The sequence below is a fragment of the Halichoeres trimaculatus genome, unplaced genomic scaffold (genome assembly GCF_033239565.1).
Source record: "Halichoeres trimaculatus isolate MK-OKI-2021-1 unplaced genomic scaffold, fHalTri1.1 fHalTri1_scaffold_17, whole genome shotgun sequence".
In the NCBI taxonomy this organism is placed as follows: Eukaryota; Metazoa; Chordata; class Actinopteri; order Labriformes; family Labridae; genus Halichoeres; species Halichoeres trimaculatus.
This window is the reverse complement of record NW_027437195.1, coordinates 11,785,787-11,911,861: the sequence shown is the minus strand read 5'-3', so window position 1 is coordinate 11,911,861 and position 126,075 is coordinate 11,785,787. Positions and strand designations below refer to the sequence as shown.

The 126,075-nt window shown below is 39.2% G+C and overlaps 8 protein-coding genes and 4 non-coding genes across 14 annotated transcripts; 9 read left to right on the top strand and 3 right to left on the bottom strand.

Moving 5' to 3' along the window:
* Positions 1-5,523: 5,523 nt before the first annotated feature.
* On the bottom strand, positions 5,524-12,610 carry mtfr1l (mitochondrial fission regulator 1-like). Its single transcript, XM_074691324.1, has 8 exons — positions 12,462-12,610; positions 11,330-11,493; positions 11,056-11,163; positions 10,841-10,950; positions 9,412-9,623; positions 8,020-8,404; positions 7,624-7,782; positions 5,524-7,470 (listed from the first exon to the last, which is right to left on the bottom strand). Exons 2-7 carry the CDS (start codon positions 11,342-11,344, stop codon positions 7,662-7,664), a joined length of 951 nt encoding a protein of 316 aa, XP_074547425.1. The 5' UTR covers positions 11,345-11,493; positions 12,462-12,610; the 3' UTR covers positions 5,524-7,470; positions 7,624-7,661.
* Positions 12,611-13,550: 940 nt separating this feature from the next.
* LOC141806090 (oxidation resistance protein 1) lies at positions 13,551-28,805 on the top strand. Of its 2 annotated transcripts, none has more exons than XM_074691322.1 (16): positions 13,551-13,682; positions 14,369-14,581; positions 16,740-16,936; positions 17,115-17,194; positions 18,839-18,976; positions 19,649-19,825; positions 22,027-22,158; positions 22,236-22,420; positions 22,514-22,902; positions 22,989-23,148; positions 24,389-24,584; positions 24,710-24,826; positions 25,799-25,951; positions 26,060-26,155; positions 26,391-26,464; positions 26,570-28,805. In XM_074691322.1, exons 2-16 carry the CDS (start codon positions 14,481-14,483, stop codon positions 26,703-26,705), a joined length of 2,331 nt encoding a protein of 776 aa, XP_074547423.1. In that variant the 5' UTR covers positions 13,551-13,682; positions 14,369-14,480; the 3' UTR covers positions 26,706-28,805. The 2 variants fall into 2 exon arrangements, with proteins under 2 accessions (XP_074547423.1, XP_074547422.1); XM_074691321.1 differs by having other exon boundaries at positions 19,646-19,825.
* A 93-nt stretch (positions 28,806-28,898) lies between these two features.
* Positions 28,899-35,095, bottom strand: selenon (selenoprotein N). The gene is made up of 12 exons (XM_074691323.1): positions 34,828-35,095; positions 33,963-34,080; positions 33,737-33,867; positions 33,050-33,262; positions 32,838-32,962; positions 32,192-32,329; positions 32,023-32,104; positions 31,489-31,677; positions 31,295-31,400; positions 30,704-30,816; positions 30,306-30,407; positions 28,899-30,193 (listed from the first exon to the last, which is right to left on the bottom strand). Exons 1-12 carry the CDS (start codon positions 34,999-35,001, stop codon positions 30,026-30,028), a joined length of 1,659 nt encoding a protein of 552 aa, XP_074547424.1. The 5' UTR covers positions 35,002-35,095; the 3' UTR covers positions 28,899-30,025.
* Positions 35,096-36,051: 956 nt separating this feature from the next.
* Positions 36,052-38,365, bottom strand: znf593 (zinc finger protein 593). 2 transcript variants are annotated; one of them, XM_074692304.1, is made up of 4 exons: positions 38,285-38,365; positions 37,835-38,066; positions 36,816-36,878; positions 36,052-36,679 (listed from the first exon to the last, which is right to left on the bottom strand). In XM_074692304.1, exons 2-4 carry the CDS (start codon positions 38,032-38,034, stop codon positions 36,553-36,555), a joined length of 390 nt encoding a protein of 129 aa, XP_074548405.1. In that variant the 5' UTR covers positions 38,035-38,066; positions 38,285-38,365; the 3' UTR covers positions 36,052-36,552. The 2 variants fall into 2 exon arrangements, with proteins under 2 accessions (XP_074548405.1, XP_074548406.1); XM_074692305.1 differs by lacking the exon at positions 38,285-38,365 and having other exon boundaries at positions 37,835-38,268.
* Positions 38,366-40,208: 1,843 nt separating this feature from the next.
* Positions 40,209-53,687, top strand: rlf (RLF zinc finger). The gene is made up of 8 exons (XM_074691946.1): positions 40,209-40,428; positions 42,244-42,398; positions 44,137-44,218; positions 45,020-45,155; positions 45,278-45,480; positions 46,781-46,917; positions 47,114-47,255; positions 48,102-53,687. The coding sequence occupies exons 1-8, from the start codon at positions 40,249-40,251 to the stop codon at positions 52,737-52,739; spliced, it is 5,673 nt and encodes a 1,890-aa protein (XP_074548047.1). The 5' UTR covers positions 40,209-40,248; the 3' UTR covers positions 52,740-53,687.
* A 462-nt stretch (positions 53,688-54,149) lies between these two features.
* Positions 54,150-58,431, top strand: zmpste24 (zinc metallopeptidase, STE24 homolog). The gene is made up of 9 exons (XM_074692881.1): positions 54,150-54,579; positions 55,703-55,849; positions 55,994-56,197; positions 56,334-56,486; positions 56,657-56,798; positions 56,882-57,057; positions 57,309-57,413; positions 57,541-57,684; positions 57,789-58,431. Exons 1-9 carry the CDS (start codon positions 54,472-54,474, stop codon positions 58,011-58,013), a joined length of 1,404 nt encoding a protein of 467 aa, XP_074548982.1. The 5' UTR covers positions 54,150-54,471; the 3' UTR covers positions 58,014-58,431.
* Positions 58,432-59,944: 1,513 nt separating this feature from the next.
* atp5if1b (ATP synthase inhibitory factor subunit 1b) lies at positions 59,945-61,477 on the top strand. Its single transcript, XM_074692601.1, has 3 exons — positions 59,945-60,104; positions 60,722-60,834; positions 61,003-61,477. Exons 1-3 carry the CDS (start codon positions 60,036-60,038, stop codon positions 61,142-61,144), a joined length of 324 nt encoding a protein of 107 aa, XP_074548702.1. The 5' UTR covers positions 59,945-60,035; the 3' UTR covers positions 61,145-61,477.
* Positions 61,478-62,105: 628 nt separating this feature from the next.
* Positions 62,106-65,143, top strand: rpl13a (ribosomal protein L13a). Its single transcript, XM_074692600.1, has 7 exons — positions 62,106-62,225; positions 62,867-62,939; positions 63,187-63,252; positions 63,459-63,560; positions 64,096-64,181; positions 64,397-64,456; positions 64,889-65,143. Exons 1-7 carry the CDS (start codon positions 62,205-62,207, stop codon positions 65,096-65,098), a joined length of 618 nt encoding a protein of 205 aa, XP_074548701.1. The 5' UTR covers positions 62,106-62,204; the 3' UTR covers positions 65,099-65,143.
* Positions 63,038-63,118, top strand: LOC141807121 (small nucleolar RNA Z195/SNORD33/SNORD32 family). The gene has a single exon (XR_012599820.1). It is a non-coding gene; the product is annotated as a small nucleolar RNA Z195/SNORD33/SNORD32 family (small nucleolar RNA).
* Positions 63,298-63,378, top strand: LOC141807122 (small nucleolar RNA Z195/SNORD33/SNORD32 family). Its single transcript, XR_012599821.1, has one exon. It is a non-coding gene; the product is annotated as a small nucleolar RNA Z195/SNORD33/SNORD32 family (small nucleolar RNA).
* Positions 63,916-63,991, top strand: LOC141807111 (small nucleolar RNA SNORD50). The gene has a single exon (XR_012599812.1). It is a non-coding gene; the product is annotated as a small nucleolar RNA SNORD50 (small nucleolar RNA).
* On the top strand, positions 64,594-64,669 carry LOC141807112 (small nucleolar RNA SNORD50). Its single transcript, XR_012599813.1, has one exon. It is a non-coding gene; the product is annotated as a small nucleolar RNA SNORD50 (small nucleolar RNA).
* Positions 65,144-126,075: the final 60,932 nt, after the last annotated feature.

Genomic DNA, 126,075 nt, shown 5'->3' with positions numbered 1-126,075 from the left:
AAGCTAATGTAGCTAATGGGTTATCAAATATAGACTTAGGATATTTTGACCTCATCAAGACTTCTTTAACAGCCATCTCAGTCAGGTAAACAACAGAGATGAATGAACTTTTGGTGATGAAAAAACAAAATTGATCTTATACTAAGGTGACCATATGTCCTCTTTTGCCTGGACATGTCCTCATTTTTGGTTGTTTGATTATGTCCAGGGGAGATTTTATAAGGTTCACTAAAATGTCCAGGTTTTGCTCAACAGGAATTATTCTGATGTACCTCCTCGTCTAGATGCTGAGCATGTATGGCCTATGCGTCGTGACACAAAAGACCCAGGCTGCTGCCTCTCTCATATCAAGATGCTCTGACTGCCTGCGATGTGCTCTCAGACAGAAAATGCCAATGTAAATACAGTTTTACAGACAAACTTCAGAAAAATGCCCTTCTTTATTCATTCATTTTCTGAATCCCTTATCCTGTTCAGGGGATAATTTTTGTGGGTGGCTGGAGCCTATCCCAGCTGTCATTGGGCGAGAGGCAGGGTACACCCTGGACTGGTCGCCAGTCAATCACAGGGCTGACAGAGAGACAGATAACCAGTCACAAACACACCTAGGGACAATTTATAGTGCTCAATTTACCTGATGAGCATGTTTTTGGCCTGTGGTAGGAAGCCAGAGGACCAGGAGAGAGCCCACTCATGCACAGGGGGAACATGCAAACTCCACATAGAAAGGCCCACCAAGCTGGGAATCGAACCGTTGACCTTCTTGCTGTGAGGCTGCAGCGCTAACTGTTGTATCACTGTGCACACTCTCACCTACAGATAATTTAGAGTGACCAACTACCTGAAGAACTGATAACCTGGTGAGCATGTTTTTGGACTGTGGGAGGAAGCTGGAGAACCCTGAGAGAACCAACGCATGCACGGGGAGAACATGCAAACTCCAGACATACCCCTTTTCCACCAAGCTGATTCTAGGGCTGGTGCTATAGCCGGTTCAAGTGAGAACCAGCAAAGAACTGTTTGCTTTTCCACAAATAGGTGCCGGCCTTCTTCTTCTGTTGTTTTGCTTACCCCAAACTTTCCCCAAAAATGGCGCTCTTCTGTGTTTTTACTCTGCTTTGGTTGGTCAATATTTCCTCCCCCACCCCCTGATGTAAGCCCGTAGCCCGTGACATAATGTGTTTTTTTTTCTGCTGGCCCAGCAAAGAGTTGGTGCTTGCCAAGCACTGGTTTTGAGAGCCAGCAACCGGTGCTTAGTCTGTTGAAAACCAAAGAACTGGTGCTATGTCTGGCTCTTGCTCCAAAACCAGCCCTGGAACCAGCTTGGTGGAAAAGGGGTATCAGAAAGGTCCACTGGCCTAGCTGGGAATCCTTCTTGCTGTGAGGCTGCCCTGATCCCCTTTTATTCTACAAGAAATAAATAAATAAACAAAAACAAAACAAAACAAAACAAAACAAAATACACATTGAAGTATACCTTTTTATTTCTTTTTACTGAAATAACATTTCGAGGCATTGATTTTATATTTGCACAAGAAACTGTATATTTTTGAGCAACAGGCTACCTCTTGAAGTCTTTTTATATAATTATGATGTGAGGCAGTATTTATGTCACACTACAGAATTGTTTTACTCAAAACAGAAAAGGAATGTTTTTAATAAATATATGGTTTATAAAGCTAATATAACTTATTGTCTCTGAGCATCTTTGGGTATTTGTGTCTCCAAGATTGCAGGTAGGGGGTCTTCTTTTTAGGTTTTCAGAATATGCTCACCCTATCTTATACAGAACACAGCACCACCGGTACCTAATCAGATTTCTTTATCAGTAAGAGCACGGTGCATATCATGGCAAGGCTGTGTCAGTTAAATACAGAGGTGTTGGTACATGGATGAGGAGCAAGGCTATATGCTTATGTGTTTAGGTTTTATGTTAGCAATGCTAAGGTGGAGCAAGCTTTAGCTGTGAGAACCATGTCAGTCTCGCGATCATCACTTCAAGTTAAAAAATAGATTTACTGCAAGTTAGAAGTAAGTGTCATGTTTTCATTGATATTTAGCATAAAAACTACCTGTGAGAAGTTGAGTTTTCATTTGATAACATTTCTGATTTTTAATGTGGCTGCCAGAAAGTAAACTGAGCTTTAACACAACACAGACAGCAGCAGCCTCGCCACACTGTTGAAGTGAGAGGCAGCACAACAACACACTTAAGCGATGCCAGCAAATGCTCTTATGAACGTTATTTACTCTGCATCACAAAGCAATCATGCTTAGAGTGCAAACCCACTAATAAGGCAGAGAGACTACAAAAGGCCCAAAAATAGAAACAACAGCGTGAATTCAGTGGAGCTAAAGGCGCTCATGTGGAGCCTTTCCTGTTGTGAGTCATAAGTGTTAGTTTTGTGTCTTGATGACGCGGATGGTTGAGTGGGTGACACTGGGGGAGGGTGGGCGTGTGGGAGCCACAGATGCAAGGCTCGTGTTCCCCAGACCCTTGTCATCCACTCAGTCTGGGCCTCATTCAGCTGGTTTGTTGCTACGATACAACATGGGAGATGACACTCGAACCAAACATGCAGACAATGCACAGAGAGCTGTTATGTTCTCACAAATTCTGGGAAATTATTTTCTATTTTTGGAACAATTTCCCCACATCTGTACAATTTGAAGTTAAACGGAGGTGCTAAACTGTGAACACCCTAACAGTCAACTTAGATGATAAGTGAATGATATTTCACACATTCAAAGCTGTAAATCGTCATTTTAAAATGGTGAGGGTTAGGAGATGTTAACAGTTTTGGTTAATTTGGCTCTCAGCTTTGCTTCTACGGATGTGTAGAAAAAAATGGAGATGTAGTTTGTGATGCTGTTTTAAACACCATTGTAGCTCAAAGCCCTTCACTACTGGTATTTCCCTAGGTGTTTCCAAAGTGAAGGGCCATTCAGCTCAGAAAACCACGCAAACAACTACAAAAAATAACAATTGCGTAACCAGACTGAGAAAAAAACTGTTTCTGTACTTACTGGAATCAAACAGTTTTGAATGTTGAAACTGAATAGTATTCTATATGACAACTTTTATTTCATTGTTTGAAGGATGGTCCCTCAAGATAAAAGATCTTGTTTTCAATTATATCTTATGGAAAAATGGAACCAACATATGATCAGCAGTCTATTGTTTTATTTTTCATTTTATTCTAACCATTTACTTATGAATACTTTAAATTAGGGGGGCTGATACCATCATAAATAAAGGCACCTCCTGAAAATTTCAGAATACTTCATATCATGACGTATTTTGAGTAGTACCAGCTTAATATCTGTCAGCACTGGAAAAAAGAGAAATCTTATTAAATGTTTTTGTCTCACTTTCATTAAAAAAAAAATCGTTTTAGACTTAATATGAGCCACATTCACCTGACAAGTCCAGAAAAATATCTTATTTTAAGTTCTTTACAAACCAAAATGAGGTGTGAATTACTTGTAACAAGTTAAAAAAAAAATCTGCCAATGGAACAAGAGAAAAGTTATTTGTTTAAAGACATTTTTCTAGTTTTGTGAAAGTTTTAGAGCAAATTTTTCTTGTTCCATTGGCACAATTTTTTTACTTGTTATAACCAATTCCTACCACATTTTTGTCTTTAAACAACTTAAAACAAGTCATTTTTCTGGATTGACCAGTTTAATATGGCTTATTTTAAGTATAACAAGACAATTTTTGGCTAAAACAAGACAAAAACACTTTATAAGATTTTAGTTTTTTGTAGTGAGGAGTTTGCTCCACTGTTTACGCTTCAGCTCCACTTTAGCTCAGAAATGCCCTCTTTGCCTACTAAATGGTGTTGATATATTTAACAAGCAGACTTGTCCATATCAAACAGCTGCACAAAGTTTCAGCCAAAGCTAGAACTTCATCATTCTATACTTCACCCTTCGTGAACAGATCCCTCCTCTCATGCTGCTTCCAGGAAGGAAACATTGATAAAAAGCTCTGGGACTCAGGGAGACTGAAGAGACATGTGGACGAGTCATTATGACTGTTACTCTACCTGGTGGTATGTTTTCTGCCTCATCAGTACTTTTCACAGTGCAGGAACTTGGCACAAGCTAAACACCTCATGTGGTGAGAGTTTGGCAAACTTCAGCACTCCTACTGAGGAGACACATTCACAGCTTTGGAAAAGTTTTTGTCCTGAAGGTCCCAAAGTTTGTCTGAGATCCTAAAGAGTCATTACAAGGAAAAACTTGGCACTATTTTTTCTTTTCATTGAAGTTCAAACCACATTACATGCTTTTTACTCATTCTTAAATGTGGTAAAAGTTACGGGGATACAGATACGCCTGGTGGCACTGTTAGACAGTCCACCTCTTTGTTTAAACCTTGAAATATCAACAGGAGCTGTTTTGTTGATCGACAATAAATGCTTTGCTTAGTGTGAAATGTCAACTTATCGGCTAAATAGAAATATAACTGTCTCAGAATATACTATAAAGACTCTTATCATCAAGCTAGTCCTGGTCAAAGTGATTTTAAGATAAGGCTCAGTTGAATACTGATTCAGTGGTGTGGGTGTCAAAGTGCAATCACTACGATGGGTTCACAGAAATCTCATTTAGAGTCCCGTCTTTGACACATCACACATCTTGTTCATAATTCTTTCATCATGTCACCATGTTGTAAAGAGCTTTCAACAGCTTCAGGGAACCTCCTGCAGCTGCCTTTGTTGGAGTCACATCTGAAGTTCTTTTCACAAGTCTCATGGTGAAAAAATGTGTCAATGTCATTTTGTACTAAAGGCCTGTATTTATAGGTTTAACAGAGCCTCATTTTGACACTGAGCCCTATTAATTGAGCTCTCCACAGACATCTCCCTGTATCTAAAATAAGTAGAAAGTCCAACGTGGAGGTGAAGAGGGACAAAGTAGGCCAAGGACTCTGACAGAAAATAGACTGTGGCTCACTGAGGGACCAGATCATCTTGGGATAGCACAGGAAATGGGGAAGATGTGGGTTAACAATGATCTTAGAAACTGCAGGCATATGAGTACAGGACCCTGATGGTTTGACAAAATGAGGAGGTACTACACTTTAGGGCCGGTATGACTCAGGCTCTGTGCAGCTGAAAAGTGTTGATATAGTATTTCTATTCACATATCGTCACTAAAAACCTTAACACAAGGACAACACCTGTAAACAGTCACACTGTATCTGAGGCACTGAACTAGTTTAACTTTAATGTGCAGGTATATTCCTTTTTTAAGCTTCCTCCTCCTTTTAAATACAATTTTGAATCCTGTATTGTTTTTCTACATGTCTTTCAGTGCATCTTGGTGAAATTTTTGCGAACATGTTTTTGAGGACAAATTCACATTAGTGTAGATTGTATTCCATTTCTCTGAAAAATACCATAAGATACAAGTGAAAAACTTAAATCTTCCTTTTTTGAAGAATAAAAAGTGATAATGTATACTGGTCATCTTTTTTTTTTTTTTTTTTTTTGGCCAAATTTAGTTTTTTATTTTGTAGAATTGTCATTCCTCAGTACCATCATTTTTACATCTTAAGAAAAAAAAACATGTAAATAAGTTTTGTTTGCCTGCACTGCCCCCATCTGGACACAATTGTCTCTGCATCACGAGGTCTAAAAGTACAAACTTTTAAAGCACTAAAGGCATAGTCTTGTTCAAAACATCAGCAAATTTTATTTACATGTCAAAAAAATGACAAAAACAAAAAAACATACAGGTGGTGTTTGAGGGCTCAACCATACTCAAGGATACAACAACAAACATCAAAGGAAATAAAAATAAAATGATTTTATGAAAATGACTAAATTCTATGGCGTTGACTCGTGTTGCATTTGGCAGACTTTGCTGTGTAAGGTCAACATCTCAAGAACAAACAAAATGGAGGTTATGAAATTTTCAAAACATACTTTTCCCAGAAAGCTTTTTTTGCCATCTCTTTCCACTGAAGGGGGAAATGAAGCAGTGAGATGATCTAGCAAGACGAAAAGAAAACCCACTCTATAACTTGTTTGCACACTGACACACAAATGGGCACATTCTTGTTCAATCCAAACTGATAACTAAGCAGCGACTTCTCACTCTAAAAATCTATGCATCAGGATTCCCTGTGATGTACCCATGGAAATTGAAAAGGAGAAAACAAGAGGAGTCACATTTACGGTGACACGAGTGATACAACGGGTCTTTTTTGAGAGGAGTTATTTTTGACAATCAACAACCAAATATCAACATTGTCTTTCACTGTATGTTGGTGGAATGAAAGTTTAGTTACAGATAAGAGGTAAGGAAGACAGGAAGAAAATATTAGGTTGGGGTAAGCAAAGAAAAAAATCAAAAAAACATGACACTTGAACTTATTTAGGGAGGGAACCAGGCATTGGATCTGTGGTAAGGCGTCAATTAGAATATTCATCACTATTGTCATGACTCACACAAGCAGTTTACCCATGACTTGCCCAAACTGCATGCAGAATGACATAAAAACACTCAAGCACATATCTTAGTTTTCCCTTTCCAAACTCAAAAAATCTTCATCACAGTTAGAGCATTTAGAAAACCATGAAGGTGGCTTCATCAAACAACCGGCACAGAGGGAACTTTGTATGTAAAGAACTGTACAGACTTGTGTGTGTTGCTTTTCTGATGTAGCAGGAAAAAGTGAGGGTTGCAGATTCATCAACATAAAAAACAGACCATTATTTTTTGAAAATCAGTTTCCTGTGGATCAGTCACTAACCATCTATCTATCAACCACTAACAAGAGGGCAGGCATAAGAGGTGCAGTGAGGCAAGCAAAATATAGTGTAAAGATCTGAAGATGTAGTTCTGAAATTACTTCCCAGCACACACACACACACACTAACTACAGTACATCTCTGCATGACCTGTTTCATTTGTACACAATGTTTTCAAGTATGTTAGAGGACTTCTTTACATATCCCAAAAAACAAACAAAAGAAATGAAGGATTATTTGCATTGCCTCTGAGATAATCTAAAAGAAAGAAATGGCTCTTTTCAACAGCAAGATTGATAAAAGGCTGTTTAAAGGGAAACTATTAAAGTCCAGAAACTGATTTGATTGTTAGAATGTCAGGAGCGTCTTAATGTGTCATAACATCATCAAAAAATGCCTTTAAAATCAAAACAGCCTGCACACAGAGCAAGTGTCTGGACAGCATAACAGTCGGTTGAGTCCCTAATTGAGAAAAGGATAAACAGAAAAGCCTTTTTGACTGAAAGTGATACACGCTGCAGTGCTGGAACTGACAACTTCGAGTCTCGGCCCCCCTCGCGCTCCATCAGCACTGTGAAGTTCACATTTAGTTGTGAATGTCTGGGATAAAGTGTTTTTGTTCCAACTCTTGCAGACAGCTTTTGCCTCGGGTCCAGGGAGCAAGGATTGTGGATCCATGGGTACATATTCCACAGGCATAGGCCTAAAATAATGAGAGAAAGAAACAATGACTAAGAATCAACAAAAGAGATAAAATATTCCGCCACTGAATACCAAATACCTCCTACATGCCTGAAACGATTGGTTATACAAAACATTTCAATCGAAGCATATCCTCTCTCCTGTCCTGACTTACGTGGAGCAGCAGGATTGGTGTTGGTGAGATACACGTGATCACTTCCGTTTCACAGCTGCAGTATCTTCTTCCTTCAGGACAAACTTTTTCCTCAGAGCTTCAGAAATCAGGGAGGCAGAGTCCTCTTCTCTGAGGGATGTACAGCCTCTGTTGTATCGACTAAACACCCAACAAAGAATAAAAACATTAAAACAATAATATAATTAAACACCACTAATAGTGATATGCGAGCTTATAGACACAAAAAAAACACATTATTTATTAACTTTCTCATAGAGAGGTCCACTGTCAGGCTGGTTAGCTTAGCACAAAGAGTAAGTTGGGTGGAAATAACTGTTCTGCTTTTCTGGACACATTACAAAACCTGTTATGGGCTCAGTTGTGTTTCACTCTCACCTGTCTTTGCTCATCTTCATACGATTCATATCCTTCAGAATATCCATGACATCAGCAAAACTAGTGGACTTTGATAGCGACACTGTATCCTCCTCTGCCTCCCTGAAGTCCATGCTTGGCCTGTCCAGGTCAAAGGTTGCTGATGCTGTCATGGAAACAGGTGGCAAAGGGTCGGGGACAAGCTCTGACACCACAGAGACTACATCTTTCTCATCTTCCTCCTCCTCCTCCTCTTCTTCTTCCTCCTCCTCGGTGACATCGCTAATGACAAAGGAAGCAGCAGCTGTGGCGGCAGGCTGGTAGGGTGCCGTCTCAAAGGGAGCCATGGAAAAGCTCATGCTTGTGTCATCAGGGGAGAGGAGATCAGGAGTCAAAGGGTTGGAGCCTCAAAGAAAGAAGGGAGACAAGAAGAGAAGTTAAAAAAAAAACTGTTGTGTTTTTTTTTTAGGTGGAGCTGGATATTGCTGTTACAAAGCAAAGGGTTCAACTGCCAACTCTAATTTTAGCTGCTGTGTGAGTTTGAAGGTTGCACTGTAGACAAGCTACTGCTGTTGACAGTCATTCTCTCCTCAAAGGCATATGTCAGACACGGGATTACCAAACAACAAAAAAGTAAAATAAATAGAGCTGCAAGGTTAAAAAAAACCCAAACACTCATTTTCACTCTCTTTTGGAATATCCAAAAAACAATTTCTGCAAAAAATCCCCAAAACGGGTTAAAAACCTCTTTTCTTAAAAACTCTTCAAATGGTATTTCCATGATTTATACATGTTAACTTTCAGGTCAGAAAAATGTTTGATTAATAAAGGAAAACATATTCCTGAGTGAAACATTGAAGTTAAATGCTATAGAGAATCTAAAACCAGGTAAACAATCTTCCTAACAGCATTTTATTTTCCTGTTCAAGAGATCATCCCAGAGCATGAAACTGACAGAATATACAATGGCAGATTTACTTGATAATAATGTGTATTAATATTGTGGTTCAAGGATTTCTGTTTGAAGGCATTATCAGAAAGAACTCCTGAAAAACACGGCAATACATACGAATACACATCACTATTCCTAAAATTTGTAACAAGACACCCAACTGAACTGCCACTGAACCGCAGAGATTATCCTTTGTCTCTGCCCTACAAACTGGTGCCAAGACATCTTAATACCAAACAGCTTTAGGAGAATCAGGGCAGCTGACTTGGCAACAAAAGCAGCATGGTCACATGAAGACAGTAGCACAAGTCAAACCCCAAGCTCAATATAACAATCTAATACCCACACAGCTGGAGTGTTTTTATGAAGCATAGTCTGAAATAAAGAAAGAGGAGTGTTGCACAAGTTCAATGTTACAACTCCAGAGTCTGAACCCTGTAGTTTACCTGAAGGTAACTTACCAGAATCACTTGCCACAATCTTTGCGATCTGTGCACGCAGCCTGCTGAGCTCATCCTGCAGGGCGGTAGTACGGTTCAGTGCTGTCACTCCAGGCTTCCTGAGTCCTTCCACCCTTTTGCCTTCACGGCGGAAGTTGGGCACAGAGGAGTTCCTGTGGAGCACCAGGAGTGGTGTGGGCCTCCACTCATGTTTCAGAGGACGAGAGTCACTCCTGAAAACAGGGAAAAAAAACCCTCTGATATACCAAATCATCCAGGAGTTAAATTTAGATTATGTAGTCCCTAGGTCAGGTTATTTGATGTTATTATCATTTTGTAGCCTACACACCAGAAAATGTCATAGGGCTCGTAACAGTAAAACTGTAGGACTCAAAGGGGGCATATCATGCTTGTTCCTCCTTTTCACTATGCCCGACTAGGATGCCTGTAAAGCATTTCTGCCCTCAGTACAAGTCATTTAGTTCCTTCATTGCCCCACAATAGCGTTCTCAATATCCTCATTTTAGGCCATTCTGAAGATCTTGTTGAAACGCTCCGTTTCAAGAATGACCTCCAGTAACCTCGCAACGTCACAGCCCTTTGTGCTCTGATTGGTCAGTTCTATCAGAGGGGCGGAGGGGGTAGAGCCAGGGGGCGGTTTTTGCAGCATGGCAGTATTTACAAAATCGCCACATTGAATGGAACAGACCGAGCGAGTTTGCTGTTTGACAAAACTTCACCGTAAGGCATTGATAGCCCTAATAAAATGGCAGAGTGTAGGATACGTCCTTTTGTATTGGACCCCGAGTCAGACCCGGCCGGTTCTGCTGCTCAGGAGGAAGAAAATCCACCTGGACACAGATCATCTCAGGACGCTTCAGTGTGGTGAGTCAAACCAGTACTGTAACATGTATAGTTTATATGTTTATACTCTGCTCTTGGTGGGTGTATCCCTCGGTGGTGGTTGTGTGACTAACTGACTTCACAGAGGAGGAGCTGCTTAATCAGATTACTCCAATAAAAAGAAAGGATCCTCGTGTCGTCATGAAGGTCAAAATCTCGCGGCCAAATGGCAATGACCTATTTTCAGAAGCATCAAAATTCGTTCTAGGATATCAGAAAAAATACAATATCTCATTTTTTGAAAATTCAGGGGGTGAAAGGTCTTGTTTTTAAATTGATCATTTTATATGTAAGTATCAAATCACGGATCAGCATGATATGTCCCCTTTAACAGGTAAATCGAATCCAATAACACTGCAATAACAGCTGTCGTCAAGTTAAGACTGTGATCTGATCGATCTAACCCAAAATCAACAAACAACAACATAACCTTCTGATGGGGGGTGGGGTCAGGAAAAAAACACCCCAGCACATAATAACCATTACAACAAAACTCCACCACCCCATTACTATGATGGCTTTCTGTAAGTGCTTGATGAATACCTACCGCACTCTGGCATATGTCTCTTCTTCGTCTGCCACAATCCAGGCTATGTCTGCCAAAGTAGGAACCATAGGACCATCCATAGGTCGAAGAGATGGCAGACCTGGTAGTTCCTTATGCACATATATATAAGTAACATTAGCATATAGGCAACCGTCATTACAGCTGCAGCATACATATATTAAGAAGGCAACAGTCTTGAATCGCCTCATACTTACCTGAAAACATGCCCTCTGTGGAGGTTTAAGGGGAAGGGTTGAACCTATTCTTCTCACAACACTACGGGTGGACCCATGAGGCTTGTTCTGCCAGATAGGAATAACTTCCTGTGAAGAATCAGTCAACAAAAACAATAAAATTCCAAATGAAAGTACTTTACTTTATATATCAATCAAGTCTTTTAAATTCCTCCACATCCATGCATGAAAAATGAAGTGTTAACTTGAACAGTGTTAGTAAAGGACACCATTAAAAGGCTGAGAGCAAACTCACTGTTTCTGTTTCCATGGTGAAGGAGGGTCAGTCTCATTCACTTGGTGATTACACTCCAGCGCTTGTTGCTTGCAGCGGCTGAAGATGGGGCAGCTCAGTAAACAGATGCCATGTCAGTTTCACTGCCAATGCTTAGGATGTTAAGTAGTGATTAGTTGGAGCATCTGTTGAGAGTAGAGGAACAACAACACTGTGTTAATATGCCTTGGAACACAAAATGTAGTCTAAAAATCATTGATTAAGTCACATGTGACAAACAACCTAAGTATAGATTCCAAATCTAAATTCTAGATTTCCTACAATGGTAAAGTGTTTTTATTTACAGTGGTGGACAAAATTATTACACTTAGTTTATTTAAGATGTTCCAGTTGTTTTTGTTGAACTGGCCATTAAGATACCAATAAAAGGAACAATGTATCCACAAATACTCATTATGCTCTATTTATTACAGAAAAGATCCATCACAAGGGGATTAAGGTCACTTTCTGTATAAAAATCTAATTAAATTTAAATAAGGTCTGTAGCTCTTTAGTTACATTATTTCGTGGGAAAAAAAAACAAAAAACAAAAAACAGAACAAGACAAAAAAAGAAAAACCTGATAAAAAAAACGTTCTTATAACAAGAAGAAACGGAGAGGCTGTACAACAACCTGCACAACTCACATTAGACCATAAATATATGATCAAGTGAGATAGTGCTGTTATAAACCATCCGTAAACCAGAGTTTTACAAATCTAACGTTTAAGGTTTAATGTATCATTTCATCGTAACAGCATGACATATGAGGCAGCAGCAAGGGAACCATCGGAGCAACACAGCTAACCAACTACGACTCGCAGTTCGAGCAAATTAACTTGACTAACAGATGCTGCTATGTATTATTCTAACCCCCGCAAGAAAACGGAGTTAACATGGGAAAGACAGCTTTCGTGCCGTGCGTTGTATAAAGCTTTGCTCATCTGGTTAATAGCTGGGGGTAACTACGGATATGAAAAACACATAGCCGTCAGTTAGCTTTAGCACCACCAACGACCCTCTAGTTGACCCCGAACAGTACATCAACCCTCAAATATCAAAGAGGATACACTGTGTATTTATAACGTGCAAAGTTTGAAAGATGGGAACTTACAGTAGATAACGGTCACAAGTAAGGGAGGTAATCCGTTATATCGTGAGGCTTCTCCTCTTCGTCTTTAGACCGGGGATGTATTGTAGTTCATTAGGCCGGAAACCTGTTCCTCCCGTACTATAACCTGATTGGTTGCTGGAGCCTATGCGCTTCCTCACTGCAACGGTCGAAGAGCGCCCCCTGCAGTTGGAGGTGAAAATTGCTGAATATGGTATATGAGGAAAATACACAACTATACAAAACTTAAGTGTAGAAAAATGTAAAAATAAAGTTTAAGACACAAAGAATGATGGCAGCAAATAGACATTCAGTAATCAAATTAGTTTATTTCACTTAAATTCTGGTAACTATTTTCTTACACATGTGACCTCTATTATGGATGACACTCTTACTTGCCCTTAGTTTGAACTAATTTAGTCAAAAACATTTTTAATTTCCATTTTTCATTTTAAATGAATAAAATAATAAACTCCTCACATAATTTATTTACTGTGGGAGCCCCAAAAGACCATGGTTTATACAATTTATAACCATAGACTGTAAAATGATTATGCTTCAGTTCTTTTCTTGAGATCTCAGCTTATTTTTCCTCCTTGTCTTGCTTGTTTTCTCCAAATGTAACTTGTTGTTTTGCGACAACAGAGAAAATGAATTAAAATCATGGCCTGTTAAGGTTTAAGTAAATCAGAGTAAAAAAAAAAGGGCCAAAGTGATAAAACAACAAAAACAACAAAAACAAATTATATCAATAAATTTTATTTTTTTGCATGATGATTAAGATATTACAATTTATTTATTTATTTATTTATTTATTTTTAGAAAGGCAAAGGCAACATTTGTTGTGTTGCGCAAAAGTTGCCTTTAAATTATCTTCTGGGCTCCTTAAATACTTAGTCTAACGTCATAAAGTATTTCTATTTATGTAATTACCTTATTTTTTAATGCGCTTAGATCATAGACTGCATAAAATAGATACAACAGATAATATATGATGAAAGAAGATGTTTTAGGGCACAAGATAAACTAGGTCTTCCACTTCCGCCTTCGTTTGTTTCGGGCTGGGTGAGGATCTATCTTGACTACTGCTGGGTTTCTCTTCCAGCAGTGGGCGGAGCTTGAATATTGAACTTGTTACCGTTGTCTGCAATGATATCATAACACTGCAATATGAAGACGCGCTCATGTGACCGCAACCCGTCTTCATCACTGGGATAGACACAGGTCAGTAAAGACCCCGCTCTGTTTATCTGTTGCTCATATCACCGATGTCATCTTTCAACATCACTGTCCACCTGCCGATGTAATATTTTTGTCTACCACAGCACCAGTCTCGATCATTCTGTGATGTCGTCAAAATGCCTACTTCCTACACAGTAATTGATGCACCCTTAGCATTTGCGGGTAGCAATTTTGCATTATTTTAACCACATGATTAAGTGGTTTGAGAAGCACTGGCAATGCACGGCGACGCTAGGCTAATCCTGTTGCTGCATTTAATTCAGGAATGTCAAGCTAATCATCTATGGGCAGGGATAGTAGGCTTTTGCAGTTTGCATCTAGAAGCATTCCTATAGCATGAGGTTGCTTCCAAATATAGCGATGCCTTGCTGGAGTCAGGAAATACAGCATCTGATTCATGTCAATGATAATATTGATAAGTTATAATGGGCTGCTTTTCTGTAGGGAAAAATTGAATCTAATCAGAAGAGCAAACTGTATCTCCTTTGCCTAGCAATCTATCAAGTCAAACATTAATTGATCTGTGACAGTTTGTATTGGAGAACCTTGCTTCATACTTTTTTAAATATGTAGCTGACTTCCTTATGATGTCATGTGGCTGCATGAAAAACTTTTATCACCCTCTTTGTGAAACAAGTCCTCATTTTACTGCTTCCTTTATTGTGCAGGTGCTGTGGTCAGGAAAAAGTTAAGTATGGGGAACAAACGTAGGAGGAAGGGTGTCATCTGAACCCATCATTCCTCTGCCACTGCTGCAAGCTTCAGAATAAAAAAGAGAAAATGGCTCAGTCTGTGAGGAGGCCAGAGACCTTAGGACACATGGACCACGAGTCTCAGAGGGACAAAACCAGGACCAGCTACTTCGGCAATGTCAAGACCAGGTCAGGCCTGTAAATACATGGATTAGTGGAAATAAAACAAAGCCCTAGCCGGACATGTGACGAGTCTGGCTGGCATTTGCCACTCAGATTAAAGCACAATAACAATTCAGTCTTTCACTATCAAAGGTGACATGTCTGGATTACCAGCGTGTGTGTGTATTACCAGACTAGAATACAAATTGTAATTTCTTTAACCCAAACATGTAAATTTTCTTAGGCTGGTTAGTCAAGAAGTCCATACTACATCAGAGTGTGGGGAGAGTGACAAGATGTTTCAAAGAACTTGCATCCCTGGCTGTGACACAGACAATACCCATTCCCCTATAAATAAATCTAATCAGGGCACAGATGCTGCACCACAGTTATTTTGAACTAAATCCTTGCTGTTGGTGTGGAAATCTTCTCTTAAAGGCAATCTTCGTTTGAGGGTGACTACTCAGTTTATGTTTAGAGAAAAGTAAGGGATCACAAACAGTCTAGGCCTTAGAAATTAAGGATAAATAGGAAGAAAGTCTGCTACACGAGTTCATAGGTCACATACAGGAATATGTCCACTGCAGAACAGCAGTTTATTTGAAGAAACTTGAATGAAGTTTTTTTTTTTTTTTTATAACAAATCTTCAGGTTCAAGGTTTTTAAATGAGTGAATTTGCTGTTTTCCTCAGACAGGTAGGATGCAGAGTTTGGCCCATTATTGTTTTTGACTTGTTGGTTGACTAAAAAGAAAAAAGGAAATTGAAGACATTCCTCTTGGGTTCCCGTAATATTTGAACTCATTTCTTTCTCAATTACTAAACAAGAGCTATTTAGTCGTTAAAGGACCCGGGAAATAAGCGATTTTTCAGTAATCCCCTAAAGTGTTTAAATGTAGTTTCTATAGTACAACCTAATCAGTGGGTCTTTTTAAAATGAAATTATAAACAAATACATCAATTGCTGCTTTATGAACAGTGAATAAGAGCACCGGTAATACAAGCACTGTACTTTATGATTTTAGTCAAATTAAATCACATTATCTTGAGTGATTCATGATGAATATTGAAGAATCACCATTTATCAAAATATGGTTTTATTTCCTTTTTTTTCTAAATCAGCGCGAGCTTGCCACAGCTAAATTAAAATCGGGTAAGGTCATGAATAAAGTTGTAAATAATCAGCAGTTTAAGTGAAACTTTATGAAACCTATTTGAAGATCTGTGAAGCCTTGAAACAGTATTGAAGTGTTTTTTTTAAACATTTCAGAATGACAACTGAAAAACAGGGTGAGCAATGAGCAATAACAAACAAGTTTAACCAGTAATAAGTGAAATGAAATGTTTAAAATAAGAAAGAAGCTATAAATAATGTAAAAGGCTGTTACAATGCAGTACTAAGACAGATAGACTTTAAACTGAAAGTTTCATGAGCTTGAAACATCGGTAAACATAAATGTAGCCAAATTTTATGAGAATAAAAACAAATAAAACTCTTGACATGTTTATTTTATGCTCAGAGCCCAGCTAAGTGTGATCCTAAATTACTCTGTTGAACTGAGACCTTTTTGCATCATGACTGATATGCTTGCTTTAAAACAATCTTAATTTGTTGTATCGTATATTTTGTCTAATTTTGCTGAGTCATGTGATCAGTTTAGGGCCAAATGTTTTATGTTTTTTATTTAGTGCTGAGACTGCTGTTTTCTTGCTTTAAACCAGACTCACAACTTTAAGTAGCATGCCTATTACATTTACGTTTGTACCATGTGATTCAATGATAGATCAAATATATCAATGCAACCATTAGACGAGTGACTGGCAAAAATCATGCATGTTGCAATCTCAATAGAAGTTGAATTTATATTGAGACTGTTTGCCGTTAAGTCATACCTTTGACTTCTGAATAAACTCAGAGCATGTCTAAGGGACATCTGTGGCTTAGGGGTAGAGTGGGTTACCTCCTGTTAGTACATTAGAGGTTCAGTCCAAACCCAAGCAGCCAACACGCTGAAGTAGAATCTTCTACTATAAGTGTGGCATGCAGTTCAGAAGCACTTTGCAAATACTACAAAAGCCTGTGTTAGTACAGTCAGTTACTATGTGTCTGGATTTGTCACACAAATAAAGCAAAGTGGAAAAAAAAAATCAGTTCTTATTTGTTGTGTCTGCTCTCTCCCTCTCAGGCTTGGCTCTAAGCTCCCTCCCAGCATTTCTCAGCCTCCACAGTTCACTAAGAGGCCCTGGGAGACTCAGCCTCAGGCCAGGCTGATGCAGGAACCCACAGTCAGCAGCCAGCGTCAGCACCAACCCTTAGTGGTCCGGCCTCTCGACCACATCCCACACATCAGAAACCCCAAACTGCGGCAGTACTACCTGCAAGGTGAACCTGCTGTGGTGGCTTAACCGTGTGTTTGCATGAAGTTATTTTCATACTGAGAGGGATGGTTGCAGTGTGCCAAGCCTGCCAGGAAGCGGTAATGCTTCCTCACTCTTGTGCTCTCCTCACAATGTGTTTTTTTCATTAAGCATGACAGAGATGGATTTCTCTCCCCACTTAGGGACTGCTCTGGATCTAAACAATACTGCAGGGAAGCAGGAGCACATGGCTGGACCATCAGATGACAGCGCAGGCAGCAGGGTGAGTCATATGTTTGTGACTTTTCAGACTTTGTGGTGCTTACTGTGAGCATTTTGGAAAACAGCTGTGGGAACAACAGGTAAGAGAGAAACTGGTAAGTTGGGCAGACATGAAGAGGATATCCTACTGTGACATTATATCATCTGATTAGTTATGCAAGAGGGAGAATTTTCCAACTGGTGATTGGTTTTACAATTTATGGTCTTGAGAGAGTTTGATAAGTCGCGTCCAAGGTGCACAATGAGCTGTCAGTGCTGTTCTCCAGTGCCATGGGAAAGCAGGGTCTGTTTCAGAGCCTTTACAATAAATACAGGAGGAATGTATATTCAGATGTCTATTCAAAGGTATTTTCTGGGCTTGGTTTTCTGCTTGTGTTGCTGAGCTTCACGACTCTTTGCATTGGTTAAGAAATCAGCAGGGGCGTACATTCTTACAACAAAGTGCCTGAGCTAGATATGTTTGATTATTTTCTGGAAAATCGCAATAATTACCACTCTCACAACTCAACCAAAACTGATTCTGTGAGGAACTGGCAGATTTTTTTATCCTTTGAGTCACATGTATCTTGAATATCTTAAAAAAAGAAGAGGCACAGTATTTGTTTGCAGCATTTTATAAAACACAAAGCTAAAAATATCCATGACAGTCCAGCACTGTATCTTAAGTATTGTGATGTTTAGTTTTTGTTGAAAATGTTCAGGGAACCTCTTGTTTGTTTTGGTGCCGTTGAACTGTATTATGTCACAGTGGGAGGTGTGTTTTTGTGCGTGTCTTTCAAGAATAGAGAGATTTAGCATCTACTAGTTTTTTATTTCTGAACAGATTGTATTTTTTGTAGAGCATATTGAAAAAGAAAAAATACAATTCGATCTGTTTGTATTTTTTTTTTCTTCTTTGATAAATGACGTAAACAGATACAGACGATGTCATATGATCGTAAACAAATGCAGACATGACCGCACATTTGTAGAGGCACAAAATCACACAGTTTCTCTAAGGTTGTAGTCTGTCATGTGTCACAAAATCTGCTTAATTCACTGACTTCCTCTCTTAGTGGATAGAAAGTTGTTGAACTGATTCCAACAAGTTTGCAATATCTTGATCATTGTTTTGCACTTCATTCACATATAATCTGGTAACATTTTATGAATGTTTGTTTTTTGTTTGAGAGAGTAAGCACTCAGTGAGACTGGTTAGTGTTTCAGGCTGTAATTATCTGGTTAACCTGAACTAAAAGTCCTAGTAGAGTTTTTTTTGGTGCTATTTATTGAACAAGCTTTGTTTCATATAGTTGAGGGGCCTCTTTCACCAAAAAGACCTGGCCAAAAATAGCAGCAAAACAGTTTAGTTAATACAAAAAGCAGACACATGTAGTAAGTTAAGAGGATTTTTTTAGAAAGATTAAAAAAAATCATTAAGAGAGAAAATAGTTTGCACAAACACTGTCACAGTCAGGTGTGATTTAATTTCTCAAGATTATGGGCAAAAAAATACAATCCAGTAATTAAAAAGCTTGGGCTTATTGAGTGCAGGAAAGGTTAGATTTAGAGTTATGTGGATTACTTTCACTTGTGTCAATAATAACTGCTTTTTAATGCAGTCTGATTTGAACTTTGCCTCAGTGTATTTGGGTTTGTATTTCAGGGCCCCCCTGGGGACACCATCTTCAGCGTCTCATCTCAGTTCAACAGTAACGTCACATCCTGTGCAGAAGAAAGTAAAATGGGTCACAGTTCCTCTTTGAATGTGATCTCCTTCTCTGCTACACTCATCCCCAGAGAGGTAAGGGTCAGCTGCAAACACTCATCTGTTTTATGAGTTGTATGGAGAACATGTGCTCAAGAATGAAAATTTGGCCATGTCAACGTCTGCTTTTACCTATCAGGATTTGACATGCAAAGCAGCACCTGGCTCTCACTGGTCTCAAACTAAAGTCACTTTCTTTATCCCTTCTAAAAGGAGAGTAATACTTTTCTCTGAAGCCCACCATGTGAGCAAACCCAGAATTACAGGATGCAGAATGTAAACAGCAGAATAACCTGTTTGGCATAAGCAGAGAAGATTTGGCAATTTTTAATGGGTGCAGCCCACAAACTCAGCCCTATCATCCCACAATGTATGTTCCTTACAAATGTGGCACCATTCAGGAAAAAAAACAGGCTTTCCAACGGTATAAGATTCATTGCCAAACAGCAATGTTACAACCAAAAAATAATCAACCAAACACAAATTCCCTTACCTTTTGTGCTAAGTTTAGTTTTAGGCCAGAAATGTCAGTTGGCACGTTGTGTTTGTCATTCCCAACCCTCATGTGTCACATGGATCCGAGATATGACTGCAAACAAAGCAGAGAGGGGAACTGCAGGCCAGTAAAAAGAGGAAGTAGTCACGCCAGCCACTGGTGTCTGTTTCAATGTCAGAGCTAATCTTAGCATGGCTTCTTTTCTAAAGCAGCTGGTCGTGCCGAAGGGAAAAAACACATCAAACAGTGAAGGATCGTCTCAACATGAGGGGGACCCACACTCAGATCCTCACCCTAAGTCAGACTTGGAAGGAGATCCAGAGACTTTGGAGACCTTCACTGCTCAGCCTCAGTCCCCATCACCAGAGGCGGAATATGACAAACTACTGGTACGCAGATTAATCTTATATCATGATGTCTTCTCTGTGCAATATCAAGAAAATGTGACTGTCAAGTTATTTTTAAACCAGACTTCCCCTGGAAATTGATGTTTTGAGCTCAGATATAGAGTAGTGAAATTAAAAGCCAAGATACTACCAAAACATCTCTTTGTTCTTTATAATAAATCTTTAATGTTTTCCTTTAGTTCAATACAGAGGGGAAATTGTGCATTTCTTCTCATTAAATCTGTCAGACAGCTTTAGTCAGCTTCTGTTTTCATGTTTTTAGGTGAAAGAGAACATCTGTGTTGCATCTGCAAATAGTGAAAAAACAAACAGGCTTTCTGAGGGCAAAATAGAGCGCTGAAAAATTCTTAGCAAAACTTTGTTGAGTGCTTTGGGTCCAAGTGTCTCAAAAAGAGCTGAATTAAGTGGCAGAGCTGGCCATGTCTGCAGTGAACTGTAGCTTAGCTTGCTCAAAAAATTGATCACTGTTTACATTTGGTAATCCTACTTGAAGTTTCTGTTAAGAACTTACACTATACGTTGATTTTGCAACTTCCAGAGTACAGAACAGTGCCTCACACCTCTTCCTTGATTTATTCTGCATGTTTAACCCCTCAACCTTCCCCTGACAGTGCCAAAAACACAGGCATACCCAAATTAAATGAGATGCTGTTCTTGAACTCTTTGGAGAACTTACAAAAGCTTAGTCTCTCTGTAAAAGTAACACTCCAGACCATAGATCAACCCAGTTGGTCAAATGAGATGTCAATCAGAAGGACTAAAATTCTGATACTGTAGTGTTGAGATTTGAAACAATTCACAGAAATAACAGTAAAATGTTTCATTTATTGTTAGTTTTAGTGCAGAAGATCTGAATCAGTGTTGTTATGGCAACACCAAGCTAAGGACTTTTCTTTAGATCTACCCTGTGGCAGTGGTTTCAGGCATTAAAAATAACTATAAAGCATATAAGTATAACAGTCAATAGTAAATAGTATAATAGTAGTAAAAGTATACTGTAAAATAGTGAGTCTTGTTACTTTTGCTTGTCAAAAGGATGATGAAGTCCTCACAGCAATTTGAAGCTTCTCAGCTTTGAAGGACAGTTTAAAAAAACTTAAATGCTATGATCGCTCGTTTATTGATTTTTCAAATCAGAAATAGAGTCATCACCAATTTGTGAAGAAGTATTTTTTTTCTGTTTCTTCTGTAGTACATCATCTGAAAACACATCTAACGGGACTTTTTGGATACTTATAGGCTAAATAAAAAAGTTCAGACTAGCTGCATATCCACCTGCCCAAATGAGAATCTAATAATGTCAGATACTACTACATATCAGGAAGATTTTTCTGCATGAGTTCAAGATTTTGATTTATGAAACGAAACAAAAGTGCTAGTACAGTTCTTATTTCCCTGTTTTTGTGATTTTTTGTTACACAACTTAACAACACGTGAAGCAGCAGGTCAGGGTTCATCTTTAATAGTTTTTTTGAGACAACATGCTGTACAGAGATAGTCTGTGCATAGATGAAAGTGATTTAGCCTTAGGACATCTGAAGGGAGCCAGGAAATAATATAAGTGGAGAGACCGAGCAAAGGTATGCAGCAAATGCTGGTGGCTGGGAGTTGAACCAGTCATCATGGACGAGGATGAGAGGCTTTGGAGCCCATGTTTAGACCTCTGAGCCAACTGGAGCTCTGATAATGTGACTTTAAACTGTATTATTTACATGTAGCAGGAATAATCATGCATCCAGGCTAAATAGTAGGACAAATTATTTGGGTTATACTACATCCTCAACCAAAGGTATCACAGACGTCTCTGTCCTTCTTATTTACAGCTGTTAGGCAGAAATTAGCTTTGGTGAATGAAAAATGAGCTGAGGAAGGTTTTGTGATGGATCAAATGAGCAGAACACGTTACCTTGGTAACAAGTGCCAAAATAAGGCACAGCAATCAAAACGTCACAGTGCTGAGTGGATTTTATGAACAAAAGAGAAACACCTTTTATTCTGCTGCTTTTAGTAAGTGGAGAAATTTGTCTGTCGCTAAATTTAAAGAGAGAGAGAAGAGAGAAAGAGAAGTGCATTTATCTAACTATAAACAGTGAGAGAAAGATTTAGTCTGTTATTTATATTTAAATAATGATTTATTGTTGCAACTTGTGTTTTCTTTCATCCCCTGATATACTCTGGGGCAGGATGTGGAGACAGTGCCGATGCCTGATGGACAGCTCTGTCTCTTGGCTCTGCCACCAGAGTGCTGTCAGGGGGAGGGACCAGAGGCCATGCAGTACCTCAAACTATTCTGCCGCTACATAACAGACCGTAAGGTGGGTGGAACCAGCAGTTAAAGTCTGGTATCAGTTTTATTCCCACCATGCGTGCTAAAGTTTCCTGTTTGTTTCAGGGTGTGGTTTCAGGTATCCTATTGGTAACTTCAAATAAGATTTTCTTCGACCCATGTAAGACACATCCCCTGGTGAAGGAGCACGGCTGTGAGGAATACCTCCTGTCCTGCTCTGTTGACAATCTGTCGTCTGTCTCCTTCTTCTCTGACATCTCACATGTTCACTTCAGCAAGTCCCAGCAGAGGTCAGCAAAGATAATACACAGACACAGACATGGACCCACAGAATCTGATATTTGGAAAGTTAACATAAGAGCTCTTTGTTCTTTTCTTTTAAGGAGGAAAGGAAAGAAATTTTTCCACAAGTTGAAATCTGCACGGAGACAAGCAGGCAGCCTTCCAAACCCAAAGGGGGAGTCAGCCCCAGCCCCAGTGTCTGTGGTGCCATCAGATTTGTCCAGTCTGGCCCTTAGCCTGACCAAAGAGGTTTCTGTGGAGGAGGAGGAGGAGGAGGAAGAGGAGGCAGAGAGCAGAGACATGGCAGAGGTTGAAGGAGAGCTGGAAAACAGCCCATTGGAAGGGCTGTCAGAGGAGCCTGCAGGCGTCCTCAGTGTGGCCGTCCTGAGCAGTGCTGCCACCTTCTGCTGTGGAGGTCAAGACGCTGAGGGTAAAGTGAGGACGAGTGCTGCTGAAACAGAGAAATCATCCGCTCAGACGCAGACTGCAGGTACAGAGTGGATTCTGGTTTGACTGATGTCTGTTGTAGGGTTTTCATAATTAGCCCATCAAACTTAGCCCTCTGTTTTCCTCCAGTGCCTCGCAGGTTATCAACAGGTAGTCCTGGGAGCCTGATGTTTGTGCGGCTGCGGGTTCAGCCGGCTGCAGGGAAGAAAAAAGCTGCAGGAGGCCTTCAGCTGGGCGCGGCCAAAGCTTCATGCAGAAGGGAAGCCTGGCTTACCCTTTCACAGGAGAGGTACATGAACCGGTGTTTAAGGATTGGTACAGGTGCCACATTTCAGAGTTAGAAGCAGGAGTTAGAGGAAGAGTGAGAAGGTGTTGCTTGGCTTACTCTTTACATAAATGATTGCAGGAAGAGGTTTTACTAATTCTGAATCCTCCATTTTTCATCATTCAAGTAATTACTTAAGTTCTTAAGTACTTCATGACCAACTCAGTCAGTCATTAACACATTCAGTCTCTGCAGTGATAACTCTAACAGGTCTCTCTGGTTGGATGTTTAATCTCTACGTCTTCCACTCTCTTGTTACTCAGTGAGCCGCTTAAAAACAAATGTTACCCTGATGCTGTTAGAGGTGCAAAGGTAGCTCTCCTGGAAATAAATGTGTCAACAGCTTGTTTCATATTTAACTGTGAAAGGGACACACTTAAAACAAAGCAGGTGGTTTGATAAAAATGAATTTAAGATGAAACCTGTTATTTATTACCCTGCTACCATATAAAACAGGGGTCACCTACCTTTTTTATTGATCACCATATATCACTATAATAATAATAATAATAATAATAATAATAACAATATTATTATTATTATTATTATTATTATTATTATTATTATTATTATTATTATTATTATTATTATTATTATTATTATTATTATTATTATTGTTGTTGTTGTTGTTGTTGTTGTTGTTGTTATTGTAATGATAATAAGTTTAACAATAAAAACAATAATTTGTACAGAGACTATCTGATCACATAAATATCAATTACCTTATTATTACAATAATTATTACCAATGATCTCCACAACAATGATGGAAGCAAACACAAATGTATATAAGCATCCAAAATAGTTTATTTCAGTTAACCTGTTAAAACATTTGAGATATAATACAGAAATAACACATCTCTAAAATCTCTCCAGACAGTTCTCTTGAAATGCTGTGTGCTCAGCATTTCAACGTAATAAACAGACTTTCCACAGACTACCTGAAAGGTCAAACTCTTTAACCATACACCTTACAAACTTAAATGCTTTTCTGTGCAAAATCTAAATAACAAAGAGGTTGCTCTGCACTGTTGTAAATATTTAGAATTAGTCATGTACAGTTAAAGTAGAGTTGTAGGTAATAAAATGTGTCTATTGGAGCACATGTTCAGTGACACTCCCCCTCCCCCTCATATCATTGTTTTCTTTTCTCTTCCTGTTGACGCAGCTGTTGAGTTGTGTTTGTCATTTCTTTCACCCTGCAGTGCCGACGAGCTGTACGCCTACCTTACGCACCATCGACCAGACCTGTGCATACTCGAGGGGGAAGAGGAGGGCAGGGAGGCAGACCGTGACGAAGAGGAGTTTGTGCTTGTTGAAGACAGAGAGGAAGAAGAGGAAGAAGAGGAGGAGGAGGAAGAGGTGTTCCAGAGACACCGCGGCACCGGGGACGACTGGGAGGTGAGTCTCACTGAAGGATTCAAATTGAACTCTGATGACGAAGACAAAATTCATTCCTCATGCCTCAGGGTCTCTAAAGCCATGGCTGTGTGTTTGTTTGGTTTTTAATTTGTTATTGTTTGCAGATGGTGTTGATGGAAGAGAGCGGAGACAAGCCGCCGCAGGTCATCGACAGAGACCCTGAAGGACTCAATAATATTGTAGAGAACAGCGACATTTTGGAAGCTTCTCACGTCAGAGAGGTGGGCGACACATGCAGAATATCAACACACAAAATGTTTACACACGTGTCTTCACAAACTGAATTTTCTAAACCCACCAATTGCTCATAGTTAATGCTAGCTAGTATAAAATAAGGCTTTTTCCATTCAATGATTTCTGGGTAAAGAGAAGAGTTTTTCCTTTTTTAATAACTAAATAAAATAAACAATTATAAATTGTTAAAGAGTTATTTGATTTTAAGATGCACAAACAATGGCTAAATTAAATATCCCAGTGCACTTTAAGACTTCAGTGGTGAATAAAATGGAAGTCGGGAAACAACTGATGCCTGTCCAAACTGCACAGTCACATGAGCAGCTGATACTTCAATAAGAACAGTTTAAGAGGATGAAGCCAAATGATCAACTTCATTTCATTTGATTATATTCAGTTTTTCTTATTGAAGATTATTTTGTTTTGGTTTATAGTAGTAGTCAGAAATCCTTGGCATTAAATGTTCTATAAAACCCTCTAATCAAGGTTTAAGACGACACTTTTCTGTAACTGATCAGAGATCTGTTTTCTACTTAAGTGAAGTTCACAGGGAAACATTCTCAGTTTTGAAGTAAGAGCTAGACAATATACACAAAGAAAGCCTGGAAATCTAACCATGTAAAATATTTATAAACCTGCTTCGCTTTATCCATGATACGTGTTAACTTGTCAGAGCATGACGTCTCTGTTTATAAAACAAACGTGTCTGCAAACTGCCTGTTCTGTCTGTTACAGCTTAAAGATTAGCATGAAAGGTCTGTCATCTGTTTCGTTCACCAGTTAGCTGCCCTGTTGAAGGAGGTTTTAACGATTAACTGTCATCCGTGTCTTAGACACATAGAGCTGTGCCGTAAGAACACAGAGTTACATCCACAGCTTGATCCCTTGTGCAGAGGTCGGCATTTCATTCTGTCCAGATTCATCCTTATTTCTCCCTGTCTCTTCATATCTTCCCTCAGCTGTGTAAGGAGCTTCCCCCCAGGACAATCGGACACACCTGGCAGCTGACTTACAGCACATCCCGTCATGGCGCCAGTCTCAAGTCTTTGTACAGAAAACTGAGTTCCACAGACTCTCCCGTGCTTATCGTGATTAAAGACGCACTGGATGAGGTAAAAGAAACATTGTCCCAGTAAAAACCTTTGATAAATTAGTATAAAGTTTTATTTATTTATTTATTTATATTATATGGATGCTGTCTCATGAAATGTCTCTGTTAGGTATTTGGGGCTTTCCTCTCTCACCCGCTGAGGCCCAGTGAGACGTTCTATGGCACAGGAGAAACTTTCCTCTTCATGTTGCATCCTCGCTTCAAGGTAATACACCTGAGAAACCACAGTGTCTCTTTAGTAAAGCTAGTTATCAGTCTGTAGAGGGTCAAATGATAATGCCTAACTCCCCTTGAGTTGTTTTAAATCACGTTATCGTTAGCTGCATGTTAAAGCAGGTTTCAGGACCCACTTTTTAAATTCAGACATAGCTGAAATAAGAAAAGTCTTTTGGATCTGAATTGGCACACAAACAGTTTTATATCTGTGCTTTCCTCTGTAGTGTTTCAGATGGACTGGAGAGAACTCCTTTTTTATAAAAGGAGACTTGGACTCTTTTTCCATTGGTGGAGGAAGGTAATCACATTTTTAAACCCTGCCTTTCTCTTTTCAGAATATAATCTATTCCCCACGTTTTAAACACCCTTTTCTTCACCCCTCTGTGCCTCTTTTTTTCTCCAGCGGTCACTTTGGTCTGTGGGTGGATGAGAATTTGTACTTGGGTCGCAGCAGCCCCTGCTACACCTTCAATAACTGCTGCCTCGCAGAAACCGACGATTTCCGAATCATGGAGCTGGAGGTGTGGACGTTCAGCTGAAGAGACTGAGTGAACACTCTTTGCCTCACCTTGTCTTTATCCAGACAGCATTTATCACTGAACAAACCAAAACACAGCCGCTTATTCATGTCATGGCATCATCCATGTAAAGGAAAACATCAGAAACAAACAGTGGGACTTGTGTGATTCAGTGCTGTGGATATTATGAGCAGAAATGAACAGAATAGAGCTCAGCGTTCCAGAGTGAGGGGGTGAATGGTGGACTGTTTCAGAGCTGACTCATTCCTGTGGATTTGGAAACCAGACTGAGATCTGCTGAGCTGAGTGGTTATAAAACAGGAACCCTTCGATACTTGCTGTTTGTATGGAGATGGATACAAGCCTCAGAGACTGCACTAGGCTAGTTTTTAATGTCTATCACTTTGTTCATGTTATCTCATCATTTACAATGTGAATATGAAGGTACACTGTCCTCTGAGGTAATGCATGTACCCTCATCCATACGACTGTGTTCATTTAAAATCTGAGAGTTTGAAACTCAAATCAGTCTTCTTATGATCAAACCGCTGCACTTCAGATCCAAAAGTTCTCTTCACCAGACAGCGATCACATTTAGAGATTTTCATCACTTACAGGAGTTAGCACTTTGTGAAAGGCTTCTTTGTTAAGAAACGTCTGTTCTGTCTCTGGATCTTCAGAGTCTCATTCATGTACACTCTGAACTCTCACTTTAAGTGCTGACTCATTCACCACCATGGTTTCTGAAATATCTGCATTGAATTAACTCCTTAAAGCCTGAGCTTCTTTGCTTATGTGGCGCATTAATATTGACACATTAATAAAAGTCAGCACAACACATTTGTGTGACTGATAGTCAAATCCTACAGCTCTTTTGATTCTGTGTAAAAGAAGAAAGTTGAGTTGAAAAAAAAGTTTTATTTTGCTCATTGTGGAAAAAATGGCACTCATGTTTCAGAAAAGGTTTCCCCCAAGGTCCCCGAACAGTCCGATACTTTACATGCAGTGGAGACTGTATGACAGTGAAACACTTACAAAGACACATTTCTCATGTGTGGAGCATCTATGGAAGCCCAGAGAGGCAAAAAAAAAACAAAAAAAAACAAAAAAACAAATAAGAGCTTTTGAATCATTTTTTTGCCAGAATATTCTTTCAAAGTTCCTGTTTCTTTTTATCTTTAGAAGTAGACAAGGGAGAATTTTTTTTATGTAATTGGCTGCCAGCTGTTTCCAGAGCAGAGAGCCCGTACCTCCAGCCGTTTTAGAGCCTCCTGACCAATTTTTCAAGACCCACAGAATATTGTGTTCTATGACTATGTCAACATGGAAACCAACAAAGAAAGAGTGGACTATCTTCTTCATTAGGAAAAAAAAAGTTTTTCTCTACCTTTTTCCATTTTTTAGTAATTGGCAGTTGAAGACAGGCTGGAAAAAAGTGAGCAAAAATGTATTTTCAACTGCGACACATACTCTGTGTGAGAGTGAGCTGCCTCAACTTGTCTGACTTGCAGCATTTCGTCATTGGCTCTCTGGTCACCTTGCCTGGCCTTCTCATAATCAATGCTGATTTCTCACCCAAAGAGAGCACTACTGCCGCCTACAGGGGTCAGTTTGTCAGCACATAAGTTTATAAGCCTGATATTGGCGGACAAGCTCTGCCAGACCATCCCCCATCTTGCTTTGTTGAAAACATAACAAACATCTAGACACATCATTGGCAACCAAGTCAATGAGGTGATGTTAATTTTTTTTTTTTTTAAAGAGTTCAAACCTTAGATGTCACACTATTCAAGTCTTACACTATGAGATTAAGGTGTATTGGACTAATCCCTGTAGACTGCTCTGAATGGCTTGTTAAAAATTCTCATGAGAATTTAGCGAGATAAATACGAGATTTGTACAACTCGTGACATCACTACTTTGTGAATCTACCTAAAAAAGGTAAATTTGGCTTTTTAGAAAGAGATATAACATCTTTGTCAGGAGGCAACAGTGTTGGAGGCTTCTAAAATGATAGGTTCTGGAATTCTTAACCATAATTTTTTTAAGGGAAAAACTATCTCTCATAAAGAGAACAATTAAGCTTCTGCAGGTGATGAATTGTTTTTAGGTCCGTGGAAAGATTATCCTGGTAAAATATGTTTTAACACCTCACAAGCATTTAGCAAAAAAATAAAAAAATAAAAAAAATACATTCAGACTTCTAGCTGGATCTCTGTTTTCATCTCAGGGCTTCCATAAATTTTATTGTCACCATTAGGTCACATGTTTTTGATGCTTTGTGCTCATATTTATCACCCAAAACAGAAAAAAATGCCTCAATAGCCGAGATGTCTCATATTAAAAAAAGGTATAAAAAAAGAGAGAGAATATTATCGTGAAATGCTAGATCCAGATTTCTACTTGTCCAGCTTAAAACACAAGTAAAAGCATTGATTGGACAGAAGCCTAAAAGAGGATAACAACAGTACACAGTGCCTTCCAGTCTAATGTCACATAACTGTTTGGTTCTGTTAAGTTATATAAATATGAACCAAGAGGTAAGCAAGCTAACAGCTGTGCAAGGTGCACGCCAGCTAAAGCACAAAGAAGATGTTCTTTGGTGTGGTCACGTCATACAAACAGAAACATCTGCAAAATATTCAACATTTGGTTTCAAACTGACAAAAAAAGTGAAACAACAGAGTCCTTCTGTCAGTGTGCCACAGTCCACCCTTGTTTTTTAGCGCTGCTTTTGTCCCCTGAGTCAGAGCAGGGTGTTTCCTCCAGCAGCCTCTGCATAACATCAGACATCGCCCGGCTCTGACAGAGCTTTCAGACAAAGTCTTCACAAACTGCTGAATCACAGCTGGAGGCAACTACTGCTCCTGCTCTTTCCCTGGGTCCACCCAGCAGCACAAAAAACTTTCTCCATTACTAAATATTGCACATGCAACACCACAAAAACAGAAGAAGAGTTTGTTCAATGTGCTATGACACACGTATGAGTTGTCTTAAAAGCAGAACTGCCCATGTTTTATATCAACGTTAATCAGCAGCTACAAGCAGACAGCAGATCTAACTGTGTGCAAGGCTTCTGAATGTTATTCAGATATACTGACAGTAACAGTAACTTACGGTTTAAATATTTCCCTGACCTGATTGTTACATTACAAACACTGTAGAAAACTTTCTGACCAAAACAGACCCTCAAATAAATAGTAACAAAGAGGAAAGAAGGCAAAAAGATTTTTTTCAGCTGCCAACACTGATGAGAACAACCCCCTGTGGAATTGGTGGGGGATTTTCTTTATCTCAGATCATAACCCAGCGGAATGATCGACATTTCCTGCACAAACAAACTACTGTGCAAGGTACTCCTTGGCTCTCTCCAGCCCCTCTTTGAGGAAGCTGATATAAGTGGATGTGGAGGGGTCCTCAAAGCCACCGGAGAAGCTGAAAGTTGCTCCTTCCTCCTCCGGTTTCATAGCTGTTTGGTCAAGGAAGAAGTTGGCATTGATGTGGTGGACCTAGAGATACACAAGAAATAGATGAAGATGAAGATCCATAAAATGTCATAATTTCATGGTATAAACATTTTGTTCAAACACAGTTATCAACTAAAGGAAGAAAGATATTTACAATAGTTCCATTGGGCAGTGCCACCATCATCTCCACAGGAAAGTTGTAATTCTCCAGGTGTAATTTGGCCTTTTCACTCAATGCAGAGTTCTGCTCATCAGCCTGAGTTATAAGGAAAAAAAATAAAGTTAACAAATGATCCAGAATATGAAACTCTGTTTGAAGTTAGCAGAGAAGCTGCTGAAGTCTTTGATTTTAAGTAAACTTCTATTTGTTTTTTAATCCTGAAATACAAGAGATGAACATTGAGATACATAAGAAGATCAAGGAGAGACAAGTTCAGAACAGAACTGTAATAATTGATGCAGTATATAATCAACACATAATAAATCAGGCAACATGCAAACAATAAAAACATAATCCTGACAAATAATTGACTTAAATTCCTAACAGCCCACCTGCAAGTTCTCCAGCTCTCTGACCAGAGACCAGCTGCTGATGAAGCTCTGATTAAGCAGGGCCAGGACGGGCGAACTTTCCAGGACTGTCTCCCGGAGAGTTCGCCCCGAACCTAAAGAGGAAAGAGATTTAACTAGCATTTCATTCCTAAAATGTATACCACAATATATCAATTAAAATTATGAAATTGAAGGTTTGAATGTAAGCGACCACAGAACATACCACACTAAATAATGCAGCACTCTGATCCTTTTAAAGGGTTTTGTGCTAAATGTGAGTGGTTTCTTTTTTGAGCAAAAAAAATTTTCTTTTACTTTTTTATGAGTTATCTTATCTTGCTTCAAAGCATCAATTTTCTGATACAAAGCCAGGGGCAGAAAAAACAAAAACTTCTGACTGTGGCTTCAGTCAGTCGAACAAAGCTTAGTCTGTCTTTCCCAAAACTGTGTTGCTAAATTTGTCTGATTTTTTATAAAATGCCTGTGAGTATCAGTTTTCACCACTGTTTTAATGAAGATTTTTAGCTGTTTTGCAGATACCCATGAAAGTGGGTATATCTGCTGTAAGGTCAACCACGTTGCTGCTCTCACCTCAGCAGGACTGGTCGTCTAATGCTCCCCAAAGCAGAATGGAATGCACCAGCTTCTTCTCAGCTTCAGCTCGTTCAAAGGCCTCAGAAAACGGCAGGTAGGATACCTATGAGTAAGAACAGTAGGAACCATGACACAATGTTATGTTGTGGTTGATAAAGAGTGGGCTGAAGGGACAAGTTTTGAACAGTTACCTTTTTGAAGGGGTAAAGGGTGACGTCGAGGCGTCGGGCGGCTTCTTGCCGGCTTATCTCAGAAGTCCAGTGGATTTCCTCAAAGACGAACTGGATTGGCTCACTGCTGCCGTCTCTGCTGTCGATGATGTTTCCCTGCTCGTCCATGATGATGGAGGGAGTGGACGGACCAGTGGACTGCAGCTCTAACTGTAGACACAACAGTAGCTTTGTATTTAAAGCAGAGTATTCAGAGTCATGCTTGTTTTTGAGAAAAACAAAACTGGTTTACGATCTGAGAAATCTTTTTTTCTAGAGAAATAAGAGAAAGGGCATTGAAAAAAAGTATATTCAAATATAAAGAGAAACTCTTAAGAGACACAGACTTATGAAACCAAATTACACTATGATGTGAGCCAAGAGTCGATCAGAGTCAAAAGAAAGCTAGGAAACAAAACTTAAAAATAGCATGTTTTATTTGGCTAAAACTGCCTTGTATATACAAATAAAGAAAAAGCCACACTTGTCCTTTCATCAACATCTCTGCTGCTTTACCTGAGGCAGGTATCCAATGTCCACCTCCATGTTGCTGCTCTCACTGGCCCCATAAAGCCACTCCATGTCCACATTCAGAGACCTGGACCACAGAAAGACTTGTCACACACCAGCTAAACTATCTGACTGCTTCATACTGCAGGGAGGGAGACGTGGGTATAAAACACACCTGTCATTGGGAACATAGAGGTGGAAGTGGCGGACATGGGACGCATCTTTAGACAGAATGATGTTCCCGGTGAACTGCCCTGGGGTGAACCAGAAGGGAAAATCTGGAACATCATTGAGCTGAAACTCTGCATGGATCCTTCAGAGAAAAAGAAATACAAGACTCTCATTTATTAACAAGGAAAAATATAGCAAATGTTTCATAAACTGTCAACTGGAATTACTTCAGAGAGGCTCAGAATCAGTTTATTATCACAGTGCAATCTGCAGCACAATGCTAACTGAATTATTTTCTCTATTTCAAAACACCAAAACACTCAAAAAGCATGTCTCTTTTTGTTTTTATTTCTGCCACATTTCTGTTATGAATCCAACCATTTAGAAAGTTTTCATTACAGAAACTACAGTACAGCATTAGAGGGCATGACAGTGTAACATTGACAGAAAAGTAAAGTGGACTCATGGGATTTAGCTCTACACACTGATTCAAACTGGAACCAATGGCTGCCTTCCAGGAAAGACATCACCATTAAAATTCATAGTATGTGCTGTATACTTGTCAGCACTTATGTAAAGTATGCATAATTTAGCAGTTAATGAGCCAAAAGGAGAAAAGGGCACCACTTTGGTCTTTTAAGTCTCCTCACCTGAAGACGATATCGTAATAAAAGTCGTTGCTGGCACGAATGCAGGCGACGGCGCCCTGAGGAGCGAAACGTGACTTGATGAAGGGACGAGGGTGGAACATACTCAACAAAGAGTGGATGATAACCTGCAGCAGGATAAAAACAGTTATCACGGAACAGCATTAGTATAATGACCAAATCTGAACGTAAACAGTGATGAGACTTTAGGATACCTCTTTGCCCTTTGGTGTGGGAGGGTGGTAACGATTGTTGGGCAGATACCCGGTGAAGATGTTGAGCTCACTTGGGATCACCCACCAGGTGTCTCCTACCTCCACTTTGTTCTTTGGGGGCAGGAAAACTCTGAACTGGCTGGCAGAGAAGGAAGAAGAAGGCACTGCTGGGCTCTTCCATGAGCGCAGCCCACTGAGAGAGCTGTGAGAAACCTGAACAGGAGAGGAGAAATACATGCTTCAGTTGTGAATGTGATTTTTAGGTGGTTGGTTTTACTTAATTCATGTTGCATTGAGGGAAAAAAACAGACAGAAAAAGCCAAAAATGTGAAGTGAAATGTTTCATTTTTTAAAATGTTTTGAAGAACCATAACTGATACATGGAAATAAATTAGAGGGACATAAGGAGACACATTTTATGATTATGCAAATTGTGTCTGAGGATTTTATGGAAAACAGCCTCAAAAAAGTGTAGTTAAAAAAGCTGTCTAACTAGAATAATCAAAGCCTGTTGCCAACATTTTTTCGTAAAAAATAAAACTGTGGTCCTTTGAATTCCTAATGTAAAAAATGCAAAGTAAAAAAAAACAATAACTTGTGTGGCTTTGTATGCATCTTTCATCAAAACAGCCATTTAAAGAGCCTTTACAGCAGTCAACATAAAAATGTACTTCAGTCTTTTCATACCCCAAGAAAACCATCCTTGCTTTTTGTCATGGACTCTAGCAAAAGCGGCTGCATTTTTGCCTCCAGGGTCAAAGTCTCCCCATTAGGGTCATGGATCACTTCCTCTTCATAATCTGCCGGGGGTGAAATTCCTGTAAGAAGCCCACATAAGTTGCAGTCAATGTAGGGTCACATGTGACTCCCAAAATGAGGATGTTGTGAGTGAAACAGGAGGCATGTGATGTACCTGTGAGTTTCTCAGCGATGGGCTTGAATTCCTCTGGACTGAGATACAGGTCATGATTTGTGTCTAGGGAGGAGAAGAGGAAAAGCCCCTCGACACCAAGCGTTCGGACACTCTCTTCCTGTTTGGAGGGGAGTGTGCGTTAGACATTTCATCTGCTTCACAGATTCTGAATACAGCATCAGAACTGGGACAGGGAGTCCTCATATCGCATAAAATAACAACATTTTAGAGAAACACTGCTTAAGATTAACAATACAGCACTTTGGAAATAAAGACAGCCCTCTGCATGTTTTTTCTTGTGTGTCACTGCTTTCCTTAAACAGGAGGAGATCTGTTTGGATAAAAATCAGCCCAGAGGCTTCAGATTCCCAGCATGTGTTAAATCAGACCACCCTCCCTCAGACAGATGCGTGCCTACCAGTGCCTGTACAATGGAGGGAGAAGGGGGAGGGAAGTGAAACAACAACTTTGGAGACCCTTTGTAGCCAAACAAGAGTGCAGTTTAACAAGATGTTGAGCTTTACCAGCTGTGGAACAGACCCACCCCTCTAATAAAACACCAAAGGGTGAAAAAACTGGAGAGGTGGTGTTTTACAGCGACAGATGTTTGACAAAAACACTAAAGCAGTCATGGTATCTTTTTGTATTATACATTTTGACGCAGCTTTTGGTAAGAGTATTATTGAAATGGGAAACTAGATTTGCTCTGATGGAGTTGTTTAAATTGTTACAAATTGCACCGGTAACGTTAAATTAAACTTTCTATATGATCAGTTTGACATACATGGTTCTTGAGTTGTCATCAAACTAAAAAGGCATTCAATTCAGGTAAACTATGAGGTATGTGAACAGATGTGGATCTCACATGACGTCTGATGAGCAGGCTGTCTTGGTAATACTTGATCCCAAAGGCAAATACAGGGACAGCACCGACTATGAGCAGAGTCCAGAGTGCTTTGGAGATCCAGGACGCAGAGCCCGCACTCCGCGCATTTTTGTTCCCATCCTCGGGGGTTGTTTTATCCACGTCTGCGGCCATCCTCGACCTCCACCTCAGCTATTTGGACGCGGACATTGTGGCTCAATAACAAACAAACAAAAATCCCCCAACAGCGGTCACCGAGAGTGAACGTTTGAGTGTAGTAGTGTAGTGTAACGAATAGACCGGCTGTTCTGTTCTCCTGTAGCCGAACACAGAGCGTCTTTCTCGGCCGTGACACTCTCTGGCAACAGCTGCAAGCTAGCAGCACAGATTTCTTATTTCCCACATCTGATCTGGAGACATATGGATGCGTTTCAAATCCATCAAGCGGCGAAGAAGGAGCCGTTGGGTAACCGGATGTGTGGCTTATCACGGGTACAAAATAAAAGTGTACATTAGCATGTCTCCTTTAATTCCAAACACCCTCATTTCCCCATCAAAAAGAAATTATTTTTATGCTCTCACGATAACAACCTTTGCTCTCTTGGGCTAAGAAGATAAAAGGAATTTGTATTTTGATATTTCGAGAAAAACAGGTCTAGGGCAATTATTGAAGGTTGTATGACAGGAAATATTAATACAATCTGTAACATGATTTACAGACCAATATCTCAAAATCAGACGGATTTTAGAGGTAAATCTGGAAAGTGCAGTTAATTAAAAACTTAGTAAAATTAGTATAGGAATCTATGTTAGTGGTCTGGTATTTCTACAAAGAGTTAGGGGAGTCAGGTTTAACCACTTAATGTCCTTTATTCTGAAAGTACAGACAGGAAGTTTGTCCACACACTATCTAGCCTGATTAAATGTAGTTGCTGGCACCGAAGTCAAATTTAAAGGGGCAGGGTCCCCCTCGACCAAGGAATGTCTGCTAATGCGCTTCAATTACAGGTTCCTCTGCCAACGGAGGCTGTGGCTGCATATTTGAACTTCGTGTTGACTGAGGAAGGTCATCTTTTCTATTTTTTTTTCCTGTTGAAATTTCCTACAGATTAGATTAGTTTCACCTTGACAATGGGGGCTTGTTGTAGCCTTATCACACAAAGCTCTGACTTACACCCAGCTCTAATATACAGAACACGTAAGGCTCTTCTTTTTTCAACCATTTTATTTCATTTTCAACAAATGTCAAGATTCAAACAATATTTTTTTCAGATTGTTTCACACTGACATGTCTTGTATTGTCAATTCTAAATTAATACAGCCAGTCTTGACCGTTCAATCCATGTCTTCCAGACCAACGTTTGCAGAGCCTGAACACAAACAGTGACATGTTTAGAAGAAAAACACATGATGGCACAGAGATAGATTCATCCCAGGTTTAGAAAGGCTTCTGAAATCAAAATGTGCACTCCCACATGAAGACAATCTTGCTTAATCCACAGCATCCTTTTGTTTATTTGTTTTCCACAGTTACCAAGACTGTGACACATTACCAAGTAAGATCAGGGTTTTCCAAACTTCAAGTCAGGAAGAAGTCCGACAGGCTTAAAGGCTGAAAGATGTATTCAACATTCATGTCACAAGAACAACAGAAGCATTCTCTGTTTTGTGAATGCCAATGTTGCATAGCAATTTAGCAGTCTCTTGGGTTAAAGTGTGCCACTCTCAGTCCATGTCTTCTTCCACGGGCTGTGTCTTCACTTCAACTACTTTTGGAGGGATGTATGAGCCCATGCCTGCCGCTCTCTCTGCCTCTGCCTGAGTATACGGCTCCTCTCTAAGCTGCTTCAACCTGTTGATGGAAAAGACCCAAGAACGTGAATGTACATTTAGCCATTGCACAGTAAGAAACAGATATGTAAAAAGGTTCAAAGGAGTTTTCAATCAGGAAATATGGAAGAGCCGAGAGAGAGGATGCAGTGCCTTACCGTCTTTTATGAACTTTAGTTTTGAAATGATCTTTTAAGGATTTCATGTCCACAAAATATCTTCTGCAAGACAAGAAATGAGGAGCTGTTATATACACTTTACACTACTAAAATGTTGAAAGTCTCTTTGCATCATCAACCAATAAACAACAAGCACCAGAGTAAAAGGGAAAAAAACATCTGACATCTATTGAGGTAATTCAAATTCAGGAATACACCGATGGTTCCCTTAAGCGATCAATCTGAGTCTTTCTGACTTTTAATTTTCTTCCTCAGTATCCATATGGCAGGTCTCATTTAAAATGTTTGAGAGAAACTGAGGACAAAAGTTCAAAAGCATGACATTCAGAAAAGACATCCACTTAGACTGAAGCAAACACTAGCAGCATTAAAAAATAACCAAACAAAGTAATAAATAAAAATCTGGGAATAAAATTGAAGTTCTATAAACTGTACCGGTGCTCTCATGGTTCACATAATATTCTGCAGGTCCTTGTGTGTACCATACTTGGCTCATTATCAAATTTTTTTTTAGATATAACCTGAAAGCTACACCTATTCATCTCTTTCTCTCCAGATGTTCGAAACCTGTCCTTCAGGATAATACAGTGAGCTTAAAAATTCACCAGTTGTTAACAAAAACTTCTTTGCTTGCACCCCTCAGTGGTTTCTTTAGAAGTTCATAAAAAAAAAAAAAAAAAAAAAAAACACATTTGATTGAGGATTTTGGCTGCATCACTGTGTCCCTGCTTTCATTTCTTATCTTCTTCCTAAGTCATTTCATGTCTATCCAAATCCTCATGTCTCATCTTAACTGTAATGAAAAGCGGTGTTAGCGCCAACCCACAGGGATCCTCTTCAAATAAATCAGAACTGCAGAACAATTTCCATTTATCTTTTTATGTTACATATTTAATATTGTTGTCACAAATTTGCTGTCTCTTGCAAATGTACAACTTTGAAGTAATATTTTCTTGTCTCATTCATATTTTTTCACAAAGACAGACAGTTATACTCACGCGCAGTGTAAGCAGTAGTGTTGGGCACATCCTGTCACATCGTAGTCCACCTCCTGATGCAGCAGCTTGGTTGCTGTCTCTGGCTTCATGTCTGAGTGAATCTGGTCCAGGTCTTTGGTCCTGCGCTTGGTCTTCCATGTTTTTGAAATATGCTTCTTCTTGTCACTTTTATGATTTCCTGTTTGCTTGGACTTTCCCATGGTGGATCCCTTCGTTATATATGAAACAAAACCTGTCGAGAGTACACGTACACGTCTTGAATTAGATTACTGACTTGACTGTCAGTTCAGTAAAACACAGTAAATCCTAATGTCAGCCAATCTAGAGGTGAACCACCCTTATGTGCCGACAATAACGGGTATGTGGTGTTAGATTTCAAGTAAATCATAAAGTGATAACGCGTATTTGCTTCTAAAAACATCATTGTGTGGTAATGTTTGCGTCGCTTACCTTTAACACGTGTGGAGCAGACTGATAGATTTCACTTCCGGGTCAAGAAAAGTAACACATTTGCTCACAAATAGAGGGCGCCAAACAATAATATTTTACAACAGAAAATTTTAAACTCAATTATCGCTTCAAGAAATAAGTAACTTAGGGCTTAATATTTTGTGACCACCATTCCCCGTAGATACTAAGACCACAGCATGATCTTATCTTTCAAAATAAATAAATATTTGAGTGAATAAGCACAAGCTGAATAATAATGTTCTTCTTTTTTTCTTCTTCTTAAAAGAACTTCTTAATTTATCATATCAGCACATTTTATTTTAAACAGTGATTAAAACCAACACTTTGCTTTAGGTGTTTTTTAAAAACAAACAAACAAACAATAATATTTACAGATATGACGAATGGAATAATGAAAAAAAATTAAAGTGTGATTTTTTTTTTTAACGAAATAGATTAAATTCTAATACAACGTTTTGCATTGCAATGCATTTTTTTTTTAACTAAATGTCAATTAAACTACACTGTTGGACCCTATCATCAGTCCTGTTACACAGGGCTGTGACAGGGCCTGACAGTCAGTCCTTTCACCTGCAATTAACATATAGATGCTTGGAGACTGTTAGCATGAAAGAAGAACTTTCAGTTAACCTTTGCAACAACATTTTTTTCTAGGATACTTACGTGTGAGGGCCTTATGCTCTAGCTTCAGGGCTCAAAAATAATTTAAAAACAGAGTAAATCATTGAAATCAATGAGAGAACTCATTCTGATCAGTGTTAGTTATATCTAACTGAATGAACCCCTGAAGGTGTGTGCATCACTTTTTAAAATCTGTTTTATGTAGGCACAAAATATTTATAGTTTATGTATAACTTCAAGCTTTTAGTCAAGCTTTGTAAAGGATAAGAAATTAAAAATTGCCAGAATTGGATTCATTTTTTAAACTCAGAACTCAAACATAAATTTCATGCTCAAGTTTTGTTGGGGACGGGCATATTTTACAGATCTGTCAATTAAAATACAGATAAAAACTTACGATAAAAAAACATCTATGAATCTAGCAATAAATACACTTCTTTACTGAACAACTAACATAAAAAAACAACTATAGCTTCAGACATTTGTGGATCATTGAAGTTCTTTTCCACTGTAACTAATCCAGGATATATAGAATAGAATAGAATTGAATAGAATTGAATAGAATAGAATTGAATAGAATAGAATTGAATAGAAAATGCTTTATTTATCCCCGAGGAGAAATTCAGGAGTCACCGCAGCATTTAAGAAAACAGAAGTAAGAAAGAGTATAGAAAGTGCAAAAAAGTCCATAAGAAATTAGATGACGACATCCCGTCCACCACTCGTCCACCGCTCTCCAGCCCAGCCAGTCTCCACCTCCAAAGGGTATATATATATATATATATATATATATATATATATATATATATATATATATATATATATATATATATATATATATATATATATTAAACTAACCAGGTAAATGGATTTACTCTGTTAAGTGCATGTTACGTTCAACTCTATATGTAACATTCCTTGGTGAGTCCATACAGTTTATGGGTCAGTCTTAACTGGGTGGATTAGTTTCCAATACAAGTAATAATTATCTTTATTGAAAGCAATGATTTGGATTTATTGAAAATGTGCTTCTATAGTTAATTTAATCACAATTGTTTTCATATTATTTTATTGACAAGGTGTAAAGTTGATGCTTACTTTAATAGATGGTTCCTATTAAAGCAAACAAAAAAACGACAGCACTGCAAATTACCTATGATGCGTAATATGAAGAGACCTTAGATCACTTCTCTATAGGCCGCCCCTTGCATTTTTGTGTCACGATGGTTATGATGAAGTTCAGCTGACACATTCAAATATTCCGACGGTCCATGAAGGCAGCGTCAGACTGCACTGCATACGCGCCGTGGCGGAGAGGGAAGATGGCGGAGAATAATGTTGAACCAGACCACGAATGGAGCGACCGGGCCCTGGACACGGCCGAGGACACCCTGGTTGCAATGGAAACCTTGCTGGCCACACTGAGAGCCTTTGAAGACGTGCTTAGGCAACAAGACATATCCATAGCATCCTCCACGGAGTACTGCGACAACTTCTGTCAGGTAATGTGTACATGCAACATCGGAGCTAATATTAGCCTAGCGTTAGCTCACTCAGGATTGTTTTTCTCGCAGCCTGCAAGCTAGCTGATCTTAAGGGCTGCTGGCCCGTCAGCAACCTGACCAAGTTTAGGGTTGGTGTTGAACCTGGGACGAATTGCACTGTGTGTATTTTTGCTCTTAACTACGTATGCACACATGTAATGCTGAAACAATATTGCTATTTTTAGGCTAATGATACTGTAACGTTACATAGATAGATAAGTATGTCTCAGGATTGGAGCTCATCTCCTGCCACTGACATGTGTAATTATTAAGCAAAGTGTCCAAGCCGCAATTATATGAGATATTTGCACGCAGATGACATTGCTTTAATTTGCACATTATGCAGAATCGCATCCGTGGGGCGGGGCGGCAACGATGTTTGGTTTTCCAAACTGCTTTCCCATTTTGGGCGTATGGCGACTTCAAAATGGCATTTTGTTCATTTTCAGGCTATCAAGATCATTTTTAGATGTTATTGTTTTTAGGTTTGAGTTGGGATTCCATTGCTACTAAACTGGTATGCTGTTGTTTTTTCTTAACCAACGAGGAGATGCATGTCTGCTTGGATTAACCCTATCACCATTGCCATGCATATAAATACGCTCTATTACAACAAAAAGTAGTATGTTCATCAGGGAGAAAGAACATATCAACTTGCGTTTCTCTTTTAAATGACGCCCATACCAATAATCACTTCTTTTTTTAATATTGTTAACAAATGGGAGCTTCAGTTTAATCTGGGTTACAAGTCAAGATCAGTGGAAAAACTCAACAGGCATACTTCAATTTAAGGCCATACATACATAAATGCACTTTGTCATAAAAAGTAGACTTATCCTTTAATGTCCAATTTGAGTTTTTCACTTAAAAATATAATAAGAATAGAAACTTTCTTTTTTCTATTTTCCTTTTGATTCGGAAGTACTCAGGATGTAATTAGCACAGTGAAATAGCTCTCTGGGGGCTGAGCCCGTATTCTGGCTCCCTTTGAGAGGTTGCCTTATATTTAGACTGAGGGGAATTAATTTGGTGTCTCTGCAGACAGAAGCAGCAACCAACAAGGTTTCTGCTGTCTTGCAAATGGGACTCCTGGGAAGATGATAGTGATGATGATAATTTGATGTGTGTAGCCACATATGGGTGACACACTTATATTGACCTCACCCACCCTCGACAGCTGAAATAGTGCAGGGGAAAACAACAGCAACAACAACAACATCCAAAAAAACCTACATGCCTGTTGTAAAGATAAGAGATGACCAAACATAAACCTTTTGGTTCCAGTATTTTTGTGTCTTTCATTCATTTTCTGTCGTAATTAAGAAGCTATAATGTGTTTGCACTTATTCAGAAAGGAGATAAGTTCCTTGAATCGTGATATTAATACACTCAGTGAAAGCATCAACTTTGCTGTGTAACTTCAAAACAGCTAAAGTTAAGCTCTGAAAAATGTACAAAGTGTACAGTATTCTTTCCTCTGTTGCTTTTTTTTTGGGCGCATGTTGGCTCACTTTTGAGATTTCAGGGATGACATATGTCTTACTTCCCAGTCCCCTCAGACCTAATCAGTCATGTCTCACACCAGACAGTTTGTGAGCTGGGATCAATCAGGTACAGAACAGGATCCCTCCAGGTGGAAAACCCCGTGTTCATCCAGACATGCTGTGTCTCCCTCCAGTCTCTTGTGACACCCTCTTGATTTTTTTTCTGAGTATTATCTCTCTTTTACAAACAACTCACTTTTAACAGTTTAAATTGTGTTTGTGTTTACAGGCGCTGATGCACTATGCTGGGAGCAGGAACTCCATGGAGCATGGTCTTCCTCTGCTGGAGGTCTACTGCCTGTCTATAAACTGTTTTGCTGCAGCCAGGTCCCACCTCACAGCTGAGTCTGACAGAGTAGCCCTTGTGTTGAAGCGACTTGCTTTGTAAGTACTGAGATAAAAATCTTGATTGTGATAAACACGAGACATTATCACCATCCTCTAACATGAAGGAAGGGAGAAAGAAAAAGGAGCAGTAGCTTATGCTCATTTGGTCAGTCATTTTTACAGAAACCAATGATTTCTCTTTTTTTCAAACACAGTCCAGATTAAGTGACTTGCCGCTCAGGTTTAATATCCAATGACTGTTTTATGTATCCTCCATTTGCCTGACTGGATAAATACAGTGCTTTTTGCTTAAAGCTTTGATTTTTGCCCAATTTCTTAAACAGAAGCGCCGTCCTTTTTAAGTACCAGTTATCTCTTAAAGCATCTCCCTTTGGATTTGGCAGGTAATCATAAAAACATGCTTTGTTGTTGGTTCTAATGCAGCTATAGACTTATGTTTGACAGTAGTGGGTTATGCTCCTCTGTAATGCTTTGTAGGCTTGGGCCTTTTTAAATTTTGCCATACAGAATGCAGAATGGTCGTAAGGAAACTGTTTTTGAGATCCAACACAATTTACATTTAGTTTTTATTTTAGTTTAAGTCGTCCTCGCTCTGCCAGGGCTCCGTTTTAGTTTAAAGTCCTGAGCTTATAGGAATGATACGTTTTTATAAATAGTTTTTTTATACTTACCTCAGACTGGAAGTCAATCAAGTTTTCAGAATAAAAATCTGCACTCTGAAACTGCATTTGTGCTTGTTATAGTGTATAATAAATTTCAGATTAACACTCTGATTTACATTTGATTGATCACTGTGGTTGTGGAAAACTCTTTGTGGCAGTTTTTCAATGGAAGAGAAAATCAGCGGTTTGTACAAAGCAATTTTTTTGCATTATATGGCTGCTGTAACACAACATGCACTGCAAAAACTGAAACTTAAGCATTTTTGTCTTATTTTAAGTAAGCTGTCATAGACTTAATTTCATGGCTGATATTAGAGATAATATGACACACACTTAACTGAAAGTTCCAGTCTAATTTGTTGTCAAGTTTCTTGAGTAGAATGTTTTAGTTCAAAAAATAACAAAATACATCTTTCTTTCCTAATTGGCAGAGTTTTTTTTTTTTTTTTTTTTTTATTGTTTTCAAGCAATTCTAGCTCATATTTCTCCTTTTAATTCCTAAGGGAAAAAATCTGGACTCATCAGGTGAATGTGGCTCATATTGAGTCTAACGAGTTGTATATCATGACCTTTAAAAAAGAAATGCTTGGTTTTAATGTTTTCCATCTGATGTATGATTTTCTGTCCCTTTTGGATCCCTATGCACTCACTTGATGCTACACTGATTTTTGTTTTTGTAGATGTCATGGATTAAACTGTGATTTATATTAACTCTTATCAAACTCATCCAAACCCCCTCTGATGTACAAAATGAACGACTCATGAACCCACTGATTGACAGATATTTTTTTTTACTGAGGATAAGATGAGATTCATGTTGTGCTTTCAGTTGCATTAAAGGCTTCATGCTGCAAGTGACGGCTGGTCTGAGAGAATTAGCTGAACATTTGCTGATGCGATGTGAATTAGGTCAGCTGAATCAAAGTCTCGCATGAAGGATCTTTTAATAGACACCATAATTTGTCTCATTCAACTAATGATACATGTGAAAGTTAATGTGTTAGCTGAAAAACATGCCCAGACATTTCACCTGAAGAGACTCTTTTACAGTTTCAGTTCATGTGAAGAATAAAGCTGTAAACCATTCTGATCTCATTTTGCTTTCTGTTCAGGAGCTGCTTTGAGCTGTTGCTGTCAGTGCCTGAGAATGAAATCCCATATGAAGCCTGGGTTCAGTTCCACCACTCTGTTCAGGTAGAGGTTATTTCAGTGCATTGTTGGCTGATGGGTTGCAGACTCAAACAGTGCAAAGTCACTTCAGCTGAGCCCGAGAATAAAAGCTTGAAATGTTCTTGTTAGTCTACTGATGTTTGTTTGCTGTGCTGTGGCCTGTCATTGACTGTCAGTTTCACACCACAAAGGGACAAAGATGAGGAATAAATACACAAAATTGTCTTTGTCTCATATTATTCAGGAATCTTCCATCAGGAGGGTGAATGAAAAAAAACTTTGTGTAAGACAGTAACTGTAAAAACACTGTAACCTGTGTTTTTCACTTCATATTTACTGAAAATGTAGTGGTGAAAATCTTGTAGCTGTAATTGAATATTCATCTGAAGATAGCTCACACACAATAAAGAGTCATGGAAACTAATTTTCCGGCTGTCTATCACACTGAAATTGCTTTTGTTGTTTACCCTGCTTTTAGATTGTGTCCAACTCTCAAAATGTTACTTACAAAGCAAATGTGTCATTTTTATCTGCATTCTTCACAAAAATAGTTCTGTTTGATGTTATTATTAAGAAAATGTGTTTTTTTTTCTTAGCACAGTTGGCAACAAAGGAAAATAGTTTTAAAAGCTTGAGCTGAGCTCTGATTTAGTTTCAAAAGAAGTGTTCTTGTCTTGGTTTAAAGCAGATCAGTTGTTGAATCAGGCCCATATTTAAAAGAAAAAAACAGATTACTTGACAGTTGTTGACTGATTATGTAAGAAAAATAGGGAGTATTCAGCTTGGGCAGTTTTAATTTAATATGACAATTTTGTGCGACTGCAGATTGCCCATGATAACTTGCTACAGTATGGCAGCACAGACCTTCAAGCTTTACTTCAGATCACAGGAGAAGGAGGAGCGTGGAGCAACCCCGTCCTTTCAGCACTCCTCACCGGCCAGCCCACCAACACAGAAGAAGGTTTGAATCATGTGAACTTACCTCCCTTTTTAAATTCAGACACAACAGCCTAATCTTTACCCTTCTAGTTTTAATGCCTCTCTTTCCTTGCGTAATAGTTGTTTTTTGTTTGCTGTCACCAGTTGATGCTTACATCAGCTTGGAGGGGGAAGGCTTCATGGAGATGCGGGTGAAGCACTTGGAGAAGATGGGAGAAGTTGCTAAGGCAGTTGTGCTGGCTAAGGCTTGCACTGAATGCAGCTCCATCTCCAACCAAGCTACTTTCCGTCAAACTTACGTCTCGTTGCTGTGTCACCTGCTGCCCAATGAAGAAGCCATCATGGAGGTACAGCAACGCTCCTTTTGGCCAGTCGGATAAAGTGCACATTGTTGACGTGGTGCTCACTGTTTCATGTTTTTTTGTTTCAGTTTTGTGTGAGGAACTGATGTAAAACACTTAAGTGTATCAGTAGAAATTCTCTAAAATACTTTAAATGTGTGTGCATTTAAGTCACTGAGTGATTAAGGTTCAAAGATGTTCCTGCAACATCAGGTGATAATGAATATCTCCTCTGGATGTCACTTCCTCAGCCTTCAGGCAACATTAAAAGACTTTAAAATAAAATTATTCAATAAAAAAATAAGCATGCTAAGACAACCAGGAACATTAGGGCTAAGATTGTTCGTGATAATTGACATGAACAGGGAGGTCCAAACAGAGAGCTGATGAAAACGGATAAAGGGAAGAAATGATTTTGCTTATCAGTGCATAAGAATTTAGATATTTTGTTTTATTTAGAAAACTGGTTTTATGAAAAAAATACCTCTCAATTTTTTACTTTTTATGCTTGTTAAACAGCTGTACTTGCCAAACATTTGATTCGTAAATTGCGAAAACACTATAGCAGAGCAGCTCAGCACAGTGGAGCTGTGTTCGTGGCAGATATATTAAACAGGCTCACTCTAACACATAAAATTTCTGTCCTCTGGTAATTTGAAATGCATCATTTCCTCAGGTGAAGTTTTAAGAAATTGAAATGAAAAAAAGTTTTAGACCATATTTCTTTGACACTTTTTTAAGTATCTCTGAAAAAAAGAGTCTCAAATGCAAGTTGACTTTTGAAGAATCTTTACGTGCCCAGTATGACATACTGCATATTATTTCATTTAACACATTGTCATGTTTTTCAGTCAGTCTAAACTGATCTTTCCTTGCATTAAACAAAGGCAGTATTTTGTAATATTTGAACACAGCGCAGGTATTATACTTATATATGAGGTCATTTTTCAGTTGTCACTCTGCAGATTGTTGTAATACCAGGTCTGCCTCTTACTCTTTGTAAGGCAGTCTCTACTGATTATGCTGCTGTCATAACCCTGGATGTCTACTTTTCATGCTCTTAGAATAGATCCATTATTTTAACTGTAGTTAACTGTGTTCTCTGTTAAATTTGCCTGTGAATAAGTAGATCTAATGAAATACTGAGTTAGCGTCTACATCAAGCAGTGTGTAAAAGGAATGTGATATTACAGGACTTTGTCATTACACATTTGAATTCCCATTTGAGAATAAACTAGTCTCTGAGGATGTGATGTCTGTCATGCTGTTTTCGTAGCACTCAGGATTGTATTCCTTCCCTGAACAGATATCCAGGCTGGACTGTAAGGATGTACTGGAGGTCACGTGTAATCTGGAGACAGAGGGGGAGGAGAACACAGCCTTCATCTTGTGCACAACTTTCCTGACCCAGCAGCTGCAGCAGCAGAGTCTTTACTGCTCATGGTGAGTGGTCCCTGTTTCCTCTACACCAGGAATAAAAAAAATACAGGTGAATTAAGATTGATCCTGCATTTTGAGCTAATTTATCATAACATTTCTGTGTCATTATTTCATTCAACAGCAAGTAAGTCCAAAAACCTTTTGGTATAATGGATGTGTAGGGAATGACCAATTGTCTTATTTTTTTTTGCATCCAAAGGGATTTGACTTTGTTGTGGAGTAAACTTCAGAAAAGGATTGACCCCTCGTTGACGTCTCTTCTGGAGCGCTGCCTTCAACTCGGTGCCATTGCCAAAACAGTCTCACATTTACTTTACCTGGTTCGCGTCATTCAGACAGAGGTAAGTGTAATCGCTGTACAGTCTATAAGCATAAGGATTTTGCCTTGTGTTGTGATTCTATAAGGCCCGTTCTCCTAAATAATTCAGTACCACCTGCTGAGACAACACAGGAACAAAAATCTGGCTTAAAACTCCTACTCTGTGTTTCTGTTTGCTTTTCAGTCACATCTGTATTGGGAGACTTAAGGCTGCTCGGTAACATAGTTTAAAGCCCAACATTTAGTTTTCATACAGAAGGGATTAAGAGCAGAGTCATTGTGTTGTGCGACTCTGATTTTGAAATGTTATCAATAAAGACACATGACGAAATGGAAAGTGAAAACATCTGAGGCTTCAAATAAATTTTGTGCTTTGAGGGTGAAAAGTCTATTTAAAACTGAATTACACCTTTTTTTCAAACAATGCACATCCAAGAGATTTTTTTTCTTTCCTATGGGCCAAAAGTGGGATAGGAAGAAAGACTTATATGGAGCAGCAGATGGCTGGACAATGCAGACAATATGGCCCATCTGTTCTGTGGTAAAGTTTGCCTTTTATATCACAGATTTCTCAGCAGTGGAGTTTTAGCCTATTAATATAAAAAAAACTTTTCAGTGAGGTTAATACAAGTTAAATACATAGCAAAACAGATCTGACTTACCTGAAATCTAAATGCCCATTGAATGACAGTCACTGAACTTCAAACCAGTTGGTAGAAGCAACCCAGCCATATCATCGGGCTTGTTATTTTGTGGAAATACATTCAGATGGAATATTTTGCTCTATAAATTTATTCAGTTTCTGTTATTTAAAGACTGAATTTTTGGGACATTGTTTAATGCTCATCATTTCTCGTTTTCCTTTCAGGCGGCGGACATAGGAGTACCTGCCTCCGTAGAACTGTGCGTCAAAGCTCTTCAACTTCCAAAGCAAGACGACTCCGAAACCAGGATCTCTGTCTGCAGGATGGTGTCCAGCCTTCTTTCGGATGACCTTGAAGTTTTGCGTGCCTGTCAGCTCACAGAGTTCCTGCTGGGCCCCAGCCAGGAGGCCTTTGGGTGCCTTGAGGAGCTTTACTTGCGTCCAGACCAAAAGTATGATGAGGAAAGTGAAGTTATTCCCAACTCGCTCCGCTGCGAGCTGCTGCTAGCACTTAAAGCATACTGGCCTTTTGACCCTGAATTCTGGGACTGGAAAACTTTAAAGTATCACTGCATCTCTCTTCTGGGGTTAACACCAGAGTCAGAAGGAGAAGAGGAGGAGGCTATGGACAAACAAGAGAAAGCTAAACAAGAGGAGCTGCAGGGGATCAAAGTTGAACCACAGAATCAAAAGATTAATGGAAGTCTTGATGGTCATGAGCCACAGGATAAAAAGCAGTTTTCTAATATACCAGAAAGAAAACCAGGAGAATCCACCACAAAGAAAATAGTAAAGTTTCGCTGTCAGATTTGTAAGAGGTCCGTCACTGATGGCCAGATCATTCACCACTCCAAGAGACATGCAGCAGAGAGCTGCCACCCCTGCCCCGTGTGCTTGGAGAAGTTCAAGAGCCGAAAGGATCTCGTTCCTCACATAAGACAACACATTCAGAGTAAGACGAATCCAAGCAAGAACAATGTAAAGAAAGAGGAAGAGCCGAAAAAGGTGGAGGATGATGATGACGTAGAGCCGGGTGAGATCACCATCGACCCTTCTTTAATCCTGTATTACAAATCCACACATGATCCAGACGTGCTTCACCACATCGTGGAACAAGCAAAAACTGTTCAGGAGAAGCAAGTAGACGACGATGAGCATGTGACGTTCAGTTACATCGAGCAGCATTTCAATCTGCAGAACAGGGACGAGTACCTGTGCCCAGGAACCGGGTGCACTCGTGTTTTCAAACATTCCAAGTACTTATACGTCCACTTAAAGGCGGAGCACAAAGGGGATGAGAATGTGAAATTTTTCCATCAAATGAGAGACAAGAGAGAGAAGTGTGTTTTTTGTCGACGCCATTTTATCTCTGCTTACCATCACCGCAAACATCGGAGAGTTCACTATGGCGACCAGCCCTACACATGTGTGGTTATGGGCTGTGATGCCAAGTTTAGTACTTCTAATGAGCTTGTCCTGCACAAACAGACTCACGGCTTTCACCTCAACTACAGGTGCGAACTCCAGGGCTGTTTCGTAACTTACTCAGACTTGGGACAGATCTATCACCATGAGGCGCAGCATTTCCGAGATGCTGCGTTTACTTGTGTGAGCCCTGAATGTAGAAAATACTATTTGTCCAAAAAGGAGTTCATTAAGCATCTCTCCACGCACAACATCACCTTCTCTGAGGACGATTTTGAGGCCCAGAGGAAGGCCAGACGGAAACTTCTAAAGCAAAAAAGGGTGCCTGAAGTGATGCCTCATGTTAATAAGACAAATGATACAGTAGAGATCATACAAGAAGTCCAAAACTCTTCATCAGTCAGTGGTGCCTCCTCTTTACAGTCGTCAGAGACCAAGGAGCTGAAACCAACAATGACTTTGGTGGCTGTGTGTTTTGATGGAAGCAAGTTCACTTGTGGTTTTGAGAAGTGTGGCATGACTTTCTCCAGAGCCAGAGATGTCCAGAGGCATCTAAAATGTGCACACCCTGAACACCTTAAACTAGAGAACAAAGAACACAAACATGACAAAGAGCAGGGCTCAAAGTCCAAAGGAATAAAGACTGAAGCTGAACCAAACAGTGAGGAACAGGACAAAAGTGAGCCCTCTGCTCCATCTCAGTATGTGGAGATTGGCAAAGAAAGGAAACCATCGTCTCATCACAAGAACAGTGGATCAAAATCATCAAGCTTTCAAGCAAAAAACGATGCTCTTAAAGAAATCCTGCTTGGCCTCAGTAAACTGGACCTGAATGCTTCGACACCTCACAGCGATCAGAGTGATTCCCCTCAGTTGACCCCAGAACCTGATGCTGCACAAATAGCTCTTCATGAGGCGATTATGGCCAAGCCTGCCATGGTACTGCCTCAGAGGATAACCTCAAACGTTTCAGAAAAGGCACAAGTAAAAACTGAACAACTGTCCGCTGATGAAGAGGCCCTGGCTGAATCATTGGCCAATGCTAAGCCGTATGTCTGTGAGGTGAAGAGCTGTGGCTTTAGAACTGCTCAGAGTTACAGTTTACTCCGACACTATAACACCAGACATGGCCGCACAGTCGAACAGGCCAAAAGGTTGACCTCTCTGAAAACGACTTCTTTTAAGCCTTACACGTGTCACCTTTGTTCAAAGAGTCACAGAGAGAAGCATGTGCTGAGAGCCCACTATGTCCAGGTGCACAACCTGAGTGAATCTTTTGTGAACAGAATAAGCTGTACACCTGTACGTCCGGAAGCAAACAAAGACCTTACAAAGCAAACGTCTCAGCACTTAACCAGCAGTGGTTTAAAAGAAAAAAAGAAAGAGATGCCAAAGTTGCAGTCCCAACAAGACACTAAAAACTCTACCGTGGGGAAGAAGAACGGACAAAACACTGACAATCATTCTCCATCTGAGGAGGAAGGAGAGGACGACGCTGAGAGCAGGGAGGAGGGGGAACAGCAGAAAGAGGACGGTGAGGATAGGACTCAACAACAGGTCAGATCGACCAGACGGTTGGTGGCCAAAAGTAATCTCTGCTACATATTGGATAAATTCAGTAAACCTTTTCATTGTGTTGCAAAAAACTGTGATGCAGCTTTTTCCACCCAGGGAGGCCTGGTGCGCCATCTTCAGTTAATTCACCACTACAATCGTTCTCAGCTCTTGTTGGAGAAAGACTTTGATGCACATCACAGTCCAGAGGCCAGGAAAGAGCCTGCTAAGAAAAGATCTCCCCCAAACTCGGATGAACCTCAACCCCAATACAAATGTCACTTTGCCAACTGTAATGCTTCCTACCACCTGAAAAGCAGCCTGGTGCGCCACACTCGAGACTTCCACACACACCCATCACAGCTGATAAGATGTACGTATGATGGCTGTACAAGAGTGTTCACCCATGACAATGCACTTAAAAAACATACACTTTATAGTCACTGCGAGTACTATGACTCACTGGTGGTACGTCTCCAGAGCACTCACAAAAAGTCAATTACTGGATGCCAAAAGAAGCTTATCGTCACACCACAGAATCCTCAGAAAGAAGAGGCTGATTCAGCGAGCACACAGGCAGAGACGTCAGGTCCTGAGCCTGAAATTAGCACCCACTCTAAGGACACCAGCGAGCTGAGTGCCGAGGCAAGAGAACAGGCAAGAGAGAAAAAGCAGAAAAACTATGCTTTTGAGCGTTTTGTCTACAGATCTCATGAAGAAGCACTTCAGATGTGCCAGGACAGATGTTTGCGTGTGGCCTACCCATGCATGGTTCAGGACTGTGACTCTGTGGTCACGTACATGGGGAGCTTACATCGTCACTACCTGAGGGTTCACCGCATGCGTCAGGGTGATATTATGAAGAATGAAGATAAGCTTGTTTATAATGCTGAGCAGCTAGAGGAGCTGATTCAAAGGAAGTCCGCTAGGCCAACAGTGACAGGAGAATGTGTCCTTAACGGGGTTCACAAAATGGAGTATCAGCCAGAACCAGAAAGCTCAGAGGTGCAGCTGCCGCCCATGAACTTACACTCCATCAAAACAGAGACTCAGGAGGAGGATACCTATGAGCCGAGTGGAGTCCCAGAGGAGGGAGATGAGGAGCCACCACCTGTTGAGAGAAGTGGTGTCCTCGTGGGTGCAGATGAGGTGCTCTATGGTGAACCGAGCACAGTTGAGCACACTGAAGACCCTGCTGCAGTAACATCGAACAGTCAAAAACAGGAGGATAGACTAAGCTTGGATCAAATCAAACCTCTTCTCCGTCCTTTGACTGTTGACCTTTCTCCACCGTGCTCGCTGCGTTTTACTGCTGAAGAAAGCCTCCAGGACCTGTCAAGCACCAAGGATGGTAGTAAAAAGTTGAACGGGTCAGCTCCCTCCCCTACTCCTCCTGTCCGCCAGCCCCTTAAAAGGAAAAACGAACTTCCCGAACAGCCTTTAAACTTGAACGATGCTATGCCTCTCAACCCGTCTCCACACCCTTTTGACATCACTGCCTATAAACCAATGGGCTTTGAGTCCTCTTTCCTGAGGTTTATACAAGAGACAAAGGACAAAGGCGAGGTGATAGTGAAGCGGCGCGACTCTTTCAAACGCAGTTGTTCTGTGAAGGAGAACAACCAGCTGGGAATATCTCACAACCGCAGCAGACGCACTCATTCCCCACTGCTGAAGCCCCACACTGTGACTGGAGACTTCACATCAATCCAAAACTTGAAGTCCATCCTGGACAAAGCCCTGGCTGGGTGTGGGGACCTGGCTATCAAGCAGCTTCAGTACCTCAGACCTGTGGTGGTCCTGGAGAGACCCATGTGCACCACCACTCTGCCTGACCTCTTCCCAGCAGAGACTAATAACAGCAAACTGCTTCTTGGAAGTTAGTTTAGCTGAGCACCTTTTTAACATAGCTACAGCAAATTATTTGTATTTTCACAAGCTGTATATCAATTTTTTTTTCTTTTCCTCCAAAATTGTAGTATTAATTTTTTGCCGTTTGTTTTTTAAGTTGCCAAACATAAGAATACATGACCTTAGCACTAAGATAAAAAGAACTTAATCAGTGCCCATGAAGAAAGAGTGGACTCTTATTTAGACTTTTGTTGTAAAAACACTTGGATAAAATCTGTTATGTTAATTCATGATCTGAAGTGTAAATAATATAGATCTCCAACATAAATGTACAGATTTTCTGATTGTTTGAAATGGTCAGTAGCGTATTGCAAGGCCTTTTGTTGTGTGAAAATGTGACTAAAAAAACATTTCCTTACTACAAACTCTTGAGGATAATGTTTTATTTTTCACCTCTGTTTATAATAAGTGTTGGGATGCTGTGGACAGAAGTTGGCAGACATGTATGTAACACTTTCTAATAAAATAAGTGTTGAAACAATATATAAAGCCCTCACTTTCAAAATTGGGTTTGACATTTTTTTTACCATCTTCACAGTGAAGACAGGGGCTTGTGTTGATAGTACACCCAATGAAGTAGTAAAATCGCAGCAACTTTAAAAAAAAATAAAATCATAATGCCTGAACCATGCTAAGGTATACAAAGTTACTCTTCTTTTTAAACCAATGTTGGCAGTGTAGGATTTATTTATTTTTTCAATGACGGTAGATGTCTTCCCTACTAATGAGACTTGTGTTCACTATTCATCAAGTGTAGAGATCACTTTAGACCCAATCTGTTTAGATTACCATCTTTTATTCTCATTTTTTAAAGGGCATTACATTTTTCCATTTCGCCCACCATGTCAATTGATCAAACAGAGCCATCTGAAAAAGAACATTTTAACTGTCATCATCACAACTCCAGCAAGTTGTAAATTAGAAACATTTTTTACTCTCATTTTTTCTGATACTTTGGTGTTTGTGTGGAAATTTGCTGTAATAAAACCATAAACCACAATGTACTTTGGGGTTAAAAGTGGGTATGGGTTTGTTATTGCAAAAAAACATGGTGCTTTATGGGTAATAAGTCGCATATACGATCAATGTTCACATTATTGTAGCGGTATTCTGCAGAACATGGGTGTGGCATTGTTTCCTGAAGATGCACTCCAGATTTACAAGTCATTCACCGGCTTTCCATAAAAAATGTCTGTCGAGGTGTGACATCTTTAATATATCCAAATGTACGTTTTGCAACAAATTTAAACGAATACATTTTATTTAATATGAAGTTTTTTTGGATGGTCATGTGGAAAAATATGAAACTAAATACGTCATTAGTTTAGTGAAGTTCAAGCGTGACTAAAATGAACGGGCCCCAGAACCAATGTTGAAATTAGTTGTTTCCAGAGGGACACAATGTGTTGCCACACTTCGGCGTCAGGCTCGCATCTTGCATGAATGGAATGATATTAGCCGTAGAAGCCCTATCTCAAGAAAGAAAACTAGATGTAATAATTTCTTAGTTAACATTTCTAGTGAGTATCTGTGGATTTAACGTGAGGACAGTTTCCCATTAAACTCAACGTTAGTGTTTTCTGTTTGTTTGTGTAGAGCGGAAGCTAAGCAGCAGCTAGCCTGAAACTACAGGCTACATAACCGTCAGCCTGCTAGTCTGGCTGTCAGCTCTGCTCCAAGATCATAGACCAAAAACAGAACAAAGATGGTTGAGACCATATTTGATCTCCCGGTGGAGAAACAGATATTTTATGCTGTTTTGGGATTTTCGTGGACCGTGTATCTATGGGAGGCATACCTGTCTTACAGACAAGTAAGTTCATCATTCTCAGTAATGGCTCAAAGTTCCTTTTAAGTACACATATGTATTTTATCAGTTACAAAAGCCTAGAACTTAAAGCGTGAGTTATTCAACTGTACAGGAACTGAAGATTTTTAAAAACTACTTAAAGTCTGTGAGCAGTTTTGCTGTACACATGTGACAATTTATTGACCACTTTACTCTTGAATCTGCACAGGAAATACAATGGACCTGTATTTTCAGATTGGAAACCGTTTGAGATGCATTACCAGGTGTAATCTGTTTGTGAAACTGAAAGTTAATCAAATTTAACAACAAATTTCTAAGGATAGGGTTGGACTCCACCTGCATATTTTAGGCTGAATCAAATGAGCTTGAAACATCTTCTCCGGAGTATGAACCCCTACAGAGAAAATGATGTGGTTGGAAAATGCCAAATGGAGAATTGAAAGGGAAAAGTTTGGTGGTGTGCTCAGAGGAACAAGACATTTAGGATTATGCCAGAACATATACTTTACAGAGACAGTAAACAATGAGTAAACCAGGCAAAACTATATATAACAATCAGTCACAGGACAGCTTAGTGAAGAAAGAAAATTTGTATTGTTAAAAGAAAATATATGTATAACATTAAATGGATTTAGAAATATGTACAACACTGTAGTTTATTATTTTTTGGGGGGGAAGGGTGCCAGAACACAAAGAAGTATGTCATATAGCTACACCTTTTCTTGGTCTATTGCTGCACATAAGAGATGAGGGGTAGCCATATTTTTTTCACTTCACTTTTTGGTGGATCCCTGCAGTATGTACCTTATTGTTTCTGTTTTAAGAGAATGCAGATCCACTTACTAGAAGTTGTAGGTAGAATCTTATGAGCATTTTTAGATGATGAGTGCATTTAAAAAAATTTAATTTCAAGGAATGCAATATGAATAAAAACAATCCATCATATACAATTAGTAGCACTTAATGTGTGCGCGCATTAAATGTACTTAGCGGACCAGAATAGATCCTCACTTAGATTTTAATATCCTGTGGGGTAAATAAATTCATTTCTGTGTCTGCAAATTGCAGCATGGCCCAGCAGTGAAAATGAGCTCACAAAGAATATTGATCTCTTTCTGCTCTTCAGAGGAGGATATACAGGTTGACGACACATGTGCCACAGGAACTGGGAAAAATTATGGATTCAGAAACCTTTGAGAAGTCACGTCTCTATCAGCTGGATAAAAGCAACTTCAGTTTTTGGTCTGGACTCTATTCTGAGACTGAAGGCACGGTAAGACAACTAGTGAACTGGAAGATCATTTTTGACTAATAAAAACCCACTATCGTTTTTTGGCACTACTGGTTGTTACTGGTGACTCCAGGATTTTTATGTCATTTGACATTAAAAAGATTATATGATTTTAATGCTTTTCAGCTGATCCTGCTCCTGGGTGGAATCCCGTTTCTGTGGGGTGTAGCTGGTTCTGTGACAGCTCGCTTTGGATTTGGTTCAGAGTATGAGATCATCCAGTCCCTCGTGTTCCTGACGCTTGCCACCCTGTTCAGTGCCTTTACTGGAGTTCCCTGGAGTTTGTACAACACATTTGTCATTGAAGAGAAGCATGGCTTTAACCAGCAGGTACACTGACTGCCAACCTTTTGACAACCTTCAAAGACTTAAAAGACTGTCAGAGGCTGACTCCTGAAAGCTGACTGATCCCTCTATTTTTCTTACATTCATTATGGTCAACTGTTATTTATTGTCTTGTTCTCAGACATTAGGGTTCTTCCTCAAGGATGCTGTGAAGAAGTTTGTTGTTACCCAGTGTATCCTGCTGCCTGTCACCTCACTGCTCCTGTACATCATCAAGATTGGCGGGGAATACTTTTTCATCTATGCCTGGCTCTTTACCTTAGCTGTGTCTCTGGTTAGTGTGGCATTAACTAGTAAGCTGTAAAAAAAAAAAAAAAAAAAAACAAGTTGAAAAGTTATGAGAGCTTGTAGGGTTTTTCTTTTGATGTGTAACTCCAATACATGGGTCAGAGTTTTTGTAACACATTAAAATTACACTTTTCTCCCCTTCTCCTGTGTCCCCAGGTACTGGTGACGATCTATGCTGACTACATTGCTCCCCTCTTTGATAAGTTCACCCCCCTCCCTGAGGGAGAGCTGAAGACAGACATTGAGTCTATGGCCAAAAGTATAAGCTTCCCCCTCACTAAGGTTTATGTAGTTGAAGGTAAAGTAAATCCAACAAATTAAGTGTGTGATCATGTGCTTTTTGGTTGTTTGTCATAGCTCATTATTTCTTCTTTTTTCCAGGATCCAAGCGTTCATCACACAGCAATGCATACTTCTATGGGTTCTTTAAGAACAAGCGTATTGTGCTGTTTGACACACTGCTGGAGGACTACTCGCCTCTCAACAAGACTGGAGAGCCTCAGCCCGAGCAGCCAGAGAATGATGATTCATCCGGTGATTCAAAAGCCAAGCCTAAGGTGATAAAACTATAAAATTATGTCATATGAGTTTGAACAGAATCAATACAGTTTAATAGCTCAGCACCCCAAAATGACCTCTACATAAACAAGTTTTAACAGAAGCTATTTTCACAGAGTAGGAAAAAGTCTTACTGCGACCCAGAACTGCTGCTTTTCAAATTGGCTTCAGGGATCCTTATGATCTGGTTTTGATGGAACTCTTCTACCATTTGTGTAATGCTTCAGCTTTTTTAAAAACACTTTTACAGAACAAGAAACAAGGATGCAACAATCCAGAGATCCTTGCAGTCCTGGGTCATGAGCTTGGCCACTGGAAACTCGGCCATACTGTCAAAAACATTGTCATCAGTCAGGTGAGGATTCCTCTCACAGCTGTTTTCTCTTTCACTGTCTGCCAGGCTGAATCCACTTGATCAAGTGCAGACATTCAGATGTAACTTGATATGCACATAATGCCAGCTGACCCTCTTCTTTCTGCAGATGAATTCCTTCTTGTGCTTCTTCCTTTTTGCTGTTCTGATTGGACGTAAGGAACTGTTTGTCGCTTTTGGGTTCAATGACAGCCAACCCACATTAATAGGCTTGATGATTATCTTCCAGTTCATCTTCTCTCCGTACAATGAGGTGAGTATTGGAATGATGACAGAATTTCAGCTCATGAGGTCATTTCACAACACTCCAACTTGCAGACGTCTCAATACTAAGGCTTCTGTGTTTTGTCCTTGCAGCTCCTGTCCTTCTGTCTGACTGTGCTGAGTCGCAGGTTTGAATTCCAGGCAGATGCCTTCGCTCGCGGCATGGGCAAAGCCTCTGAGCTTTACTCTGCACTTATCAAGCTCAACAAGGACAACCTGGGCTTCCCTGTGGCTGACTGGTTGTTTTCCATGTGGCACTACTCCCACCCTCCACTTCTGGAGCGCCTCAGAGCGCTGGGCAACGCCAAGCAGGACTGACGGGGCTGGAAGGGGGAGGAGCGAACGCTACCTCCTCCAAAGGGCCTGCGTAGACCACTCTTGGCTCTGTGATGTACCCTGTTTGTTTTTTAGCAACCGCTCCCCTTAATCTTGATTTATCTTCTTTTATTAATTACTCTGCTTGCTATTCTCTCTTCTCGGTTCCCTTTTGAAACATAGTTTTAAACTAAACCAAAACATATCAGCACAAGCCAGCCTAATAAGACCTTGAATTAAAGTCTCCACTTTCTCAAGGGACATCTGCACTTACTGAGAACAATATTTCTGGGCAATGTGTGTTAGCAAAAAAAAAAAAAAAAAAACATTGTCAGAGCACAGGTTGCATTTCACAGATTGTCTCTGGGTTATTTTGAAGGCACTTTACTTCTGGACAATTAATCAAAATGACTTTTTTTTCTTTTTTGGAAAAAAATAACTCTTCTCCCAAAGCCAAGGTTGTCAGTCAGAAACTTTATTCCTTTATTAGGTGCATGTCACATCATCATGCAATTGACGTAAGAGCATTTTGAAAACCACGGCGTACCGAGTTTTTACACATTGCACAGTTTGACATAAGAGGAAGACAATGTCACACATGCTCATGACAAGGGTTTTTATTTTTTTTGCAAATACACAGGCCAGACTTTGTTTTGCTTCTTAGGTGCAACTGTTGCTCTAGAAATATCTTCCGGCAAGCTCCAGAGTTAAAACCTCTATCTCTCGACGAGTCAAATTTTCTGTCTTGCAAAAGAAAAACTTTGTCACAGGGAAAAAGAATGTCAGGACTTTTAATATTTCTGTTTTTGTTCAGACATTTGATGCATGAAAAACAGAGCAGTGCAGAAATCTTCATTTGAAATTTAGGTCAGACTTGTGATTTTCATTTTTTTACATGCAATGGGGGAAACTTGTTTTACTTTTCTAAAGCACTTGCTTGTCAGCAAGGTTCAAGCCGTATCTGTACATATGTAAGTTTAACGAATAGAAACATGGAGTGTGAAGTGAACTGTGAAAAATGTTGAATGTGTTTTGAAATTTTAAGTTGAACAATGTTTCTTAGTTTCTTCTCTTGTTTTTGGGCTAAGTGAGCCCAGAGTTGCCTGGCAAGCAAAATATTTATAGGGGACTTTGGAAGACAGGTCTGCAAGGCTTCTTTTTCCACATAAGCCAGTGCTTGGTTTGTTCAACGAGGGAACTGTATGCCATCTTTGCAACAATGAATAAAATTCTTCAAAGCATTCTTTATGTTTGATGGATATTGTATTTTGCACGTAAACAATTTATAAAATTACAGGTACATGAAAAGTGCATTGGAAGCACAACGGGGCATGGCTTTGCTCCTGATGTGCTGTAGAAACTTAAAGGAATATATGATCATTTTCAGTTCGGGGCAATGATTAATTCCTCAGTATGGCATTTTCAATTTAGACATATAGTGTCAGGGTTGTTTTTACCTTATTAACAGATAGATTTTGAGCTATTGTAAAATTATTCTTGCTTTTATAGATTTTAAAAATACGTGACAGACGACGGATAGAAAACAAATCACAGAATATAGTCACAAGATATCAAACCGTGTACGTTTAATAAATTAATTATTTTTCTAAATATGTGTTGTTCAGAATTGAAACCTGCTCATGAGTACTAATTAATCAAGTTAATTAAACGTCTCATTAAAACTATTAAAATGCGTGGTCAACGGCTACGTATAAAACGTGCGGCGTCATGCCTCTGTCTGTTTATGAGACCATACCATTATTTTTAAAGGGGTCTGTTCCTTATCATTACTCATATTGTATAATTTTTCATTCAAGTGAGGCGGGTTTTTTTGTTGTGTCGTTTATAAATTCAGGAATATGATGAATATATTTTTTCCTCCGTGTTTCATTTTACCAACGTGATGCTCGCCGTGTCGTACCCCGTGTGTTTAATAATGGCGCCGTCCTGTGGTGTATTTTTGAGGACAAGGGCACGTTCTCTAGCCACTGTCTGGAGTGTTGTTTTCTCATGTAAGAGTCAAACATGGCGAGGTTTTTGAGGCCTAACATCAGGACTTTTGTCACCTCACAGCTGAGAATGTCATCCGACCAGGTAAAAAACGTGCCGGAAACACATAAGTTGATTGAAACACTGATATCTGTAGCGGGGACACGGGCGTGTGAAAATGAAATGATTGAATCTGCGTAACAGTTTTCCTTACTGCCTTTATCTCAGGTGGAAAATTGACTATTGTTTCACCGTATTATAGCGAAATGAACAGCCAAACACTGTAACAGGTTGCCTGGAATAAAATAGCAAGCAAATAGTTTGTGTGAAATAAAAAAATACAACTTGTCTTTAGAGATATATTTTTTTCAGAGGAATGTTGACCTTTGACGTTTATGCTTATTTGTGGTCACTACTCTATGGGTCACTACAGTTTCTCGTTTCTTCCAGAAACCTCGGTCAGGACCTAGCAAACAAAACACCTGTCTCATGAATTGAATCCTGACCTTGTGTTTTATAAAATGTATTTGATCATACTACATATCACAGAAATAAGTGCTGATAACTATTTGGAAACAGAGGAATTTATTTTGAAAGTACGTTTGTAGGCTTTTAAAGAAATGTCTTTAATTTTATTATTCCTGTTGTTCATCTGTGATTGTAAAATGAACAATTCTCTCATGACTTCTTATGACTTTCTCTTATGACCCACCCTCTCTCAGCTGGGTGAGCTGGGTAAAGGTGCAGGAAAAGGTGGTGGTGGAGGAGGATCCATCAGAGAGGCAGGTGGGAGCATGGGGAAGAAGCAGGCAGCTGAGGAGGAGATGTACTTCAAGTGAGCAATTATGTCAGATAAAAACTGTAAAAAGTTAACCTCATGGTGTTGTATTCCAAATTTACTTGAATTCTTGATTCTCAGTGTCTAATCTTTACCTCTCTTTTCTGTTCTTTCTTTGGCTTCACTGATCTTACCCACCACCTTATTTGTCCGTGTACACATCAGACGTAAGGAACAGGAGCAGCTTGCTGCATTGAAGCAGCATCATCAGGAAGAGATTGACCACCACAAAAAGGAGATCGAGCGTCTGCAGCGCGAGATTGACCGGCACAAGGGAAAGATTAGAAAGCTGAAGCATGACGACTGAGTGGAATCCTCCAGATAACATGTTCTGGGTTTTTCACTGCTCCGGCCAGACACCTTTAGTAATTACTCCAATTGCTGCATGCACTATGTCACCAAAACAGTCATGAATGTGTGGATGCTTGTTCTGTAAATGCTTGAAGGTTATTAAAAACAGTGATACACTATTTATTGTTTCCATGGCATGCTGTGACACAAGTTGTACATTTTTTTAAATACATTTCTCCCTTTTGGTAGTGGATAAATGAGCTGTATATTGCAAGAAAATGACAAGAGTGGGGGAAAAACTAGCTTTTATTCTTGTGTGATTATGAATAAATCTGTGATGTAAATAGCATTGGTAGCTTTTAGTGCTGTCATTCTATGGCATCTTGTTAACGATACTTTTATTTTAAGAATCCTAAGCATGTCAGATTGGAAAATAAACATTATCAGTAGTTCTCAAAGATGGTTGTATAACGGTTTAAAATCACTGATTGGGAATAACTAAAAGCTCAAATTGATATGTAAAACAACCCAAGTGTTAACCCTTATTTAGTTCAAATGAGGCTATCTGTTTTATCCCTTATACTTTAAGACTCCCATTTTATCATGCTCTGAAGTAGTCTTAAATAATCCTCAAAATAGTTATCAAATCAACACATTCTGAATGGTATAGGGGAATATTCTACCCAGTCTCCTCAGACCATCGAGTCTACGTTTTTTTTTTTTTTTTGGAGAAGTTACGTGTTAAAGGCAGTGTACAGGACTTCAGAAGATAACAAAATTACAACTCTAGTGTACGTTATCTGAAAATAAATGCACCTGTGGTATACTGCAATTGATATTTGGTATGATAAACCAAAAAACGGGGCAAGAGACGCTTCGGAAAACGTTTAATTGACACAGTTCCGGATAAAATGATTATTTTAAAGCATGTGCTGGACTAAACGCCACTCGACAGGGGGCGATGTAACGTCTACATGCAGACACTGACAGCCAGAAAGCTATTTCATCCAACGTCACTTCCGTCTACCCCTGCCTTTTACCACGGGCGGCCCCGTACGTCTTTCTTTTCGCACATCATGGCGGACCGGTTCAATAAGGTGAGAAGCTGCAGCGGACACATAATCTCTCTTTTTGCCAAACGGTGGAAAACAGACATATTATTTCGCACACCATATGACGGAGATATGTACGGGGCAACTTATAATTGTGTTTTTGTGGCTCTGAATTTCTTCAAAGCCATAATAAAAAGACATATCTTGACAACGCTAAGTGGACATGCCGTCATCATGGCAGCTCCCCTAACCAGCCAGTGCCGCTAGCGTGCTAGCTTAGGTTCTTCCCATGATATCTGTGTTTAAAAGAAGACCAATTCGTATTTTTGAGCTAAAAGACCAGTTGAATCGTAATATTGAGACACTGTCATTGTAACTCTCCTTGTGTTATTTTACTCGAATGTGTAGTTGACGTGTCTGCAGCATTGGCGTCATTGCTAAGCTAGCACCATCGTTCAATGTAGCGTCCATGTGCGGGTTATTATAGTGTTCGCGAAGTGCTGGGCGAAATTATATCATAGTTATAGTTCTACAGCTGAACTAAAGCTCGCTAAAAAGGTATCCGAATATTTTAGATGTTTCAACAGAGGTGTAATTCTAGCAATTCGAATTACGTTACCGCGAAAGTTGGTATGACAGCTTACGTTGATTTTTAATATAATTATAGTATCCCATTTTCCCTGCAGGTTCTGCTGCTTGATGGCAGGGGCCATCTACTCGGGCGGCTCGCTGCCCTTGTGGCTAAACAGGTTCTGCTGGGTAAGTTATGAAGCGCAACTTTATGAACATTGGTGATATTTCCTTCAATAACTTAATTATCTGGAGCAACACACTATTTGAACATTTTTTGGCCATAGTCTGTCAATGATGATCTATTACTCTTATGCTTGAGTTTAGCGACCATGAGAAAACTCACATGCACTACCATCTGAGACGGAATGCAGAAAGTCTTCATGTACCCTATTCATTAGTCTGAAAGTTTAACTCTCTATGTAATTTCTTGTAGGGCACAAAGTGGTTGTGGTAAGGTGTGAAGGAATTAACATCTCTGGAAACTTCTACCGCAACAAGCGTAAGTGTCTTCTTTCTGTTTGGTTGAAATTACTTTGACATGCTTGCTGTCAATGATGTTTTACCACTATTGTTCGAGTTTCATTGACCATGAGACTACCTTACATGCACTACCATCTGAGACACCAGCGTTTCACACTAAGCTGCGTTTCTCACTGGTATGTGAGTATTTATATTTTCACTTATTCACAACTTGCGTCTCTACAGTGAAGTACCTGGCTTTCCTGCGTAAAAGGATGAACACCAACCCCTCTCTTGGACCGTACCACTTCAGAGCTCCCAGCAGGATCTTCTGGAGGACTGTCAGAGGTTAGACTGTGGCAAAGCCCTCATCATGGAATCTTCACACATGACACAATGATTATGCTACTGCTCAAAGGTCTTTCAGCTGTGTAGAGCTGATGGAGATATTAGCTATTATATGAACTGCCTTAATTGGTCTTATGTGTTCAAATGGAATGACACATTCAGAGTTTGTTTTGAGTGTGGAACATGAATTTGATTTACCTGGAAACAGAACATACCTCTGTTAGTTTTTCTCAGAAATAGATGAGATGCTCCAATTGGTCTTTTTATTATGTGTTTTCGATAAGTATCAACTTATTTCTTCACGCCTTCAGTAGAATGTGTTTGTCCATCTGACCTAGCACAAACTGTTCTGACTCGACAGTGATGAACCATTTATCCCGAAACTGATCATCTTTTGATGAGACAATTTATTCGGATCTGATTGCTGAGTTGAGTACGAATGACTATTTGTGCTTGGACAAATGTACACTTTTTGAAGCTAGAACAGTTCCTCGTTTATGATTTATTTGACCAAAAGGACTCCCCTGTTCACCAGGTATGCTGCCCCACAAAACCAAGAGAGGTCAGGCTGCCCTGGAGAGGCTGAAGGTGTTCGATGGCATCCCTCCACCCTATGACAAGGTGACATATCTTTAATAAAAGATTGAGGGCCATGTCTTTGTGTTTGGCCTACATGCTTTGCTTTCATTAAGCTGTCTGTGATGTAATTTTTTTACCCTTACATACCTTGTTTGAATAGTGACTATGAAAAGAAAAAACGTCTGAGACTTGCTTATCCTGTCAGTGATGAGACCCTGTGTTTTCTTCTTGATCTGACTTTGGCTGTTATTCTACAGAGGAAGCGCATGGTTGTTCCAGCTGCTCTGAAGATTGTGCGCCTGAAGCCCACTCGCAAGGTGAGACCCTCACACTTGGCCAAGGGTTTAAGTTGTAAAGTTTTGACCAAGTTTTTTATGTAGAGCCTGTTTGGCTGGAAAACAAAGAGAGACTAAAACCAAAATGCTTCAATGGACTCGCCACAACATTCCTCACTTGACAAAGATGAGCACTTTATCCCGAAACTGATCATTTATTGATGAGACAAACTTTTCGGATCTGATTTCTGAGTCAAGTCAGGGACCTGTTACGCAGCTACAAGGTTAAGACTTTGATGCTGCTTTTTAATCAAACATTATAACAAAAAAGCTCGTTTAGATTTTTATTAGGATTAATTACTTAAAAGGATTTTGTTAATTTGTTTTCTTGGCTAGTAAAAAAAAATAACTTGCAGGCCTGTGTTTTGTAGTGATGGGCATGAAACACTAATTTTGATTTCTTCCCTTTCTTAGTTCGCTCTTCTTGGGCGTCTGGCACATGAGGTCGGCTGGAAGTACCAGGCTATCACAGCCACCCTGGAGGAGAAGAGAAAAGAGAAGGCCAAGCTTCGCTATGCTAAGAAAAAGACAGTGGTCAAGCTGACAAAGCAGGCAGAAAAGAACGTCGAGGCCAAGATTGCTAAATACACAGATGTTCTGAAACAATATGGAGTCCTTGTCTGAGCTGGTTGTGTCTGGCCAATAAAGAGAAATACATGTTTATAGAAAGTGTACTGACTTCATTACCCTGTACAAAAAAACACAAAACAGGAAATGTCTGCTCTTCTCACCCTCGCTGTTTTGTTGGATAAGAATGATGGAGGTAGACAATGGCATTAACATCTGATTTATGACACAAATCTTTTGGGTAGTCTGGAAAGTGGAAGCTGTGCCAAGAGTTGAGAGAACTTGTACAAATTTGGTAGTTATCAGAACATAAATCACATTTTTAAATTTCCCTAATGCACACATTTATTACATTCTCATGCACACACTCTGCAGCAATCCTGCCACTCCTTAATGTTGAACATTTAAAGTCAAAAATACAGTTTACATTTCAGAATGAGAACAGATTTCACCAAGTCCAGAAAGTGTTGGGGGAGTGTTCAGTTTGTGTTCTGCTGGCAAATTTAATTTTTAGTATCAAAGTGTATGACAAGTTGGAAAAAATTAAAGGGAAGTAAGAGCTTAGAAAACAACAACTTACTTCTTCCATTTTATGCTATTACATTTGAAGTGAAACAAGTTTGATACTGGACCAAAGAGGTTCAGTTTGACTGATTTTATAGTCCTATTTTATAGAAAACATACACTAACTGGATGGACAGGTTTATTTAGACCCCATAAATTCATCTATATTATCCCTTTTATTAATTAGATTTTACCAAAAATCAAATATTTTTCAAAGTTACAACCATAAACTATCTAAACCAGGAACTGTGTTGGGCTTGTTCCTACTGCAGTTCTGAATTTTCACCAGGAGAGTGCACTGTTGCACTTAAATTCATGGACCACTCAGGGAGTTATTGATAAAATGCTTAAGTAAAAGGAGATTTATTCAAACAAATAATGACAATTTCTCCTTGTTATTGTCATCTAATTATTTATTGGAGATCAAGATAAAAAGTGGCAACTAATAAAAATCACTGCTCTTTGGTTGTTCTGATACTTCATCTTGGGGGTAATGGTAATACATCGTTGCAAAACTTACAATCTGCTGATTAAACAACTTAAGTATTCCCTAGTTTCATTGCCGCTAATACCAGCTGGGTTCAATAAGTTACTTTTTCCCCACAGTGGATCTCATAGATTTGAACAAGTACTGATCTATGTTGTATGGATTCCCCAAATCATATCTGTATTTGTAGAGCACATGAACAGAAGTCCTTTCAGGCACTCTTTTCCAATTTCAGAGGGCCTCATTTGGAAGAATTTTAGACTACTACAGGTAAAATCACCTCGTATTTAGTCTGGGACAAAATTAAAATGTATTTGTGCTGAGAGAGTTCTCCTTTTTTGCTTTTGATACTTGTGTAAAACATTTCCTGCCTCTTTTTCCCACATGGATTCAAACATATTATCTTCCAGATGGACACTCTTGCAACATTTGAAGCCTCTACAATCCTTTATTTGCCTCACAGCAATATTACCTGGTCATCTTCATTAGCTCCTGCTGTTCTTTGTGGTTAGTGCTAATGAGCAAAGGTTAGCTTGCTGTCTTGCTTAACTAGACAGTGCATGACAAACTATGTCATTGGCTAATAAGTGTGTACACTCTAATGTCTCTAATTACAGACTTAATGAGTTTAGAGCAGCTTTGTCTTGTTATGCATCTTAATTATGTAACACAACTGAAGCTTTTAATAATGGCGGTTGCCTGGCTCATTTTACAGTACTTTGTTTTTGCTATCTCAGATGAGTCTTATTTCTGATGAAAAACACAATCAGCAGTCAAAGGTGGCCACCTCTCTTCTGTTTGTGTGCACTTCCTTTATCTCTTTTAGCATGGAAGAAAATATGTGAGGCCATTTTTTGTTAACATGCCATGATGAGATACAAAATAATACCCTCCTCTATCTCCAGGAATTTTAATTGAGTGAGACAAATTCTAAGGGATGTCTGCAAAATCTTGCTTCTCTTGAAATGCTATTTGTTTCATTTGATATTTTTCATTTTAAGCGACATAAACAAGGCCTCAAATTGGTTTTATTCCTGTTAGAAGAGAGTGAGTAATCGATTACTTTCCCATGTTTGTTTCTTTTTACCTTGTCCCATAGAAATGTGTATTCCACAGACACGCACACCTTCCCTGAAAGCAGGCTCTCCAAGGATGAGGCAGGAGGCCAATCTGACGCCTGTCCACCTGTGTTAAGGAACGACGCGAATCTCCAGCAAACAGATGGAGAAATCACCGTGACTGCTCTAAAAATGAAATTTTCGGATGCTGCTGCCTGCTGTAGATCGCTCCCTAATCACACCATCTGAGACCGATTGAAGGAGCTGTGATTGTCTGTAACTGCTCCTGCAGCCCCGCAGCCTATTGTGGGCTCCAACAATTATACTCCTCCCCCTCCTCCTTCTCTTCCTTCTCCTCCTTTGGCTGGCTGGTGTTTGATGTTCACTTTCAGAATGGGAAGGCTCATCTGTGTGGGAGCCGCAACGTGCAGTCTTGTAAAATGGATGAGATTTAAAGCCAAGCTGAAATTTCAATTCTCTTGTCTTTTTGTGAGCGTGGCGAAATGTGGCAAAGGCAATAAGAGAAGGATGGTAGAACAGAGACACCACCACATGAGGGACTGAACCCTCTTCAAACACTGTCTCAGGTACATTGATGGGGTAAGCACACAGAAACAAAAAAAAAGTAAAAAAAAAAAAAAAAAGAAAAAAAAAAAGAAAAGAAAATAAAGATGAATGAATATTGAAAGAAAAAAAATCACTATTCAAATTCAAGTTAAAAGTTATGAAGTTTTTATAACTGGTAGTCCAACAAACATTTTAAGCTGTAATTTCACTGGCAAGTTTCTGTGGGTGCACCTCTCAGATGCTTATAACATTTCCTCAAAGGCTTAATGTACAGGAACCTCGTGGGTACCTGACCTCTCATCTAGAATTATAAACTACAAACAACTCAGTTAAATATCAAGGAGCAACACCACAAACCAAACCCTGGTTAGAACAGACTTACAATCAATAACAAATTAAAAGTTCAGCTCAACTTTTTTAATGTAGCTTTATATAAGCTCCACATTACTGCTCCTGTTGGGGTGACACACCTGAGAGATTATACAACAGTCTGATGCAGCGGATGCTATACGTTCCTCAGTGTGTATTCAAAACACACAGCATGTCAGTAATGAGAACGATAAAAAGGTTTTCCTTCATGCCAGCATGAGTTGATTAGCTTTAAAGCTTTTATTTGATGTCTAATTTTTATAACTCTTTCTAGAGCTTTTCTTTGTTTCAGTCATTGTTGAAGTAAAAGTACCTATAGACTCGGCTTGGCTCATACAAATCAAAAGTCAAACTGCACTGAAGATGTTGATACCATCACTTTTATTCATGTTTAAAAAATGCTAAATGTTGGTATGTGGGTGTCAGCAGAGGGAATGGCAGCAGAGCTGACTCCCTCTTTGAAAAGTGAGGCTCTCTTCCTTTTATAGCAATGTCACCATAAATGGGAACTAATTCAGCGTCATAAGTCTTGGGGGATGTTTTGTGTATGACAATGTGTGGACAGTGTATGACAAAGATCAAGAGCCCAAAAAAGATAGAGATAGAAATCAATCAAACAATTTGTAAAAAAATAAGATCTGAAGGAAAAAAGAATGACCTGACTGAGAGGCAATATGTGGCCATCCATAAATCAATAGATTAAACAGACAAAAATCTTTCTCACTCAGTACAATAAGTTTATTATTTTTTCCTCCCCACTGATGTGAATCCTGTGGTGTGCACTCATACAATGCATGGTTTTGTTTTGTTTTGTTATCCCAGGGCAAAGCTCTTTCATCACTTCTTAGACTGTCCTTTCTGTGACCCCAGCTCGCCAACCAGCTGTTAGCTAGCTATTTTAACAATGCCATTATTTACACTTACCAACCCTTCTCTTAACTGTTCAATGTACTGTTAGCTAGCTAGTTAAATCATAGATAATATACTTTTAGCTTTGCTATCTTAGCCTCTACTACTATATTTACAATTAGCGAGTCTTTTCTAGTCATTTATTGCGCACTGATAGCAAGCTATTTCAATCACAGTGTTTACTGTCAGCCAGCTATTAAAACTACTTTAATTCATTTATTGTTTGATAGTTAGTTCATCCATTAAAGTACCTACTGCTGCCTAGCTTTTTAATCAATCTTGTAAAGTTAGCCAGCTTTTTCAATCATTCTAGTACCCACTGTAGGCTAGATTTTTTCAACCATTTATCATGAACTCTTAGCTAGCTATTTTATTTACTGACTGCTTTGAAAGGGCCAAGTGCATCATGCCAGCTCATTGTGAGATGTGAGCCTTCCTAACCATCTTACAAGGCTTTGACATACTGCACCGGTGAAGCTAGGACATGTGCAGGAGCAACCTGGCAGGTAGGGCTGTGGAACTAATGTCACACTCATTCTTCCATCAGTAAAACACAGTTATCTTATAGACACATATCAAAATGCCCTTGGTGGGTAAAATCGTCTGCCGAACAAGATCATGTGTTGATATCATGCAGAAACAAACAGCTGTTTTAAGTATCTGTGATGTTTTCTATCAGTTGACACCAGGAGGCAGTATTCCTGTGTTATCTGTGCTGCAGCTGTCAGCTGAGGGCTACCTTTAGCAGCTGTTAAACCATTTTTTCTGTGTTGCCAATGTAGCCACTTTTCAGACGCCTCTCTGTTTCTCCCACAACCATACAGTCCATGCCCAAAACGTTATTCATCTCTCCCACAGCATCCATGACAATTAAATGCAAATAGCTCATTAAGTAATAGTAATTATCAGGCGATGACGTCATTTTGCAACTTTTAGCGACTTCTGAGACTACCAATATCAACTTTCTTTAACCTACTGAGGAGTTGGCAACAGTGATTTTTGTGGTATCTTGTTAGCTAGCTGTTTTTTGTTATGAATGTTTACACTCCAGCCTTCTGTTAGCTTTTTGTTACAGATGTTTACGTCATTAAGCTTTTCCACTCTTTGTCCCATCCTGTTAACTAGCTTTCCCACCCTACACCCTTCTGTTCATTTCAACTGCCTACTGCTATATTTCAGCCATGTATGAACTATTTTTAGCTAGCTGATTCAACCATTTAAAATTAACATTACTTTTAGCTTTTGTTTTAGCTATAGGCTACCTGATAGATCAAAGTTTTAGCCTTAAAACCACTATTCATTACTTTTGCTGAAATATTTTAACAGCTTCTCCACAAGGTTTGACTGGACTAACTTGTTGGCTCTCTTTGCTTACTTTTTAACAGCGGCTGTATCACATAGCCTAGTGGTAAGTTGGTATAACCTTACATCTAGTCTGTAACTTTTATTCATAATGACTATGTCACATCTTACTGTTTTAATCACTTTATGCTAAATGGTTGAATTCTGCACTTTCAATGTACTTAGTGTGCAATCCATAAATACATGCAACTTAAGGACACACAAATGTATTCATGGAAGGTGTGGCATGTGCAGATAGAGCTTCTATATGTACAAGCACACATTTTTCAACATACCAAAAGCTGGCTTCTTGTAAGCACCTTTCAAAAAGCCCTTTTACATAATGCATGAGATGTAGACCACTGTAATGCATTTTGAGAAACATGAGATGGATACGAGTGTGTCTTCACCTGGTATATATATTCACTGACCTCTGAGTGTAATTGAAATGATCGAGAATGACAGTGGTGCAGGTCGATTTATTCAGGCGTGCCGAAGTCATTACATCCATTTACAGAGCAGAGCAGCTGTTAAATCCAGACAAGAGAGACAGAGCGGTGAGAGAACGCTACTGGGTGTGGAGAGTCACAAATTAGATTCAGAAACTGAGAACTGGGAGGGGTGAACGACCAATCACAGAAACCTTTATCGACTTCACCGTAATGAAGCACCTTGTGCACAAGCACACACACACACACTGCACATGTTTACCAAGCTCAAAGTCAAGAGGTTACATTTCTATTCTCTGTGACAGTCAGAGTATACCAGAGTGTCCTTGAAAACAGAGAAAAGCCTTCAGTCACTCACTGCAGATGGTGGACTCACTTCAACAGAGAAATGCAAAATATCACATGGAAATGCAAGAGGCAGAACAAATCCTCTACACTGATTAAGAGCCAGCAAACACATTAAGTTTCTTTATTTAGAAATAAACAACATGATCATGAATGAGTCTGCACTAAACATAAAGCCAATGGTGTCTTGCTTGTACACTCTGATTAGTAACCTCATAGGTGTTGTTATCACTACGTCTGCATAATTCATGGAATAAAAATGTGAAACTCATTTTACAACTTTGACAAATTTAGATGATTTTGATTGCTCGTGCCTCTCTGAATGAAATTGTCCACCTAGGAAAAAGGTTTAATTTTCAGACACCTTGAAGTTAAAGATGCGTGAGGAGGATCTGTTTTAATCGCACTCCCTCGCCACCTTGTGGCCTGGAGTCTCCATACACTACCGTAAATTTCTTTCAGTGAGGCGTGTGTTTGTTTTGGAATTAAATGGAGATTGGATGGAAACAAATTTTTTTAGTTAAAGACAACTTTTCACTGGATACAACACCCCCAGGTAAGGTACTTAACAGTACAGTTATGTAGTGCTACAGCTTGAAACATGACATCAAACAAACGTTGTAGTAGCCGACCATACGTCGTTACATCGGCGTGACAACAAGTTAACACTGTCAGTTTATAAGTAGTTTAGTAGCCGTTTATATTTGGTGCAGCTGGCAGCCCAGTGCTCTAGGACATGTCTGTAATGTGTAACGTTAGTAAATTCTGGTTAGCTATGTCCTGCCAGTCATCTACCAATCAGAGCTAACGTAACCTCACTCTTCATTTTATTGATAGACTCTCAAGTTTGAACAGACCACTGCAGAATAACTGCTGACTGTGGGTTGGAATGAACATTATCACAAACAGTTTAGCCTCTGTGTTATAGAGTGATACAGCCAGAACTAAAGGCCAATTAGCCATTAGCTCGGGCTGTATCACTCTCCCGTTTAGCTTTCTTCTGCTCTTCTGTCCTTTTCTGTCTGACAGTTCGGCTCCTGTGTCCACCATCACTACAAAATTAATCACAGAATTTTTTTTCAGCAGAGAAAAAAACAGATCTCTGTGTTTTATCTATTCTCTTTACTAAACTTCGTCAGCTGGGCTGGTGTTGTCATGGAGACCTAGACATGCCGTAATTCAATCTGGTCCTGGTCGGCTAGCATCGGAAAGCTAAGAAGTAGCAATTTAAGATAATCTGTAGCCAGGCTGATAATCTCATTCTAAAGTGTGGATTATGATCAGGCATATATCTAGAAGGGAGACTTTTCAAGATCACTTTCAAACTCCTCACAGCCCTCTTAAATGGTGCACTGACACTTAACGTTAATGCTACAGTCAAATAAAGACAAGGTGCTATTTGGGGTTGATCCTTTCCCTGCATTAAACCATAGAATTGACCTTTTAGGAATTTGATTAATAACGCCCACATTATCGTCCATAGATCTTTTGCGTGACCTTCTATTCATAGTCAATAAGGGTATTTCACAGAAAGAAAAGGTGTAGATCACAAGGAGCCACGTGGACAGCTTTAACCTTCTCTGTCTATGAATGAAAAAGTTGCAACAGAAAGAAATATAAAACATTTTGACACACATGAGAAAGCTGCTCCAGAGAGACCAGAAATTGGCTTCCAAAGTTTAAGCTGAAGTGACAGTTTCATCTCTGTGCAAAAAGGTACAAGCAGCTCTTCAACACACCAACTAACCCAACCTGAAACCAGAATTCTCTGCGGTAAAGACTGATTTTTGATCATAAAAATAGTGAAAAGGTCAGAGGAGTCAGTTCAGATGTATAGCAAAAAATGGTACTGAACTGTTTCTGTAACTTTCCCCTCAACTTTTGACATCATTGATTTTTTTTGGCACTTGCTTTGCAGCCTCATTGATTATATAACCTCACTTTGCACAGGAGGGTAAAAAGCAGTTACTGCATGGTTATCAAAGTTGATGGACTGGAGCTATTTTCGATATGGGCCCCTGTGGAACAATAAACAATTGCTGCATATTGATTCTTGAATGAGCATTTACAGTGGGCTGTGTATGACTCCAAACACTGAGGTTATATACGTTGCATGACATTACATCGAAAAGAACAGACACAATGAATTGTTCTCCTCAGCTGAATATCCTGCTATATGCTGTAAAGCAGGGACCTAAATGGCTGATCTTCCATTGAGAAAGCATTCACTCCAAAGCTATGAGGAAGAAATGCTTTTCACATGGAGTTAATGCTTTTTCCTGAGGCCTCTGAAAGGCTTTCCTGCTGCCTCTTTCAGAGTCCATCAGTGAGAATGGAGCTTTAAACCTGAACTTTGCGATGTGTCTGTTCTGCTGCACAGCAGACCTCTCAGCAGTACAGCACATAAGCCATTAATGCTGCTGATGCAGCCATCCACCTCCAAGCACATATTCACAGGAACCATCCAAACTGATGGAGCTCATCCAGAACAAATTTACTCTCTAATGAATCTGACTGGGTCTTGCAACTTTAAAATTGTAAATTATATTTCTGTTGTCTTAGCTTTAGGAGGCTGTTTGGCCTGTGTTCGATGACTACCAGTTACTAAGGTCTTCTTCACTGAGAAACCTCCACTTTCTACCTCAACTTAAAACCTGGATGGTGTCAGGAAAGTTAGAAATGCAGTAAAAAACCCTGCACATATGGTATTCCAGATAGTACTAACTGTATATGGGTCATGTATTAACATTCTTGACAGATTTCTTGGATAAACAAAAAGTAAAAATATGTATTCACATCCTCCCACTCGCCAACTACTCAACATGCATGAATGCACTTGGGAATAAAATGCTATGACTAAGATAAGGCGCTGCTCTTAGGAAACCTGTCAATGCAGAAATCCCCAAGTGTTCTGGGTATCCATCGCTGAGAATGCGCATGGTCCCTGTGCCAGTGCTTATTATACGCTTCCTGTTCAGTGGGGTCATGATAAGCTGCAGAAAATATAACGATCACCTCTACCAGTCATCTGTTTTCTGCTCATGCTGCTCCTATATGTATGTCCACTGAATGTTGGCCTCAGGTGCTTCTGTGCTGACGTCCACTGTCCTCACTCTGAGTGCAGTGAAAGTTTTATTTCTTAAAAAAACAGAGTTTTAAGACACTCATTCCCCCAAAAGTTTGAAGATAATTAAGGTATGTGATGTGCATAGTATCTGAAGTGGATGATGTGTTCTGGCAGCAGATGGTTGCTTAATCATTTCCAATACTGTGTGAAGGTGACAAGGTTTTGTTTCCTGAATGTTGCTTATTACAGCCTGTATCTTCAAAAACTAGTGCTTGGGCTTAGAAATCAAACAACAACAGCACTTTCGATTCTAATTGGTTCACACCCTCTAATCACAGTATTTGGAGATATGGCAGGTGATTCAATGCGCAAGCCAAACCAGCACCTGATGCAGGCTAAAGTTTGACTGTAAGTCATTACAACCCTTATATCCCAAACTTTAATAAAATGTATAGACTTACGTTCAGGATCACTAAAGAAATTGCAAAAAAGTGCAATAAACCATAAAAAATGTAAATTTACACCCATTTTTTTAAGTACATAAATGTCAGGGCTGCATCCCTCAGAATTTTTTTTTTGCTGTTGATAATCTATACTGGATTTCTACAAACACATTAGTGAAAAGAAACAGCGCTCTGGGACATGTTGGAAACGGAATCTGAACATGTAGACCCTCAGATTTTGTCAACAAAATGATTGATCAATCTCATACGGTTTCAAATCTACAGTCAATCAAAATTTAATAGACAAATCGAAGCACTGGCTCTATAGGGTTAAATCAAGGTAATCATCTTTTAATCAACATTTTGTGTTGAATTGTTTTGTGTCAGTTGCCAGCTGGCTAACGTATAGGATAATGAATAATCAGGGTGAGACAATACTGCTTCGCTTTACTTTGATTTGGGTTGCGCTCACCCTGTCTAGATTCTACTTTGCACAACCACATGCTCACTATACTTCATCCCAAACCTAATAACCATACTTAAGCAACAGCTTCTGTCATTTTGCCATTGTTAAGACTGAAGCTAAACTTAGCATTGGTACAGCATAAATTCAGTCTGACCTTAGTAGATATCCCTGATGCCATGAAGGTCATTGCTAATGTCAAGACAGCTATGGAAACACTTTTTTGGGCATTAGCTGGCTCAAAAAAATTGCGGTTGTGTTTTTTTGTGTGAGCAATTTAGACTAGATGCAACATTTATACATATACACCTTAATTAGCATTTATCCCTTTTCAGAGTGGATGCATTGTGTAGATCATTACAGAAAGTGTCATTCATTTTTGCTGCTGGTTGCAAAACAAACTTTTCACTGCCTCCACATGAATTTATTTGGGTTCAGCTTCTTGTTACATTTTGGGTTAGTTATAGCATTTCAGGTCACATTATTATTTGTTTTTAAATTACATTTTGGCTCTTTGCCACATATCAGGCTCTAACAGGTCTGTTGCACACAGTGTAAACGGGTTAAGGGAGCTACAGTAATCCTGTGCTCAGAAACTGCTTAACTAAGTCAAAATCTCTGTAGTTGAAGAGTCTAATGCCAACCATAGACTGTACACAGAGTGGACAGCGTGGCTCCGCCATTTATCATTGAACAGTTTTGAAGCCAAAATTCCCCCGTCACAGGCCCAGCCATTGGCAGCAATTGCAGCCAGAGTCTGTGCAGGAGAGACTGTGAGGGATTCTGGGAGAATCCGGGTAGAACTGGGTGACAAAAATAATTCTTTTTTTTTCTTCTTTCAAGCGTCTAATCACTTCTTGACTCTAACTTCCGACATATTTTACAATCCCCGAAAAAAAAAAAAAAAAAAAAAAAAAGAGAACGGCAGCTGTCAATCATCGTAAAACATTGTTTTTAACCTTGTATAACTAATGAAAATGAAACTTTTCAGAAAAAAGAGGACCTGAATACAAGACAGCCAAACGATACCTTCAAATCATCTCAACAATCAGACATGAGAAAAATTTCTACGAGGAGTATTCATTTTTTAAAGTTTGACCACAGCTCATCTGGAATGGCTGGACAGACAGATTTTCTAACCTATACTGCAGCCAGCCACCAGGGGGAGCAGTTTTTGTGGAGACATCACCTCGAGCCGAGCAAGCGGACGTCCATTTTTTTACAGTCTATGATGCCAACTATAGTAGTTGCCTGATGCTTATTTATCTAGAGCATTAAATATAGAGTACAGGTGTTAACCCAATTTTAGAACTTACAAAGAAAGACATGCTTATTATATTATTAAATTATTGTATTATAATTTTATTATATTATTATAGTTGGCTTGTTAGATCAGGACAGACATCAAGACTGTTTTCTTCCTTTTCAGTTAGCAATACATCCCCTAACTAAAACTCAAGATGCTTTATTAGGACTTAAAAGTATTAAAAAAACACTAGCAGACAAATGTATTTGTATTCAAAACCTGTACCAGACTTCAGTTTGCCTGGATGCTGCGCACAAGATGAGAGGAGGCACATTTCATTAACAAACCAAATAAAGCAGCGAGAGCCTCTGCAAAGCTTTTGGAGTTAATGGGAAGAGTTTAACTGACTTCTAGCTGCAGCGAAAACAGAGTTTCATTTCTATTCACTGGATGAAGCTTGTCAGCAGGCACAGAGAGACGTTTACATACAGAAGCCCACACAGTGATGAACATCTCTAATGAGGCTTTCAAAGCACAGGGGTTGAGAACAGTGGTGTATCCTTGTACTCAGAGCAAAACGCTGTTCACCTGCAAGAATGGACAATGTTTGAGAGAATGTTTCTTTGCATAATTTCCCTCGTTCATTTCAAATTGAAACATGATATCTGTAAGAAAAGATGAGAAGAAGTGAGGCAGCGCTGCCAGAATCGTAAACTTATCATGATAAGCAGTGATGAAACTCAGTGAGTTGAACATTCAGCATTGATTTTCTCTCCTGTAACATGGTGTACACAGCCGTCTTTAAGCCTCCCTGTGACAGTCACTGATGGTCATACGAGAGCAAGAAGTGTCTATATCTCAGTGTGTAGTGTGCTGCAGTCACAGGGGACCCTCCGTTTTTTTTCATGTCTTTGGTGTAGCTCCATTAATCAATCCTGCTCTAAGCACAGCTAGTCTCACCATTACTGCCTTGAAGACCCGCTTCGTCTCCTCCTAGAATAGTTCCCGTGTCACTTTATCTTCTTTTTCACTGGATTTCTTTTATCATGTTCTTTTCTGCACTTTTACGTCTTTCTAATGGTCTGAGGGAAAGAATGTACAGCGTTTGACACGGGACGACTTTAAAGAATACTTTAAAAATCTGCTCTCTTGATCATTTACCGTTGAAGCAAGGTTTTACTTAATTCAGTGAAGTGAGTGTTTGTCCTCTGTCTTATCATAAGGAGAGACATTTAGAGAGTTAGTGAAATGTAAAGGCAAAGAGATATTTGAAGCACTCTTCTGAGAGTAATTGGGACATTTTAAATGAGTAGTAGTGAGTGAATTATTAAGGAAACCAATTATCTTACCTCTTCAAACCTTTTAGCGGTTTGTGTTTTTCTCTGAGTGGAATGCAAATGATACCATTAAGAGAAAACTGAGGATTTTGCAAAAGAATCATGGACGCTGGTGCCATGTCTGTGCTGGTATGTTGTATCTAATTAATCCTGTATTATTTAATATGTTAGTCATGTTGAATTAATCTAAGTACAAATCCTTACCTGTTCTATTGGGGTCAGAAATTTACAGTGGTTAGAGTTACAGTGCTCCACAGGCCGTATAGTTGTCAATGTTCATCTCCGAGTGAAGATTTATCGTCTTTATTCCATTTATATGAGTTTGCTGATGTGGCAGTAAGAAAATCTCTCAAAGGTCAAAATGAGTTCAGGAAAAACAGTGAGGCGAGTAAAGCTCAAAGTTCCCCAGAAAAGAAGTGTAAAGTCTAATTAATGAGAAAAAGTCAGAGAAACTTTGATTTACACAAATTCAAGATTCCTCTTGTGGAAGTCTTGACCTAAACATTGAAGCTCTTCTTCTGCTCAAATTTAAAAAGTTTTAAATCAAAGGTGTGAAATAGATGTTTTATTGTCATGACCCCAGGTCACCATTTGGGAACAGAATGCTTGGAAAACAGAAGGATTGAAAATTAATGGAAAAGACTCAAATTTCAAACGAGTTGAATTTGACTATAAGTGAAGTTGTTAGATCTGCTTGAAAGAGTGTCTTTATATTATCTGTTTGAAAACTGTAAAGGTAAGTGTTATATAATAAGCCAACCATTTGTGACTTTAAATCAATATTATGAAAAACGATTTGATATCCAGTTATTAATGTGCCTTCTCTATTTAAAAAAAAATGAGTTTAAACTTCAAATTCCCCCCTTTCTATCTGTTTTAGAAAATTAATTATTTAAGACTTCCTTTTGACAGCCATTATACAGCTATTTAGCTCTGACAGGGTTATAGCTAATAGTTCATTTACATCTTCAGTACACATACAAGAGACAGAGACAATCGCCCTGTTAGTATTTTGCTTAACACCTGATTATTATTTATTCTTTTATCAAATTTCAGTGAATCAATCCTGGCAGAAGCATATTTTTAAAACATGAAGGAAAAGTTTTGTATCACCCACCCAATTCTTTCTTAACTGTGCAGAAGGTACTAAAACTACACGCCTTTGCTTTCAGCACAAGTTATTTGAATCATCATTTTTTCTTGTATTCTTGTTGAGGAGATCACTAATATTAAGGATAAATTAAGTTATGTCCTTGCAGCATTCCTGTATTCAATGTGGATTTCCTATTTTGTCTGTTATAAACAATGGGATTGTCTTACCATCTACTTACTTGTCCTTGTAGCTTTGTGCTTGTAACACAAATAGATTGACCAAAGGTTCAGCTTAAAGCTCCCTCTTGCTCCTTGGTCATTAACTTTAAATAAATCTGCTGGACATTATTTTACATAACTGTCTTATATGCCGATGATGCTTTGTTTTTCATATCATTTCAACTAAATGCTTCCTCTTTGTTATTACTTAAACGAACCCTGTAGATAAATGTAGAACAGATATACTAAAGCGAACTATGAGCACACAGTGTACTTTCTTGTGGGAAAAAAAACAACCTATGTTCTTCTTCTGAAGGCCTCAAGAATGAAGCGTGCACACAGAGTGAACAGCAACAATGGTCCTCCCTGTTTTCCCCTGAGGGACAGCAGCTAACAAACAGAGCCATGTATGAATGCTCACCTTGCTCTGGATTTATTCATGATGTTCCACTAGAAATGCATGGGAATAAATCACTTCTTTCACAGGAACCTCTGGCTCCTGTCCCCTGTCCCCCCTCATTTCTCTGGAGTTTCTCCACAGAGCAGGAGGGAGTCACAGGGAGAGAGAGGTGGATGTGTTAGTGAGAGGGCAGCGGAGGAAAAAACACGAGAACTCATTACACTCAGAGGTGGAATTAGTTATCACACCCATAAGCACAGCATATCTTTCCACTGGTGTATTAGCAGGTGAGCTCTGATGCAAATATATGCATGGAATAGAAAGGGCAATATTACAATGTCAAAGGGGGGAGCCATTTGACAAAGGAAAGGGTGAATATATTCAGCCTTAAACATTAAATAAAATATATATAAATATGGAAAATGTCTTTTATCCTTTGTGGACAGTTTGATGAGAAGATCGATCTTGCACTCGCCCTGCTATGATAAAACTCTTACTTAAAGTGACTGTCTGTAAATCTTTGCTTTATATGAAATATTAAATTAAAATGTGTTCTCCTTACCTCAAGTAGGGGGCGCCATGCTTAAAAGTGCCATGCCAAATCTTAAGGAGAACCTCTTCCAATTTTTTTTTCTTTTTCCATTTTCTTTTCCTTATTTTTTTTAATGTCTCTTTTACATGTTCAGTTTTTTCACTAGTTTTTTTTTTTACACTTTCTAAGGTGCAAAAATGTTAAGTATTCAATCTCATGTGTGAACTATCAAGTAAACATTTTCAAGAATGCAGTAGTCTATGATGCAGACATTTTTTTTCTCACATTTTCAAGTGCACCAAGAGGCCAGGCGAATCAGAGGGGAAGGAGCTTCGTAGCTAGCAACTATATGAAAGGTTTCAGACAGAGACTGATATACGGGTTTTCTGAAGCACCCATGTGAGAAAAATAGAAGGGTTTGTTTTTGTGTGAGGAGGTAGGTGTAGGTCATGTAAAGCTACTACATGGGTACTAGAGTGAGAGTATAGAGGGATTATCTGTCTACGTCATCATAAAGATGTGCACGCATCTCAACGCAGAAGCAGCATTTAGCCCAAGTCTTTCAGATGAGTTAGCATTTTTTAAACACTGAATTCAACCTGTTAGAAGCATCAAAGTGTACCATTGTCCTGTGGACAGCTGTCAAAAACAATACAACACAATAGAGACAACTTCTGCCAAGTTTCAACCGTTACAGCTCAACCGGTGTTTCGGCGTTAATAGCGACCATGCTAACTGGTGACTTTCAGCCGACGGCAGCCGTGATTAACGGCCAAGAGTCACCACTTAACAGGGTCACACTTTACACTGAAACACCAGCGACGTCTGCATGTGTGTAATTAAATGTGCTGTCTTTATCCAACCTCAGTTAACCAGGTTTGACTGCCAACAAGCAATAAAAACTGCTGATGCTCTATATGCAGATTTGACTTTGCTTATTTAATGAAAAAGTTGGTTTGGGGATGAGGTTCTGACCAAATATGGACTCAATATGGACAGTTAATAGTGAGTGAACCTATAAATTATGATTAACAGAAACAGATTTTATGACCAAAGTAAAATTAGGGAATATTATGAAACGATGTTTACATTCTGGTCTGTCACAGTCTGATAAGTGCCCATGGATAATGAAGTCATGAGCATCGAGTGAGAGTTGTGTTTTCTCTCTGGGTACACGCTAGGTTTCTCTGCTAAAAACATCTGTCCACCTAATATCTGTCCACTTGCTGATCTCTTCTGTCCACCCACTGCTGTTTCACAAACCTGGGAGCATTTTACCATCCGTCAAAGTGATGACATTAAGTTAAAAAATGTGTTTTTTGGTGGTTAACTCCTCTACATCAGTTGACAAACCATTATACAAGGCAGTGCTTCTGCACCCAAGTTGCACGTGCATCCGGCGTTGTTGATAAACAAATAATCCCTCTATAAGGCCTACAAAAGCATAATAAGCTCTCTTTGAGTGTACACCTTTCTCGAGAGTGATCTAGTGCTACATACACACATAGTTTTTAAGTTAGTATAAACTTTCAAATATTTGCTTTTCTAAAGTGTGTACTTGTTACAATGTAAACCCTCAAGTGTAAACTTTCAAGTGATCAATAACAAGCGTATGCATGTTGGTACAAGTGTTTACTTGCAAATGTGCGTAAGTGTCCAAGTGTGCAATTTCAAGAGTCTACTTTGGAGTAAACACCTCAAAGTGTGTACTTGATGCAAAATTCAGGGAATAGAAAATGTTATACTGACTCAAAAATAGTGTGTAAAGTCTTGTTGAATGGTTGACTGAAATTTGAAATGAACAGGTGGAGTTTGGAAAATAAAGTGAGAGTGTGTTTGAAGGCTTTGTTACAGCTGTGCTGCTGTGGCAATCCCACATTGAGTAGAGAGAGGTGTAGGAGAGACAGTTTGACGCAAGATGTGGAAATCCAAGAACTAGGAGCACATAGAGGATGGTTGAAGAAAATTGAGAAGAAGAGGTTGAGGATGGGCTTGTTAACCAACAAGGGTAAATATTTTGAGAGAATACACATCTGTATGCTCACAGCCTCTTTTAGCTGAATGTGTAGGTGTGGTAGAACTTAATTAAAAACACCTTCCCCTCTTTTATTCCTTTTCCAATGACTTTTCCACTGCATCATTTCATTACATTGGCATTTTTCTTTCTGAATTGTCGGTATTTTCTGTATGGATTTCCTCTGAGACTCAACTACAAGTACAAAGACCAGAGCATTATGCTGTGCCAGCCTGAAGCTCCCTGAGGGCCAACGTCGCCTGAGGTCAGATCCAAGAAAACATCACAGTTTATGTAGCCCCGAGACAGGAGCAGGAGCAGGAGCAAAATGCTAGTTCAACTATACAATCTCTGACATATTTGTTGGGAATTCTCCCTGACAACTAGGTCTGGTTTGGAGGACAGGGAAGGATATTGGATGAAATCTCATTGCTTTATAGGAGAGATGCGATCTCTGTGGGCTACATGGTTTCTCTTTTTATTTTATTCACAACCTCCTATCAAACATTTATGGCTCTGTAATGAGTAAAAATACTTACTTGCATTTACTGCAAGCAAACTGAGAACTTGATGCAACCTTACTAAGCTCAGCAATGTGAATTAACAGGAGATCAAGAGCTCATTTCAAAAAACTGGAGTCAAATAACCATCAACGGCCACAGCAGCTGCTGCAGCAGACATAGTATGAATAAATCTCAACCCCAAATTTCCCTCCTCACTCTGGGTGAATTTTAGAGTCACTTCCTGTAACTTCAAACTGCACTTTCCCTTTCTTACTCCATCCTCCGACACTATTGATGTTTATCTTTTCTTGTCTTCATGTCAGTAGCAAAGGCACAGAAGTCATCAAAAAAGGAAGAAGAAAGGGTAAATCTTTGTTTTGTGTGCATGTGAAGGTGGATTAGGTGAGAAATAAAGCATGGAGCTGGGTGCAGCTGCAGAGGTAAGAAATGCTGGAAAAGTCTTGAAAAGATCCACTGTGTGTTCCTGATACAAACAAACAGGATGATGTTGATGACAGACGCAGGTGAATATGTGTTTAACTATCTCTACCTATTTACCTCCATGTGCCCTCTGAGAAAGCCAAAAGCTTAAAAAGATGACTAATGCCACACACTGATTGCTGTGTAAACTTGCTCGGCCTTTCATTGACTTATTAAAGTACTTCCCTCTTGAGGCTTTTATCGTGTGCTTTGAATAAATTCTGGAGTATAATATGCATGCAATTTAGAGTTTTAGTGTAATCCCTCCCACTTGACTCTGTTACAGGACACACGCTCCATTTAAAACCGTAATCTACTGACACTTTAAAACCCCATGAATCCCTAATGCTTTAGAAATAACAATGGTCTTTAATTCAGTTTTGAAACGAGGCAAATGGAAACTGAAGTGAAAGGAGAGAAGGAAATAACTAATAGTGTATCCAGGCTTTGGCACTATGTGTTTGTGTCTGAATGTGTGTGAGAGGCTTGCATTGTTTGTCTACATGTGGTGCTTTTTTTTGCTCACACACATCTGCAGTGCTGTGTAAAATCACACACAGGGACAGAAATGCCCTGCTGCTTTCTGGTTCATTGTAAAAGGTGTTGGGATGGTGGAGCTCTGTGTTGTGACTGAATCTCGATGGAAAACAGTTGTTGACATCTCACTGATTTCAGGCTGGAGCTGCAGGTGATTGACTTTACTGGCTTTCATACATTCAATCAATCAAAGCTGCAAATACGACTGGTGTGCTATTATTTCAATCAGTGAAAGTTTACAGTTTTAAAACATTCCCCCTCCCCTTATCATTTCTCCTCTATAGTAGGAAAATGAAACAGAATAAATTTTCAAATCATGTGATAAAAAAGAGAAGCACTGAGAATGTATATAATCAAAACATTGCAGGGTCAAATTTATTCACACTCCCGTTTGCATTTCAAAGAATGCATATTCACCCATAAAGAGGTAACTTTCTGTACAGACAGACACATATTCAGACACATTTTTCTAAAGTGTAGTACATGGCGACTGGCAAGCTAAGCTGCATCATGTCATCTTTGAAGTATACAATATAAATAATGTTTAAATATCAAACATTTTAGTTTGATATACCCAGACATGCATGTGAACATGTCTAATGCAATATTTTTATAATTCAGTTAATAACAAGAAAAAAACAATCCAAGAACAAATTTCCCAAGATTTTTTAAAAAAGAAAATTCAGTTAAGTTGCCAGCAACAAAACCCCGAAAGTTTCCAGTATTAATGAGTTAAAAAGCCGAGGAAAGTTTCAGGAAACTTTCCCGAAATTTACTGGAAATTTTCCACCCCTTTGCAACCCTAGTCTGTGGAGATTAGCATCGTAGATCTTAAGTGTTGTGCTTTTAGTTGCGTGTATTCTTTGTGTTTATCCATCTCGGGGACTTATCTTGTGTTCAATATTTGTGTGTGTTTAACATTGTGTTTTCTGTTTTATTTTGTTGTTCATTCTGCCTGTGTGTAGTTCGGCTCAGGGGCCATTTACACAACCATGGTTTTAGGGTGAAACGCAAAAGTATTGTTGTGTAAAAAAAAATAAAAATCAATAAAATACTACTACTACTACTAATAATAATAATAATAATAATAAATAATAGAGGTGTCCCAGTCCGATATTGATATCGGATATCGGTCCGATATCAGCAAAAAAACAAATATCGGTATCGTATCGGAATGCATCTAAAATCTCAGATATAAGCAGTCCATTCCAGACCCAGCTCCTGCCGTTTTTATTTGAAATATTAAGGTTATTTTCTGGGTCTTCTAATTTATTCTTTATTTTATTCAATTACTAGTATTTTTTATGTTTAATGTTAAAATTTCTGTCACCCATTGGTTAATGATAAATGGGTCAGTTTTTCCTCATACCTACTGTTGCTGACTACTGTTCTTTGTTTGAATAATATCACTTAATCAAGCCTTTTCTAACATGACAGACATACTACAAAATAAGTAATAAAAGTATGCATGTTTAATGCTGATATCGTATCGGATTAATATCGGTATCGGCCAATACTCAATGCTGCAGTATCGGTATCGTATCGGAAGTGAAAATGTAATATCGGGACATCCCTAATAAATAATAATCACAATAACAATAATGGTATTTATCATTATTATTTATAAATAATTCAATAATTAATAAATAAATAAACAACTTACAAAAATCCGTCAGAGGTCACGCGCTGTATCCATGGCAACAAAAACGTGACCTTTGAACCTGGTTACTTTAGCGCCCCGAACCTGCATTATTTCACTTTGTAAACAAAATCGACTGCTTTCGGACCTGTTACAAACTGCTCTGCTGAAAAGTAGAAATCTGTGAAAAACCCGCAATCTTTACCCAAAATTACACACTTGGATACCTGAGAAGAGGAACACCTGCGAAAAACTTTGTATTGAAGGATTTCGACAGGAGAAATGGCTTTCAACGGACGCCCTGCTGACCACCAGCCTCTGCTGACCTCGTCACACCACCGACCACGAAGTCTACAAGTGAGACATCCTTAAATTTCCACAATAAAGTGACTTATTTATCTGAACTTAACTCATCTGATGCTTTTTACTGAAGGTTTTGCTCATTTATGTTGAAGTGTTGAGTTTAAAGACAGTAAATCAGAATTTTAATGACATACTAAGGGAGTTGGAGGTTTTGCTTTACGTTTTCTTGATGTAAAAGGTTTTTTTTCTCGTTAGAAACTTTCCGATTTAACCGGAACAAAAAATTAAATCCTAAATCTAGTTTACTTCAGTCAGAAAATATTATATTTCTTCAATTACCCGTCAAAATTTTATGATTAAAGATAGCAACTCGGCCTGTTTGGTTCTGTTTTAAATATTGCTAAAAGTATGTTTTGGTTTTCACCTATACTGTCCATGGTTTTCACGTTGGAGATGATGGAGGACAGAGTTAAAGTTTATTTGACCCGCTTTGCAGCTGTCATTAATATAAAGATGAGTCCGTTAATGATCATGTATTATTATGTGTTTAGCTTGTTCATTTTGTATTTTGATCTTTAACGGGGAGAAGAGTGTTGGAAAAACAGCCGCTATGTTACGCACATGATTTACCCCTCATATCTCTGTTATAAAATCAGATAAGAAAACGATTTGGTGTCAAGAGGCAGCTGTCATATTTAACTTAACTTAACTTTTGACGATAATTAACACGCTAGTTTAAATGAAATAGTAATTGTAGATGTGCATACTGACGCATCTGTGGACCATGTGAGCACATCCCAGTGTTTCATACAGATAACTGCAGACCACAGTGATTGATACCTGCTTCTAAAACACAGTTTGCACCTGGTCATGAAAAACACCTCTTCTTTAAATTTGATCAGATAAGATCATGTCTTCTCTGTGGTTTTGATGTGTTAGGGTTTAATTCAGATTTGATGCAGAAGTTTGCTCTGTTGCTAACTTTATATTCTGTCATCATAAAGAAGCATGAAGATGCTTTAACAATAAGGAGAGAAAGAGAGAAAGTGTTGATGCAGGACTCCTTATCAACAGACAGATTTTTTATGAGTTTTGATACAACATCAGCAACAAAAAACAGAAATCTCTTGAAAAAACAAACAAACTTTGCCTTAAAATTCTACTCAAAAGAAGCATAACCTTCTGTTCTTTTTAAATGGCTACTTTAATTTTAAAAGCTTTCTGTAAATGTATCTAATGATATTCTTCATCTCTGCCTTAGAGCAAAAAATAATAAACTCTGTGTTTATGTTCTGATCTTTATTAATGGATCAGAGTATCTTTCCTAGTTGAAGGTGTTTATGTGAGTTACATGCAATCTGTCTAATGATTCATTTCTCATTGAATCTTCTCTCTGAGGCTCTGATCTACAGTTGGTACTTAGTGGTTTTTATGGCTCACAGTCAGAGATCTTCAGTCTGAGTCTAAAGTAGACTTGTGTTTTAAAAGCAGTGAGGCTGTTTCAAAGTCCCTGTTCTCTGCAGCTGTTTGCTGTTCTTTAGATGCCCTAACACACAGGTGTGCTGCAGTGACTGTAAATATGTGATTATTGAAGGAACAAACTAAGATCAGCTCTGTCTGCCAGCTTTGTGTCTCACTCTGTTTGATGGACGCTCACATCTCAACTTTGTGCTGTTTTCTTTGTTTTACAGACGTTCAACTTACGTCCTCAGCTGCTGCTGCTCCTCTTTCTGCCCCTGCTTTTTCTGCCGCCACTGCACCTTCGGCTCCTGCTCCTCTTCCTGCTCCTCTTTCTGTCCCAGCTCCTTCTACTGCCTCTCTTTTTGCTCCTGCTCCCCCTGCAGCTTTCTGCTCCTGCTCCTTCTACTTTTTTTCCTGCTCCTGCTCTTTCTGCTGCTGCTCTTTCTGCTGCTGCCTCTCAGTCAGTTGTCCAGGGGCATGACTCCGAGGACGAGGAAATGGAGGTTGAGTACTATCAACCTGATGACTCCAACGTGGAGGACATGGAGGTTGAGTACTATCAACTTGATCACTCCAATTCCGACGCTGAGGACATGGAGGTTGACTATTATCAACTTGATCACTCCAGTTCTGATGCTGAGGACATGGAGGTTGACTATTATCAACTTGATCACTCCAGTTCTGATGCTGAGGACATGGAGGTTGACTATTGTCAACCTGATCACTCCAATTCCGACGTTGAGGACATGGAAGTAGATTACAGTGGACAGGATGAGTCTGGGACGATGGCGGAGGGTCATGACTCCAAGTCAGTGGACAAGGATGGTGAATCTGAGTCCACAGACTAGGGTTCTGACTTTGGCTCTGGGGACGAGGAGGATGGTGATTCTGAGTCCACAGACGCAGGCTCTGACTCTGGGGACAAGGAGGATGACTCTGAGTCCACAGACTCGGGCTTCGACTCTGGGGACAAGGCTCACGACTCTGAGTCCACGGACTCAGGTTGTGGACTACATGACGCTGAGTCTGAGTCTGACTCCCGGGTGGAGAGCGACCAGGACGAGGAGGAGGAGGAGGGTGAGGAGCATCCTGTGAGGAGGAGGAGTTGGGCCAAGGAGAGGTTTGCAGGCTGATTCTGTGGACCTCCAGGAACCATCAGTCCACTTTGGAGGGACTGGTGTAGCCTCAGCTCCTCCACATCTGCAGGACAAAAATCCAGGAGAAGTACTGCCAGCTGGCAGAGCCTTCTGGACCCCTTCTGGTAGCTTCAGGCACCGGGACCTTTGGTTTCCAGGGCAGGGATAACGGACCCTTTTTGACCCTGAGGATAAGCCTCTGCGTCTGGCGGGGCTTAGGACAACCTGAGTAGCGTCTGGCACCAGGACCCTTTCTTTATTTATTTTTTCTTTGAAGGGAGATGGACCCTTTTAAAGTCTCACCTTTGCGTCTGGCTGGGTGAGCTCACCTGAAGCAGTCTTTGCGTCTTGCAGGGCTGTTTCAGTCCCAGGTAGCGTCTGGCACCGGGACTTTTGTGGATGTCTTTTTTCTTTTTGTGGATGTCTTTTTTCTTTCCAAACACGTTGGATGCTCGACTTTTCTTGGATCCTGAGAGCTGGTCTTTGTGTCTGGCTGGACTAGTGATGACTCAGGTAGCTCTTGCGTCTGGCGGAGCTGTCAAACTCCTCGTGTTTAAAACAGGAACCTTTAATGTGACCGTGTGGATGGACCAAATGCAGTGAGGAGAACCAGGAGAACCAACCAAGCAGGATTTACGGAGGACGTCTCAAGAAGGCTCCATGAAACATGGACGAAAAAAAGTAAGTAGGAGCTTCCGATTCTGATCAAACATCACTTCTTTCATTAAAGCAAAGACTTTCTGACTAACCACTCTTTGTCTCTCCCCGTCTCCTGAGGACGAAGAAGGTAAGGACCAACTTTTCACTTGAAATATAAATATGATCATTTAAAGAGTTTTAGTCTGTCTTACTAACCCTTGGATATCTCTCTGTCTCTTCCTCCTGAGCGGCGGGGATTCGCCGCAGATGAAGAAGGTAAGTACCAGCTTCTGACGTGTGAACAAAGTGATGTTGCAGAGATTAGACTGTTTTTATTCTCAACATCAGAATGTGTAGCTGAGATATTTTCTTCCCTGTATTAGTGCTCCTATGTAAACCTTCTCACTCATTAAAGTCAGCTGCCTCATGCTGGACCTGCAATAGAAAGCTTTGAACAACATGACAATGACCTTGACTCTATGACTCTTTCTGTGAGCCAGGATGATTTTTATTTTGTTATTTTCTTTATTTGTCTCTTTCAGTTTCCTGAACTTGTTGATGAAGATTGTAAATAAAAAGTGTTAAAAATGTTACAGCTACAAATGTTCATGTTCTGCTGTAACTTGTAATGTTGAAAAAAATAATTAAAAGTAAAATTGAACACAAAAAAATAAATCTGAAAAAAAAAAAACAAAAACAAAACAAACAAGAAAACAAAAAAAAACAAAAACAAAACAAAAAAACAGTAACTCCGCCATGGTGTCTCTTCTGGGTCACTTTTGCCGGTCCCAAGCCCGGGTAAAGGAGGAGGGCTGTTTTTTTGACATTTAAAAAACAAAGAGGCCGAGGCCTCAAACAAAAAATAAAAACAAAGAAATTTAAAAGTAAGAAAGAAGACAAAAAAATAAATCTGAAAAAATAAAAAATAAAAAAAAAAACAAAGCAAAACAAAACAAAACAAAAAAAACAGTAACTCCGCCATGGGTCACTTTTGCCGGTCCCAAGCCCGGATAAGGAGAGGTGTTTTTTTTTGACATTTAAAAAACAAGGAGGCAGAGGCCTGAGAGTGCAACCACAAACTCCATTTGATTTATTTTTTTGAATTTGAAAAGCGTGATCCAAAAAATTTGATTTCATGTTTAATTTATTTAATTTTTTTTTACCTTGAAATTGTTTTAAACCCATTTAACTGACTCAACACTCTACATTTCCTGAGTTCATAAATATTGAATTCAATCTCAGTTCAGAGTGGCATGTCCAGTTCATAGTCTGCGACCATGAGGAAGATTAGTTTAGCTCAGATTCAGGCTTCACCAGGTTTGCTTGAAACAAGACCACAGAAATTAATGTATCATCATGTTTTGTAGTTTGTCGAAAGTATCATCTGATACTACACTGACAACACTAGTCAGCTGGTTAAGACCAAGTAAAGACTGTGATGTTTGTTGGACTTCATAGCTAACACACATGTAAACACAAACTGCTGTGTAAATCCAATTTCATGTCATGCTTTTCAAATTCAATACAATAATTCAAAGTGGCGCAAATCTCCCATGTTGTTACTCACTTTTTGTCTCAATGACACTCTTCCTCTCTCCGGCAGGGTCTGTGACGCTTACATGCAAATGAGCAATTGTGCAAATCAGTTGATGACATCATGAAGCAACTTCTAGAAACTTTATACACTGCAGAAAACTCAAGTCTTATCAAGTGTTTATGTCTTATTTTCAGTAGGAAATGTTTTGAGATTTAAAATGAGAAATATTCACATGACTAGCCCGAAAAAAAGTCTTCTTTCAGTTTATATAAAGACAAAAATGAGGTTTGAATTGCTTGTAACAAGCAAAAATTAATCTGCCGATGAAACAAAATAAAAGTTACTCCTATTAAGACATTATTCTAGTTTCAAGCAAATTTTCCAGCAAACTTTCTTATTGTATAAGCAAGTTATTGTTTACTTGTTACAAGCAAATCAGACCACTTTTTTGTCTTAAAACAACTTCAAACAAGACATTGTTTGGACTGGTCAGATGAGTGTGGCTCATATTGAGTATAATAAGTCAATATTTATTTAAAATAAGACAAAAACATTTGATAAGATCTCAGTTTTTTTGCAGTGTATAAGAATAAAATCACAAGACTTTCATTCTCAGTCAGCACTCCTGCCAACTTAAAGGAGCTGTGAGGAGCTTGAAAGTGATCTTGAAAAAGTCTCCCTTCTCGATATATGCCTGGTCATAATCCACACTTTAAAATGACATTATCAGAGCCATTAGTGCTGGTTACAGGTTATTTCAAATTGCTACTTCTTAGCTTCCAGCTTGGGTCGCCCAGGACCAGATTGATTTACAGCAGGTCTAGGTCTCCATGACAACACCACACTGGCTGAGAAAGTTTACTAAAGAGAAGAAATAAAACACAGAGAGGTAAAAACAATTTCTGTGATTAAATTCATAGTGATGGTGGACACAGGAGTCCAACTGTCAGACAGAAAAAGGACAGAAGAGCAGAAAAAAGCTAAACGGGAGAGTGATGGTTGTAAAAGAGTTGTTTACTTCTACAAATTCATCACAGCCCATATAAATCACTAATTACCTTCTTTTTAACGAAAGTGGTTATTCCGTCAGCTGTAAAAACAAAAAGTCAGTCCCTTCCAGATTTTTTTAAAATAAACATAACTTTTGGTGTAAGATTAAAATCAAATATGATAATTCGTTGTGGTATGATAAACAAAATAACTAAAATGTCAAGATCTACCCAGAGTGTGTTTTGTACATCTTTGATAAAGGTTAAAATAAAAAATCGTCAGCTGCAGCTTCGCCTTCTGAAACTGAAAACCAGAGTTGTACAAAACAAAACACACACTACAAAATACTACATACTACATGCAAAAGCATGAGCAGTGCCTACCAAGGCCTTTAGGGTCTAAAAGGTGGACTGGAGGTTTCATTCTCCAGAGCCACCCACTACATCTACTAAAAGACAAAATGCAAATATAATATGAGAAGTAGATAAATAGATAAAGGAATAAATAAATAAATAAATAAATAAATAAATAAATAAACAAACAAACAATATGATAAAAGGAAATAAAAGGAAAGAAAATAAGTAAGTAATCAGTGAAAAAGTTGTAACATAACTTCACTGACATCAATAGATTAATAGTAAGCATTTTGTCCGTTTCTTTTCTTTTCTTTTTTTTTTACTCTTTCTTTTTTCTTTCTTTTCCCTTTTTTTAATACTTATTTTATTTTTATTTTATTATATTATTTTTTTGGGGTGGGGGGGCATGATGTGGGTTAAAAAGGAAAACCGTCCAAGTCATCTCATCACTGATATTGTGTCAGGAAAGACATTTCTGTTGTCTTGTTTTTGGTTTTATTGGAAATAAAAATGCCCCCCCATAAAACAAAAAACACTAAAAGAATAGACAAACAGAAAGCGAAAGGCCTTGAATAAAAGTGGAGTTGCTTATTGGGGGAAATAACTGTGCAAAAGAAAATGTCTCAAAAAATGTATATATATATATATATATATATATATATATATATATATATATATATATATATATATATATATATAGACACCCTCAACACATACACTCAGATACACTCAAACACACTCCCAGAGCCACTCATCCCACTCAGCAGAACCCAACTCAAGGTGTTGGCATCTCTGGTGTCACACACCTAACCTAAGTTGTGGTATGTTTTTATGGGGTATTTATGTATTTACCAGGATCGGGGGTGGGCCGTGAAAATGCTTGAGAGCTAAAAGCGGGCCCTGAGTTGGAAACAGTTGGGAGCCACTGGGATAGATAATATATTCAACACTGATTTTAGTGTACCATGTTCAGTTTAGTGAAGCACTTTAGGAACAGGCTCTGTTTTTTGGAAATATTTTACGTCTCTTCATATTTGGACTTAAAATGTTTAATTTTAGTTCAGTGAAGCATTTTATACACTTTATAAAATTTTTTGTATATAATTGTGCTTCAAATAAAGACAAACATTTCTCTTTATCTTATTCTTGTTTACAAATGATTAGCATTATATGAAGGTCATGGAAAGCAATACAAAGGTGACCTGATAGCATTTAAGGTGGCACAATTAAATATTTGGGTGCACCTAAAATTTGTGCTAGGGCACCCCAAAAAAAAAAAAAGTTAGGCGCACAGGTACAACCAATGCAAAAAGTTAGTCTGGAGCCCTGTAGAAGGCAGTTAATGCATTATAACTAATTCAGATCCATGCAAACCACTGTTGCACAGTGAAGCTACCAAAAGATAGCAGTGCATCTAAAGCCCTTTTGTTGTGTGCTTTGTGCATTTGAAGCTGCATCTTCATCTTGCACAAGCTCCATGTTTGCAAAAGTTGTGCAGCCCTTCTTGGGTCTTCAGGGATCCTGCATTTTAAAATGAATATTGAAGTTAAAAGTTTATTTTGATCAGTTTTCAGTTTCCAATCAAAAACATGGCAACAATCCCAGCTATGAGTTTGGTAGTTGGAAGTAATATCTGAAGGCAGACTTTTCCTGAACAGCTGAATAAATAAAACCTAAATTTGCATGATGAGGAGCATGAGAAGGAAGTGACCTGTCATGTTGTGATTTGATACTGTGGAGAGATACTGCAATGGTTTATTTATTCAATTTACCCAAAGCTAAAATTGGAGCTTTAATCATATGAGGACTCAAGGGATATTTGTTTACCATTATGGTAATCCTGCATCTAATCTGAAATGGAATTTAAGACTTTGTAAGAAAAATGCAGTCAGGGGCTCGTAAATCTGTCCTCTGATTTAATCAGAGAGGCATGGGTTGAGTTCAAGTTTCTCTCTGTTTTACAGAGTTACTGAGTTTTCCCTCTTTGGCAGAGCTAATGGGTTTTAGTGCCCCAGTGATGAAGCTTATTTGTGTGACTGGTAGACAAGAGGAAAGAAGAGTTAAGAGGGAGGCACAATGAGGTGAGAGAAGACAAATTCCAACCATTAATCACGACAGCTGATTGTGGCCTGCAATGCAAACATCTCAAATTGCTTTTCTGTCTTTGACATTCTCATTAGCAGTGTTCTCTCTGACTCACTCAGCCTCTTCCCCGCTGGCTTCTGTGTGTGACTTGATTTGAAATTCAGTAGTGACACAAAGCAACATTATCTCATTCTTCCAGTGAGGAGACGGCTAAACCCAAAACATGATAAATCACTGTCGATAACGCGGTGGTTTGGAAATAATTGCACTCAATTGGCAGGACTTTGGATGTCTTCCACATCAGCGTAAATGATAGAGACTGGGAACTGCTGTTGGTGTTAACAAGAAAAGGCTTTGATAGTTTTGGACCACACATGTTGTACCCCACAGCAAGACAAGACTGTGTGTAAGATTCAACGCAGCAATTTACTCAGCAGGGTGAAATCAAGGCTTGGGCCATGAAAGGAAAAGATATTATGTGTATTTGTTCACTTGAATAAAAACTACAGTAGACAAGACGTTATTATTTTAACAACTAACTGTAGTCAGAGGCAGCAGATCTGGATACAAGCACAAATGCCAAAACTGTTGTTGGAAAAATGGTCATGTGTAACATATTCCTGCAAATGGTGACCAGAGGCATCAGTGCAATTTGCATGCAGCACAGCACAAGCTGAAGCACAGGCTGAAGATGTGCGAAAACATCATAAGCCTGAGGGTATCCATATGTGGGTGACCTTGAATAATGCTGATCCACATTAGCCCCTCTCTTCACAGATAGTTTAATGGCCTACCATGATACTCTGGGATCTAGCCTCACTGACACCTTCTGTAACAGTATGAACTAACACGGACTGTTTATGGGGAAACACAATCATCTGAGTCTGATTGAATGTATGTTTGTGCAGAGTTGAATTAAAACTTGAATACTTGGTTGGATAAAACTGATATTCTTTTTTTTTTGCATACTTCGAGAGCATAATATGAAACCTACAAGTTCTGCAGATTGTTGATGGCTGCGAAAAAGTGCTGCAGACTTCCACACAAAGTCACAGATTGATTTATGCATGCGTGTAGAAGAGAAAAGCTTGAAAAAGGAGACGTTGCACGGTGGAGCTTGGCTGTTGCAGATTTGGTGAAAAAATCTCAGAGGAGAGATTTACGACAGGGGGAAGTTTGAGAGCGCAGGCTTTTCAAAACTCTGGTGAGAAGCTTGCCCATTTGCAAGCTTGGTGTAATCTCTGAAACTTGTGCCAATAGCTCTGTCAAGTCATGCCCGGCTTCCTGGTCAGCCTAAGTTAGAGATTTTTCCGGGTCTGAGTTGAATCCTGGCATACCTGGTTTGGTTCTATTTTGCAACCTGAAAACTTGGAGGCTTTGGACATTAAAACTTGAAAACTACTTTAGTGAAGTTCTCCTACATACACAGGTTCATTTGGGGTAAAAATTCAACCCCTGAGCAGGGTTTCATGCAGTTTTTGTTCTGCTATCTTCAGTGCTTCCTAAAAAGTTTTGGCATTGATTATCTTATTTGCCTAAAATCCAAAAAAGTTATCACTGGGTCATCACCAAGCACAAATTAATACTTAAGGAGGAAACTCCAGTTCATACATGTGAGCAGAAATATCTTCTTTTTGGACGATGATGATATCCATTCATTCAAATTCTGTCACTGATTAATACTAAAGAGTGGGTATCAGGCTGTTTTGTTTATACTGTCCCTTTGGTACCCCAAAAGTATATTTACATGTTTTTACAGCTCAAAAACAATCCCAATCTTTCCTGTTTCAGAAAACCCTTATTTCAGCCTCTGTCTAAAACACTTCAGTTTAGCTGCTGTCTCTTTAAAGCTGCTCACTCCACAACCCCCTTCCATGTGATTGGCCAGCTCTCTATAGACTTCAAACACCAAGGTCTGCACTCAACCAAGGCAAGGCAAGGCAAGTTTATTTATGTAGCACATTTCAGCATGGCAATTCAAAGTGCTTTACAGGCAGAACAAATTATAGAAAACAATTAAAATTCAATTAAAAATGAGATTAATTTAAAAGATACAACAAAACAAAACAACAAAAAACAAACAAACAAACAAAAGATTAAAATAGATTTTAAAACAGATTTGAAAAACAGATTTTAAGATAAAATTTGCAGTGCAGAATTAAAGACAAGATATTAAAATGAAATGTTAAAATGAGCCGTATACTGATGAATCCATGGATTTCTACACCATATGAACATAAAGCTTCCGGGAGATTGGCATACGCTTGGAGTGGACATAATTTATTTTTAACCTTATTTGAAATAAGAAAAAGCATGCCCTCTCTTTAAAGTGTATTACATGAAATAAATCATCTCTCAAAGCTGAAAGTCTGAAAAAATCTGTTACTTTTTGTATATTAAAAAATGCAAAGGACATATGCTCAGAGTCACAAATAAAATAAGAAGTATTTTAAACAGTAGAGGTAGGATAAAATATCCACGCAGAAATAAACAGGTTTCCTGACTTCTGTAACACAAATATACTTCAGTCACATTTTATGCTGTTTTGACTGCATGGCTGCTACTTCATGACTCCTTGCAGAGAGCATGAATGAGGGGAAGGTGAGCAGCAGTTAATTAGCTGAGGGGAAGTTGACAGTGGGGTAAAAGAAGTAGAAGACAGCTGAATATAGTCAGAGAGCTTAAAGACGTGCTAGCAACTCTCAACTCCAGAAGAAATAAAGGGAGAAAGAGCTTTCAATCTTTGTATTCTGACATGTAGAGTTTGTTCTCAAGTCTACAGAGATGCACTCACCTGTGATGAGTGGGGTCTACAGGCCCTGAAGGCCTACATGACCATTAGTGCCTATTTTATGAACGACCAGCAGGAGATGCATTCTTACATGTTACAAACCAGTGTGATACATGAGACATACCTCGGTGCTTATTTTGATGAATATGACGACAGAAAAATGGAAGCTGGCTAATAAAGGCCTGTAGCCATTGACTCTGACTGCTAGGAGCTGCATCAGGTTGTCACACAGGCGGACATATAAACAAGTTTATGTTTCAAGGTTAAAGCATGAAATATGGACATGTTTACAAATACAAGTTGCTTCTCCCAGTTCAGCTTCAAAATGTGCTTATGTGTTTTTTTCTTTTCTTTTCTTTTTTTTCTTATTTTAAAAGAAGGGTTAATTTTTTTTTAACTTAAAGGTCCATATTCTGCTCCTTTTCTGCAGTTTGATATGGATCATTAATGTCTTCATGAAATGGTAGTGACATGTTTTGGTCCAAAAAGCCGATAAATCAAGCACAGCAGCATTGTTTCCAGGCTCTCATAGCCCCTCTGTTCAGAACGCTCTGATTTAGTGGGTGTGACCTTCATATGTAAATGAGCCACCGTTGATACTGCCCCGCTCTTCCGCGTCACTGAGAGCGGCGCCATGAGCTCTGAGTGCACAATGTTTAAAAAATAGCGAAGCTCGTTTACTGTAACATTACAGGCTAAAACAACAGGCTAACTGCAGCTGAAGTTAGCATCCTGAAGCTAACACAGAGACAGGGGGGACACTGAGGAAAAGCTCGTACATCTGCTCCACAGCACACAGCATTTAAAATACTCACATTTCCAGGGTCCCAGGTTTGTTGGTGGATGGTTGGTAATGTGCCTGGATTCAGGACCAGTCTATTCGCTAGCCCTCTGTTGTACTGTCCAAAGATGGAAGAGAAGTCGGCCGTGAAGTGACTAGCACACACATGCACAGTTTTACTGAGTGTAGCTGGCACATTTCCTTGAGAAATGAACCCTAGCCACTTAGTCTTGTCTTCTTCCGAGATGGGAAGCTTGTGCATGGAACTATGTGGCTGTTTACAGCCAAAAACAGAGCAGTGATGGCTCTTCAACTTTGGCATTCTCCTCCCGGAGAGGGGAGTGGGCGGGGAGGGGGTTCAAGGGTATCGGCTCTGGTGGACCAATCAGGTCAGACTTGCTCCTGATTGGTCAAAAAAAGGGAATCGCTGACGTCGGCAAATCCCGGAAATTCCAAGACTTAATAAAGTGATTTTTGCACAAACAAAACTTTAACAAATGTTCTGTTAATGCGACACCATAATGTAACTTTATCATGTATCTATAATTGTATTATAATCATCAGGTCATGTATTATGTCTTTATGTAAATGCATATTATCATATTGTATCTTATATCATTGTAGAGGACAGTAGAGTTTCATAACACATTGTAAAGCATTGCATCTTGTAGTTTCATGACACATCATGTTGTATCATTTTATATTGTAGCGTGTTGAGTCGTAACATTTCGTATGCCTGTCCTCCTGCCCATTATTTTCAGACTCATTTATGCGTCACTTGGAAAATGTTGCCTTTTTTATTTATTTATTTCTGCAGGTTTCATTATACTTAGTGCAAAAATATGAGGCGCAGTTTGCTTTTGCTGGTTATATCAGAGCATGTCAGGTACACCTGGACACATGCTGTGCATCATGTCACCTTTACATTCACCCTCCTGCGCAGCATCTTGTCTCACAAGTAATTCATTCACAGAGACTGTGTTCACGTATCCTATCTGACAACTCAAATGATGGAAGCAGTGACAGGCCGAGGACTGAAAGGGCGGTAAAGGAAAAAAAGTAATTCATCTCTCTGCATCATCACTGTCTGTTGAAAATGTGTCCAGGAGGCAGAATTTATCCCCCAGGTATACAGCCCGCCCTGGTGTATACTTTCCCCTTTCTGAATGACAGGAATCGATTTCTGATAACGTGAAATGCAAAAGGTAGTAAGACATGACAGTGAGACAGGTTTTTAAAGGAGGTGCACATTGCCTCGTCTCTTAAAATGTACATATCACAGATTTTCTGCCCTTGTCCGTGTAAAACACACTCTCACAAAGAAATGGGCAGAGAAGCTGGCTGTCTGTTTTCAGTTCAGAAGTTAACTTTTAAGCCAAACTTTATAAGAGACCTTAAATAAAACAAAAGTCTCAGCCTCAAGTAGAATTTTCAAAACTGACTGTCTCTCCACCCAATTAGCTTGCATGGCTAAGATTCTTCCTCTTCGCAGAGCTCTTGACAGCCTGCAGGCTCATGAAATATCATGAAATGAGCATGTCTTAAAATGCAAATCATGTTTCCTGCATAAGAAAGGAGGAGAAATGTGTGTTTCAGAACCGTTAAACACGATGCGCATCTTGGCGAGACAGAGAGCACACTGACATTGGAAAATAGAGAGGGATATAAAATGTACTTTATGTTCACTAGTGACCTTTTCCCAGTTTTCCCAACAGCTATCAATCAGTGTGGAAATGAAATTAACAGATGGCACAGCAAATAGATGAGGACACATAAAAAGAGCTACCTTATAGAAAGTACAGGTGTGTGATCACTCTGAGCTCTCATGCGTACTGTACAAGAGGTCCAGCTCCATTAACATGCCTCCACAGCAGGTCCACACTCCTGTGGAATCCTAACGCTGCACACAGTGTCCTGGACTCTTTCATCCACAGAGGTGGAAATATTCTTGTAGGTTTGTTGAAAGTTGAATACACTTTACAGACAGATGAATGAGAGACATCAATCATCATCATCAGGGGAAAGGCCTTCTCTGTAGTCAGCACCCTTGATCACTATGAATCACCTAACATCTTGTTGATGTGTTCAGTCACCCTGACAGGCACTTTGTGCCCCAATCAAATATAAATACAGGTACCAAAGAGAATGCAAATGAACTCCTCTGTAATGTCAGCCCTGTTCACCTCCAGGGAGTCAATGCACAGCTGTCTGTTCTTCTCCCTGGGGAAGAACAACCCATCGGTAGCCAGGAGGCTTGCATGTGTCCCCCATCTCCTTCCTTCCTTCCTGCAGAGGATTCAGAGCGAGGACACGTATAGCCTTGAACCGGCCTCGCATTAATTATCCCCATTGACAGCATTGATTGTTAGAGATACAGTATGGGGGCTCCCTGTACTTCCCCTGAACACTGGGACTGTCTTGCCAGGTGGAGAGATTGTATCTTCAATCAGGGAACCACAGATACTCTGTAACCTTCAGATAACCTTGTACACATGGATTCCCTGAACTGGTTCTCACTAATTCTGGCACTGGCATTACTATTTGGTGAAAAGCATGACCCTCTCTGTAATTTTAGGCCTGAACTTTGCTCACTTAGTGCAGCCTCTTCCCCTACCCTGGGCTGTAGATTCAGATAGAGGCCACTACTGGACCTACCAGGGGCCAGCTGCTCAGCATTATTTAGATCTGGAAGTAAAGTTGTATGTAACCTGTTTTGTAGAATTAGCATTATAATGAAAATGGAAAATGAACAGCCCAGAGCTGTCCTGTAGCCATTTTACAGCTAGGACGTCCTGTACTCAAAAGTCCAAGATTCCTTGCGAGCAGAACATGAGCAGAACACAAATTAATGTTCCTTTCGATGGGGATAGCTTGATCAGCGTATACATGACTAAATATTCAGGTTAGAAATTTCCGTTACTAGGCGCTACCCAAGTAGCTGCCTGTTGCAGCAGCTCTCTCGTCTTTGTCTGTTTCTTGTAATTTTTTTTCGTCTCTTTTTCGTAATCTTTGTATTTGGAGTGGATCATCACTTTGTATGGTTCATTGTCGGTCACGGACACCAAACTTTTTGTGGCTTCGGCGATATTTTTGACTACTTTTCTCCTGTGTTTGTCTGGAGATCCTACATGTAACCATGGCTGCAGTGTTTACATGCAAACTCAGCTGTTAGCAGCCTGTAGCATGCCAATGCTAACTAGTGTAGGGCTTGATGATTTCCCTCGAGCTGAGGAGGAGGAGGTGAGGACGACGTGCCAGTTCTTGGGTGTGAGCTGGGAGATGACAACGTGGACCTGTCCTTCCATCCATCGTTGTTGGGAACGTGGGATCTAGCTCCTGGGGATGGACGAGCTAACCGTGCTAGCCCAGCGGCATCGTGCTGTTCACGGACGTGGCTGACAGAGCTGACATCGGACGCCGGCCCCACATTGGAGGAGCTTCGCCTGCTGTGAGCAGACAGGATCCAGGAGACAGAGACTGAACAGACTGCTGGGGAGGCTCAGTCCTGGACCCTGTGGAGGTGGAGACTGGCTGGGCTGGAGAGTGGTGGACGAGTGGTGGACGGGAAGTCGTCATCTAATTTCTTATGGACCTTTTTGCACTTTCTATACTCTTTCTTACTTTTGTTTTCTTAAATGCTGCGGTGACTCCTGAATTTCCCCTCGGGGATAAATAAAGTATTTTCTATTCTATTCTATTCTATTCTATTCTATTCTATTCTATTCTATTCTAATTCATTAACAAGAGCAATGGGTAACCAGCACAGGCACGTAGAATTTAACTTGCAAGTAGGACCAAAAACTGCTAACCGTTGCAACAGTTGCCATTAGCACTCAATTTTTGTCATGTTAAATCAATTTTGATTAATTTTAACTGTATTCTGGGAGTTTCTTTACCCCTTGATCATTTGGTTAATCCTTATTTAAATCTCTGTTTAAGGGGCTGTTTACACGACAATGGTTTCAGGCTGAAACACCAAATTTTTTGCTGCGTTTCAGCCTCTTGTTTACATGGAATCAGTGTTTCAGTTGACCTAATACGCAAACTTTTGAAAACGGCCTCCAGGGTGGAATTTTCTCGGAAATGCTGCCGACACCGTTGCCGTGTTAAATAGTAAGCCGAAGTTTTCAGTGGAAATGCAGACGTCACACTCCACTTCGTGGAAGCACATGCAAAAGTACAGCAGTACTGTTGTTACGATCGCTGTAGACTACTATGATGTGCTTGTGCTGCTCAATCTGCTGAATCTGCTGACTGTCTTTATTGTAAATGTGCATCTGTTGCTCCACTTCTGCACTTAGCATTCGTCAATACACCAACTGATCGGCTCAACTCTACTTCAGAGGAGATCTATCTAGACAAGACAGTAATAACGCCGACTACAGGTCTGACATACTTTTGACAGTGTTTTCAGTCCCTCAGTGTTTCCGTGTAAACACAGATTTTTTTTTCACTGCGTTTTACTGTTTTGGGGTAAAATGTTGTTGTGTATAAATGGGGCATAAATGACTCTTTTCCTGTCAGGCAATTTTTTTTTTCTCCTAAAACTTTGGCAGTTGTCAACACTCCAGTCAGGGGATGGCCTTGCTGTCTTGGTCACGCCCCCTGAGGAGCAGTGGGCCTGGGTTTGAATCCAGCCTGTGGCCTGTTTCCTGCATGTCATTCCTCACTCTCACCTTGTTTTCTGCTCTATCTACTGTCCTATCCTCTCTGATTAAAGGCACAAAAAAACCCCAAATACCTTAAAAACAGCAACAATAACAACAACAGAAAAACAAAAACAAAAAAACAAAACAACAACAAACAAAAGGTAAAACCTTCCACAGCCAGCAGTGTGAGAAACAAGAGCAAAGACTAATCTGAGGAAAGACATCCATGTTGACACTGATGCACAGATTAAATCCACTGTGAAATTGTTCTTAAATATCAATTTACTGCTGCATATTCTCAAGACAGCCTTACTTTCAATGCATTCCCAATGTTTGCTCTCTAAATGGACTGTTTTCCTTCATGCAAGCACTCTTAAACTAGACTAATCAGCACCAGTGTGTCTACAAAGTGATCTCTAACATGTACCAGACTCATGCCCCTTACCTCCAGATTATACACTTGATGTGCATGTCTGCTAGCGGGTGGGGGAGATGTTGATTTCACTAAGGCTCCAGCCCCCTGAAAGTCACGAGCAGTAATAGAGCATGTTCCAGCAGACAGAGGCTCCAGCAGCCTTTCCATCAGTGTGGGTATTACATTTGTAGAGACCATTTATGAACCGCTTTGTAAATCTTCATCCATGTGATCCCTGTGGTAATTATGTCAGCAGTTTCATCGATTTTCTATGGTGTATTTTCTCTGTTTGTAATCCCATTTTCTCCAGAGCAAGACAAATCAAACCATGATTTGGTTTCTTTTTATGTCAACATACACAAGCTAATATGCTTGTTATGCCCCTCGGAGCGCAACCCGTGTCTTTATTTGGGTGTTAAATACGATTGCAGCGGCCCATGTGTATGACAGTTACAAACTCAAGAGCCAGCCAAAACCAGGTTGCTTTTTCTTCCCTCACCTTTAATTTGTAGTGTTAAGTTTCTTGCAGCAATCTTCAGGATTGAAACACTGTAAAAGGTCAGTTCAGAGGAAAAATTCCTGAAGACAAGAGTTGAACACCTGAAATCAATGGTGCAAGATGAGACTTTTTATGTTTTTGTTGTGGCTCCCTGTACTTTGTAACTGCTGTTTCCTTCATTTTAGCTCCTTTATACAAAAGCTTTACTTTGTACCATGATAAGCCTGACTCATCAGAAAATAGCTGGAATTTGCTTTATTTTATTTATTTATTCATTTAAATATTTATTTATTTTTTTTTACAAACTAAGATGTTTATTACCTCCTTTAACAAAATCCACAAAAAATTGCTATATCATTTTGTTTATGGTCCATAGTTTGTGCCACATTTGATAAATTGAGCAGTTTTGGCAACTTTTTTTTTTAAAGTTTGTTGCAAATATGGATTCTTTCAATGCAGAAAATACAGATTTTAATAAATTAGTAACAATTAAGATGTTATTCTTACAGCAACTTCTTGAAAATTAGCAACCCCCCCCCCCCCCCCCCCAAAAAAAAAAAAAAAAAAAAAGAACAAGTGTGATTTCATGAGAGCAGCTATTTTGAAAAGGGTCAAAACACATTTTCAGCTGCCTATAGTGGAATTATTATCATCAAGGGAGAAGAATATGGTCTATTGCTCATGTTGATGAGATAGAGGTCTTTGAAACCCATGTATCAAACGTAATAATTTTGTTGTTATAGGGTTAAAAGTATATAAAAAATGAGAGGGTCAAGTTCCAGCTCCAAAGAAGTTTCGATGCTGATTAAACTGTTAAAAAAAATGACATCTGGTAGTTTGTAAACCACTAAGTCCACTATTTAATCGCATATTGTTCAAAGAGAAAACATCAAATGTTTAAAACAAACAAGGATCATTTGAACAATATACTGTGTAAATGTTAAATCTGATGGCAGCAATGTTTCTGAAAAAAAACAGGGGGGGAGAAATGGGACAGGGGCATGTTTGCCATTGTGTTTCATCACCTCTTCTTCCAACAGCACTCTGTAAACTTTTGGGACCGGGCCCAGAGAAGCTGCCGGTGCTTCTTTGCATGCTAAGAATAGGATAACATTTCCCTTTCAAAACCCCCCAAAAAATGAACTCCTCGGCTCCCAAACACTTACAGTGTGTTGTGAAAAGAGAGACGATGCAACACAGTGGTATTACACAACATTTTACAAGGCATCTCAACTTTTGGGGGATTGGATTTGAATGTATAACTGTCTACATCTCCTTTTTGGATGCTGTTGTGGCTGGTGTATGGATGAAATGACACGGAGTGGTTGTGAATCTGAGGCTATTTTTTGAGTTAATCCCATTTTAAATTCTGCAGAGCAGAGTGAAGTTCATAACAAAATGAAACTGCTCTATTTCTTGGCTGTGCAGATTGCGTATCCATCATGTGCACAGTCTTTTTCTGAAATATTATCAGGTTCTCTTTCCACATGATTGAATAATATCTTTAGAAGTCACAGTTTTCTTAAGAAAAGTCATCAGGCCTTTTCCTGGCACACATTAGTGTTTTCCTCATCAACAAATCCTGCTTATATTAAAAGAATATCCCCAGTCCCTAACAGACCTTGAAAGGCTGAGTCAGAGGAGAAACTTGTGCCCTCCGCCCGTCTCAGCACCACGGGGAGCAGAACTTTCAGTCCCTTTGCTCCCTGACTCCTGAATTCACTTCCACCTCACATCAGAAACACTGACTCTCTTGCTTTATTTAGATAAAAACTCAAAAAACATCTGTTTCAATCAGCATTTTCTATTCCCACTGATTCATTTTTAAGTTCATGTCACTCCTGTTTGTCTTTATTATTTGTAAATTTTACTTTTTACTTTTACTTTTTTTTACTTTTACTTTTACTTTTAAATGGTGTTTTTATTTACTGTTAAGTATCCTTAAGTGTTATGAAAGGCACTTTTAAATAAAATTATTATTATCATTAACTGATTAATGATAATAATAATAATAATAATAATAATAATAATAATAATAATAATAATAATAATAATAATAATAATAATAATAATAAACAACTTATATCACAAGTGCAAGACTTGTTCATGACTTGATAACTTCACTTCCATTGATGACAGCTCTGCTCATCTTTACTGGAGCAGCTCTGTCATTAAGAGAGTCAACTTTACAAGCTGGCACATAAGCTGCTGTTGTGTAAAGCTGTTGAAACACTGCCTCAACTTTTCTCGCACTGTTCTTAAATGATAACGTGTCCCTTAGTCTGGAGCTTAATGGTGCTGTCACTGTAAAAATAGCTTCCTTGAAAATACAGCGCTCCCGCCCACACAAACAGACACATAGAGACAGATGCATTCACACATCTTTGCTGCTCCTGCTGTTGCTCTCTTTGTTTAAAGCAAACCAGACCAGATTTCTTGTTGTTTTGTCCTCGCAGTACGTCTGCAGCTCAGACCACGGACAAAAAATAAGACCCAATAAGTGACACAGACAGAGGAGATCACTCATTAATTGGAAAGTTTTGGTGACATGTCATTCTGTGGTGCACAAACCCCACTGGGGGGAAATCAAAACAAAGTTTGACTGACACTCATAATGCATTTTTCTGTGCTATGAGGATTTATTCATCTTTTCTGCTGTTCTGACCGGCAAAGAGCTAAAGGAGAAACAGCAAGATAACAGCATTAGTGTCAACTGCAAATGGACAACATCCATCATATGGGAACTGAGGACAGAATATTATATGGAGGAAATTTCAACACGCATAAAAACTCTAAGTTAAGAAAAAGCGAAAGTCTTTAGTGTCAGTGTCTCTTATACAGTTGTGACGATAAACTTTGTTTGTGATTGAAGATTTATCTCCTGGGAACCAGGGATGTTGTGTTCACACACCATGACATGTGATTTTATGATGCATTTTCTGCTTACACCCAGAATCTTGATGCACACCCTAAGCTTAACACACCTCCCTTAAAGCTCCTGTAAGGGTGTCTGTAGATTGTGGCACCCCTGTGGACGCAGGAGTAAATCATGTATACACACTTTTTTTTTTTTCTATTTTTAACAAAATACCTCATCTTGCTATCTTAAACCAAACAACAGCTTACCCAGATTGATATATGCCCTGGAAATTACAGTTTATCTCTTTGGCCGACACCTACCCCCTGTCAGCTTTAAATAATTACTCTACATAAATGGTCAATCTGCCCCCTTGTGGTCTCATTTGCTTTATTGACCAGTCAAGAGGCATAGATATTAATCTGTGTGTGTTTTACAAGCAGTAAACTACGCCTCACTGGAGCTTTAAGGCTCAACCTGTCTCCATGTTCAGATTTTCTTTTGCATTTCAGAAAATCGACCATGTCTACAAATTATCACAATTAAAAAAGCAAAAAAACAATAACAACAACAAAAAAACTACATTCTTAAATAAAAGTATTTGAAATTATATAAGTCCTGAGCCCAGATGGTTTTCCCACAAATCTCAGAGCAATCATCGTAAATTTCCCAAGATATAATTAATGTAAACATACTTTATCACAGGCTGTGCAGATTTAATCTGTTTTACACAACAGCTGTTCCAGCATGTGCAGAAGCATATAATTTCAGCCATGATAACATCTGCTCTGCTTTCATCAGAAATAAACAAAGTGAATGAAGAGAGAACATTTTAGCTCTGATCGCACCAGAATTAAGAATCACGAAGGCACTTAATTAGAGGGAATCATCTTGATTTTCTGCCCACTTCAATCGTGAGTTGAGCTCTTTGTGATCCTGTGCCTGATTAATCTGATTGATTGTGTTTAAGATGCCGTCTCGTTTCATAAAGCCCTGCACCTTAAGAGATAACTCAGCTATAATGATATTTTTAGCAACTGGCCATCCATGGTGGAGCTTTCTTTATAAGATTTTAATAAGGGGAATGTAGTGAGGTCCTTATTCTTCGTGTGCAGGGTGCAGGGAGCAGACTATCAAACAGTGTTTCACAGATTGCATCAGTCCCAAGTCGACCTTCAGATTGTTGAGGTCTGGCCTCAAAACGCTAAATGTTGTTGTAGGCAATCAGACTGAGACCAGGCGGATTTCTCATTTTTTCCAAATTTCCTCAGAACAGTTGGATAACAGAGGACAAAGCTTTCATCTGACAGCGGCGTGGGCGCTACAAGGTGCCAAGTCGCTTCACAACAAGCTTTGAGTCACAGCGATGGCCGAATAATCAGGTGGAGGAAAAAGAGTGGGAAGCATGAGCAGCCTACGTCCACCTTTCCGGTGACCAGAACCTGTTGTTGCATAACCGTCTTCCTCTCCCACTGAAACAGTTTCCTGATTGGCAGGAACCTGGAGGGTAGAGAAGTGGGCCATTTTCCATCGCATCTCATTAAATAGCTGGTTTATATTTGATGCAGAACTCGTGTCGGAAATATCCTGGCTGTTATTTATGATTTATAGTCTGCACACAGATTGAGCTATGCACCAGTCGAGTCCTCTGGCTGTTAATTATTCAGAGCCCCCTCATTGGGCTTGTTTATCAAGCAATTATCAGGGAGCAGAAGACACTGGTGGTTGAGGTTATCATTGTTGTTCTTGTCACATTACATCCACATGTAACAAAATAAAGCTGTCAAAGGCAAAAGAAAAAAGGGGATCGACAATCACTTGGTGCAACAAAGTGCTCAATCATCTTTTATTTTGAATTTCACTTCAATAATTTTTCTCTGTTCAATGAACGGATTGTATGATATGACGATAATAAAACTCTCCAACATAACTACCTCCTCTGAAGACTTACTTTTTGGCTTCACCAAAGATGATCAAACTTTCTTACACAGCTTAGCTAAAAACTTGATTCTGGTTGGTCGATACTCCAAAGTGATGGGTTGTTATTTGGCTAAGAACACAGCTCTGATCACTGTTTGTGATGGACTAACTGTAATCTTATCAACCAAAAATGCTTTGTTAGACTCACTTTTTCTTTAATTTGATGAAATTTTTTAAAGAAAACATAAAATCTGATAAAATCCTTTTAGCAGCAGCTCTGCATCTGGAGATTGTACCCCAGAGAAATGGGTGTGATGTGTTGTCCTCCTCCATTGTTGTGGTTAATAAAAAGAAAAAAATGTCCCTCCCGTTCTACATTTCAATCAGTTGGTGATGGAAAAAATGTGAAATTGTTCCTGAAGTTGAATGGTTTGGTTTGTATTTAGCTTGACTACGATGACAAAATGGACATAATGAGCAGAGTCAGACCAGGAGTCAACAGGTTTGAGGTTTTACAGCCCCACATGAATGAAGAGAGAGTTAACAACTGAGTGGGATGCACAGGAACTTCTTGCTCTTGCAACTCCAGCTGTCTGTAAGTCATGCAGCCAGTGTGAGTGGATAAACACATTCAACACACAACGGACAGTCGGACTGCAGACGTATCTGGTGAATTTGAGGCGTAACGGCTGAAATTCAGCAGATACATCCTCTGTCCATCTCTGCTCTGTCATAGCAACGGATCAGATAGGTTTCCATTCAAGTCAATCTGTCAACTTACACTGGATCTGTTTCGTTAGGGTCTGGCTCTGTGGCTGGTCTGTTAGGTCCCAGATAACAAGCAGCCATCCCAGTTTTCAAATTTAGTGTAGGGAAGATCAAGCGGGACAGGAAGTCGTGACTGAAAACTACCTAAAAACACCCAGTGACTTTCAAAATAAAACAAACTCTGTCAAACTCAGTTGGTATTTAGCTTGACTATGACGACAGACATAATGAGCAGAGTCTGACCAGAAGTCAAGAGGTTTGAGGTTTAACAGCCCAACATGAATGAAGAGAGACTTATCAATGGAGTCTGAGTGAATGTAGCCGTACTGCAGACGTATCTGGGGTATTTAAGGTATAAGACATGTAATTTATTCTTTTAAGAGAATAGAGGATTCCACCTTGTACCTAAGCATCTAACACTCCTACAGTGTTTTTGTTTACCTGTGTCTATGTATATGCACAGCTCAGGCATTTAGAGTGGTGAGGCGCTACATTTAGAATCAAGCTAGTGTAAGTGAAAAGAAGACCAGTGACATGAAACTTCACTAATGAGTAAACTGGTAATGATAATAGTAATTATGGCATGTTGCTAGATGCTGTCCTCTGGTTGTGGCTGCCTGTTGCAGCAGCTCTGTCTTCTGTTTGTGTTTCCTGCCATTTTTTTAAAATCTCTTTTTCATCCTCTTTGTATTTGGGGTGGAATTGTTATTTTGTATGGCTTATTTGTTGGTCATGGACACAAAACTTTTTTCTTCAGTGATATTTTTACTGTTTTTGCTCTTGTGTTTGTCTGGAGATTCTACATGTAACCATGGCTGCATTGTTTACATGTGAAATCAGCTGTTAGCAGCCTGTAGCATGTCAATGCTAACTGGTGCATGGCCTGATGTTTCCCCATAAGGTGAGGAGAAGGAGGTCAGGACAACTAGCTGGTTCTCAGGTGTGAGCTAAGAAGTGACGACATCGACCTGTTCTTCCATCCATTGTTATTGGGAACGTAAGATCTATCTCCAATAAGATGGACGAGCTAGCTGTGCTAACCTAGCAACAGAGGGAATACCAGAGGGCAGAGTAGCATCATGCCCTTCACAGACATGGCTAACGGAGCTAACACCAGTGGAGGTGGAGACTGGCTGAACTGGAGAATGATGGACAAGCTGTCAGCATCTATTTTCTTATGGACATTTTTGCACTGTCTATACACTTTCTTTTGTTTTCTTGATTGCTGCTGTGACTTCTCCTGAATTTTCCCTCTGGGACAAATAAAGTATTTTCTATTCTATTCTATTCTATTCTATTCTATTCTATTCTATTCTATTCTATTCTATTCTATAAAAGCTACTGAAACATGTAAAAGTTGTATTAATGTATTTCAATTCCCTACTGTTGCAATATTCATCCATTCCTTCAACTTTATCCAGATCACACTAGCAGCATGCTGAAAAGGTGTCCTTCACTTCTGTCATGTCCTCCAGCTTGAGGCATCCTCAGGCCTGATGGGATATGTAATCCCTCAGTGTGTGCCCTGGAGCCTTTTTTCATCAGGCATGCCCCAAATACCTGAACAGGGAGGCAGCAGGTGTCCTATCTTATGAACTGAAATATTCCATCAAGCTGGAGGAGGAGTGTCTTATCTCACCTTATATCATAATATATTCCCATAGCCTCCCTTCTATAACAAAGCTCAGTCTCAGGGTGAACTATTGGATTTAAACTTATCTTTGCCTCTTAAAGATATGATCTCAGCGTTTCAGTTCAAATCTCATGGCTGAAGGTGAAGGTTGGTTTCAGGCTGAAGTCCATTATGGAGAAAAGACACTACATCCAGCTTCCTAGGTTTTCTAGGAGAGGATCCCATGGGGTTAATTTACAACAGGCTGACTGTACAAGGAGTCAGCTATGTAATAGAGCCAGACAAGGAGAGATGGGGAAAAAGTGTAGTTCCAGTTATTATAGATGTGGTAGAGTTGTTTCCAGGTTGCATTAACTTCTTCTGACAGACTGATCCAATCTGCAGACAGATTGTAACTGCTGTCTAATAGGAGGGGGCAGCAGGGTGATTTGGAGCTTGTTTCTCTCTGTGTAGCTGACATCATTCCTGCTCTGGTGGGTAATCAGATCACCTGAGATTAAATCAGTGTCACCACACAAACCTGTGCACATACAGAAGAGAGGAAAAAGGTAATTCCCCCAAAATATTAACAACATTAAAGAATAATGGCAGAGAGGTTAACCTTGATGTCTGTTCGCTACAGTCTGACATGTTTTTCAGGATTGGACACTTTTTGAAAGTCACCTTTTTCCTTCTTTCTTTTTCTTTGTTATGGTGTCAATAACACAAAGGATGCGGTCACACTGGCCATCCAAACCTTGCCGTGCCTAGGCACGATTGCCCCCCGCACCGCTGTTCCTCAGCTGGAGAGTATGAACCAGACTTTAGCAGTTATCACACACATAAATGGCCTGCCTACATCTGTTTACACAAAATGTTAACAGACACACAATGAGACACAGAGAGCACTGCCACAACTTTAGGGACTTTTCGACTTATTGTAAGTAATTTTGGCCCGCCAAGAGGAGAAGGCTCTAAAGGAAGAACAAGAAGGGCAAGACCAGTGAAGAGCAATTTCCTTCTCTCCTCTGTCACCTCCATCACCTGGCCCCCAATGGCCCACACCCAAAAATCTGGTCCAGGCAACAGGCAATCCACCAAGGCCTGGCTTCTTTCCTGTCCCTTAAAAAAAAAAAAAAACATAAATAAAAAAATAAAAAAATAAAATCTGGTGTGACATATCTTACTGTCGGTGGAGGATCTTACTGTTAAAGACTTTAAGTGAGATTTTTAGTGATAAAACACAGTTAAGTGTGTCTCTTTGTTAAACACATCTTGTTACTTTCTGATGTGCGGATCTGAGTTCTGTTGCAACCCCACCTAAGTTAAAGGTAAAGGTGTAAAACTCTGAGTGTTTTAATTTTCAATGTTGTAGAAGATGCCAGCAAATACAGAATGTATGCCAGCATCAGCTTTTTGCACTGCATCAGAAGAGTTCACACTCTGCTTGAAGCTGAATTTTTTTAAATAAAATTATTTATTCAAAATGCAAAGAGTTTTATATTGGCAACTGTTAATTTCACTCTGAAAAACATAAATTGATTCACAGTAAATTAATTTGATTTTTTTTTTTTTTTTTTTACCTCGTTACACTTCTTCACTGCTAAAATAACAGCTGTTACATTAACCTCTCTAAGGCATGAGTTAATTTCCTGAAAATCTTTATGCTTTTATTAAGTTTGTCATTTTCACGTTTGTTCAGTGACCTTTGTAGGTTTTTCACTTTTTAATTGAGCTGTCTGTGTCTATAAATGATAGCTAACAGTTCTATTTCAACTTGCTCAAGTTTACACCAACTTACTGGCAGCTTTTCGTAGCCAGAATTTTAACATTGAAATGATGAAATACAATTTTTCCACCTGGCTTTGGAGAAGTTTTTTCACATTCACTGCTGTTCTGGTGAGCTGTAACATCTGTGTGATGACACTCCCCTGTCTGCCTCACTCCCTGGTAGTTTCAGGTATTTTGCCGGAGGCTGTCCAGGAATCATGAATATTTCACATCTTTGATATTTACAATTCCAGATCGGGGAGGCTCATGTTTGGTCAGAAGTGATAAAGAAATGTATCAACACTGTACCATTGAAGCAAACCAGGCTCTAAAGTTGTGGTCATCATTTCGATGCAAACTGGGAATTAAGAAACTGTGCTATTACATCATAAAAGTTGCTCCTAAACTGCCATGGGTAAACATTTGTTTTGATTTTGGTTTGGAGATCCCTGTGAACACCACTGTAGATTTTTCATTCTGTTAACCTATGATCTGCATGCTTTGAATTATCCAACCAGGCAGAAAATACACTTTAAAACTAAAATATTGACAAACCAAATTAAATTCAAAATGACAGGGTTGCAGAAGGTATTTCACTGGTGCCTGAGGCGTTTGAAGCAATTGGTGGAGCCTAGATAATCAAAAGAAACAGGGGAAAAAATGATTGGGTTGGTATATCTATGTTTATGTGCTTGTGTTTAAGAGGTATGTAAACAAATGCAACGGAACACAAATGTGAGGTGGATCTACTTAATACATTATTGTCACAGTAACAGGGACAGAACAGGCGAGACCTCCACCATCAAACCAGGGTCTAAATGCAAATGGAGCATAATAAGGTCCACGTGTGAAAAAATACATACACTGTGCAGCTCGGAAGACTCCAGCAGAACAAATAGTGGTTGAGTTTAGAAACTGATGAAATGTATTAATTGATTCTGATTGAAGTGGCAGTTTCCGGTTGCCTGAGGGCTTGAGTGTTTTCATCCGCACACAGCATAGGACTCTCCTTTTTCCTTCAGGGTTGGTAAATAAAATATAACTCACCAAGGAAATGGACCAGTGACTCTTTATTCTCTGTCTTGAAGAAATAAAGCTGCAGTTATTGACTGACTCTCTGGAGCGGTCTGTCTATTACTGTACAGAGACCTGACTGAGACAGGACTCATTTCTTCTGACTGCCATTCAAACAGCTGTGAGGCATTTTGTTGGTAAAGTGTTGACCAAGCTGAGTTTTAGAGATGATTTCTGCTACTTTAAAGACTTTTTAATAATTTCAGGGCTTTTTAATCCAAGCTACTTAATGTTACAATGTTACATGGAAATGTCCAGTGCAGTATTCAAACTCAGCACTTGTTTTTGTGTTTTACTTTCTTGGTGCAAAGAGTACGACATACAGGTGTTGTTTAAAAGTTCATAAATATGTCATCACTTGTAAAAAGCCTAAGGTGCAGGAAATATAGAAAAGACAAAGAAAGCCTTTGGAAAGTAACTTTTACTGCAGCTGCACCCCATCAGTTACACTCCCATGTGTTCTCCCATCCTGTGGTAAGAGAAGTTCCTAAATGCTTTGAGTTTATAAGCCATAACTTTTTTTATGAACAATAATCCATTGGACTAGAGTTGGTGTTACCTCAAGGTGAGGAATCATGGAAAATTGAAAACAGTTGAGGACAGTCGTGTCAATCATAATACACCGATAATCTACAAGGTTGAACTCTGTCTTCTCAGCTGTTTGTTTTCATTTAAATAATTAGAGCACCAGCAAACACAGTTTTAAACAAATCAATAGTGCATGACCTCAGATGGGGCCATGATTTGCACTTTAGCTCAAGAAGGTGTGGTGTTTCTAAAGTAGTAAATAAAAAGCACTTTGCCAATAAATTTTGGGGGGCTCTAAATTAGGGAATGCAAGCCAAAACGAAACCTGTGAAAAACAATCAATGTTATTGTTTTCAGTGGCCCCAGGCAGCTGATTTCACAAAGCTCTGTATGCTACATGATCAGCCACTTAGCTACAAGCTGATAAAGTATTTAACAGCAAAAATATTGAATTAGGCCCTGGGAGTTGGTGGAGACTAAACCCAACAAAAAGTTGTGCCTTCAACTTCTGTAAAACTCTAAGTTTTTCTATATTGAAATAATCTCCGTCTCTAAACCCACCATGCAGCTGTCCACAAAATATGTAGTGTAGTGCTTTGCTGAATTGTAATCAGCACAAATGCTGGCTTGTTAAACACAGCTGATGTTGGGTTTAGCTGTTGGTTGAACCAAAACATAGCTAATATTGTGTTTTTGAAAAGTTTTGCATCAACACATTTGTAGCTGTCACCATCAAACAATCATTGGTTGCCATGGCAATGCTAAAAGCTACAAAAAACCCTATCTTATTAAGATTTCTTTTTGTATAACTTTTAATGCACGCTTTTAAGAAAAGTTACTTTTTAAATGAAGTAAATGTTATTCAAAGTTGTTGGTTTTTTTTTTGTTACTGTGTGGATAAAGTTGTGTTGAAAGTTGTGATGTCTTTGACCGGGAAGCTGAGCTAGCAGCAGCAGCTCAGTCTGGGGAGAGTGAGATGGGGGGTCGTGAAAGGAGCCTTTTTCCCATCCTTTTTGGTTTCTAACTGTTGGTCAGCAGACAAACATGGTAAACATTGTCTTATGTTGTGTTTATATACTTAAAAGAAAGGGGTAAGTTGTCATATAGGTTGTGAATCTGTGTGAACGTGATGATTTGAGCTGATGGCTAAATGTCTGTTTCTATTGTTGCTGTTTTCACCGTGTCTTCATGTCGCTACTTCTGTGAAGATTAAAGATTTGTGGACATTAGTACGAATTGTGAAGTTTCACTGACTTGCAGTCATACCAGCAATGTAACAGATGTACTGAAACAACGCTGGTTATGCAAAATCACCTTGCAAAAATACTTTGACCTGCAGCTCTCTAGTAACACTCAAACGTTGGACTTTGTGAGGAAAAGGGATTCAGAATTATGCCTGGTGGAAATAAAGACATCCATCCATCCATCCGTCCATTTATCCATTTTCTACTGCTCCTGTTCAGGGTCGTGGGTTGCTATCCCAGCTGTCTTAGCGTGAGAGGTGCGGTACACCCTGGACTGGTCGCCGGTTAATTACATGTCTGACACGCAGAGACAGACAACCTTTCATGTGCACAATCACACCTACAGGCAATTTAGAATCATCCATCACCAGAGTACCTAGAGAAAACCCACACATGCACAGAGGTTATATGCAGACTCCACACAGGAAGGTCCACCTTGCCTAAACTGGGATTAGAACCAGTGTGACAAGTGTTAAAGGATGCATTAAGGAAACAAAACCTAGGAAATAATGACCTTTTCTGAAAAAACATGTTCATGCCCACTACATTATCAGTCTCAAATACGATTTAATTCAGTTGTTTATGGTGAAAGCATCTTTGCCTCTTTATCAACTTTGTTTTATTCGTCAGTATTTATATATTTATACTCTGTTAATGCAACCTCTTTTACCTGGTTTGGAACAAACAGCAACAGCCTGAAACATCAGTGAGCACCAAAAAGTGCAGATATCTTATGTAAGGGAAGATATTAAGTATTTAAGGTTATTTGTTACTCTGCTTTTAGTGTTTTTTTTTTTATAACTTTAAACTGTTAAACTTTGTAAAACTCTTTGGTTTACCTATTTTACAGCATACTACATTTGGTAATGTAAGGATTTCATTAAAAAACAGTTTTTTAAAGAGTTTTTTATTTTAGTGGATGTTGTGTTACTGTCATGATTTGAGGCATTGAACAACATGAAAATATGAGATAACTCATATTTGTGCAGTCAGCTTGGCAAAGCAAAGACTTTCTCTTCTCACCTCAGGTGTCATAAATTTCAAACCTCTGCTGAATACTCCGCTCACGGCCCACAAAACTTGGTGAAATATTGAGACGCACTCATTCGCAGAGTCAGTCATATAGCTCTACTGTCCTGCTGCAGAAAATGATTCACGCCCACTGATCCCTGGATCCAGTCTGTCATTCTTTGGACTCAGCTTCAGACTTCTTATGTGACCTCCTTGACTTGTCTTCTTGTGGATTTGTAGGATCTTATACTGATCATGACTGAAAGTTATACATATACATATACAAACAACACCAGGGGTTACAACATTAAGCATCTCTGGAATAAAAGACTAGATCTAATTGAAGCATGGGCACATTTCTACAAGAGATCACAAAAACTCTGATTAAAGATTTTTATTTAAATTGGCTGATTTTATAGAAGTTCATGAATATGGCAAATCACGTTTTAAAGAGTGTGCATAGTGATTACTTCACAGCCTTTATGCTGCCTGTCTGATACCCTGTATTAGCTCAACATGATTAAAAGCTCCAATAGTCCCAACTTTTTTTCCTGGTGGTGTTTTGACAACCCTGTTGCAGTTTCGGTCATTTCAGCTGCTGTCTCTTTAACGCTCCCTGCTTCTTGATCTTTATCCCCCTTCCTCCTGATTGGCCAGCCGTCTTCATGCCTGTCGGGGTGAAGCCATTGGTGGACCTTGGTGTTTGACCATTACGAATAGCATACAGATGGATTTGAAGTTTACAGACAGATTCAGGTGGACATCCAGCATTATCAGTACCCATCAGTCAGGGGAATTCCACTCTCATTTAGAAATGTTGTATTTGGACATTGAATCTCTGAAGCTTGTTGAGATTATTCAGGTTTGATCTGTGCTTTGAACCGACAGAGCTTAAGCTCCTCTCTACACTATTTCTAGTCTTAATGAAAGCTCTAACCCAACTGTATTTTCTGCTTTTGTTTGTTTCTTTGTTTATGTGTTTTATAGGATTATGGATTTAGTATTTGTGTTTCCCACTTTAGGAAAGCTTAGAAAAGTCCCATAAAGACCCAACCATAGCCTCTGAAAACCAATCTAAACTACTTTCTGACTTTCCTTGGACTAAACATTTAACAAAAGAAGGATCGTTAAACCAATATGGACCTAATGCAAGCTGAAGAGCTAGTTAAATTACTACTTACACCGAACAAAAAGTAAAGCACAAAGCCTCTTGGCTGCAGCACAGGAAAACACTTACATTAAGAAACTACTGAATCTAAAAGCCTGCTCTGTGGTACGTAATAAAGCTACTCTGCTGGGACAGTGGTGGTGTTTGTCTATCTAACATTGTTTCTCCTTATTTCTGCCCTCGTGTTTATCTTTCAGCAGAACGTCTTGTGACTGAGCGGCTCACTCGCTACAGATGTGTGTTGTTAGCCGGGGACGACAGGGCCCTGTGTTACAGCTGAATAAGCCTCTCAGCATGGGATCCAAGCCTTGATTAAAAAGTAAAAAGAAAACACCCTGTGGAAATCCTATAAATGATGAATAGCTTGGCTCAGAGGGAGTTAACAGCCTTTGAGGTGAACCAGGGCCAAGACGCCTGTGAGGGATGGCAGAAATGTCCTGGACGGCCCAAAAGAATGAGCACCTAAATATGAGCACTAACAAATACAGAGCTACATGCATAACTGCACACACAAATATAGCTCATTGCAAACAAATGAAGATCTGGTGTGTGATAAATCACATGCTAATAGCCATTCTTTCTGCCCACGTCATTTGTTTCAAAGACAATGGAGCAATAATCCATTTTCAGCCCCTAAATTGATGCAAATATTTTCCTCTTTCAGTTTGATTTGGATGCTCTGCTCCTGGAAAAAAATAATAAGACAAAAAACAAAACACATTCCCATTGGAGTGAAGCGATGTACAAAGCTGCTGTCTTTTTTATCTGCTTCACCCTGTGGCTCAGGGCTCACAGAGCTGACAGACCTGCTGTGGTGGGAGCATGAGCACTTTTGGTTGACTTGTTTAAACCCATACTTGATGTCTCACGACCAGAAGACCAGTATATTAGACTCTCTTTGCCCTTGCTTATCTTGTTTAACAACTCCCATTATAAACTCAGTGACATATGAGGGAGGGCTGAAAAGTTCATAACCTGACTAGGAAGGAGTTACGCCATAGTGATGAAACTTGGCATGCATTAAATTCAGAATTTTCAGATACTTGCAGCATGGTTTATTTTGAGATTTACTGATGCTGATGCTGGGTTTGAAGACTTTGAAAAGTAGAACCAGTGACATTTTTTTGTTGCTAGGCGCCGCCCCGTTGTGGCTGCCTGTTGCAGCAGCTCTCTCTTCCTTGTTATCTTTTTCGTCAATCCCCTACCAGTGACATGAAACTTCACTATTGAGTAAACTAGTAATGATAATAGTAATGATGGTATGTTGCTAGGCGCCGCCCTCCATTTGTGGCTGCCTGTTTCCTATAATTTTTTAGTCTATTTTTCATCATCTTTCTATTCGGAGTGGATCGTTACTTTGTATGGTTCATTGCTGGTCATGGACACCAAACTTTTTGTGGCTTCAGCAATATTTTTACTACTTTTTCTCCTGTGTTTGTCTAGAGATCCTACTTGTAACCATGGCTACATTGTTTACATGTGAAATCAGCAGTTAGCAGCCTGTAGCATGTCAATGCTAACTGGTGTAAGGCCTGATGTCTTCCCACAAGGTGAGGAGAAGGAGGTGGGGACGACGTGCTGGTTCTCAGGTGTGAGCCAAGAAGTGACGACATGGACCTGTCCTTCCATCCATCGTTATTGGGAACGTAAGATCTATCTCCAATGAGATGGACAAGCTAGCCGTGCTAACCCAGCAACAGAGGGAATACCAGAGGGCAGAGTAGCATTATGCTATTCACAGACATGGCTAATGTAGCTAACACTGGACACCAACGTCACATTGGAAGAGCTTCACCTGCTGTGAGCAGACAGGATCCAGGAGACAGAGACTGAACAGGCTGCTGAAGAAGCTCAGTCCTGGACCCTGTGGAGGTGGAGGCTGGCTGAACTGGAGAATAATGGACAAGCTGTCATCATCTATTTTCTTATGGACCTTTTGGCACTTTTCACTTTCTTTCTTTTGTTTTCTTGATTGCTGCTCCTCCTGAATTTCTCCTTGGATATAAATAAAGTATTTTCTTTTCAATTCTATCCTATTTTGTGAATATGGATAAAATTTGGCACTGTAGTTTTATCAGATGTCAGCAGGAAAATGGGTTAACCCCACAAGGACATTCACACCGAAATTGGTTGCTACATTATGTGAGGGTGCTCCAGCTTTATCAACTGTGAAAAAGTGGGCAGCTGAATTCAAGAGGGGTAGGGAGAGCCTTGAAGATGACCTAAGGGTTGTACATCCTGCCACAGAAACAATCCAAGAAAACACAGACTGAGTTGAAAAATGAACCATACTGTAAGTGTCAGATAATATTGAATTTAATGCATGCCAAGTTTCATCACTATGGCATAACTCCTTCCTAGTCAGGCTATGAACTTTTCAGCCCGCTCTCATACATCAATGAGATTAAAGGAATGGTGTGAAACTAGCTTCCCGTTGTTGTTGCCTTGTGTTGTTATCATTTTTCCTCATATTCATTTCACTTCTCATCTTGGATCAGACTGTCCATGTTCTTTTTTTGCAACAGTTAACTCATAAGAAACAACAGACTGTTGCTGTGGAGTTTTGACCAATCAGAATAGAGTATTGAACACAGCTGTTTTGCAACAAAATGTTATAAAATAATTTGTTTTAACCTATAAATGATCCAGTGCCTTTATTTTTGCATCACATCCAGGGCTGGAAGTGGAAATGTTCTTTAATGATTTATACTGTTGTCACAAAAAAGCCCGCTGCAGAGAGCTCACAAACTAAACGCACACCTTCTGTTTACGGGAATAACATTTCTGTTAATATGGATGTGGATAATTATTGATGCTTTGTGAAATGATGTGTTTGGAGGTAGTTGTCAAGCAAAACATAGACATTGATTTCCTTTTCAAAGCATCAATATTGTTCAAGGTCCCTAGAGGACTGCAGCTTCAAAGCTCTTTCTGCTACTTCATGTAGGAATTAAAGCTTTAAGTGAGCAAAAAAAAAAAGAAAATCTGTTTATGTCTGGATGGACTGGAAAAAGAGATATTTTCACATCAGCTTTTAAACATCTTACTGCAAATATATTCTGCCACTTCTTCTCTTGCTCCACGCAAGTGATCACGTTTGCATGGCGTATCTTTCCATGCGGCACCTCCTCCTGTGTTCCTGGTGTCACGTCTGTACCCCTAAGCGGTTTTATCATGCTGACACAGCCCTGCGCCGTGCTCCACTTGTCTGTATAATAGGGGTGTCACCCCACAGGCAGCACACAGCTAAAGTCTGTTATGGAGTATTGTTCCAATACAATTTTCTTAATCTGCAAGTGCCTGTTAGCGTTAAACTGGAATAAGATGATATACATGCTCGGGCTCAGGGGCACACTGCCCCTGGGTGGTTGACAAGTTGACAAAGAGACAAACGGATGGTCAGACAGGATGTGTAACTAAAGTGAGCCATGTCAAATTCTTTAGCTGTTTGTAAAAATAATGTCTACTCAAAGACATTTCATTCAAATATGTTAAAGAAAGACATTCATTTTTCTCTCCACCTAGCTCTCACATTAAACCTGTCTGAATTTAAAAGGTAAAATCATATGTGTGTCAGAGAGATGAAAGAAACATTCAAAGGCGTCTTTTCACTACATTCATCATCCAGAGTGGATCTGCCTTGCATCTGTTACTTGTCATTATTTTACGACGCTGCACTCCTTGTTCCTGACATATATTCTCTTTCCCCTGCTCTCTCTGAATGTCACCCCATCAAAATAAAAACAGCTGCTTTCTACCCAACGCACCCGATACGAGACATGTTCTTGTTTTGATCAACAACTCAATCAGGAACTCAAACACCCCCTTTCCCTCTCCTCTGTATCTGTTTTCTTTCTCCTTCATCTGAGGTGCAGGTGTTTCAGGCAAAGTGACAGGAGGTATCTCGCTTCAAACCTTAAGCACAGTCCCATGACTGGCCCCAAATGTAGCGCTCTATTAGCGAGACAAGCCGCCACTAAAAAGGGGGTCAGCTCTGCAGAGACATTAAAATTCTGACTGTGCAGAAGTGGAAAAGCTGAAAGGGAAATATAGAAAAAAAAATGAAGGAAGTCCAATGGGAACTCCTGTCAGCTCTACCTGCCGTTCCTAAATGCACTTTTTGACGTCTCAAGAAGAAGCAGTGACATGAGAAAAACTTTAAAACGAGTCATTTTTCAGGAAGTTGCATTTTCATTGTGTTTTGGATCAGCATGGGGAGATGGATCAAGGATTTAGCTGTTTTGCTGACTTCTTGTTTTGTGTCTTTCTGTGGTCATTTTTGCCGGTAATGCTACTTATTTTTTTTTTTATCCCTTCATGGTCACTTATACAGTGTTACAGCTTGTGTTTAATTTCAGAGCTCTGAAACAGTTTTTGTTGTTGTTTTGGGTCTCATTACAGTTTGCATTTTGTGTTTGTTTCGTTTCCTTCCAAGGTCCATTCTGTGGCTTTTTGTGATTTGTCTTTCGCCTTTATTGTTTTTTTCTTGTGTCTATTTTTGGTGGTTTTGTGTAACCATGATGGTTTTACATCTGTTTAGTTTCCTTTTCGTCTACTGACAGCCGTTTTTAGCCACTTTCATGTACAGTTAAGCATCTCACAGCAACATCTGTTGCTGGATGTTGTGTGTCTTACTGTGGTAGATCTACGTCTCTTCTGTGGTTTTTATGACTCTTTACGTTGTTTTTGTGCATGTCTTTGTTGTGGTTGTATATTTCATATTTCACTGTATTTATTTTTGTTTATTTGTTGTCATTAGAGAGACCTTCTAACCTGTATCAGTGCATAAAGCCTGTTTTTCAATTAGGGATGTCCCGATCAGCATTTTTTGCTCCCGATCCAGATCTCGATTATTTAATATTTAGTATCGGCTGACACCAAGTCCTGATTTTTGGGCCTGGAGATAATGTTTGCTGAAGAAGTGAATAAGTGCAGCAGCACGGTCTTTTTGTTTTGTGTGTTAACAATACAGAATAGTAAAAATAAAATAACAGTCAAAGCTTAATGAGTCCATTTAACTTAGACCAGCTAGTTTTGAAGTCAAAACCCTCTGGACCCCAAACCCGTCGGCGGGATCAAATTACCACTTATTTTTTAATGACTGGCATTTACTAGCCATTTGTAAAATCCAAAAAGTGACAACACTTGGGTAATCGTCAGATTCTCAAACATCCGAGGGTACCTGAATGTATCACATACAACACGTCTTAAAATAACGCAGATGAGAATTTCATCAACATCGCTTTGAATTTCATGTTTTCTCAGAACATTTGCAGAAATTGACCGGTTTGCTTGCTAAATTTAGTTGAAAATAAACAAAAACCTCTTCTTACGGCTTTCAGCAAACCCTGAATAGTGGACAACTTTTAGCATGTAATACAGCGCGCTAAAGTCAGAGGCTGCCCTGAACGCAACTCTCTGAAGACGCTGCGAGACCTCGAACGTACGAAGACAACAACGGAACTATCTCTTGTTTTTCCCCTTAATGGAAATATTTATTTTGTATATAACTGGATTATAACTTTAACTGACCTGAACCAGCCATGGCAAGTCAATGTAGCGTGCTGCGTGGCTCAGCAGAAACACCGGACACCATCAGATCCTCGCATGTTACTACGGACTGTGCTGTACAGCTTCAGTGAAGTCTCTGAACGGAAAGACATACCGTGGATAACTGAGATGGCGTAAACCTGCGTCCCACCTTCTTCTCGGAGCTTTTTGGGCGCTGACGTCCTCTCTCTGTGGATATTTATCCGTTCTGGTAAAGCTCAGAAACAGCGGAGCAGCCTTTCCTCGGTAAGTGAACTACTCTTCATGTTGTTTTGGGATGTTTTGGTCGAGCTGAAAACGTCTTGAAAAGTTGGCAGGGCATACGTGTGGCTGTTGGACTGTCTTCACTTTCTAGTTTGATGTATTTCCACACTGCTGACACTGAAGTCACGGAGTTGTCGGTGTAAAGCTAACAGACTTCACTGTGTTTGTTTGTGTTCGGCCTTTGAGCTGTTTGTCCCTAGAGTTACCAACGGGTGCTGTAAAGCAGATATTATTGCTATAACGTATCTGGTTGTGCATGTGTTCTGTTATTAAGCTAAGTGTGACTGCTGATCTACATCACTTTACCGTACCTTACTTTATCATTATATCTTCAATTTTATGAGGTTGGGCGCACTTAAAGCGCTTGGTTTTACCATTGCCGTTCGGCAGCAATTTTGGCTTTGTGGCGGCTAACGTGAATGATTTGTTGAGAGAATTGGCTAGAATTCACCAATACTAAAAAAAAAAAAAAAGAAACATTGTCCTGATCCGATACTAGGGATCGGAATCGGGACAGCCTTATTTTTAATATAACTATGTATTATTTTCTCCTATTTTTCAAACCAGTTTTCTGAGGTCTTACACCTGGTAGTGGTCTACTGAGTGGTTCTTGGCCCATTTTTGACCAGTTTCAAACATATTTCAACCAATGGCTAACTTTTTTGGTGAAAGGAGACTAATATACAAAAAAACCCAAAAAAAACACAAAAAAAACAACAACTTTATTTTACAATGAAGAGAAGGGATCAGTTTGATGTGATTTAATCGATTTGACTTTTTAAGTCCTGATACTTCACATTCTCTATTCCCTTTATATGAGCATGAAACTGGCAATGATGCTCCAAAAACTTCAGTTTTTATTTTTATTTTTAATTTTTTTTAGTGTCTTTTTAAGTCTGTAAACCAAAATAGAATAGAAATATCTTTAAACTATGGTTACAAGGGGGTGGAAAATTTCAGGTAAATTTCAGTCTTGTGAAAATTTCCATGGGAATCTGAGCTCGGGAATATCTAGATTCTAGATAAAAAAATATTTGATGATATGGTTTAATGTTAAGTAATGGACACATATAAGTCAAGCTAACAATTGCAAATCAAAATGTGTACAATTTTTAAAGGTTAGAAAAACAAGATTCCTGAAAATTCTTCAAAAATACGTTTATGATGTAATTTAAAAAAATAACCTTTGACATGTTTGCATGCATGTCGGATTAAAATTATATTTAAAAAAAAAATGTTTGAGATTCATACACATATATGACCAGGTACATGCGGTTGATGTTAATTCCCCCAAATTCTTTGAAATTTGTTGATAATTCCTGTTATTTCTCTTTACTTCCTGTTACTTCATTTGATTTCTGAAAAAAATTCCCATGGAAAGTTTCCAACTCAGAAAATTTCCTACATTTCGCAGCCCTTTAGACTGGTAGTTATTTTAATTTCTGGAATTTGTAAACGTGTCAGTGTGTGGTGAGTAAATCTTCAGGAGCTGTTAGCCTCAGCAGCTCATTTTGCCAGTTACTGTCAGTGTTGTTTGTGAATTTCGTCCAAAGTGCTGAGCCACAGTAGTTGTCTTCCTTTATGCTTCTTCAACCCCCCCTGGCAATGATACAGATATGCCAGCACTCGATGTTAACAGAAGAGTGAGTTGATGGATCAGTCATAATCACTGATACCTGATCTAACTTTGTGAGTCTGTATCTGTCAGATAGCAGATACTAGAAATGAATCAGTGCATATATCCAGTCTTAATGTCAACAAAGAGTCGATGAGGCCACCTACAGGATAGGATAACCTTCCTCTGATGGTGGTGATGGTGAAAGAGGGTGCAGATGAAGACTGGACATCTGAGGAATGAAACCTGGCACTGATAAGAGGTGGAGATGACAGGGAGGATAGCAGTGATCTGAAACAGCAAACTGATGGAGCAGAGAGGAGAACAAATTTAAAGTTTGACATCAGCAGGATAGCTGGTTGATAGAGGTTGTGACAAAACCTGATTGGTGAACACTTTTGAGGGTAATCGCCTGTGATCAAGAGATGAGAGGAGCATGGAGGAGATGGACAGAGACAGACACAGAGACAGACACAGAGATATGATTGAAGGAATATGACAACACTTCTTTTCTGAATTAGGCTGTGCTTTATTTCCTTTCTGCAGACAGAAAAACTAAATTATAAATAAAATTAATTTCAATTCCTTCATTTCCGTTCAATTACTCATTATAAAATAGAATGAGTTATACTACTTTAAGTTTTCTGTAAAGAGTGAACTATTTTTCACTATTCACAAACTAATTCTGAAGTTCAATAAGGTCTGATGTTGATATGCGTTCCCCTGCCGTCCTGTCTAAGTGTTCTCAAAAGTTGAGGATGAAACCACTTTTTGATTTATGACCCTCAGTCCCAGCTGCATCTTAAGTCTCTCTGCTGGATTTGAATCTGGGCAGAGATCAGTAGCAACGTGGACAGCCGATAATGAGTTTAGCATCTTTCTTCTCTGCGTCACACTTTCTTTTCACATCAACATGTGGACCACTGTGGATATTCTACAATTAAAGTGACAACAAACTGAAAGATTTTTTTGGATAATTAGCAGAACGGGGTGTTACAAGCCACAGGAAAGAAGGAGCCATTCAGGTACCACAGCCCGGGAAAAATGAATAAACAACCCAAAAATCTGATTCTCCAGTGGGAGCTCAATTTAGCAGTTATTTCTTTTCTTTAAAGATCTGTTCACTTTTTAGAACACAAACTTGATGAGCTTTCTGTGGGAAGAGTTGATTAAAACATCAACACCAATGCAGTCTATGTACGACAGGCATGTCCCAAGTCAAAGTCCAATTTTGGGCTGAGGTCCACATAGGACATACAGCCCCCAGCTTTTATCTTTCAGCCACTGCACTGAAATAAAACATGTCTTCTGTCAAGTGTATGAATAAAAACTAAGTTTAACTACTAACTTTTCACAAAACTAGATTTGGATTGTTAAGAAGCTTCTTGTATGACGCCAAAACTCTGTACATTCTGCAGAAACTTAGGAACTCTTACAATTGACGGGTTGAGTGTATTTATCATGATGTTAAAATGTGCTTAATGAAAACCAGGGTTCAAAAAACATATTAAGGACACAAGACTAGACTAAGAATATGAGATGGTGCAGAAAAGGAAAAAAATGTTGCAGAAAATTTGTTGAGAATGCAGGGTAAGAAATATTTTAAGCTAAAAATGTTATTTTCAGGTCAGAGTATTTTTAAAACCATCATGAAAAGGTAGAATCCAGATCCTGCAATTAAAAAAAAAAAAGTTGAAGGAGAACAATTTTTTTCAGAAGAAGCAGAGTTTGCTGATGTTGTTGCAGAAAACTGAGCACTTGGCATCTGGTATCAAGAGCCAACAGAGGGACAGGTGAGGTCTGATTCAATAAGTCTGCAATGATAGCACAAATATATGTTTGAAGCCACTTGGTGCCTGAAATTTATTCTCCCAAGAAATCACTCAACATAATAAATAAAGAGAAATCACATGTTACTTTCACGCCAGAAAAAAAACTCAGATCTCTCTT

What these genes read in the sequence shown, in the direction of transcription:
- rlf (XM_074691946.1), top strand. Translation starts at nt 40,249, where the DNA reads ATGGCGGAGAATAATGTTGAACCAGACCACGAATGGAGCGACCGGGCC. An exon ending in GTGTTGAAGCGACTTGCTTT is followed by an intron (nt 42,399 to 44,136) that starts GTAAGTACTGAG and finishes CTTTCTGTTCAG; the next exon opens with GAGCTGCTTTGAGCTGTTGC. An exon ending in AGTTCCACCACTCTGTTCAG is followed by an intron (nt 44,219 to 45,019) that starts GTAGAGGTTATT and finishes GTGCGACTGCAG; the next exon opens with ATTGCCCATGATAACTTGCT.
- znf593 (XM_074692304.1), bottom strand. Translation starts at nt 38,034, where the DNA reads ATGGGAAAGTCCAAGCAAACAGGAAATCATAAAAGTGACAAGAAGAAG. An exon ending in CACTACTGCTTACACTGCGC is followed by an intron (nt 36,879 to 37,834) that starts GTGAGTATAACT and finishes CTTGTCTTGCAG; the next exon opens with AAGATATTTTGTGGACATGA. An exon ending in ACTAAAGTTCATAAAAGACG is followed by an intron (nt 36,680 to 36,815) that starts GTAAGGCACTGC and finishes TTCCATCAACAG; the next exon opens with GTTGAAGCAGCTTAGAGAGG.
- zmpste24 (XM_074692881.1), top strand. Translation starts at nt 54,472, where the DNA reads ATGGTTGAGACCATATTTGATCTCCCGGTGGAGAAACAGATATTTTAT. An exon ending in TTACCTTAGCTGTGTCTCTG is followed by an intron (nt 56,487 to 56,656) that starts GTTAGTGTGGCA and finishes CTGTGTCCCCAG; the next exon opens with GTACTGGTGACGATCTATGC. An exon ending in TAAGGTTTATGTAGTTGAAG is followed by an intron (nt 56,799 to 56,881) that starts GTAAAGTAAATC and finishes TCTTTTTTCCAG; the next exon opens with GATCCAAGCGTTCATCACAC.
- atp5if1b (XM_074692601.1), top strand. Translation starts at nt 60,036, where the DNA reads ATGGCGAGGTTTTTGAGGCCTAACATCAGGACTTTTGTCACCTCACAG. An exon ending in TGAGAATGTCATCCGACCAG is followed by an intron (nt 60,105 to 60,721) that starts GTAAAAAACGTG and finishes ACCCTCTCTCAG; the next exon opens with CTGGGTGAGCTGGGTAAAGG. An exon ending in GAGGAGGAGATGTACTTCAA is followed by an intron (nt 60,835 to 61,002) that starts GTGAGCAATTAT and finishes TGTACACATCAG; the next exon opens with ACGTAAGGAACAGGAGCAGC.
- rpl13a (XM_074692600.1), top strand. Translation starts at nt 62,205, where the DNA reads ATGGCGGACCGGTTCAATAAG. An exon ending in CTTCTGGAGGACTGTCAGAG is followed by an intron (nt 63,561 to 64,095) that starts GTTAGACTGTGG and finishes CCTGTTCACCAG; the next exon opens with GTATGCTGCCCCACAAAACC. An exon ending in GCCTGAAGCCCACTCGCAAG is followed by an intron (nt 64,457 to 64,888) that starts GTGAGACCCTCA and finishes TCCCTTTCTTAG; the next exon opens with TTCGCTCTTCTTGGGCGTCT.
- mtfr1l (XM_074691324.1), bottom strand. An exon ending in GATTGTGGCAAGTGATTCTG is followed by an intron (nt 8,405 to 9,411) that starts GTAAGTTACCTT and finishes TCTTTCTTTGAG; the next exon opens with GCTCCAACCCTTTGACTCCT. An exon ending in ATGAAGATGAGCAAAGACAG is followed by an intron (nt 7,783 to 8,019) that starts GTGAGAGTGAAA and finishes TTGGGTGTTTAG; the next exon opens with TCGATACAACAGAGGCTGTA.
- LOC141806090 (XM_074691321.1), top strand. Translation starts at nt 14,481, where the DNA reads ATGGCTCAGTCTGTGAGGAGGCCAGAGACCTTAGGACACATGGACCAC. An exon ending in TTCAGCAAGTCCCAGCAGAG is followed by an intron (nt 22,421 to 22,513) that starts GTCAGCAAAGAT and finishes TTTTCTTTTAAG; the next exon opens with GAGGAAAGGAAAGAAATTTT. An exon ending in CGCTCAGACGCAGACTGCAG is followed by an intron (nt 22,903 to 22,988) that starts GTACAGAGTGGA and finishes GTTTTCCTCCAG; the next exon opens with TGCCTCGCAGGTTATCAACA.